The sequence below is a fragment of the Amyelois transitella genome, chromosome 21, assembly GCF_032362555.1.
Source record: "Amyelois transitella isolate CPQ chromosome 21, ilAmyTran1.1, whole genome shotgun sequence".
Taxonomy (NCBI): Eukaryota; Metazoa; Arthropoda; class Insecta; order Lepidoptera; family Pyralidae; genus Amyelois; species Amyelois transitella.
This window is the reverse complement of record NC_083524.1, coordinates 6,155,548-6,299,726: the sequence shown is the minus strand read 5'-3', so window position 1 is coordinate 6,299,726 and position 144,179 is coordinate 6,155,548. Positions and strand designations below refer to the sequence as shown.

The 144,179-nt window shown below is 34.8% G+C and overlaps 3 protein-coding genes and 1 non-coding gene across 5 annotated transcripts; 3 read left to right on the top strand and 1 right to left on the bottom strand.

The window, feature by feature from the left end:
* Window positions 1-41,152: 41,152 nt before the first annotated feature.
* Window positions 41,153-56,149, top strand: LOC106135567 (guanylate cyclase soluble subunit beta-1). Its single transcript, XM_013335916.2, has 15 exons — window positions 41,153-41,292; window positions 43,376-43,395; window positions 44,088-44,161; window positions 44,601-44,701; window positions 45,175-45,293; window positions 45,866-46,021; window positions 46,561-46,711; window positions 47,415-47,569; window positions 47,930-48,061; window positions 48,562-48,644; window positions 49,441-49,611; window positions 50,063-50,300; window positions 50,976-51,113; window positions 51,586-51,743; window positions 54,867-56,149. The coding sequence occupies exons 2-15, from the start codon at window positions 43,393-43,395 to the stop codon at window positions 54,985-54,987; spliced, it is 1,800 nt and encodes a 599-aa protein (XP_013191370.1). The 5' UTR covers window positions 41,153-41,292; window positions 43,376-43,392; the 3' UTR covers window positions 54,988-56,149.
* Window positions 52,084-53,723, bottom strand: LOC106135568 (uncharacterized). The gene is made up of 3 exons (XM_013335918.1): window positions 53,594-53,723; window positions 52,985-53,218; window positions 52,084-52,742 (listed from the first exon to the last, which is right to left on the bottom strand). Exons 1-3 carry the CDS (start codon window positions 53,721-53,723, stop codon window positions 52,084-52,086), a joined length of 1,023 nt encoding a protein of 340 aa, XP_013191372.1.
* Window positions 56,150-60,093: 3,944 nt separating the features above from the next.
* Window positions 60,094-134,578, top strand: LOC106135564 (glutaredoxin domain-containing cysteine-rich protein CG31559). 2 transcript variants are annotated; one of them, XM_060950325.1, is made up of 5 exons: window positions 60,094-60,300; window positions 93,937-95,541; window positions 121,234-121,467; window positions 129,723-129,788; window positions 131,841-134,578. In XM_060950325.1, the coding sequence occupies exons 2-5, from the start codon at window positions 94,099-94,101 to the stop codon at window positions 132,015-132,017; spliced, it is 1,920 nt and encodes a 639-aa protein (XP_060806308.1). In that variant the 5' UTR covers window positions 60,094-60,300; window positions 93,937-94,098; the 3' UTR covers window positions 132,018-134,578. The 2 variants fall into 2 exon arrangements, with proteins under 2 accessions (XP_060806308.1, XP_013191366.1); XM_013335912.2 differs by lacking the exon at window positions 121,234-121,467 and adding an exon at window positions 115,317-115,550.
* A 4,599-nt stretch (window positions 134,579-139,177) lies between these two features.
* Trnal-aag (transfer RNA leucine (anticodon AAG)) lies at window positions 139,178-139,259 on the top strand. The gene has a single exon. It is a non-coding gene; the product is annotated as a tRNA-Leu (tRNA).
* The last annotated feature ends 4,920 nt before the right edge of the window (window positions 139,260-144,179 follow it).

Genomic DNA, 144,179 nt, shown 5'->3' with positions numbered 1-144,179 from the left:
TGGTCAGACGTAAGGGTAGGAGATACAGACCATTGTTTAAATTTTAACTTCTGTTATTTACATATATATACAAAATGATAAAGGTGACTGATTGATTGTCTGACCTATCAACGCACTGCTCAAATTACTGCACCAATCCAGCTGAAATATAGAATGCAGATAGTTCCTGCGATGTAGGCTAAAGTAAAGATTTGTGAAATTTCCCGCGGGAACTGGAGATTTTTCGTATTACACGAGTGGAGTCGCGGGCATTCTCTAGTCATAATGTAAACACAATACACAATCTGCATACCCAAACGTTCAGCCGGAGGCTTACCTTATAAATATTCTATAAAACCTTCATAAAAGCATGTTATCAAGGATTCGGAGTAGGTGTGCCCATAAATATAAGGGTTTCTACAAACAAGGGATTTTAATCACAATTTATACATACATATAATTACATCTTCATATCTTACAGGGTTACAGAACCAACAATCATAAAACAGACTGAAAATCAACTTTATGGCTTAATGATGTGTAACTTGAGGCGCAAATTCATTTTTGTATGAAGGTATGTTTGTATGTTAATATCGCAAAAACTTTCGAACCGTTTGATTTTCATTAAATTTAAAATGGACCTTAAGAACGGGATCTGTCAATAGAATTTTAGAGTTCGTTGGGTATTAAAATCGGTTAAGTAGTTTTTGAGATATTTACGATTTTTTGAGATATTGGCGAACGACTAATAAATATACATACATCCAACTTCCGTAACTGCCTGTATAAGCAGTATTAAGGAGGTCAAACCGGAGAAGTTCCGTTTAAATGACCTGACTTCCCACTCTTAGGTCATGGTTATAGGTAAAAAAATATATGTAGATACAGCAAACGATATGAAATTAGAAATGTGTGAAAAGTACTTGAGTAACCGTGTTAAACTAGTTAGTATTATTGTATGCAAATTATTTAATGAACACGCAATGCAAGCCGTTTGAAGTAACGAGGTCAATTTTACTCATTAAAGTGTGGAATTTGAAAATATTTCCATGAAAGAGTTTCACACGTTAAAGAGTTATATAATTTTGTTTTTATTATTTTACGGGTTGTATTTTAATGATTAAATATTGTAAAAATTTTTCAATAGGACATACATAAAATCACGTCGTCATCTATTACCGGGTAGACAGAGCCAAACGTAACTGTAATGTCAAATGATGGAATCGAGACTGAAATAGTGGCAGGTTGCTGTCATGTTATTTAGTCAGTGCACATAAAAATCATGCCAATTCTAGAAGATTCCGGAAATTTTGTTGTTATTCGTATTAGGCACGTTTATATTTGTTAATTTCCCTTTCATTTCCTCAACGTCAAACTACCAAATGACTTTTACCGTTTCGTTTTAATACCGAACCAGTCAATTTTCCGATGGGACACAGAGCTCAGAATGCCAGTGAACACAAAGCTAAACAGACTACTCAAGACAAGACAGACGCTGGGGATTGAAATGCTCGTATTGAATCGTGGGACGTATCAAGTCTTAGTAGGTTATTCAAGATTACGACCAAATAAGTTTTTGAGTAGGTATTAGGATATAAACTCATTTTATCTCTTTATAAAGATGTGAAGTGAAGATAGGTAGATAGACTCTTTATTTCACCATTAGATAAAGAAAAAAACACAGATAATAAGGTACAAAGCATTACAAACAAACCTTAGGGTGGGAGGAAATTAAAATAAAACGGCGATGGATTGGATGGATGGCGAAGGTGATATTTGGAATCCACTTGCGTTCATAGTGCAGAAGGGTAAGATCATTTCTATATGTAACGGAAAATTTACAGTTTCCAATCCGGCCACGAGATACCACTATCATCAACTTTTTCGACATTAGTTGAAAAAGGTGAGCCGGTCCAACTAAGATTCCAAAGCTTGTACCCTTAAAGATTTAGAGAAGTTCTTCTTCTTCTTTCCTCGCATCTTTGCGTTTACCCAATTGCACCTTTCGCAACATGCTTTTGGACCCAGGGTCCGTTTTTCGACTTTACTATCTCCATTTTGTCCGGTTTTCGGCGTTCTCAGTCCATTAACTGACATGTCATCTTTTGTGACGTCGTTCTAATACTGACTAAGGGATAGGCTTATAAACTTGGGATTCTTCTTTTAGGCGATGGGCCAGCAACCTGTCACTATTTGAATCTCAATTCTATCATTAAGCCAAACAGCTGAACGTGGTCTGTCAGTCTTTTCAAGGCTCTGTCTACCCCGCAAGGGTTATAGACGTGATTATATGTATGTATGTGTTCTTATTCTGAGCCAAATACTGCACACCTCAAGCTTTCACAGATTTAAACTCGGACATTTAAAAAAATAAAACTATAAGTCTTAAAGTATCGATTTGATTGTGAGCCAAATGCTCCAATATTGAACACCCTGGCTCCCCGTCTTACTCCTCGTCTCACGGCCGATCGATCCGACTAACGACTTTCCTAGGAATGCGGCCATTCCGTCGCTGTAGGCGATGAGGCGGTGCATACAAATTGAGATTTAGAAAGGTCGACCGTGTAAAGGGCAGGTCATACATACATAAACATGAGCCGTTGTTGGATGTGTTAAGAAAAAAAAAAACATTTCATATATGTTTAGTGTGTAATTAAGAAAGAAGAAAAATCTTACAGTAAAAAAAATCTTAGTGCCGTGTAGTTCAGCACTTTAGAATAAAACCACTTCATATCTTTTCAATGTATGTCGTAAAAAGCGACTAAAGGAGGCTGATAAACTTGGGATTTCTCTTGTAGGGGATTGGCTAGAAATCTGCTACTATTTAAATCCCAATTCTATCATAAAGCCTATCAGCTGAACGTGGCCCATCAGCCTTTTATGACTGCTGGCTCTGTCTTCCCCGCAAGGAATACAGACGTGATCATATGAAAAAATGAATGCATTTAGAACATTGCGGTCTTTAAATCTTAAAAGACCAGATCTAAGGTTTATTTGATATTATTTCTTGACTTTTTATACATCTATGGTTATGCCCTGTAACAGACTATCAAATGCTGACTTAGTTAACCCCGTTACACCCACTACCACTAGTTGCTGATAACGCAGTTACCAACACACAAGGCAGTTAACGTAACCCGGGTGTACCGCAAATAGGATTACGTGACCTCCATCGATAGGATTCATAGAGCATATCTTGTTTATACTATGGTTAGTATCAATTTATATAGTGCCGTGTGGTTCCCGGTTCCATTAAAAAAAAGGTTAGGCCCACCCCTTTTCTTTTCCATAGATTTTCCTTAGTCGCCTTTTACGACATCCATGGGAACGAGATGAAGTGGTCCTATTCTTTGACGGGAATAACAGGGCAGTGATTTTCAAAAGTAGTTTTATAAGTATAATAGAATTAATTATCCAATAAGGGTGAGCCCGTATTAAAACCTGACTCCCCGATCCACGATCAAGGTTCAAAGATGTACCTCAAGTTCTTTTTCTAAAAAATAAAGATTTACGCCAAGAGGAAGAGATGGTTCAGGCAAGAACATCATCTGCACCAAACAGGCTATATTAAACACACGGCCCTAAGGAATGCAATTAAAAGCTTAACTTTCTTTTATTCTTTTGTACATACATACATACATATGGTCACGTCCATATCCCTTGCGGGGTGGACAGAGTTAACAGTCTTGAAAAGACTGAATGACCACGTTCAGCTATCTGGCTTATCATGATAGAATTGAGATTCAACAGTGACAGGTTGCTGGCCCATAACCTAAAAATAAGAATCCCAAGTTTGTAAACCTATCCCTTAGTCGCCTTTTACGACATCCATGGGAAAGAGATGGAGTGGTCCTATTCCATTTTTGGTATTGGTGCCGGGAACCACACGGCACTTTATTCTTTTGTCTATTATGTAAATATCTTCATCGCAATAACGTCACTGCCTCATTTACACACACATACCTACACTGTTTATTGCATGGACGACCTTTATAAATCCTAATTTGTATGCACCAGCTTGCCACGTAAAGGAGGGTAGGGTTAACTTGGGTATGGAAGCAATATAAGAATATATCGTTCTTGTTTCATTAGGTGTTTACGTACATATTGACATGCGCTTTATTGGTGTACCTATTAGTAATTTTATAAATTTTTGTCAATGTAATAGCATCCTGTCACAATTCTATCATTGAGCCAAACAGCTCAACGTGGTCTACTAGTATTTTCAAGACTGTTGACTCTGTCTACCACGCAGGAGATAAAGACGTGTTTATATATTAGTTTTAATTACTACTTAAGTAAACCTGCACATTTTTTTTATTGTTTGTAATCTGTTTGGTGTGCTAAATAAATAAATAAATTCAGGCAATTGGACGTGTAACCTCAACCATGGATCCAATAGGTCTACGTTCAAAGGTTGCGAAGGTCAAATGGGAGTCGCTTCGTGTAAATACCTGACTCACCTTATCTAGGATACATACCCCAGGCTCCTCTTAAGAGAGGTGAGGATGCAACCGGGACTAAAGCCAGTAGGAAGATTGAAACAGATCACATTAGCCTACATAGAAATGATAATCAAAAGTATTTTTAATCACGACTAAACAAACAGTCTCACACAAGTACCAGCAGTAAACTAACAGCTTCATTAAAAGGAATTTAGAGGCATTGGCCCGTAGTACCCGGATTAATTGTGTTAGACTAATATCCGGGTAAATGTCTGGCCAGTTAGCTGGGCATTTCGTTTATTAAGGTCAAACTCTGATTACCACTCGTTAGGGCGACCTTCGAATCTTAACTGTAAGTTTGGGGAATCAGAATGGATATTATATTTTTGTTGTTATTCGTCTTGGTGAAATAAGAGGCTCAATATTACGACTTTATGTATCGTCTACCTTGTGTTCCTGAATGTTTATTATAATTTATTTAGTAGTAGTACTCATTAATTAACGTACAAATAAAAGAAATATTTAGAAGGAGTTATTTTTCTACAAAAAAATTATGTCGTATACGTCTTACCTGTCGGCTGCGTCTTATCTACCAATAAGAAAGTCTTAGGAGTAGCAAAATAAAATTAAAAAAAAAACAAACTCCCATAATAGTCTCATGGCTCTGTCATAGACCCCAAATAAAAGGATAGTAGCCGAGTATAAAAAATTTCAGTATTGAAACTGTCAATATAATTCTAACAAACTAAGAATACTCTTTATTCTGGCATTTATCCCAGCTTCATGTTCTTAAGTAAGATCTGAAGATCACTTTTGTCCAACCTAGTGTTGCACTTAAGTGATAACGAATCTTGGAAAATACAGTTTCCTACGCGGCACTCAACGCCTCATATCAGTTGTTTTTTAAAACTATCAATTTATCGGAAAATACCATAGCAATTACTAACTTTAATAGTAGTAGTGGTCTTGTTGGAGTTTATAATATTAAAAGGATTGCCTTTTAATATTATAAACTCCAACAAGACCATTACTTCATTAAAAAATACACAAAGCCAAAGAGATATTGAGACGGAAACACCTCACAATAAAAAGCTCTACTAATTCAAAGCTCTCGGAGCTGTAACTAGACAAAGTGCTCGGAAGACGTTTTTGTATTCTGACGCTATATTTTTTAAAAAGCTCTTTAGTTTTAGTCGTAACAGATAAAAATGTAAACCGCTATATTGCTGAACGTCGACTTTCAGTCTTTTCAAGACTGGCTCTGTCTACCCTTCAAGGGATATAGATGTGACTTATGTATGTGGAACATTTTAACGGTGGTGATATACATATAAAGAGTCCGTTGAAAGCTTGGATTGGCGTGTAGGATGAACTTTACAAGAGAAGGGAAACCTTCTCTCCTTTATTCCAGTCATATCCTTCAAAATACGGGATACTACGGGAACGAATTCACTTTTCACGTGAGTGATATCGCGGATAAGAGCATTCGTAAGAAGCATTATTATTTTCAAAGCAAAGACTAAACAAATTTGCGTACAATTTTTTTTGAGATCAAGTTATTATTTAAATTTATGGATTTGTGGTTGACGTAACATGTTTTAAAAATAATATAATAGTACTAGCTTTCCGCCCGCGGCTTCGCCCACGTGTAATTCGGTTATATATAGCGTTTTTTAATGATCTCGACAGGGCTTTTTCTTCCACAGGCTGAAATCTTGTTACAACTGGAATTAAATATAGCCTGTGTTACTCAGGGATGATGTAGCTTTCTAATGGTGAATGTTTGAAATCGATTCAGTAGTTTCGGAGTTTAGTTTCGGAGTTTATGTGGGAAGTATTATAACAAATCAAAAATTAACTGAAATAGAGAGTAAAATAAGTTAAATAAGTCAAGTTAAAAGTTAATGAATCAAACGAATAATAATTTCAAATCAAAATATTTGTAGTGTGTAATATGTAGTTTCGCGTATGTCCGCTAGGGGCGCTGCTAAAATTACACGATAAATTAAAATATTTTACGCTACCTAGCTAAATGACGGTAACGAAACCCTAGCGCGATCTATCTCGATGCCAACGCCATCTATCGAGCATCGAGACAACTCGTGATAGTTAATAGAAAATAAAATTCGGGTGTTTTATTTATGCATACCGATTACGCCGAGATTTATGGACCGATTTTACGTGGTTCTTTTTTTGTTCGGTAGAGTATACTTTCAAGTTGGTCCCGTTGTTACCTAGTCAGGATCTGATGATGGTATTCCAGGGAAATCAAGGGCAAACCTCAAATTTACAGGCAATTACGTTTTTGACAATTTCATAGATCTGTTTAAGTATTTGCGTCTGATAGTCATCATCCCATGTGAATGAGCTGATGATGGAAGGTACAACTCCTCAACGGTTAGGAGTTGAAAGAAAATTCTTACGAAGTTATACGTACATGTGAGGCTATTAGGTTGACCTGATAATAAAAAGTAAATCTCATTAACGTTAAGAATTTAGGTGAAAATGGATGCGGACAAATTTCGTCTCTTCACTTGTTTCCTTTTAGCTGTTTGTATGGGTAGTGTTAACACAAAATAGGGATTTAAAGGCGTGATATTATTAATGTTATGCATGTATGTACATAATTATGTATGTTATTATGTATGTTAAAGAGACGACTGAAAGTTGTCATACAAAGTCTTTTTTTTAAGGATGGGAAATCATCAAATGACCTCTCCCGCTCTGGGTGGAACGGAAGGGAGTGTCAGACTTTTACTGACTAAAACCCACCTCGTTCCTTCAGTTGCCCTTTGCGTTCCGGGGCCACGGTATCTCGTTAGAACGTTCCCGCAGCCCCGGCTCAGTTTATCCCGTTTCCCCCCCTTGGGGGTTGACATTTCAAAAATCCCTTCTTAGTGCTCATTTATGTTACTAAAGGAACCTCTGTTCAAAATCTCAGACTCCTATACCGAGCGGTTTCGGCTGTGCGTTAATAAATCAGTCACCCAATCGCACCCCCTAAATCACGATTGGAGGGTAGTTTGAAAAAACTTATAATGTCAAACATATTTACTTGCCTATGTACGTGTTCATGCCAAGTTTCAAGTTTATAAACCCAAGGAATAAGATTTTTCATAGAAACGTTTTTACCCCTTTTCCCCCCCTTGGGGGTTGAATTTCCAAAAATCCTTTCTTAGTGCTCCCCTACATATCCCAAGGAACCTACATTCCAAATTTCAGCTGTCTACGACCAGTAGTTTCGACTGTGCGTTGTCTGTCAGTCAGTCACTCAGTAACGGAAGAGTTTTATATATATAGATAAAAAAAAATCATACTGTGGCTATACTTTCTTTTCCTCAAATCTAAGGAAATTATGGAATTAAATACTTTTTGATCATACAACAGATACACATCTAATAGCTTAATGTTATTTACATTTCTCTGAATTTCGCATTAAGTGATTAACAATTATCCTAATTGTAACAAAATTATACCCATCAAATATAAGTATCAATTAAAAGACAAAATTTGTAAGACAAACTTAATTTGTCGGTGTTGAATTATTCCGAAATAGGATATTTCTAATTAAAAGTTGGACTCTGATAGTAGCTACTCCCAAGTTTGTTTAGTAAATTGAATCTGGTTACAAAAGATCGAAACTTGGAGGCGGAATATATTATTTTTAGATCTGTCTCAGCTATACCTATCCACACGAATGGCGCATGAGGCAACTCAAAATGGACTTAAGTACATTTTAACTGTACCGCCGTGTCTGTGCCGTGTGGATTCCGGCACCAACATAAAAAAGAATAGGACCACTCCATCTCTTTCCCATTGATGTCATAAAAGGCGACTAAGGGATAGGTTTACAAACTTGGGATTCTTTTTCAGGCGATGGGCTAGCAACCTGTCACTATTTGAATCTCAACTCTATCATTAAGCCAAATAGCTGACCGTGGCCATTCAGTCTTTTCAAGAGTGGTGGCTCTGTCTACTCCGAAAGGGATTTAGACGTGACCATATGTATGTATGTATGTACATTTTAACTACTGTTCTTCTTCTTCCTCCTGGCTTTAGTCCCGGTTGCATCTTCACCACTCTGGAGAGAAGCCTAAGATATGCCTTTGACCATGGATCCTAGATTGGGTGAGTCAGGTTTCTACACGAAGCGACTTCCATCTGACCTCCGCGACCATTGCAGGAGAACCTTACCCGGTTTGGATCATGGTTACACTTCAAGATGCCTGAAAGTAAAGGTTTTCTCACGATGTTTTCCCTCACCGTAAGAGCATCGGTTGGTATTCAAACTAATGTATATAACTTCGAAAATAGTCATTGGTACGCATTTTACCCGGGCACATTATCGATTCGACCATCGACGCTCTCAAATTTTTACAACTCCATTATGCAGTATAAGTTTTTGTTCTTACAATGTAATTTGGTAACCACGTGTTCATGGCAATATGTACATATATTGAAGTAAATATGAGCAAAACAGTTTTTGTGCCTTTAATATACAATACGGTTTACTATTAAGCATCTTTTTAAAAACAAATGCAAAATAATTTTCCTGTATTATGTAAGAAGAAATTTATTAAGGATTTAATTTGCAAAAAGCCATCAATGACAAAATTTAATAAAATGCTGGGGATTGCTGATTATGAAATTGAAAATTGCCCGTCGCCTAAAAGTAGAATCCCAAGTTTATAAGCCTAAAAAGGAATAGTCCTTAGTTGCCTTTTACGACATACCTGGGAAAGAAATGGAGTAGATTTTATTGGTGCCGGGAACCACACGGCACTGTACTATTCCTTAAAAAATAAACTGAATTTGGAATGTGCTTTGATGTGTGACTGAGTATGAGAATCAAATCATTTTTATTTTCATTACATATAATACCATTCTTACCGGGAAAACGCCCTTATAATATATTAAATAAATTCACCCTTCCGGCGAAAACCTTTCCTGTGCCCGAAATACGAGTTCGCGTTTGAGGATTTTGTGAGCGGAAGTTCGTTAATTATATTGTTTTTTAGGAAATTAATGTTTTATAAAACAAAGATGAAAAAATATGTACCGAGTATGAGTTCAAAAATAGGATCAGGGATAAAAGGCGAAAGAGCGTAGAATAAAAATGAAAGGAAAAATTATGTCTCATTATATTTTTTGATTGACAGAAAACTGCATTGAAACGGTCTGTCTTCAGGTCTCTGAACCACAGGTCTCGGGTTCGTTCTCGGCCGGCCGGTTCAAATGGAAAATAAAATTGGGACAACTACAAGATAATTATTAAAGTTTATGTATTTGTATAAAAAAATGATAACTGAGCGATGTCTTGAAAAATAATGGCAAAGAATGGATATAGAATACGGAACCTATAAAAAAAATGTGAACAGAAGCCAAAAAGTATATTTATAGTCGCATCACTCGAAAACTATTCCTCGCGATTTGAACCCGGGTTTCTGAGATGTGTTTGGCTTTGTCCAACTTAAAAACGAGTTGCACATTAAAAGGTTGCTCAGTATCTGACTCTCGATATAAATATTTAGAAAAAGGGGGTTAACTTTTACCTAATTATCCAACAAAAACCCTGTACTGAAATTGTCAGTTAAGTCAGTGATTAGTCTGTTTAGGGGAAATCACGAGCGACAGTTGGTAGCTGATATAAAGAAAGAAGACAGAGAAAATTAATATATTCCTCTGAAATTTATAACCTTAAAAATTCACCACAATCCATATTTATCTCAAAGTGCGCGGGAGCTTTGTAGTTCTGATTGAATTTTTCTATCAAACACGTTTTATTTGCACTGCAAGGGAAGTGATACTGATAGAAAAAAGTTTATTTTTAATTTTAAAGCTGGCGAGGTTTGCGCCAATATTTATCATATGCTTGAAAATGTGAACATCGAATGGGATCTTTTATTTATTTATTTGATGAGGGTCCAATGGTCGTCGGGTCAAAAACTTCAGAAGTTAAATGTAAAGGGGAAAATGTAAAGTTTTGTTCATATGTCAATAATTGGCTAAGTTGTTTCAAGCCTACGTATTTTTTATTTTATATTCATACTAATATTATATATGCGAAAGAAAGTTTACTTGTTTGTTTCTTTTCACAAGTTTTCTTTTGAACCAATCTTCTTGAAATTTAGCGTATTAAAAATATTAAGAGTCTGGAGAAGGAAGTACCTTCCATCTTGTAAAAACAATATAGGTCCCGTAGGATTTGGGGAAAATCTGCGCAAAAAACTATCGCTGTCCGTTTCACGCCATAACAAAAAGCGAGAGAGCGTTAGTTTTCACGCGATAAAAACGACATCGCGCGTGCCTTTCTACTGGGGTTGGCAAGGTAGTTTGTATATTTCTCAGAAAATAAAACTGTAATTCAATACTTTTTAGATTAAATTTCTGCCTTTACATCCGGACATAATGATATGAAATGTCAGAATTAATATTATCATTAATTTTTGTTTCTAATGAACGAAAATTTCACAAATTCTATGTCTAATGCATGAATGAATAATGTCGAAAACAGGTATAGAAGTTAGCCGCGAGCCGTTGAACATATAAACCTAATCACAAACACTTCCTATAAATTTTAATGTGTGTGTGTATAAATTAACAAGTTTTTTTTTATTTCAATACAAGTACTTTCACTTCTTCATAGGGACAGGCTAAGGGATAATCATTTTATAACGCCCTCAGCAACCCAAAGAAACAAGGATAACTTTTTCATATTTTTCATTCCATTCGCGAACAAGGATGTACGCCGACATATTCATATAAAACTTTGCGATTCCGAAATCTATGTGCGAAGTAACAACTCATATCTAAGTTAACGCGTGTGTTAGAACTTTTGCATTTAAATATCACTATTTCTTTGTGTCTGAACATATCTTTCTGATTTATATGTAAAAAGGTTCTGTAACTATGTAACAGTATTATATATTTTTAAGCTTAAAGAAATGGTAAGTAGCTTGTTGATATAACTTTATTGTCTTAATAATACATACATATAACCCACACTTGATCACGTATTTTCCCTTACGGGGTAGATAGAGGCAACAATCTCGGACATACTTAAAAATCGCTTTCTGTTTGGCCTTATGATAGACTTGAGTTTCAAATAGTGACAGGTTGCTAGCCAATCGCCTTAAAAGTAGAATCCCAGTTTTATTTGCCTTAATTGACTTTTACAGTTATGGGAAGAGAAGCAGCTGGCAAATGCTATGCTTTTTGTTCACATTCATTGACAAAATCAAGCTAAAACTACAATGTTTACCTGAATAATTTTTCTCTTTTTATGCAAGTTAGAATACTTGACTTCTACCTCTGCCTATTGACTTGTAGGATTGGTTGAGTCAGATATTTACACGAAGCGACTCCCATATGACCTCCGCAACTTTTGCGGGTAAAACCTAACCCGTATTGGATCTAAAGTTACACCACCCTATTGCCTGAATGTGTGGGTTTCCTCGCGATGTTTTTCCTCACCGTAAGAGCATCGGTTAGTATTCAAACTAATGTACATAGCTTTGAAAATAGTCATTGGTACATGGTCGAGGTGGGATTTGAAGCTTTGCCTCACTGAAATTGATGACGTCCTCGGAATAAAATGTGCAATACGAACAGACAAACATACAGTCTCACAAATGCACATCACCATAGCATCTTGCACTGTATACTCAATATCTCGTATTGTTGAAACCAAACACAAGTAACGGAGCACAAACATTCGCAAACAACGGCTACAAATTGTTTTGAGTAAACAATGCGATCCCGGTATCAAAATATGTACAGCCGCACGCAAAACGGATTAGAATTTGATAAAATATGTTTGTTTTTCTCTCTGACATCTGAGCGTGTTCTCGAATGTGTTTGCGGCTGTTGGCTTGCTCAGTGTTTACTTATCATAAGTAAATAATTTAAATCTATCCAAGACATGTTAAAATAATCATAAGTTATGAGATATTTGACATGTTATAAAATAAATAAAATAAAGGAAATATTTTATAAAGGTTTAATTAGCTGCCTGCCTGATTGGCCATTGGCCGTTTCTTCTTTTTTGCTTCTTAGAGCTTTCTACAGCATACACAGAAATGTATAAGAAGTATTTAAGTCTATGGGAAATCACAAGGCCTCATCATCCTTCCGGCGTCGGTACCGACTGAGTCCTCACTCACCTCTTTATAGAAAAACCTGGTGTACTGAATTATAAGCAACACGAAGCGACCTGTCTGATTATTCTGGTAGATACCTTACTGTTCGATCACTCAGTCTCCTCATTTCCGTCTGATTAATTTTGTGTTATTTTTCTGAACACATTTTTGATATGTGAATAAATAAATTAACTGCGTAATAAGTTTTGCACGTAACTGTACTTTTAATGTTTTTCAAGATATTTCGGTTCGATGAATTAAATCCTGTTTCGAACGTGATTGTATTCAGGCATTGCGAAATGTCGATAAATCTGTCTGTCTGATAGGTTTATTGCCGTAAGTGATATAATAAATCTATTACAGTTCTCTTGAATCCATTGTTGTGTTTGTTCTGCTTAATTAGAAGGAGATTATGTGGGATTCCCGTCCTTGTAGTTGCCTATTGCCTAGATACAATGTTATAATAATATACATATAACAAGCTGGCTATAATTTTGCAATAAATTTAGCCAAATAATTGCAATAAATTTACTTATATAAGTATTTATTATAAAATATAGTATCGTTGAGTAAGTATCTAGTAACACAAGTCTCAAACGTTTTTCGAGGCCAACTCAATTCCTATCTAAAGCAAACTTTGTTGTTAAAAAAAGGTATTCTAATAGTTAATGTGATAAACGACTTCTATAAGCGGATGCGAAGCCGTGGTCCGAAGCATGTACACACATGTCATGTAGCGGGCAGTTTCTTTTACAAGTTTGCTAAGGTTAGACATACGTATTGCAGCCGGAGTGATGATTCGGGCTCGACCGCCACCAAAGGGAAGATCTTCCGCCAGGCTAGGTGTTATGCCTGGGGAACAGCGGCTCCGACGATGTTGTGTCGGAGGTTGTATATGTATATGCTTCAATCCGTGTAATCTTTGCTTGCGCGGTTTAGACTTTTTTTCTGTTTTCGACTTATAGCGTCGCGTGATTTTGTTTTTGTGAGTTGTGGAGTAGAGATCCACCACATCCATAGTATCATATAAAAAACTGTTTTACTCAAATGAGTATCGTAGTGACAGATGAACCTTGAGTTCCTTTTCTAAGTAAGGTCGCTACTGGGCGACCTTAGACTACAACTGTATTATATTTATTATTGACATGCTCACCAATCTTTTTAGGGTACCCTAATTTTAATTTATTATTTAATACTTTAATGTACAAAAAATATATAAGTATAGAAGATAAATATGTAGGTGAGCTAGATATAGTAAATTTTTGCGGTGTTCACCACCATTTTCTAGGTCATTCTCATTATAATGTGAAGTATTCTCAATTCACTTCCACAAGAAATGGATAGTGGCTTCAGAATCCTATTATCTTCTCCATTGTGGGCCGCTGAATCAAGTTGCATTCATTCTATTGTGACGCTCCCTCCAATTTACCTACTAAATAGTATAAAAATTCTAATCTCCGCAGTATTGGTTTACTTAGTACAAGCTTGACTCTGCCTCGGGGTTTTGTTGACGTTTGATTGTTTGATTGAATGACTTGTGAAATCTTGTTTTTATTTAAAAATGTGAAAAAATATAGGTAATTTTAGCATAATGCCTAACAGGCCTTGTACCAGTCAGTCTTTAAAGACTGCTAGCTAATTGTATTTGTATATAATGGAAAATCTCAATTTAACTAATGTTATGAATGCGAAAGTATCTTTGTTTGTTACCTCTGTGCATTTAAGCCACTAAAGCGATCCCATTGAAATTTTATAATATATATATATTGTTGACTACGTAAAATGACATAGAGCACTTTCCACGCGGGCGAAGCCGCGGGAGGAAACTAGTGAAGAAAAAAAGAAGCTATTGTTTTTATTGGCTTCAATGCATGTAATTGATGCAGAGCTAAACAAAAAATAGTGTGATTCTGTATCAATTAAATGCTGCTTAAGAGACTACTTAATTAAACCAACTGAGAAACACCCGAGACTCTTGTCATTTTGATTATTCTAGTATATTCTAGTAGCAAAGAAAAAACCTAGCGTGTGCCAGTTGCTCCTCTTCTCTTGTAAGTTGTGTAAGTCGATCAAGGGAAATGCAACTTAGGACTCTTCTTTTAGCTATGGGCTATTAACCTGTCATTATTTGAATCATCTCCATCATTAAGACATACAGTGGCCTTACAGTCTTTCTGAGAGTGTTGACAACAGAAAGGTAGACAAACTACCCCGTAAGGGATAAAGACGAGACTATTATGTATGTATGTACGTTAAAACCGTCTGAAGACGCAATCATCAACAACCAAGACAAGACAGAGATTCATCTCATTTCGATCCTGTCTTCATGCCAAAGCAAACATGCATCCCAAGCCCTCGTTAAAACGACAGATAGAAACCCTTTGAACCAGTAAGTTTTCGCAAACGGGCAAGTAATATTCGACAGTCTGAGCAAATAAGACGCAAAACTACATACACCACACAAACAGTCGCATCTTTTGGGCACAGAATTAGTCTTTGGTTAGTCTGGAAGAGACATCGTTTAATTTGAAGATGCCCTAAGAGTAAGACCTTATTTCTCTAAAGTAGCTCCTTGACTAACTCGTTTTGAATTAGGAATTTGTCTTCCATCTCACCTGATGGTAAGTGACGAAGTAGACGAAGAAGTTTCTACATCTACTACAGAAATGCATGATTGAGAACTTAGGACCGATCTTTCGTTCAACAAGTCAGCCCAAGTCTAGTCTGGTCCTTTGCTATCCATCTTTAGTTGTTACTAGTTTTTTACCGGTTACTAGTATCATAGTGCTATGTTGACGAGGAATCTGAGTGTGTCGCGAAAAGATGTGAGAAACTCTACTGCTACTTAAACCGGTGTTATGTAACCCTTCCGTAGGATCCAAATTACAAACAAATATTTTTTTAATAACTAAGATCTCTCCATTATTTCTACATTTTGAGTTGCACCTTCAGCCAGAATAATTCGAAGCCTATGATGCGTTTTATTATTATTAAAGATCTGTAAACGTTTTAGGGCACGGCAGACAACCGCAGCACTGGGTGGATGACTTCCGACGGCACGGTGGTCAAGATTGGATAAGCCGGGTACGAGATCTTCAAGAGTGGAAGAAGAGGGAAGAAGCCTACATCCAAAAGTGGATCCTCAAAAGGTCACCATGGTGATAATGAACCGTTTTACGCAGAAGATGATTGATTCGTCATGCTAAGAGAGTTAAGTTAATAGCTGCCATCTTTTGTTACAATGAGTTACTTAGCGAAAGGATAAACATTTAGCTAAACATAAATACATTTTTATTGGCGACATCTTTATGCCATAAGTCACAAAAACAAAATCAGGCGACGCTATCGGTCAAAAACAGCTATAATTCTAAATCGCGCAAGCAAGATTTCACAGATTAGAGCATAAATACATATATATCTACAGGCATAAATCCTAGCCTGGCGGATCTCCCTTTTAGTGGCGGTCGAGCCGTATCATCGTTTCCGCTACATTTTTTTATTCATTCACTGTAGTTTTAAGTCTGTAATCTAAGATGTAACGAGTGTATTGTACGAGTACCGCAGAGAAATTCTCCGACTTTAGGTGAACAGACAGACTGACAAAAGTAACAATGGAACTCTATATAGATGAATTTACAAAATATAAATATATGTTAAGTTTTTGATTGTAGTGACGTTAATACGCGACACAGAATTTTTATTGTGTAAAGAGTACACATATTAAAATTTATTGGTTCTCCTTCTTCTTTCCCCTGTCATTAATCCCGGTTACATCCTAACCTCTCTGGAATGGAACCCGGGTAGCGCCTTTTGACCTTGATCCCGGATTATGTAAGTCAGATTAAAAAAAAGCGACTCTCGTCTGACCTCCGTAACATTTGCAGGGGAACGTACCCCATATGCGACCATGGTAAATTCTGCACAATTCCGATCAATATTCCCTTAGTCGTCATCTAGTAAATTAATTATTGCCTAATTTTGATATAACTCAACTTTGTTGGTTCTTCAGCAACTTTTCAGAATCAAAACCTTTCAAAATGTTATTCATCTGTTCCCAAACCAAATACATTTTAGTGTTCACTGTCATAGACAAACTTTCGAGCAATTCCGAGCGAAGTAAATTGATTGTGCTGCCTTTGTGACACAGGGTATATTATTTCAGCACGTGTAAGACCTAGCCCTTATTGTGGACGTAATAGAGAACAATATTGTGCAACACGGGTATCGGTACTAGGTCAAGAGTAGAGGTTTCTATATAAAACAAAATAGAAGTAGGTTTTGGCTGCTTTTCTGCCCGTGTTGAACTAGTTACCCATGTTTTTCTCAGGGAATTCCCATGAAATTAATGTCTCGAGGCCACTCTTGGACATATGACTAGCTCCACCCAAGGATATCTTTTGTGATACGAGGTTCCAGCTTCATTCTTAATCTGATCGTCAAGTCGCTGTCACTAGACTATTAGATACAGTAAAAAACGAGCCAATGAATACAATATTAAATAAAATTACTCAAGAATGATTACGTAAAATGTGGCTAGATTGTAATTAATTAAGCGTAGGTATTTAGTTAAGTTTGTACAAAAAAAATCGTTTCCTGGGTGGTTTTCCAATAGAAGAAGAAGAATAATATTTCTTACATTATCCCTTGCGGGGTTGACAGAGTCCACAGTCATGAACAGACTAATAGGCCACGTTCAGCTATTTAGCTTAATTATAGAATTTAGATTCAAATAGTTACAGGTTGCTAGCCTATTCGCCTAAGAAAAGAATCCCAAGTTTATAAGCCTATCCTTAAGTCGCCTTTTACAACATCCATGGGAATGAGACGGAGTGGTCCTATTCTTTTATTTATTGGCGCCGGGAACCACACGGCTTTAAAATTCATTTGCTTAAAAATTCACCAAAGTACTTAACCAACTATTTACATGAAACTTAAAGCTTGTGAACATTCATCACGTGCATATTCCGAGCTTAAAGTTGGAAGCTCCGAAACGTTGAGTGCAGAATACAGTTTAATTAAAAGGAAGTCTCGCAGCAGGCAGCTTTTGCCAGCTGCTATGGAGCTTTAAGTTAATCTAAGACTTTCTTGTCTTTGTAAGAGAGCGTCGGTGGCCGAATTGGTAAGGTGCCCGGTTAAAATGCGTGACCCGCATAAAGGCACAGGTTCAAATCCAACCTCAATTTTCGAAGTTATGTACATTAGTTTGAATACTAACCGATGCTCTTACGGTAAGGGAAAACATCGTGAGGAAAGCTACACATGGAATAGAACAACTCTTTCACATGAATCTCGTAAAAGGCGACTATGAGAACAGGCACATTCATGTAAGTAGTGCCGCTTTTACCCCAACGCCAGGTCAGATGATTCAGATCCTGGGCATATATATGCAAATATATAATATAGGAAGAAGTAGAAAGTGGTGCCTTGTGGTTCCCGGCACCAATACAAAAAAGAATAGGACCACTTCATCTCTTTCCCATGGATATCGTAAAAGGCGACTAAGGGATAGGCTTACAAACTTGGGATTCTTTTTTAGGCGATGGGCTGGCAACCTGTCACTATTTGAATCTCAATTCTATCATTAAGCCAAATAGCTGAACGTGGCCATTCAGTCCTTTCAAGACTGTTGGCTCTGTCTACCCCGCAAGGGATGTATGTATGTAGGAAGAAGTAGAAGACATATTTATAAAGGAAGAAGGCAGGAGCGTATTAGATTTGTGTTAACTATCAGTGCCTATTTCAAAGTCCTTCTGTTTTCTCTGTCTGTATATATGCCCTTAGCTCGAAAGGTTTTGGACGGAATTTGTTCCTTTTGTTTTGAAAAAATGGTTTTCGGAGGAAGTTTTATATCTATGAAACCCGTGCGAAGCCGAGGCCAGTCGCTAGTATTAAACCATAGAAAAAAAAACCTTAAAAGTAAGCGTTAAACTGCTGGCATAAACATAATAGCCGTAACTTAATTTTTGGCTTCAAGACGCGGCATCATTCATATTTTTGGCGAGCGTGACGTCATCTGCAATGCAGATCTTATTTTCTGTTGCTAGAAATGAGCAATGGAATTTAGACAAGGCTGTTCTTTTTACTACACTTAATGCAAAGAAAGTTTTACAAGGACATACACTATTTTTTTGTTAATGGTGCTTAGTCAATTTTGTGATCACATACATATAATCATAAATTCCCGGAGTGATAGGCAGAGACTACCTCTTTCCACTTGCCACGATCTCTGTATACTTCCTTCGCTTCATCCACATTCATAACTCTCTTCATGCAAGCTCGGCGGTTTCGGGTACTCTTGACCTGACCCATTACCAGGACGTCCTGTGATTTGTGATCACAATTTACAAAATCCGAGAAGTCTACGTATACTGCAATTTTTTTTCTATAAATCCACACGCTTAGACACAAATTTCACAAAATACATCTTTATCCCATACGCAGTTAAACAGAGTAATAGACAAGATTCTATAAGGTCATATATGACCCGCTTTATATTACGACGTGACACGAGACAGCGATAGTTTTTCGCGTGACAAAAATGGCGTCGCGCGTGCCATGCTACGACGGTTGATGGTCTGTTTTACTTCTGTGCCAAATTTTAACAAAATCAGCCCACAGTGCCGTGTGGTTCCCGGCATCAATACAATAAAGAATAGGACCACTCCATCTCTTTCCCATGGATGTCGTAAAAGGCGACTAAGGGACAGGCTTACAAACTTAGGATTCTTTTGTAGGCGATGGGCTAGCAAACTGTCTCTGTTTGAATCTCAATTCTATCATTAAGCCAAATAGCTGAACGTGGCCATTCAATCTTTTCAAGACAATTGGCTCTGTCTACCTTGCAAGGGATATAGACGTGACCATGTGTTTATGTTTCATGTATCAGCCCAACCATTTCTCATATAACTCATTACAAACAATGCTTCAAATCTTTCCTCTTTACGATTTACTATGGAATACGAGTATTACAGTATGGATAGTCAAACTGATATATAATCCCTGTTAACGTAGTCTTGTTAATGTTTTAGCAATTCGCAACTGAACATCAATCCCTCGGGGTTTGCGCTCAAAACAAACGTATTATCCCATCACTGTGTAAGAATATGCTCGAAAGGGATTAAGTGAAATTCCACGAGGACGCAGCCTCGGGCGATAGCTACAATAACAAAGCAATATTGAATTTCAGTTAATTTTTCTCATTTCCTTTCATGGTCGTAAATGGTGCTGTGTGGTGTCCGACATTTAGACCACTCTATCTCTTTCAAATAAAAGGGTTAACGCGACTAAGGCATAGACTAATAAACTTAGGATTATTTTAGGCAATGGACTAGCAACCTGTCAATATTTGAATCTCAATTCCATCAGTAAGCCACACAGCTGTACGTGGTCTTTCAGTCATTGTGAGACTCTGACTCCCCCGTAAGGGATATAGACCTCATTATTATTTACCTATCAAACAACTACATTTCCACTTCAGCTCAGCTACATACCTGCAGCTCTGCTTGTATACATTTTGTTCATTTTCAGTTCAAATGGTAACCGCTTCTTATAAACTTTCGCTTTGGGAACTTAAGTTAATCCAAATATGAAAAAGAAAAATGACTGACTGTCATAACGACTCACATTCCAAACCGCTTGGTCTATGGAATTGAATTTTAGCGTGTAGGTTCGTTATGTGCAGTAAAAGAGGATTTCCAGATATTCCCGCGGGAATGGGAATTATGGAGACATTCCGGTTTATATGATAACCAGATTTATTTTGCAAATAAAACTACTTCCTCCCGTGTGGTATAAATATGACTTCTGCAAAATAGAGCTATAGTACATATGAGCTACATTGTAATGTAAATGTTTCCAATACAATGTCTTTTGTCCCCTTCTACGTCCCATTTCACCCGGTGCGGCTTTCTGCAATGCAAGAATTGGATGAGCTATAAGAAACTCAATGAACGTGCTGGTATAGTATTATCTTTTTGAGACTTCTCTTTCTACTCCTAAAGAGATAAAGACAAAAGCTTTCAGTGTGCGCTGACTCTTAATTATGGATTTTCTTTTTCATTTTGGTTGACTGGAAAAATTACCGATTGAGATAAGTACGCAATTGTACATATCCTTCTTAATCTAATGACTGTTTTATTATTATATTTCTTTTAATGTGCAATAAAAAGTTTACAAACAAACAAGATATATCAGTTTTAAAAATCCTCATGAATGCCAAAGAAAACTACATCATTCAGTGCCTGGAACCGCACGGTACAGTTAGTTTATTGAATTGAATATCATAATCGTTTTTTTTATCAATTTTATGAACGTTCATTATATTTATCACATCCATTTGTATGATTGCAACAATCGTGTTAATTGCATTTTGGATTAAATGCACTGAACCATCATGCAAGCGATGTGAGGCATTATCAGAGTCCAATTTTATCGATAGTTTTTTTGCTATGCTTTTGTTTTGCTGTTTTTAGAAAAAAATAATGTTATTCATCCAACATATGATAACGTTCAATATAGGAAAACGTAAATATATTTATATATATATATTTGCACTGCATGGAAACTTGCACTAGATGAATGTAAGACTATTCCCTTAGTCGCCTTTATTTTAAAGTACCAGGAAAAACCCGGTTTGTTCGTAGTTTACGTCAAATTCAACGTTTGCGGTCAATAATGGTGTAGAAAATTTAATTAGTGCAACCCTGGCAATACAAACTTCTGTACACTAGAGTTAGAACTATAATAGCTGTTTCTTCCCGTAAACCAAGTCATTATTAAACAAGTCTCCTATTGTCCTGCCCCGTGCGACGCCGTATAAACGCGCGAAAAACTATAGCTATCCCGTTTCACGTCATAATAAAAAGCGAAACAGCGATAGTTTTTTTAAACACAGCGTTGCGCGTGACACGCTTCGTGAGCTGCAGATAATTTATTAGTGCCACAGTTGTGGCTAAAAAGAGTTAAAAAAAATACATTCCTATTTGCAAATAAGACCTTTGTTTCGACAATCTAAATTGCAACTCTGAACCCTTAATTGTCTCATTAAAAATATCCAGCGCCAACTCCATTGTGTGAAATTCACATTTCTGAGATAATGAGTGGCCGAATAAATAAATCTAAGCGAGAAATTTCCCTTTGTTGGGAAAAATGAAACTTTTAAATTGGTTTCAACTTGAGAATCCCGTAAGGAGATTAAGAAAATGTTTTCGGAAGATTTTCGAGATATTACGACTTTTTTTTTGTTAAACTGTTCGCGAGTTTTATAAATAGGTCAAGTGGATTTGTATCGTTTTGGAAATCGTTGTGGTAATTGCCCACGATATTAACTTCTCTTCATAGCACTTCTAACAAATTTACTATACCACCCACTTACCTCGTACTTATTATTTCGGACATACCATTTTTTTATTGGGAATTTGAGAGCATTTGTCCTCAGTCTGCCTGATGGCAAGCATGATGGGTCTAAGATCAAATAATGCCTATTCATTCTTACATTGAAAATCCTAAATCTACAACAGTTATCGGAAATCAGATAATCGAGTAAAATTCCGAAATTTTGCAGTATGCATAATAGAATCGTACTTAAAATTGTAAACTCCAATTCAAATTTTTTATTCATTATAATGGGACATCTCGAAGATAACTTAAAAATTGCACTAACTTTTGGTTTCACAACTTTCTAAGCGCCAGTATAGTAGGAGCGGGAACAAACTGCACTGCAGCATTTTCTTCATTATTGTAAACTTCACAATAATCCAAACTTAAAATTAGAAAAAGTCAATACAAGACTACAAGACAAGAGACATTGTTATTATGAATCCTAAAAATCCTACTTTTCTAGTGATTGGTACACCCCTACTTATAAAGCATAACATATAATCACGTCAATATCCCCCGCGGGGTAGACAGCGCCAATAGTCATCAAAAGACTGAAAGGTCACGATCAGCTGTTTGGCTTAATGCTAAAATTGAGATTCAAATAGTGACAGGTTGCTAGCCCATCGCCTGAATGAGGAAACCAAAATATATATCCTATCCCTTAATCGCCTTTAACGGTATCAGTGGGAAAGATATGGTGTGGTCCTATACCTTTTTTCTACATACTTATCAATCAAATAATTATTAGTCTGAGTTTACTGAGCATATTCATTGTAATAAAAACAAACATACCGGTACTATAAACGTAGTATCATTTCCTTCCCTTTACGGTATGATAGAATTCCATGGAACAGATAATCTAAGTGGGAAATAAAAACGAAACGTGACCGCTTCGAGAGGGCTGATATTATAGATATGCTGCATATGTTTACCTGATCCCAGATTCTGTATTTCATCTTTTTATTACGAACATACATAATCACTTCTTTATCCCTTACGGGGTAAACAGGGTCAGTCTTGAAACACTGTAAGGCTACGACAAGTGTAGGTACAGCTTAATGATGGAATTGAGATTCAAATTTGAGTTTTATATTCATTTATATTTTTTTAATGTAGGCAATGTGTATTCGACCACGATTTAGATTTAAGAGATCTATATTTGTGAATTGACGTCGGGTGAAAATGCTGCAGTGTAGTTTGTTCCGCCGCTTCGTCTACACATGCACTTTGAAAGCGGTAGTAGTTATAATTAGATTAAAGTGATGTGACGTCAATAAGTGATATCTACCAGTCAACCATTGGGTCTGACAGAGAACTACATATATGTGGGGTCAAACTAAATAAATACATTTATACCTACACAGAATATAAAATAAAATAATTATAATATACATACATAAAAGCTACAATTAATAAACAGTATACATACATACACATGGTCACGTCTATATCCCTTCTGGGGTAGATAGAGCCAACAGTCTTGAAAAGACTGATCGGCCACGTTCAGCTATGTGGCTTAATGATAGAATTAAGATCCAAATAGTGACAGGTTGCTAGCCCATCGCCCAAAAAAGAATCCCAAGTTTGTAAGCCTATCCCTTAGTCGCCTTTTACGACATCCATGGGAAAGAGATGGAGTGGTCCTATTCTTTTTTTGTATTGGTGCCGGGAACCACATGGCACAATAAACAAAATACATAATTAAATTTATCCTCTCATAAGTTTGAAACAGTTTCAGACGCTGCACGCTAGTCTATTCACGTTAAACGACTGAAACCGAACTAATGACGTTTGCACTTTGACTTTTTGAAACGTTGCAACTCTGTTAAGCTACATTATACGGGTTTTAAGACGGTTTATAAAGTACGATACGATAATTGTATCATATACTTCTTAACTTGAATAGGCTAGTTGACTGTCTTTTCAAGTTGGCCTTAAATAACTCATATTGTTATTTCTGCAAAAAAAAAATATAATGTCATTTTTTAAATAAAATTAATTTAAAATCATATTTATCAAAGACAAGCGAAAATTCTCTTTGCTATGTTAATCTTTTTATTATCTGTGCTCTAATGTCATAGTATGACATTTGAGAACTCAATAGTTAATGTGTGTTAGAATTTATTTTTAAATATTTTTGTTAAATTAAGATCTACTTTAATAATAAGTTATTAATTCCCTTACCAAAAGTTTTTTGTTAATTTTAAATTTATTTTTGTACTTGAACAAATACACAAAGATATTTAAAGCTCATTGTATAAATGACCCTAAATTAGAAGCTTAACTTCGCTGCTTTCAAATAAACAAACCGACGTGTCTGTGTGGCTAAATGTATTAACTCTACTTATGTTCCTACAGAACACTTATGAGAAGTTAATTCGATCATTATGAAAACTATTTTATTTGAAATGGAACTAGTAAAGTGATGGAAATGGTAGATAGAGAAGTCAGGGCTCTTAAGCAGATTACGGTTGGTACGTCTATGTAGACTTGTAAAGTAGTAAAGTAGACATTTCACTTTCATAGTGAAACTTTGATAATTTTCTTATTTCGAAAATAATACTTGAAAGTAAAAGCCCGAAAATAGGAAGACATAACTATATCTTTATATGTTCTTAATTATATTTTCTTTATTATCTTTTTATTTATATGACTTATACATACAAGCAAAAAATTAATGCCTCTTTTCCGGAGGGATAGATAGTATATTTGGAATTCTGCATTTAACAGAATCTCAATTCCATCGTCGACCTAATACAGCTATGCATGTTTGAGCATGAGTCTTGTGACTATTTGTTTTGTTTATTCCGTTAGAGATTAAGACGTGATCTAAGTGTGTGTGTGTGTGTGTGTGTGTGATCACTGTAAACATTTTAAGCTGTGTCTATCTTATCACGCCAAAAAATAAGAAATATTTATTTACAAAAAGCAAAAAAATACTTAACTCATAAATACTTTAATATCTCTATAAAATGTACTAACATTGTTACTTTCTCAAAAACTTAGCCGACCTAAGTAAACATGTCAAACAATAAAAATATCGTAAGAGCCGAGTTTGTTCATAAACAGCCGTTTTATGATGTACTAGAACATTCTAAAGCATTTTCGGTCTCCATACTTTTTACACAAAGTGTCGCGGGATTTTTACAGGGGTATTACCTTGAGGTAATATTTCTACAGATGACGTGAGGATTTTGTGGGACTATTTTGTCGCATGCTTATAAAGGAGGCTTATTTTATGTGTTTATAAATTGCTCGAATTTCACACTGAAGTATTACATTAATCAACTATGTATTTATTTTTTTTAAATTTTATTGAATTTATTTTTAATGAGATGTAAAAAAAGAGATGTTTAATGTTATAAAGACATTTTCTAAAAGTCTACTACGTGACTAAACAAATAAAATAGTGGGTGGTGCGATAATGTAGATGATTTTTAAAAAGAAATTAAGTACATGCGAAGTGTATTGTCTGCTCTGTGTAAATATCCCTTCGAATATTCACTCAATGGCGGTGGAATTTTTACTGGGTTATAAAGGATTAAGTGCTATTGTGTTACCATACGTTGTAGGAATTAAAATCTGACCCAAAAATTACGAGTGACTTCAGAAAGGGAATTTAAAAGGGTATCTCTGTTTCTGTTTTAAAGGATTTTTAACATTGAAACCTTATTTAAATATTGGATGGGCACTACTTGATCTGTTTATATAAATAAACAGTTTATGTATAAACATAAAAATGTGATCATGCCTCCTTTCCGGAGAAGGCGGAGACATTATATGGAATCATAATCCCAGACATCAAACTTGCATTATTGCATATTTCTTTTGCTTCATCTACATTCATCGTTCTATTGAATGAAAGCTTATCATATGAGCGTATTTTTGACCTTAACTTTAATTAGGTAAAGGTATATTATTTATTTATAATATTTATGTACATCAAGAAAAAAAATACAACTAGAACTTAGGCTAAAGAGAAACTTTTTACAAGGCACTACTTATCTCTAAAGAAATTTCTTCCATTATATTCAAAACATATTACAGTACTATTCCAATGACTATGATGGAAATTTTCCGATAAATATTCAATATTTGACCAGTTGATAGACTAGACGGGCGATAAAAATAAAAAGTGAACGAGCCTGTCCGCGCATAAATGGATCATATAAATGGCCGACTCTTGACACTGGCAGGTATAGCTCACAACTGACAGTTAACGCCATTTTAATCACAAATGCCAATCACATGGATGCATCATTCGAACTTTAAATTCAGAACCAATCAGGATCAGTGATTCGAATGTTTGAGTTTTCAATATTTATCCAGAGATTTACAACTTTTGCTTTTTTTATTTATATTGGCATTTGTTAGATAGACATCGTGCCTAGCTCTTTACTTATTAAGAAAATATTTAAAGGTTCTTGTCAAAGTTTTATGATCTCTGCGTGTTTATGTTTGTATTCAAACTGGTACAGTGAAACTGATGAACAGTAATTTACAATACCCGGCAATAAATGAGCCCAGAACTTTCTTTTAGACATAGGTATGTTTTTAACTTGGATTTTTTATTTAAATTTCCTATTTATAAAAACCAATATTAAACAAGTTAAATGTTAATAAGAAGCAAAATTAAAAAGATAATTATGAAGTTGGTTGTATGTTTTTCCCGTTTTTACTCGAAAGGGAATTTAATTTCGCCTGTTTGAGCAAGTCTGTGTAAACACACGAGTAATCAGTATATGGAAATCGGAAATAACTGCCCATTCTCGCATCACTCCAGCAAAATGAACTGCCAAAAACTGCGTGCCGTACCCTTAGGCCAAGAGCTACGTGCAAATTTGTTTTAAAATTTTAATATATGTCAATATTTTTTTTTATGACAAACGCATCTTGATCAAATTAAGGACGTCCTGGCAAAATGTCAGGTTAAGAGTACCCCAAGACGTCGGTCTTATAAAGAGAGTTATACTTTATCCATAATAAAGTATGCAGAGATCGTGGCAAGGGCAAAAATTTGGTCTATTGGCCTATCCCTCCGGGAAAACGGCGTGATTTAATGTATGTACAGTACATGTATTATGTCGTAAACTGATAATTGTCTGACTGACTGATGTTGACTGAAATTAAAGAGCAAAAGTTTGCAAATATGCTTTCCACAAACTACTTTCTCTAATTCGTAATTCGAACGCCTTAACAGCTGATCTATGCGGAGAATGAGCAGGCCTTGTACGCATACAAAAGTATGATAAGTTTACAAATTTAACTCTTCTTAAGTTACCTTATTAGCCGACTGCTAATATTTGTTTTTCGCCCAACAAAACAACCTAACGACCATGAAATACCTACTTTTATGTAATACACATATGCAGTATGCATGTACATTTTAGAAAAAAAAATACATGTCGTAAAAAACGCAGCAAAAAAGAAAAATAAATAATATTAAACCAAGGCTTGCTGGATTTTTTATTTTCGAAAAAATATTTACGACCGAAGAAAACTTTGATTAAAACAAATTTATGTTAATTTTTTTAAATTTTAATTTCACAATGTCTCCTAGTGTATGATATGGTGACATGACAGTAGGTGCGGTCAGTAGTTAGTGCTAATTACATAAATGGATTAAACTGGGTTTGGCTTACTGTGTTTTATTGTAGAAATAACACGGCACTGTACTATAAATTTACAAAATTGTAGCTGTGATTACCAAAGCCTCGACCTTGGGCATTAAAATTGTAGTCACGCATTTGCTTTAGTTGTTACTCGACTTAATTTGAAAGATAATTATAGTTTTTCCTCACAAATGTTTTTGTCAAAGAATTTCCCGGCACCAATACAAAAAAGAATAGGACCACTCCATCTCTTTCCCGTGGATGTCGTAAAAGGCGACTAAGGGATGGGCTTACAAACTTGAGATTCTTTTTTAGGCGATGGGCTAGCAACCTGTCTCTATTTGAATCTCAATTATATCATTAAGCCAAATAGCTGAACGTTGCCATTCAGTCTTTTCAAGACGGTTGGCTCTGTCTACCCCGCAGGGGATATAGATGTAACCATATATTGTATGTATGTATGACTGACTGACTGTTTGACTGATCTGTATTTAGCTCACACCGCTGTCTCTATATATTTTGAAGGTTATGTGGTATATGGGTGCAGTAAGGTAAGATGTCGGCCTCTGTGGCACAGCGGTAATGCGCTTGCCTGTGACACAGTTGTTCTTGGTTCGAATCCTTGCCAGGGCATGATGAGAAACAAAATTTTACTGATTGACCTGAGTATTGGATTTTTATCATCATAAGTATTTACTATTAAAATATAGTACCGTTGAGTCAGTATCTCGTAACACAAGTTTTAAGACAAGTAGAGGCTAATTCAATCTGTGTCATTTGTCCCATATATGTATTTTGATTTATTTCTCGCGCATACAAAGTTTACAGGGATTCTTCGTATAAATAAGGGCGTCTTCTAGTTTAAATTTAAGTATATTTTGAATATCTAACACATGTAAAAAGTACCCGAAAACGACGAGATTGCATTAAGAGAGTTATAAATATGGATGAAGCAAAAGTACGAAGGAATTGTGGCAATTACACAGTTGTAGTTTCTGCCTACCTCTCCGGGAAAGAGGCGTAATTTTTATGTACGTATGTATGTCTAACACATGTAAGCTCCTAAACAACCCACAACGAGCGCTGACCCTCTTCTTGTTTATATTGGAAATCGCGGCCATTAATGAGATATGTTTTTGGTGTAATGTAATTTATTACATTGTTTTGTTCAAATGGTAGGGTATTTTTTCGGAGTACATACACACATGATAATTACGTCTATATCCCTTGCGGGGTAGACAAAAATCTTGAAAAGACTGATAGGCCACTATTAGCTGTATGGCGTAATGATGGAATTAAAATTTAAATAGTGACTGGTTGCTAGTCTACAAGAAAAAAACACTGTGAAAATATATATGATATAGAAGAGGCCGTTGACACACACACACAAACACACACGCAATATTTTCATTGCTACATACATACATACATAAAATCACGCCTCTTTCCCGGAGGGGTAGGCAGAGACTACCTCTTTCCACTTGCCACGATCTCTGCATACTTCTTTCGCTTCGTCCACATTCATAACTCTCTTCATACAAGCTCGGCGGTTTCGGGTACTTTTGACCTGACCCTTTACCAGGACGTCCTTAATTTGATCAAGATACGTTCGTCTAGGTCTTCCCACTCCGACCTTTCCCTCCACACTCTTCTTGTATATCTGCTTAGTCAACCTGCTTTCATTCATCCTCTCCACATGACCGAACCATCTTAACATACCCTTTTCTATTCCTGTAACTACATCTTCTTTCACATCACAACATTCCCTTATCACGCTGTTCCTTATCCTGTCACTCAATTTCACACCCATCATACTCCTTAACGCTCTCATTTCCACTGCATTTATTCTGCTTTCATGCTTCTTTTGCCATACCCAACTTTCACTCCCATACATTAATGTCGGGACCAACACGCCCCTGTGCACAGCCAGTCGAGCCTTTTTGGATAGTTTCTGACTGCTCATAAAGGCATGCAAAGCTCCATTCACCATGTTCCCCGCGTTCACTCTCCTTTCAATATCACTATCATACATGCCATCTGATGTAAACTTTGATCCTAGATATACAAACTCTTTCACTTGCTCCACTTTTTCTCCTCCAATCAAAATATTACATGCTGTCATTTCTTTCTCCATTTCAAAAACCAGTGTTTTAGTTTTACTTACGTTCACTTTCATTCCTTTCTCTTTTAAAGCTTCATGCATACAGTTTACCATCTCCTGTAACTCCTCCGCTGATGACGCCAGTATAACCTGATCGTCGGCATAGAGCAGACATTTGACGAGTAACTCATTCATCCTTAATCCACTTTTAGACTCTTTCAAATCTGTCAAACAGCTATCCATAAATAGGTTGAACAGCCACGGTGACGCAACACATCCTTGCCTAACACCTTTCTCAATCTTAAACCACTCAGTGTGCGCTCCGTTTATCCTGACACAAGCACTCGAATCCTCATATAAGGATTTCAGTGCTCGTATCAAGAGACTGCTCACCCCATGCATAGAAAGTGCTGACCACAATTCATTCCTCTCAGCTCTGTCATAGGCCTTTTCCAGATCTACGAATGTGCAATAGACTTTTTGACTCTTGGCCAAAAACTTTTCGGCTATGCACCGCAAGGAAAAGACCTGATCAGTACATCCCATTCCCTTTCGAAATCCCGCTTGAGCATCCCATATTTTGTCATCAGTTTCATTCCTGACTCTATTAATCAATACCTTAGCATACAATTTGCCGACGACGCTAAGCAGGCTTATACCACGATAATTTTTGCAGTCCAGCTGTGACCCTTTTCCTTTGTAAAGTGGCACGATAACAGCCTTACACCAATCTTTTGGTACTCGGCCGCTTCTCCAACACAAATTGAAAAGGCAGTACAACTGACTAGCTACTACGCCTTTTCCTGCTTTAAGCATCTCGACCGACACTCTATCACACCCAGCAGCCTTTCCCGCTTTCATACTCTTAAGTGCTTCCACAATTTCGAACATTTCAATTTCGCCTTCCATCTCATTCTCTTTTTCTTCGCTATAGCAGAAATCTTTCTTATTTCCTTCCTTTTTTTCAAATAAACTTTCAAAATAGTCCTTCCATATCTTTAGTACACATTCTTCTCCTTTCACAACGCTACCATCCTGGCATCTGATCCTAGTCAGCTCTCTGGTTATAGTATTTCCTCGGGCTGACCTTACGGATTTCCAGAATACTTTCAGATTTGACTGAAAGTCTTCTGATAGCCTTTTATCAAAATCCTCTTTATACTCTTCTTTCTTTCTAATCACAGCTTTCTTAACCAAATCTTTCATTTTCTTATATTCCTTACGTGCTTCATTCACATCTTCATCTATAACCTCTTGCATTCTTAAGTTAGCTTTTGCTGCTAACAAATCCAGCCATGCTTTCTTCTTTAATCGCACAAGTTCTTGCACATCTTTACTCATCCACGCATTTTTGTGATTTTTTCCTTTCCTTCTTCTACTTACACCACACACTTCAACAGCTACTTTCACAATTCTTTCTTTAAGTTCCTTCCATCCATCTTCAATATCGCTCATTTCATCTAAATCTTCAAATTCATCCTTCAGTCTATTAATATACTTCTTACCTACATCCATATCTTGCAAATTTTCCACTTTTACTCTTTCCAAAGCGCTGGTTTGCTCCCTTACCCTGTGCCGCCAGCGATTGAAGATACCCCTTATCCGGGATATCACCAGTAAATGGTCCGAGTCAATGCCAGCACCGCGATATGCACGGGTATCCAGCACTTTGTTCTTCAATCTTTCATCTACAATCACAAAGTCTATCATACTTTTTAAAATACCTTCCACTCTTGTGTAGGTGTGGATCTCTTTATGTTGAAACATTGAGTTCGACACAAAAAGATCCCACTCTAGACAAATTTCTAATACACTTCTTCCATTATCATTCACCTTTTCGTCACCAAACGCACCAAGCACCTTTTCATATCCATCACGCTTTACACCCACCCATCCATTAAAATCACCTAACATAATAATCTTCTCATTTGGCTTGGTAACTTTCAATACTTCTCTTACACTATTCCAGAACTCCTCGTTTTCGCTTTTTGCTGATGTTGTACCCCTCGAACCCACATCCCAAGGTGCATAAACACCTAGAACGAAGATCCGAGTGATTCCAACTTTCAGCCTAATCCATAGAAGACGAGGGCTGACACACTCATACTCATTCACGCACTCAGCCATTCGTGCAGAAAGAATTAGACCGACCCCTTGACAGCCTCGGCTGGTACTGGAAATTCCAGACCAATACGCCGTGTAAGGGCCGTGCTGCGTCGCGTCGCATCCTTTCCGCTTCGTTTCATTCACGCACAACACATCCAAACGTCTTTCATCCATCATCTGGCATACTTCCTCAATCTTATCCTTCATTCCTCCTCTTACATTCATCGTCGCAAAGCGGCTTTCAGCAGACCGCATACCGCTCCCGCCGGGAACGAGACGTGATGGGGTGCGGACACCATCGCCGCCATTTATATGCTTTTTAGGGTTCATAATGCGATTCCCACGAGACGCTAGGGAAAAATTTTGTCCGCCCCAGCAGAGCCCCGCATGCCAGGGTAAGGCTAGCCATTACCTGGGGGTCGCCCAACCCCATGGCGGAAGTGGCACGCTCGAGACTAGGCTCGCCCCTAGCCATGCATCCATCGGCGCGGCAGACCTTAGATTGGCAGGGATTTACATTAAAGAGGAATCCCAAGTCTATCCCTTAGTCGGCTCTTACGACATCCGTGGGAAAGAGATGGAGTGGTCCTATTCTTTGTAATGGTGCCGGGAACCACACGGCAGTTCATTGCTACCAGCACAAAAGCTATGAATAATTAAATAATCAAGATAATAATGATTCCTTGTTTGGTTAAAATACAAATATAACATGTTATAATTGACACACGAGTAGGCCAAACCAAAATAACGTAGACAAAGTGCTATGATAATGATGAACATCATTAATAATATAAGGTTTATTCCCGTTGGTCCCATCGTCCGTGTCCCTGATAAAACTTAATGTAGAAGCGGGAATGAAGAGAAAAGTGATACACTAGCTTTTAGTAGTGACTTCGTCTTCTTTAAGTCTTAAGACAGTTTATTTGAGGAATAGATTTATTTTAAACACCATACATACAATATGATATGATAGGTGACTACGACTACTAAAGTTATTTTGCACATGGTAATGCTTATGTCCTTTCCCAGATCTCAAACCATCCCCGGACCAAATTTCATCCAATTCAGTTCAGTAGTTTAGGCGGAAAAGTGTAATATTTGCTTTTTACCGAGTCATGCAGTTTTACGAGTATGTAGGGTTCTTGATGTGCGAATGACAATATAATGGATGGAGCAAAATTTTATGATGAAACCGTATTACAGGTATATGTAACATAAAAACTTAATGTAGAAGCGGGAATGTTACACACTAGCTTTAACCGGTGACTTCGTCCTCTTTAAGTCTTTACATACATACATATCATCACGTCTATATCCCTTACGGGGTAGACAGAGCCAACAGTCTTGAAAAGACTGTTGGCTATTTGGCTTAATGATAGAATTGAGATTCAAATAGTGACAGGTTGCTAGCCTGTCGCCTAAAAAAGAATCCCAAGTTTGTAAGCCTATCCCTTAGTCGCCTTTTACGACATCCATGGGAAAGAGATGGAGTGGTCCTATTCTTTTTTTTTTATTGGTGCCGGGAACCACACGGCACGTTAAGTCTTTAGCAATGTACATTAAAGCCCAATAGGGATAAAACCATAGAGCCAACGGAAACACGCGTAATATACGATGTAGAATTTTGATGGTATCACGAAAAGCAATTTCCGATCACAAAAGTGGGACGAGATTGATTAGTTTCGTTCAAAAGAGTCCAATTCTAATGACGGTAGGTAATATTGAATGAACATGGAATGTGACATAAATCAATTGTCTGTAAAGCTATTAGTGGCCTTATTGATGGCTAGCTTACTCAGTGACTTCGCTCGTTACAATGCAGATACACGGGAACGGTATATTTTTCAGGATAAACAGTACCTTTTATCTATTTGATGTTGTCCTAAATTGTTTTTTTTTTTTTTAATTTATTTATATATACAGGACAAATTACACATATTGAATTAGCCTCAAAGTAAGTTCGGGACTTGTGTTATGAGATACTCACTCAACGATACTATATTTTATAATAAATACTTATATAAATAAACATTCAAGACCCAGGCCAATAAAAAAAAGATATCTTCTCCTCATGCCCTGGCCAGGATTCGAACCCGGGACCTCCGGTGTCACAGACAAGCGTACTACCGCTGCGCCACAGAGGCCGTCAAATTTGTCCTTGGTATTATCATGCGAATTATAGACTTAAGAGGGTTTAATACGTTTACACTTCATCTCAAAGCCTGTAGCGATAATGAAAACCAGTTATAATCTATTAAGAAAATAGATAAAGTAAATTTTTAAATAATACATTATAATTTAATTATTTTATCATACGTAGAAAAGAGTGGTCGTATTTGGTACTAATACCGGTATCAATCAAATGTACCTGAAGCATTTTACCACACCGTAATCACTCTTCTACGACGCTCTGTTCTTCTCCTGCCTCCTGGTACCACACGTCACCTGCCTGGAGAGGAGCTCGCGGTACACCTTTGACCATGATCCTAGATAGGGTCAATCATCAACGCTGTATATACACCACACGATCAAATAAGGTTGGCTGGAAGGGATTGCTTAGCGATAAGTCCGCTTTTGCTAGACTTATTCATAATGTATGTTTCTACTACATATGTATTTTTTTTCATGGGAAATAAAGATAATTTGTATTGTATTGTATTGTAAATAGCAGTTTAACACACAATTTGACCGTGTGGTTCCTTGCGCTTTAGAATGGGACAACTAAATTTTCCAACGGATGTCTTAAAAGGTGACTAGGATAGGCTAATAAACTTGGGATTCTACTGTAAGGCGGTGGGCTAGCAACCGGTCAGCATTTGAATCTCAATTTTAATATTAAACTATTGAACAGTTCAATAGTTTAATATTAAAATTGAGATTCAAATGCTAGATATAAAGATGCTAGATATAAAGAGCTAAATAGGTAGACAGAGCCAACAGTTACTGTTGGCTCTGTCTACCCCGCAAGGGATATAGACGTAACTAAATATATGTATTTTATGTAAGACATAATATGAGGTTTAAAGTTTAAATATGTTAACGTATTTTTAACTAAAACCTTTTAGAGTAGAACTTAGCGAGCTACAACACAAATAAAACTCATCCCCTGTTCCCTGTAACACCTTGAATACATTCACTTTCAACGCAAAATACATTTTAATTCCATCACAAAAACCTTATAAGCAAATAGTTTTATTATTAATACGGTATATAAGTTTCAACCGTAACGTTAAAGAAATAAAACTTACTTTTTAATGATAGACTGGGCATGTGTTAATAAATTGCAGTCTGAAATTAGTGCACTTTTCAAAAAAAATATGCAATAAGTAGTGTAATATTGAAATTGTAGTAAAATACTTTACGAATTTTTAATAAATTTCAGGTTTAATTTTTTAAAACTATTCTGAGTATAAAGATCGGAATAATATTACCAATTTCTATGACAGAGTAACATTAATAAAAAAAAATTATATTCCAGCTGCATTCGCTCTCGCGCAGATCGTGAAAGTGACACTTTTCAAGGTAACTTCTTGTTACTATTTATTCTCTAAATTTCATCCATCATAACGAGTAAGACATCAAAAAAATAAAACAAACATTCACAAATAATTCTTATTACAATTTACGATAAAAATACGCAGACTTGAAGCTCAAGAAATTACCTTGTACGCACGAGTACTTCGCATTAAAATCTTGATTAAAATGTAGGTTAACTTAAATGTAACTTAAGACGCGCCAAGTAAATTAGGTCATGTTTCAAGCTGCTTCTGTTTACTTAAGTGAGACTTAAGTGTTAACGTTTGTTTGTTATCAAAACAACGAAGCCATTACAAGGTCGTCATTGGCGACAGTACAGACAGCAAAACATGGCGGATTTCATTGAAATGGACTATTAATAGAATCACCAGGTCGGCAGTGGAACGACTGAGAAAAATTTGGGGGGACAGGCGGGTTACCAAGAAGACGAAGGTCAGATTGATGAAATGCCTTTCCAATTTTCCTCTATGGTGCAGAAACTTGGTCTCTGAGACTGCAGGATCGCCGTAAAATCGACGCATTGGAGTTGTGGTGCTGGAGACGCCCCCTAAGATCCCGTGGACGACATTTCGCACCAATGTTTCCATCCTAAAAAAGCTTGATATTGAAGACCGACTTTTGTCAACTGTGCAATTACGAATACTAAAGTTCTTTGGTCACATTTCCCGAAATGAGAACTCGATGGAGAGACTGGTTATTCAGGGCCATGTGGAAGGCAAGAGAACACGAGGCCGATTACCAACTCGCTGGATTGACCTGATCAAATAAGCTACTGAGTCTACCATGGTCCAGTGTGCTGGCAACGTCTGTAACCGGCAGAAATGGAAGCAGATCTCTGAGTGAACAGTCCTCGGGAAAGAATACGACCCGCCGAACACCTCTCCATGTACCTCATCTGCGCAACCACGACCACTCTGACAAGAATGTTCGACTAAGAAGAAGAATGAATAGAATAAATGGGTATCTCTTGAATAGGTATGTAACATCTTCGTCTTCATCATCACTTACCATCAGGTGAGATGAAAGACGAACGCCTTATCCAATATTGAATAAAAAAAAATATTATTATGCTTGGTGGTTTACTATAAAACTTTACAATTTCATCATTATCATTGAGCCAACGTGGCCTTTCAGTCTTTCCAAGAGTAATGACTCTGTCTACCCCGCAAGGGATATAGACGTGACTATATGTTAAAAATGTACCTAATTGTATCGCACATATAACAAAAATGCTATTCTCCCACAGAGCTCTGAACTTCAATTTCGTAACACCCAAAAAACAAAATACCTTTGCTCTGTGCCCTCTGGAAAGGTAATTGTTTACATCAAGCTACAAGTTACCCACATAATTACATCATAAAGTTCCTAATTACGGTAGCACAGGTGTTCCAAACGTTGTTCCATGAAAAATGGGTGGAACCTTCGAGATTCTTGATGATGTAGTGGCTACGTTAACCGGAACGTTTAAAATTGTTATAAGGTGTACTTTGCGTATCGTTTCACGCAAGATAATGTAATTCATGATACATACATACATATGGTCACGTCTATATCCCATGCGGGGTAGAGAGAACCAACAGTCTCGAAAAGACTGAATGGCCACGTTCAGCTATTTGGCTTAATGATAGAATTGAGATTCAAATAGTGACAGGTTGCTAGCCCATCGCCTAAAAGAGGAATCCCAAGTTAATAAGCCTATCCTTTAGTCGCCTTTTACGACATCCATGGGAAACAGATGGAGTGGTCCTATTCTTTTTTGTAATGGTGCCGGGAACCACACGGCACTAATTCATGATATTTGGTGAAAAACTAGTGATCCGATTTAAATGGTGTTTTCATTATTTTGGAATCTTAATATCGTTTGCAAGAAGCTCTGGTCTTACTGTCACGATAAGACATTAAACATAAATTAAGGGTTTAACAGATGTTCCTTTTGCATAATGCAAGTTTTATATTTTTTTATGGAATGCTAATTAACGCGGTGATTTCAGTATTAAAAATGTTAAAGAGCGTGCGAAGTCTAAAAAAACTTGAAATTTGAACGTTATCACTTACAAATAAAACTGTATCCAAATCATTTATACAGTTTTTAATTAATCGGATATGAATAATTCATTAAATCATTAGTATGAATTGAATATGAAACCAATTTTCTAATAAAAACGACTGGAGGAGAATGCTTTTACAATTTTATGTTCACCTTCTTTAGGGGTAAATATAAATAAAAACTGAAAAAACAGTTAACTTCAATAAAAAACTGGATAACTGACATTCTCTTCTATCATTTTGATATTTTGTGCATAAGATTAGAACTGCCTCCTAATAGCCTGCCATTATTTTAAGTGTCGCACGTTAGCACTGTTGAATTTAACTTGGCACGAGACTTGCACATTGTAATATTTATCTTGGTAAATACCTGCAGAAGTAATTATAATATCATAATTGCTTCTGATGAAAAGGGATTGCTCTTCCTCACAATACAGCTGAATCAATTTTCTTTGAAAACTTTACACTTAAACCTAAATATTTAAACCTCTTACTTGTATAGGTGCTTTATCAGCGAACTGTTTAGGTCGCTTGTATAAAACATACATACATATGGTCACGTCTTTATAGACAGAGCCAACAGTCTTGAAAAGACTGAATGGCCACGTTCAGCTATTTGTCTTAATGATAGAATTGAGAATTAAATAGGGACAGGTTGCTAACCCAATGCCTAAAAAAGAATCCCAAGTTTGTAAGCCTATCCCTTAATAGCTTTTTACGACATGGTCACGTTCAGCTATTTGTCTTAATGATAGAATTGAGATTCAAATAGCAACAGGTTGCTAACCCAACGCCTAGAAAAGAATCCCAAGTTTGTAAGCCTATCACTTAGTCGCCTTTTACGACATCCATGGGAAGGAGATGGAGTGGTCCTATTCTTTTTTTGAATTGGTGCCGGGAAACACACGGCACAATAAAAATAAGCTTAAATAAGCTTGTATAAAAATAAGAGTAAAACCACGGCATTGGTCAACATCGTGATGAGACCAGCATTCCGGCAACATATGCCAGCAAAAGGTTGCGGAGATCAGACAGTGTAAAGACCTTTTTTTGACATTGAACACAGTAAAACCACACGGTGCCATCGCCTACCGTGTTGGTGCCGGGAGCGTGGGCTACCCTCACTCACATTCCTTCACCTTCCACGGGGGTCGCGGCCAGCGGGGTGACCCGTCGGCCTTCAAATCTACCCTCTAGGGGAGGGCGCGCTTGGCACAAACGTGTAAAGACCTGACTTATCTATAAAGGATACATACATATATATATAATTACGTCTATACCCCTTGCGGGGTAAACAGAGCCACAGTCTTGAAAAGATTTAGGCCACGTTCAGCTGTTTCGCTCAATAATAGAATTGAGATTAGAATATAAAGAAAAGAAGCCATGAAGAATAGGCACACCTCGGGCTCTTTTTTTTTTTTGAGATGCGTTGTCATCTTATCTTGATGATTATTTGATGACTAATGTGCCAGTTGCTTGCATGAAGAGAGTTATGAATGTGGATGAAGCGAAGGAAGTGTGCAGAGATCGTGGCGAGTGGAAAGAGGTAGTCTCTGCCTACCCCTCCGGGAAATGTGTGTGTATGTATGTGACAGTTAACTAAACATCTACATAACTAGAGGTTCAAATTCGATGACGGCCCTCAAAATTCTGCACAATAATAATATTTAATTTGAAACGAATCCGAAAACACTCAATCGCAATTTCCTGATTAATTCATGTTTATCAGTTAAATGTAAATGAAACATGTTTTGTAAATATGTTTGTTTGGCTGTTGCCCCCGCTATTTTCGGTTCAAAACAACGTTAGCTGCGGCAGTCACGCTACCGTGATAAGAAGTCATTAGATTAGAAGTCTACTAATAGCACGCTATTATTTAAAGTGCCACTTGGAAGTTGAGAAGCAGGCGCGTGAGATAGTATGCAAAACATTCTCAAGCTATTGTGAATAAGAGGGGTGTGTAATTTGTGTTTGCCACGGCTGAATAACGCTACGATTAATTTATTAAAGAACTTTTTTTATTTAATCAAATTCGGCAGAATGAATTTTCATTAAATTCAGAATATTCTCTTATTACCTTTTTTTCTTGAATCAATAAAGTAAATTAGTATAAAATTAAGGCGACTAAGAGTTAAGCTTATAAACTTGAGATTCTTTTAGGCGACGGGCTGGTAACCTGTCCCTTTATATGAATCTCAATTCTATCAGTAAGCCAATCGTGACCTATCAGTATTTTCAAGACTGTTGGCTCTGTCTCCCCCGCAAGGGATGTAGACGTGATTAGATTTATGTATGTATGTAGTATAAAATTTCAGCTACCTTTTAGTCAAATCTTCCACCAAAAGTTAAAACTACTTACTACGCTTCAAATTCCTCTACGCTTAGTTAGGTAAGTATATAAACTTCTGTGTAAATAAGTCAATTAATCTTTTGTCTCGGATGTACCTTTCCTGTAGAGAAGGAAGAAAGGGAAGTACCTCGAAATACGGACCACGATTCTGAATTCGATAAGTCCTAGTTTTTACATAAAGCGACTCCCGACTAACGAATTGCGCAGAAACGCAAATTGATATAGGTACGTAATTAGCCGTGCAGGAATATCAAAATGGTTATTTCCATTACAGTTTAATTTCCGCTAGAGGCATCAACAGTAATACAGTAAACAGGAGTAATTATCATAATAAAATGTTATTAAGAATTCATTTGTAGGAACCATGAATAATCGTTCTAATAAGTAAAGCTTTTCAGAGGCGTTTCAACAATCGTTCTTTTAAATGACCGCTATAGCTTTTTGTGCATGAATGAATTTTCATCGATTTGAGCTTTTAGATAGGTATTCAGTTCTATGATTCGATGAGATTTTTACTAAAAGCTCATTATCTATTAAAATTATTGATTTGATTTTTTTTTTAATTTTTATACTATTACGGTCTAACCGATTTTGTGAATTTCAATTTTTTACAGCAGCAGACAAAACTGTACCTTCTGCCTTTTAATATTCACTGACGAGTACATGTAAATATAAGAGAGGTAGAAAGAATTATAAGCAAATAATTCCCTAACTAAAGACACCAAAATAATATATTCACAAAGACTCGAGTTAAAATTGGTACAACTTAACCGTGGCGTAAGAATGGCATGTTGGCTTACTCCCTGAATCTTTAATCATTCCCTTTTCTAGGAATTCAAGTAACTAACTCAAGTAATTACTCCGATGTTAACTTTAGTTGCTAACTTTGGAATTTAACTGATTCAAACGGAGGAGCATCTGAAGGCACCTGAGTTTTGAATTAATTGCGTGTAAAATGGAAATTTCGAGAACGTTAAAAATTAGTTAGGTAGGTACTTCGCGTAATTGCAGCAGTTGAAACAATGTTGAGAAATTACTGGCTATAAATTTTGATGAATCGAATAAAAAAGATTTAGCCCATGACTTGAACTGAAATTTTATTGATATCGATTAAAGACTTATAACAAATACATTCAAATATGCACTTATCCTATAAAAGACACGAAAGATAAACCTCTAAAATCACTGTAGTGACATCTATGAGCAAAGTCTATAAATTAGTTTCTCTCTAATAAATCTAGATGGAGCTACCACCGCAATAACGTATAATGATTTTCATACAAATCAAATAATTTAATGTTAATTTTGTAAATAGAAAGGCAATATGTTAAATTGTTATTAGCTGGATATTATTTTCAGCATTTTCAGACAAATATTTAAATTAAGAGCCTGATGCGTATATTTTTTTAATCTATCAAGTTTCAGCCAATAGCGACTTCAGTAGGCGCCGACCTCTTGGCGCGATTAGTAAACTGTTGGGGTGTATTTCTGCGAAATCAAAAATCTGTCTTAAATTACGTGTAAACATTGTATGGCTTCGGTAAAAACTTAACCCTAAATCTAAAACACTAGTGTTACAAGCTGAAGATCTTCAGTGACGGTAAGTTATCTAATTTATTATGCTGGTTTACATCACATTTCATGATATTTTTTACGTTCTTACAGGAATATATTTTATTTTATACTTACCTAGTTACGTACTTAATAAAAAAAGTTTAGTACAAATTAATGGTCAATTTAGTTTTTAAAATCGAAATAAAATACCTACGTTGCTAATAATGTAGGTATAAATTATTTTTATTACTTTGCCGCTAGAAAAATTATGTTGAATGTTCTAAGTAGGCTCAAGTTCTAAAGCTACATCAATTATTATTTAAAAGTTTTCTTTTTTCATAAATTAGGATTTAGTAGAATAAAAAAAGGCGAAGTACTTCTGTTGTATGTATTTAGTAACTCTAGTTTTTGGTTTTTGTTAGTGGCGCCATCTTGTTTTAGATGTAACAACATACGCAAATGAAAGCATTTCCGCGTTTTGCTTGCTTCTTACGCCTCTTCCCATTACCATGCGTTATTTAGTATCTACTCTCGGACAAAGATGGCGCCATGAATTTTTCTACGATTTTTGAACACTATAAAATAAATATGGCGCAGAAACAAATATATTAATTTGTTACAGTCAGATTATCGAAAAACAGAATAGAAAATACTAATAAAATATATTGTTAAACCTATAAATTTATAGGAGCCACTCTTTCTATTTCGATTACCTATCGAGTGTGATAAAATCCAATTAAAAGTGTGATAAATTTCAGTAGAAACAGAGAGTAGGACCACTCCATCTCTTTTCCATGGATGTCGTTAAAGGCGACTAAGGGATATGCTTATAAACTTGGGATTCTTCTTTTAGGCGATGGGCTAGCAACCTGACACTACATACCTACTTGAATCTCAATTCTAACGTAAAGCTAAACAGCTAAACGACTACCCCGCAAGGGATATAGACGTGACTGTAAGTATACGTGATAAAATCCGTCGAGTAGCTTTATTGTCTATATCTCTTGCGGGGTAGACTGAAAGCCTGAAAGGCCAAGTTCAGCTGTAAATTATGGAATTGACATTAAAAAAGTGACAGTTTGCTAACTCATCGCCTACAAGAAGAATCCTAAGTTAATTAGCGTTTCCCATAGTCGCCTTTAACAACATCCATGGGAAAGATATGGAGTGGTTCTACTCAAAGTACCGTAAACCACACGGCGCTTTTCTTTGTTCTCAGTTTCATATAACAATGAAATAAATTTAATCCATTTCAATGTTTGCTCAACCGTTTCTAACGAGCCTCAAGAGGGAAATTAAAATGGAAAAGTATCAAATCTCATTGTTTTTTTACAAGTTACGCCGGAATTACTTCAAAGGAGAAACGAGTTTTCTGCCAAATGAAAAATAAGCAAAGGGCGGGTTTTTATTGGAGAGATTTTGAGTACAATTTGCAATTAACTCTATATATTTATATATTTAAAACAACTATAATAGTAAAATGTACTTAAAATATTTATTACATGGTTTTTTAACCGCCTACAAGCGAATATTGTGGTTTTCAGTTTGACCTTTATGTATGTATGTTTGCGTCCGTGATTTTCTCGCCTTTCGCTGAACCGATTTTGATGTGTTTTCAGGAACAATTTTGTTACACTTAGAAAAAGGTAAATTTAACCGACTTCAAAAAAGGAGAATATCGATTGAAGGCAGTTCTCTTTTTACAAAGTTATTAGGCATTCCAATGAGAATTTCAGACAATTCTTGCTTAGCGTCTATGTCTTAATAGTTAAATCCTTATACAGTTTTTGGCTGTCCGTTCATAGATTCGTAAGAGTTTGTTACCTTTGTATTGTTTGATAATCCTTTACTAGCGACTCATCCCGGCTACGCATCCATACACAGACTGCATAAAAATCTTCGTTGTGTAATTTTAATGATCTAAGCAATACATACATACAAACATAAGCGAATTGTGTTATGATAGTAATCTATTACATCTTTTGTCATAAGTCTGTCTGACAACGGTAAAGCGCTTGAACGATTGCGATAAAATCTTTTTAAAATAAAGTTAATTTTCTAATGTCAATCAATGGCTACATTTATCTGGAAATACACATAACTTACAAGGTTTATATTAATTGTTACAGGTTGATAAATCTTCGGAATGGTAAGTGTTATTAATATAATACTTATTTGTTTATCATTTGAACCAATAAATATAAGTACTTAGGTACGTTTATTATTATGACGGAATACAAACGTACAGTCACGTCCCTATCCGTTGCGGGGTAGACAGGCTTTGTCTTGAAAACAGTATTGAAAAGACTTAAAGGCCACGTTCAGCTGTTTGGCTTAATGATAGAATTGAGATTCAAATAGTGACAGATTACTAGCCCATCGCCTACAAGGAGAATCCCCAGCTCTTTTTTATTTTTAAATACTACGCCCGCAACTTCGTCCGCATGGAAGCCCTATCAATCCCGCGGGAATTCCGGAATAAAAAGTAGCCTATATGTTATTTTGGGTCTTCAGTTACCTACATACCAAATTTCATCGTAATCGGTTCACACTTTCACATTTATAATATTAGTAGGATTGAAAAAGGTATTTGTCTTCCATCTCACCTGTTATATACCTATCCGAGAAATACCCATTTATGCTACTTTTGAATTTTCACAGACAGTACATGTCTGGGAATATAGTTTTAGAGCCAATAAACTTTAAAATTACATTTAAATAAGGACCCCTGAATCCTTCGTAAGCTTCAAACTCTCTTGGGAACTAGTTCAAATTTTGTTAATCATATTTTTTTTTATTTATAATTCTATTTATATAAACTTATGTCGAAATTTATTACAGTACGGTTTCGTGAATTACGCTCTCGAGTTGCTGGTGACTAAAACTTTTGGGAAAGAAACATGGGAGACCATAAAGTAAGTTATATTTAAAATCGTATTAAGTATACATACATACATACATACATACATACATAAAATCACGCCTCTTTCCCGGAGGGGTAGGCAGAGACTACCTCTTTCCACTTGCCACGATCTCTGCATACTTCCTTCGCTTCATCCACATTCATAACTAAGTATTATGTATATACACTCTTTTGTATCTACGCTAAACTTACAGCAAGAAAAACCGTAGCGTATCCATTTGTATGGCTTGCCTGCAACCATTTACACTTGTCTGTGACAAAAAAAATATATATAAAAGAGTCATCATTTCAAACGCCTTAAATGAGGTTCTCAATCTTTGTGATGTTATTGTGACACATTAAAAAAAAAGATTTATTCGATTTCATATATATAGAATTTATTGCGTTAATTATGAAAGAGAATGAATTTTGAAATACTATTCTTGTTATAGAAAAAAAGCGGAAGTCTCCATGGAGGGTAGTTTTCTGGTTCGGCAGATATACGAAGACGAAATAACATACAATCTGATCACCGCGGCTGTGGAAGTATTGCGTAAGTTAATTTTGATGTAAAACTAAATTATGGGTGAACATAATCCCATTAATTTGGACTATGTGTTGAAACGTCTGTTAATCAATAAAGTAAAAAAATTACCTTAATAATTATACTTAACTTTCTTTGAACCTCTATCCTGAAATTAAAAATGTCTAGGGCCAGTGGACATTCAGTATTAGTATAGATTTTTATACACAGATACTCGTAAGAAGGTTAGATTGAACATACATATTTCTAAGTACTCTTTAAAATTTAAATTTCTATCTGGCCATAAATACTCGAACATGAAAAAATTTATTTGTATTTGGAATCCGTGCTATTCTTCGTGTCTTATTTAGACGGTTACCCGAAGATCAACTCCAACATTCGAAAACTTTATAATATGTGTCCTAAAATTGAGTATAACATTCTAAGTATATGCGACTTTTCCCTATAAACACTTATATTTATTAAACCTTCTCAATTTACAGAAATCCCAGCTGATTCTATACTGGAGTTGTTCGGGAAGACTTTCTTCGAGTTCTGCCAAGACTCTGGATATGATAAGATCCTCCAGGTCCTGGGAGCAACGCCGCGGGATTTTTTGCAGGTGCGATTTCAAAGTTTCTTTGACAAATATTATTATGATTTAGGTAAAAAAAAAAACATATAAACAAAAATAAGTTCGCAAAATGTCACTTTCGCAAAATGGTTCCTAAAATGTCCCATTTAACACAACATGTCTACTTTAAGCGTTTAAATTATATATATGTTATATAAAATACGTTGGCATCATGTAGTTTATAAAATATTTCGGCCATTCGGCGATGGCATAGCTACACGACTCAGTATACATTTATACATATAATTACGTCTATATCCCTTGCGGGGTAGAGAGAGCCAACAGTCTTGAATAACAATAAGTCGTATAGGAAGATTATTAAAGCTATAGGTGTTAGTAAAAGTCCACATAATATACAAAAACTGATACCTATAATCTAGAAATAATTCTATTGAAGTTTTTTACAATCTTAATACATACTTTAAAATATTATATCTTAAAGTATGTATTAAGTATACTAGTATTAAATACATACTTTAAAATATTATATCTTAAAGTATGTATTAAGTTATGTTATAGATATGACAAACTTTTTTAAACAGGCTTTTGCCATGTTGTAGAATCTGGACGGTCTCCACGACCACCTGGCCACCCTGTACCCTGGGATGCGCTCGCCGTCGTTCCGGTGCACGGAGAGGCCTGAAGACGGAGCCCTGATCTTACATTACTACTCAGACAGACCTGGCTTGGAGCATATCGTCATTGGCATTGTCAAGGTAAGTCTTATATGTCATTAAAAAAACACTTTAGTATTTTTTACTATGTGTAGGAGGAATAATAGGAAGTAGGAAGGAAGAGGAATATAGGGAAGAGAGTGTTAATGAACACATTATATGCAAGAATGTAGTTACCTTAATTAAATTGGTGACGTCCAGCTGAAAGCATCCTGATTTAGCGAAAGAAGTATGCAGAGATCGTGGCAAGTGGAAAGAGGTAGTCTCTGCCTACCCCTCCGGGAAAGAGGCGTGATTTTTATGTTATGTTATGTTAAGTATGCAGGCATCGTGCCAAGTTTTTAGCTTCTGTCTACCCCTCTCTGGAAGAGGTATGATTTTATCTATGTAGGTATATGAATGAAAGGCGCAAGCGTCGCTCCGTTTACCAAACTCCAATAATTGGTAATTAAGTACGTATTTACTTATTAGTATTTTGAACTTAAAAATACTTAGTACATTATCAGAACAACGAGTTAATTAATACCTACCTATTAACAAGATAATGTAAAAAATAAAACTACCTATTTATTTTCCAACAGACTGTAGCCAGCAAACTTCACGACACAGAAGTGAAGGTGGAACTCTTGAAGTCGAAGGAGGAATGCGACCACGTGCAGTTCCTCATCACGGAGACTTCGACCACGGGCAGAGTCGCACCAGAAATCGCTGAAATTGAGACCCTTTCTTTGGGTAAAACTATAGCTAGCATCTATGTCTATAGCATGCTTCACATGATGAATTATTGATCTAGGTAGATTATCAATAATTCATAATAATTAATCTAGGTAGGTAGGTCTCTGAGTAAAATTCTCATTGCAATTGACTAAAATATGAACTTAGGTTCCGAAGATTTTTATGAACAATTTATTAGTAAGGCGTTTATTAGCAAGAGGTATCGTAACTCTCTGAGTGATGGTATATGTAACGTAGGTACCTACACGGCTCCACCCGCGTGATTCTTAAAATCCCTTTAATTTTCATTCTTGAGAAAATTACGGGAAATCTTTAATTTTCATATTTTGAATCTCTACATCGTTATCTGAATTGTGCGTTAATATGTCAGTCAAAAAGTCTGTTTCATTTTTTATGTACCTATGTATTAAATAAATTTCCCGGCACCAATACAAAAAAGAATAGGACCACTCCATCTCTTTCCCATGGATGTCGTAAAAGGCGACTAAGGGATAGGCTTACAAACTTAGGATTCTTTTTTAGGCGTTGGGCTAGCAACCTGTCACTATTTGAATCTCAATTCTATCATTAAGCCAAATAGCTGAACGTGGCCATTCAGTCTTTTCAAGACTGTTGGCTCTGTCTACCCCGCAAGGAATATAGACGTGACCATATGTATGTATGTATGTATGTATTAAATAAATTTTAAAACCTATTTCAGAGCCAAAAGTGAGTCCAGCCACATTCTGCCGCGTGTTTCCCTTCCACCTGATGTTTGACCGGGAACTGAACATCGTGCAAGCGGGACGGACTGTCTCCCGTCTCCTGCCCAAGGTCACCAGGCCTGGGTGCAAGATCACTGATGTTTTGGACACGGTGAGAAATTTCGATAAATAAAGCTATGTTAGAAAGTAAGAATCTTATTTAAAATCGGTTCTGTAGTAACAAAATTTCAGCGTTTCGTTGATTTATCAATTTTTATACCAACATTAAACTTAAAGTATTTTTATTTTATACTAGTTTGTAAACGGGGCGATACGCTGAAATTTTAAAGATTCTACCAGACTTTGAATCCTTCATTATATCCTATTAGCTATTTGAAACGCGCGTGGGGCTAAAACACCTTGACGAAGAAGGCACAAATTTTTATTTACTCTAAGTTCTTGCTGTTATTCTCCTTGTACATAAATATATGAAAAAAAAAGAAAATAATAACAAAATATTATTTATTTACAGATCCGCCCACACCTGGAGATGACGTTCGCCAACGTGCTGGCTCACATCAACACGGTCTACGTTCTGAAGACCAAATCCGAAGAGATGAGCGTCCATCATGCTCATGATGATATCGCTCCACTTCGCTTGAAGGTATAAAGACTGAACTGTCTCTACTATAGCCGTAAGAAACAAGTAGGACGGAGTGTGGCTTTAAAAAAGTGAAGCATCGTAATGGCGGCGTTGAACGCAAGTGTAAGTGACCAAAAACTTGCAATTTCGTGAGATAATCTATGACGTAAAAGCGGCCGACTGTCATACTATTGTTGAGAGTGTGTGTGTGAGGCGTGTATATATAAAGTGGGGCCGCTATTTTTTAGTGCTTCATTTTGTCTTAAAGTAAAACTCCGTCTGCCTTTTTTGCTACGTCTGGTCTCATCATTATAGCCATTTCCCAGTATAATGCAACGGCTATAAGGGTTGGCAGATACTTTGCTTTATATGCCATCAATCTTTATAAACAAACTCCACTCTTTATGTTATTCTTGACCTAACTTTTATCCTCTGTAATTTGTAAAGGTAATCTTTTAAGGTTTGATTTATCAGAATTTAAGTATACAAAATTACTTAAAACACTTTAATTTCTACTTCAGGGACAAATGCTGTACATTCCTGAATCTGACGTGGTTGTATTTCAATGCTACCCCAGCGTAACTAACCTCGATGATTTGACCCGGTAAGCTATGTGACATTAACATGTATATTTTTCTTTATTGTGCCGTGTGGTTCCCGGCGCCAATAAAAAAATAGGACTACTCCATTTCTTAAGTCTTAAGCATCATAACTCGTAAATGAACAATAAGTTCATTCTTGCTTCAAATTTGTATGCGTTCCTCTTATTCTCAGGTTGGCTGGAAGAGATGCCACTTAGGGATAAACCCGCCTTTGTACTGTACTACTATTTTTTATTTGTAATGTACTAAGAAAAGAGAAAGATATCGAGTGGTTCTCTTCCAAAGTCTCGGACACCACACGGCAGCAGCAGAAACCTGACCAAAAATAGTCGTTTAATCAATCTACCTTTTGTGTCTTTACTGGCTTGTGCTAGCCTTCTTGTGTTCCCAGTTGCATCCTTATATGTTCCGCTTTAGAGCTTGGGGTTCTATTCGTATGATTTACAAAATTGTGGCGACATCTCTACGCCACTCTTCACAACATCCAATCAAACAACTACTGTCAATCTTCGCGAAGAAATTGAAGCGCTCAACCAATAGCAGCGAAGAATCTAAATTGCGATTTCAAAGATTTCACGGATTGGAGCTATATATACAACCTCCGATAAAACATCGTCGGAGCCGCGGTTCTCCAGGCATAACACCTAGCCTGGCGGAAGATCTTCCCTTTGGTGGCGGTCGAGCCGGATCATCGCTCCCGCTAGAAAATCAATATTTTATTCGGAAAATAAGACTTTTTACGTCATTTTACATTTCAATAAATTAAATTAACAATATATATAAACATTAAATTTCCAGCCGTGGCCTCTGCATCTCAGACATTCCTCTCCACGACGCCACCCGCGACCTGGTGCTGATGTCGGAGCAGTTCGAAGCTGATTACAAGCTGACCCAGAACCTGGAGGTGCTGACTGACAAGCTACAGCAGACCTTCAGGGATTTGGACTCGGAGAAGAAGAAGACTGATAGGTATTTATTATTATTATTTATCTTCTATGAAAAAAGAGTTATTGCTTAAGGATGTTATGTTGATTTTTGTAGCCATTAAGTGTTGATTAAGTCACTGGGCTATATCTTATCTGTAAGTAGGGAAATTTAAAATATCTGAATGCAGTCAAGAATTTTGGGTGTATACATACATTTATTTATATAATCACGTCTGTATTGTACTGACTTGTACTGTTGTACTGTTGGCTCTGTCCACCCCTTGCGGGGTGGACAGAGCCAACAGTCTTGAAAAGACTTGTCTACGTTCAGATGAATGGCTTTATCATGGAAAATTGCATCTTAGGTATTAAATTTTAAAAATACTTTATCCAAAAATAACAAAATGTATCAATTTCCATGGGAGTTTCTAGTGATAAGCCCCAAGATGTATTAAGTGATATAATTTGGTGTAATGAACCGAAAATACTTTCAGACTCTTATACTCAGTTCTGCCAATAAGTGTGGCCACCGAACTCCGCCACAAGCGCCCAGTCCAGGCCCGTAGATACGATCCTGTGACCCTCCTCTTCAGCGGGATAGTCGGTTTTGCTAACTACTGCGCCAGGAACACCGACCACAAGGGAGCCATGAAGATTGTCAGGATGTTGAATGATTTGTACACCGCTTTCGATGTGTTGACCGATCCGAAGAGGAGCCCAGATGTTTACAAGGTATGAATTCTTTTTATGAGAACATACGTAGAATCACGCCTCTTTCCCAGATAGGTAGGCAGAGACTACATCTTACCACTTGCCACGATCTCTGCATACTTCTTTCGCTACATCCATATTCATAGTTCTCTTCATGCAAGCTCGGCAATTGCGCGTATCTTAACCTGACTCTTTGCCAGGACGTCCTTAATTTGATCAAGATACGTTCGTCAAGGCCTTCCCACTCTGACCTTTTCCACCACACTCTTGTATATTTGCTTAGTCAACCAGCTTGCATTTATCCTCTCCACGTGACCAAACTATCTTTTATGTGAATTTTAGTAAATTTTACCGAACTGGCAGCTTGAGTGAAATTGCACTTTTTGTAAGGCTGATTTTAGTACATTTCATCTAAAAACACATGTACCTTTCAATAGGCAAGGACGCGGCTGTGGGTTCTCATATTCATCGTCGTGAACTGAATCTTTGATTTCCAATACCTTCTTCTCTAGTTAGGCCACGTCTAGCGGAGTGCATAAACTATAAGGGTATCCAACGAACTAAAGTAGCCAGTAACCTATAGTGACCAGTGATCTGAAGTAGTCACCTACAAATGTAATAATTTCGTTCAATAAACCTTTGTTCAAATCACCTACTTAATTTAAGAGCCTTGTTTTTCTTTTATCTCACGTTTAGGTGGAGACAGTTGGAGACAAATACATGGCCGTGTCAGGTCTCCCAGAGTACAAAGAGGCCCACGCCAAACATATCTGTCTATTGGCTTTGGACATGATGGACCTATCACAGACTGTTACTGTGGATGGTGAGCCTGTGGTGAGTATATGGATTGACTAGACTATTCCAGCAGCTTCTAATGAAAATTTTCAGGAAATACATTCTTAGAGATCCTCTACAGTAGCCAAAGATAATCCTTGGCAAATTATATTTTCTTCAGTCAGTAATGCAAGTGCGTCTTCTGAAGTACCTAATACGCACATGCATAGCACATAAAGACAGTTGGATTTGCAAGACTGATTTGTTATTGTTATATTTGTTTGTGTTTGTAGCATTGTCGATTAAACATTTTATCTATCTATCTATCTAAATCGAGATTTGATTAGTAACTTCAAATAGTGAAATTTCTATATTCTGTCCGCAGATGTTGCTACCGCCCTTAAAAACTTATAAAAACACTGATTTTGAACGGATGTTCTCACTTTTTCATAGAAATAGGCGTAGTTACTGAAAGAGCAGCAAATTTTACATTTGTTTCGTCTGTAGATGTTATCTTTTCACAAATTACCAGGGCATCACCATTGGCATCCACTCCGGCGAAGTGGTCACAGGTGTGATCGGTCACCGCATGCCGCGGTACTGCCTCTTCGGGAACACCGTCAACTTGACCAGCCGTTGTGAGACCACTGGTGTCCCGGGCACCATCAACGTCAGCGAGGACACTTACAGGTTTATTTGTATTATTTGCTACTAGTAATTAATGTGCCGTGTGGTTCCTGGCACCAATTAAAAAAAAGAATAGGACCACTCCGTCTTATTCCCATGGATGTCGTAAAATGCGACTTAGGCTTTTAAAGATGGGATTCTTCTTTCAGGCGCTGGGCTAGCAACCTGTCACTATTTCAATATCAATTCTATCATTAGGCCAAACAGTTGAACGTGGCCTATCACTCTTTTCAAGGCTCTGTCTACCCCGCGAGGTATATAGACGTAATTATATATATGTATGTACTAATGAATACTTAAAAATTAATGAAAAACCTTGCTACTGTTAGGTATTGCACACATTTTAATCATCAAATAGATCCAAATACTTCTTCAACGACACGGGTACTGGTAATTTGTAAATGCCAAAAGGCAACTCAAAATTTTCCCACAGTCTCTGTCGCACCGCACATCGACACAGATGTTTAAGCTCCACTGGTCTTAAACCACATCTTGTACTTGGAATCAAATGATCTTCCAGAAATACTGCATAATTTTCCAGCACTATCTTTCTATCGTAATTATAATCCTCTGGCAGTTCTAACTGTTTATACACTTGTCTAGGCACTGTAAATTTAATCGTTGGTATCACTCTTAAAATCAGTTTCAAACATCCAACTAATTCATATGGATATGCTCTTTTATATTCTTTCATTCTCTCTAAGATTGATTCAACTGGATTCGTTGCTGCGTCATCTGTTATTTTCGCTCCAAATCTAAGTAGAATCATAAGCATTTCTGAGGAGGCCTTCTGTATAACAACTTTTGCCGGCGATGCTTTACCACAACTTTCTAAAGGCACGTCTATAAACCGATAAACCTTCTCATCTTCTGTATATTCTAAGGAACCCTTGTTGGCGTGGTCCAGAAAGTATACCAGTGCGTGTACGTTTTCCTCTCTGTCCAAGAAATCTGATTTCCAACCCGCTATGAAATGTGGTGCTGCCGTACCAAATATGGCTCCTGTAATAGTCAAACCAACCTTTTTAATGTCGGGACATACTATAAACATAATATAAAAATGAATTGACTACTCTTTAATTAATGATACTTGACAAATATCTTACAATATTAGTGGTTTAAACTGGTAAGATATTTAATTAAGATTTATTTGATATGTTGAGATACCAGTTGAAATTGTAACAGTTTCAATAGTGATTTTATTAAAAAATATACACTTCTTTTAAACAAATACAAAAATTTACCCAAAAATATTCTCTCGAAAGTGTTTTCACACGTGTAGATCTCATTCAATAGTTCTGCTACTGCTTCGGTATCTTGGACACCCCAATCGAAAGCCAGCTTCATAGCTATATAGAGGACATTGTGATACTTTCCCATGAGACAGACACCACCATTATCATATTTGCACTGTTTATGATACTGAAGGGTGGCAAGAATTAAGTTCGTGCAACTTGTCGTGTCAGATTTGTTTTCACCTGGAATCAGAGGTTATATAAGATTTTAATTAAGGGTTTCTTTAATCTACTGCTTCTCATTTTTCCCGTTGATAAGAATAATTTTACGACTGATCACTATAACGCCTTTAAGTATTTGAGCCGTTCTATTATCAAAATTACATTCAATTATAAGATTTTCTATTCAATTAAGTAGTGTATTTTAACATTTTCAACAAAGCTATCTGTACTACCTGTCTTACCTATATTATTACGAATAAGCTGATCGGATTTGAAAATCATATGAACAAACATTTTGAGAAATACATTAAAAAATAACAATGCACAATGGTGGACTTATTATTGTAATATTACTTTTATTTGGAAAGAATAATAACATGAATAATTAAGAACAACCTCTTGCACATCCAACAATCACAGCTCTAAAGAACTCAACAAGATTCCTCCTCTTGTATCTCTCATTCAAGCAATCCCTGTCGAAATTGCTAAAAACTACTTCAAAATAATTCTTCATGTACACATCCATATTCTTTATCAATATCAATAACTTTTTGTTAATACTATCACTTGGGATTTGAGGCAGAGTATAATCCAAAAGTATACTATTAACAAATTGTTTGATTGAGTTGTAATTCTTCTTATTTGCCAGGTTGTTGACTATCACACATAATTTAGAATTTTCACTTCGATTCAAATTAAGTTCTCATGCTGATAAAATAGTTAAAGACTGCACTCGCTAGTGGTCAGAAGTTAACTAATCGGAAATCAGTAGACCAAGGCATTACAAGGAAGACAAGCAAGTGCATAAGCTGCTTTTCTATGGTCGTGTCGGGAAGCCATATGAAGTATAAATTTCATTCCATTTTTGTATTGACTTTGTCTATTATGTCATTGTCACTTTTGTTTATATTCATTCATAAATAGTTAAGATGAAATAGAAAAAATATTAAATTTTATTAAAAAAATCAAACCACAGACTAAAAGATATAAAGTAGGTATAGTTCAAGTAATGTTTTTAAATCTGTGATGCTATTGCTATGTACCGATTATTTTGTTTAAAACAAAATAATCGATAACCTCTTTGGGAATTTTAATTGATTAAATATTCTATATATCATTAGTAGTATTTTGGAATCCTCATCCATAGAACGGCTTGTTGTCCAGGGTAAAGTGGAAGGCTCTCGACCGCGCGGGAGGTCACCCATGCGATGGACCGACCAAATAAAGTCTGTGATTGGCGGTTCACTTAACGAGTGCAGCAGGATGACTTCCAGCAGGGAGAAATGGCGTGACATCGTAAGGCGCACATTGGCGCCCGCCTCCAACACTACATGATGACCACGACCACTCTGTCAAGAGTGACACGACTAAGAAGAAGATTTTGGAATAGATTCACTCCATATTATACATCTTTGCCTTGAATATCGTAAAAGGCGATTAAGGCTTTGAACACATATTAGTAAATTGCTTCAGTCCTGGGTTTGAAGCAAATAATAGTCTGTGTGTGCTAGCTGGCTTCTCTTATCGCGCCGCTTGTAAAAAAATTATGGGTGCCGGAAACCACACGGCTAACATATTTTTGGGGGGATCTTAGTGTCCATTTTCTTCTTTACTACTTTGTTCCCAGTCTTATAATAGCAAATTTCTTACAACACCTTCACTTTTTCAGCTACCTTATCAACGAGACCAACTACGATGAGCAGTTTGAGCTGACTTACCGTGGACATGTCTCCATGAAGGGGAAAGCAGAACCGATGCAGACATGGTTCTTGACCAGGAAGACAACATAAATTATCAGCACCGCATGATATCCGTTGCTCGACTTAGGCTTCCCCCGAATTTCCACTTTTACCAGTTAGTTGGAAGTGCGCCGTTATCATTCTCGAAATATTAGTCACACGTTACAATTATTACTAAAGATTTTTAGTTCAAAAATATACCTAAGCACATGATATTGTGATCCATACCATCACGCTTAATATACGTACATTCAAAATTGAATTAAAATTGAATACCAAATTAAAAAGTAAATTTTAGTTCGGTTTAAAAATATGTAATAAATGTTCGGAAATTTCGTGTAAGTAGTAGTGGATGTTGATTTGAGTTTGTAAACTCAAATAAAAATCCTCCTTTTTTTAAGTCGCTTAAATTTGTAATACCATCTCCCAAGTGTAACAAAGACTTAGGCTGAAAACCGGAACAAAATCGGGCGAAATAATCGCAGACAAACATATTATATACAGGTCAAACTGAGAGCCACCTTTTCGTTGTGTGTTGTAATTATCTTTATTGCACAGAAATAATAATACTTTTTTTAAAGGCGGTTAAAAAAAGGGACTAGTCATTTTACACGGCTTTGCATGCGTAATTATTTCAATTAATTCAATTGTAGCAAACTATGAAAATCTAGACATTCCTTCGAGTATACTTACTGCCCAAAATTATGTTATTAATGATAATTATTGACGAAAAATAGTGATTAGGTCACTAGTCTTTCTTTTGGCATTAGTTCCAGTTACATACTCAGTATGCTTGCATGTGATATCGCAGGTCTCAGATTCGAATCCTGGCCAGGACATGATGAGAAATGAACTTTTGCTGAGTGGTCTGGGCCTTGGATGTTAGCTCTATAAGTATTTATTATAAAATATAGTATCGTTGAGTTAGTATCACGTAACACAAGTTTAGAACTTACTTCGAGGCTTACTCAATCTGTGTAATTTATACTTTATATATTTATTATTCAACTCTTTGGACGGGAGCCTGATTAGAAATATAGTTACCTAAGTAAATGTTTATTAGGTGTAATAATAGTTTTATTGAAAATTCTATGACATGTAACATTCCATGTAATGCTTTCATTAAAAAAAAATTATAAGTATATATGTGTTGTATTTCTAATGTTGAGTTATATTCTGTTGATATTTTGAAAATGTCTAAAGGTGTCTCATACTTGAAAGTAACAATTATAATCTATTAAATAACTTAATACTTAATAACATTTTGTGTCAAAATTACTGAAACATGTTCTAAACATGTTATGATATATAATATGTACGCATCGTAACAATTTCTAGTCATCCAAAGTATTAATGTTAAGCTTTAATGTATTTTTTTTTAATTCTAACATAATTGTCAGTCTTTATTGTATTCGAATATTAAAAGATATGAGAATATTTTTTTTTATTTTGTCGTCAATTTAGCGAATTTTTCCCGATTGCTCCCAGGAAATCCCGCATTATAAATATAGGAAGGAAAATCTCCCCGTAAGACTACAAGGTAACAGTAGGGCTTGGAGTATGAGTCAAAAATCAAATTTTTAGTTATCCAAATCAGGAACAAAACAGCCAAAATTTGGGCAACACGTTTGAATCCGAAGTTCGAAAAGACACAAAAATGTTTTACAAACCGGACGGCTGAGTTGGACGGACAGCAGTCCACTACAATTTTCAAAACATTCGCTATTAATAACACAGAGGTTATAATTATACAAAGGCCAAGTTTTGAATTTTTTTTTCGAATTTGGAAAAACTTCATAATCTAATGTTAGTTATTTTTTTTTTTTATAAAACGTTGTAACGGTTTAATTTTCAAGTGAATATACTACTTGATTAACGTTCTTCTTGGTTTAAAGTTTTCGAGATTTAAGGTACATATGTATATTACATCAAAAATATCAATTTATTACCTTCCTTCGTGGTCTGGCTTCCACCAAGGTAAACGTTTAAGCCTTACTCTGGCTTCCAGGGTAAGGTTTTTAAAAATCTTCGTTTAAATTATGGATTAACAATTAGTTTCTATCCAAATCATGGTAAATGTAGGCCATACAGGTCTTTTTAATAATCTCGGAAAGACTAAAAAGCCACGGTCATTGAATACAATATTTATTTAATTGAGATTGAGATAACTAACTCTGTTTATTAAAAAAAAAAAGAATTGATCTATGTATATTGTATAATTATCCTAATCATCAGATTTCTTTTTACAATAGGTATTAACATTATGACAAATACACTTTCTCGTTTGGTCGCTACTTGTAATTACTAATCAAGTAATTATAAATCACAGAAAACCTACTGTAGCATTCCTTGTAAGGAACATAATAAATAACGTCAGTGTACTATCTCTGTCATCATCACAAAATATCAAAAATGCAGAAAAAAAACTTTTTAGTCTATTTTGTCAACTGTACATTCAGTTAAGATCTTAATAGTTGTAAAGACTGAATTTACAAGCTTCTGTTAATTAACGGGATTCATTCAAATTAGATCATAAAGCCATATAGCTTGTATAGCCATATAGTGTTTAGTCAAATGCTAACAAGATCTCATGAGCAACATGCTTCGTCAAATGCTAACAAGAACTCATCAACAACTCGCTTCGTCGAAAAAGATACAGTAGGTATAGTCCGCAACATGCTTCGTCAAATGCTAACAGAAACTCATCAGCAACACGTTCACCTCGGAAAATTACAGACAAATATCCACAACAAGTTTCTTCAAACTTTGTAAATTAGATTTAATCATTCGCTGCTTTATTTCCGTACGCACAATGTTGTGTGTCGCCGTGGAAAGTACGCTTTCTGGCCCATTTTTCTCAAGAAAGCCGCTTTCCAGCTTTTCCTTCCTTCTCATCGACTTGAATGTCTCGCGTGCTCTCTCACATATTGTTTTGATATGTGTACACATTATAAAATACTAGCTGTTGCCCGCATCTTGGTACGTATGGAAAAATCTATAATGGTACCTATTACATCAGGTGACTTAGTTACCAAAAGAAATTGTAACCAAGCTTTAAGGCTTTTATATACATACATATAGTCACGTCTATATCTATTGCGGGGTAGTCTTGGGTTGAAAAAAGCGGGAAATTTTCCGGTTTTTTTCAAATTCCCTCGTTTTTATTCAAGTTTTTTACGAAAGCTTCATGAAAGATAAGAATGAAATATTTCATGTTTTTTATTAATAAAACGGAAAAATATGAAAGAAACGGAAAAATACGATAGGAAAAGTATTGATTTCCTTACAATATGCATCATTGTTTAAAAATTGGTAATTATACATAGAATATATGTATATTGATATAATTGAGTGACAGGATAAGGAACAGCGTGATAAGGGAATGTTGTGATGTGAAAGAAGATGTAGTTACAGGAATAGAAAAGGGTATGTTAAGATGGTTCGGTCATGTGGAGAGGATGAATGAAAGCAGGTTGACTAAGCAGATATACAAGGAGAGTGTGGAGGGAAAGGTCGGAGTGGGAAGACCTAGACGAACGTATCTTGATCAAATTAAGGACGTCCTGGTAAAGGGTCAGGTCAAAAGTACCCGAAACCGCCGAGCTTGTATGAAGAGAGTTATGAATGTGGACGAAGCGAAAGAAGTATGCAGAGATCGTGGCAAGTGGAAAGAGGTAGTCTCTGCCTACCCCTCCGGGAAAGAGGCGTGATTTTATGTATGTATGTATGTATGTATATATGTATATATAGTTTTTCAATAGTTTTTTTCTTATTTTTCGAAACAAACGACGAAAATTTCAATAAAACATTTTTTCCCCAAGGTTTTATTCTGATATATTTCAATGTAACAAACCAATAAAACGGTAAAAAACGAAAAAACGTTTCTTTCACCGAAAAAAACAATTTGTTTCTTTCGGAATTTTCAACGCTAGGGTAGACAGAGCCAACAGTTTTGAAAAGAATGAAAGGCCACGTTCAGCTTCATGGTGAAAAAACGGCTTTATCTCTATCTTATCATAATGAAGTTAAGAAAGAGGTAAACTAAAAAAAGCACAACAGCTTGTTTTCTAAAAGATCTAGTATTCAATTCTTACCAAAGAATATTCAGTAATCATTAAGCTTAGTGTTAAAAACGAATCTTCGGTTGAAATACGAATGATGTTGAAAAAATCTGCCGAATGAAACAAGTTTTCTGTTGTATGGTCAGTGGTCAGTCCTGTTTCAAACTTTTTTTTTATTTATTTGTAATCCTGCTGCGTTGATGAGTAACATCCAAAAATAACAAAATACATTTTGCCGGTACTATCGATAATTTATCGATACACTGGCGCTTTTCTTAGCAACTTAGTATCAATTTAACTGACATTGTAAGTAATGTATGTATTCCTGGAATGAAAATGGTTATTTTGGTTTGATGAGGAATATTTCCAAGGACCAAAGTATTTGTGATGACATCAGCTGGTTAAAAAAAAGCTCACTTTATATTTAAGAAGGATCTTTTTCACAAACGTTCAATCATGCCTAAGTCTTATCATACATACATACGTATATAATCACGTCTATATCCTTATGTCTAGATATGTATAGAATCAGTGTATAACACTGCAACAAAGATTTCTAAGAAGTTTCCATACAGAAGACATCAACGGGCCATAACTTAAGTGGCTTGCATATCTGGTCTTATTTCAATAGTAAAATGAACTAAAAGATTATTTTTTTAAATAAAATTACCTTAAGTTATTAAGTCGAAATAAAAGTAACTTTTTGTTAGTAAATTATTTTACTCTTAACTATATTAAACTATGAATATATTCATCCAAAATAAATATGTTAAAACCAAAATCATTTTTTATTTAATTGGAATAAGTAAGTACCAAAAATAAATTCGGGCTTTAAAAATAAACTAAGAAATTAAAATGAGACATTGCAAAAAAAGTGACTCGTGCGCATGTTGTGAAGGCGATCGAGGTGGCAAGGCGTTATCTCAAAATTGAATGTCGTAAACGCAAACTAAACAACTTTGCAAGCACGATTTTACAAGATACAAAATAAGGTTTAAAATTGTATGAAGTTCTAAATTAAAATTGTCAATGCGATTGGAGAAGGCTCCGCGACTACCACTCTTTTGAGAAACCGCTTCAGTCTGCGTTAAGCATTCATCGCATACGCACGTACACGTTGCGCTTTCATTGGCTAATTTGAATTTCGAACGTTCGAACTGGCCTATCGCGCTCGATGAGCCGTATGATTTCTTTTTCACGCATATACAGTGTGTTCCGTTAGTGACCAGTGCTTGTGACTGAAGACTGTGTTTGACAGCTGTGTCGGTTATATTTAAAATCGGATGTTTTCACACGTGACCTGGTAAGAATTTGAATTAATTATATTTGAGTATCACTTTTATTTTTGTAAGTTTCATGTTCACACGATCTTTAGTGGATTGCATATAGCGATAATGAAATTATTGTTGTTGCAAAAATGTTTCAATGACACCTGCGATTGTTTCCTAAATGTATCTTCGTCATCTTGTAATGTTATATTTCATTGTTTAGTTTTTTATTTGTGGGAAAACTGGTTTCAATGATGTGTTTGTTGACTAGTTAGCAGTGAATGGAAAATCTGTAAAGTTTATTCTAAATTCTATGTCAGCGTAACTTATTTACCAAAAAAAGTGGGTATTGCGTTTTTCCCCTTAAAGTATTTTTATGTTACCTCCCTCGTGTTTATTTATCAAGAAATTCAAGTACTCTTTAAAAAACCTATTATTTTAATATTGAAATGAAATCTTGGAAAAAATATTATTTAATCAGCCTGTGACATTTTTATCACTTAAAATCCTCAAGCCATATAACTTTTCAGAATTTTGGAATAAAATATTGAAATCAATGTTTCGTTTAACATAACTTGTTTTCGATGGAAAATACCGTGAAGATGGGTTAACCTATGAGGTCATAGAATAAAACACAATACATGTAATATTTTGTAAAGTAGATTTTATTAATACATAATCAATAAAACTTATTAATTATTATAATCTTAATCATTTGAGGATTTGGATAAATATCTATTTTTTTGTCCATTTAGATAAAGATTAGCTTCTGCTTTGAAGGTCTAAAATTTTACATAAACATGAGATATTTAAGGCCAACTAAATGGGTGTCTTAATAACAGAAGCGAGATTTGAGATAGTGATAAATTGTTAACCCACTACCTAAAACATACGATTATATAATACACAAGATAACGAAATTCTTTACACTAAGTATTCAAATTCAACCTTGAAAGTTAATTTTCGTATTCAGTTCCTTTCATCTTTCCTAAGTTTTATTAATACATAATTTAAAAAACATGTTATAAAAAAGATCATGTCTGTTTATCCCGGTCCGATCTTCACACATGTTTCTCAACTGGGCTTTACTGTACAGTTTCATATGATTTATATCTCAATTTCACTTACGATTTAAAAAAAAAAAACTAGTTGCGTGCAAAACACTAGTTAAGATCTGTAAAGCCATACAACTAGTGTAGCCACTCGATATTTCATTGTTCATAGTATCGATAGTTTTAGCCTATCGATTGTATACTACCTCTCATTATTGTTTGTTTGTTTGTAAAGTCCTTAGTGTACAATAACAAATATGAGAAAATATTGTTGTAATAGCCAAATAGCTGAACGTGGCCATTCAGTCTTTTCAAGACTGTTGGCTCTGTCTACCCCGGAAGGGATATAGACGTGACCATATGTATGTATGTATGTATTGTTGTAATTCATACTATTGCACCTAACTGAGCTATAGACGGTATCGGAAGACATATCGATATTATACAATTTACCCGCAGCTTTGTCCGCGTGAATTTAGCGCCATTTACAAAAAGTTACGAATTTAATGCCACCTACAAAAGGATAGTTTTTTTTTTGCAAATCCCACAGGAAGAATAGTTTTTGGATGAGAGTACTTACCTTTTAGCCAGCTAAAACTACAGTTCTTGTAATAGTTCAGGTAGTAACTATAGTAGTCGAGACTCTTATTAAAATATATGCGTCACCTACAAAAGGATAGATTTTTTTTTGCAAATCCCACAGGAAGTATAGTTTTTGGATGAGAGTACTTACCTTTTAGCCAGGTAAAAACTACAGTTCTTGTAATAGTTCAGGTAGTAACTATAGTAGTCGAGGCTCTTATTAAAATATATGCGTCACCTACAAAAGGATAGTTTTTTTGTTTGCTAATCCCATAGGAAGTATAGTTTTTGGATGAGAGTACTTACCTTTACCCAGGTAAAAACTACAGTTCTTGTAATAGCTCAGGTAGTAACTATAGTAGTCGAGACTCTTATTAAAATATATGCGTCACCTACAAAAGGATAGTTTTTTTTTGCAAATCTCACAGGAAGTATAGTTTTTGGATGAGAGTACTTACCTTTTAGCCAGGTAAAAACTACAGTTCTTGTAATAGTTCAGGTAGTAACTGTAGTAGTCGAGACTCTTATTAAAATATATGCGTCACCTACAAAAGGATAGTTTTTTTTTTGCAAATCTCACAGGAAGTTTAGTTTTTGGATGAGAGTACTTACCTTTTAGCCAGGTAAAAACTACAGTTCTTGTTATAGTTCAGGTAGTAACTATAGTAGTCGAGACTCTTATTAAAATATATGCGTCACCTACAAAAGGATAGTTTTTTTTTGCAAATCTCACAGGAAGTTTAGTTTTTGGATGAGAGTACTTACCTTTTAGCCAGGTAAAAACTACAGTTCTTGTAATAGCTCAGGAAGTAACTATAGTACTCAAGAGTCTTAATAAAATATATGCGATATTTCAAGAAGGTTCATTCAGTAGATAACCCGTCAAAAGGTAACAAACGAACAAATTAACCAACTTTCGGATTTTTAATAAATAAATATACACGGGACAAATTACACAGATTGAGTTACCCTCGATGTAAGTTCAAGACTTGTGTTGCGAGATTCTAGCTCAACGATACTATATTTTATAATAAATACTTATATAGATAAACATCCAAGACTCAGGCCAATCGGAAATGTTCTTTTCTCATCATTTTCGAACCAGGGAATTCTGGTGTCACAGATAAGCGGACTACCGCTGCGCCACAGAGGCCGTTAATGTTTATTGCGATTTCTGAGGTAAACTATCGACTGTTAATCGATAGTTCGGCAACACTACATATGAACAGCAAGCGGTGAGTTCCATAAATTTACAATTGTTTCGTGAATGAATATGCATTTAGTTAATTTATATGTCGAGGACTTTCGTTTTCCTAAAAATCTATACCTATTTGCAATAGTGTCACTTTTATAATATTCAAACTAGAGGCCGCCCGCATGGAAACCCTATCAATCCCGCGGGAACTCCGGGATAAAAAGTAGCCTATATGTCATTCTGGGTCTTCAGCTACATACATGCCAGATTTCATGGTAATCGGTTCAGTATTTTTTTGCGTGAAACTGTAACAAACATCCATACTGACATACAAACTTTCGCATTTATAATATTCAAATAGATGTATGTCTATATGTATATAGGTACGTTATCATAATTACAAAAATACATAATATCACTGTAACTGTATTATAAAACTCGTTGTCAGAACTGAACCGGCACCCACGAACCAGCGGGGCAACAGTTCGAGGTATTTTAACGACTATTGCATAATCATTACCTATTTCTCATTAACTTTATTACCCAAAATCTTTATTTGGGAATGATTGACTGACGGCCTCTGTGGCTCAGCGGTAGTACGCTTGTCTGTGACACCGGAGGTCCCGGGTTCGAATCCCGGTCAAGGCATGATGAGAAAAGAACTTTTTCTGATTGTCCTGGGTCTTGGATGTTTATCTATATAAGTATTTATTATAAAATATAGTATCGTTGAGTTAGTATCTCGTAACACAAGTTTCGAACTTACTTCGAGGCTAACTCAATCAGTGTAATTTGTCCCGTATATATTTATTTATTATTTATTTATTGAGAAACTTTGATATATTAACTTATTTTAAGGCCATCTGAGGTTGGGAAATAGGCATGGGAAAGTCGGCTTTCTACCTCATCTGGTTTATGAGGTGTAACGAAATCTACCAGAAATTGAGTTTGTTTATGAACTTGTTTTGAAGTTTTATACATACACGTATAATCACATATTTATCCTTACGGGGTAGACGGAGACAACAGGCAGAGCAACGGGCGATAATTAGATAAATATAAAATCTTATCTCACATATATGCCGTGTGGTTCCCGGCACCAATACAAAAAAAATAGAACCACTCCATCTCTTTCCCATGGGTGTCGTTAAAGGCGACTAAAGGATAGGCTTACAAACTTCGGATTCTTTTTTAGGCGATGGGCTAGCAACCTGTCACTATTTGAATATCAATTCTATTAAGCCAAATAGCTGAACGTGGCCATTCAGTCTTTTCAAGACTGTTGGCTCTGTCTACCCCGCACGGGATATAGACGTGACCTTATGTATGTATGTATGTATCTCACATAAATACATAAAATCACTTCAAAAGAATAATAATTATTATATCGGCAATTATGTTGAGCTACACAGACCGCCATATTGACTAGATTTTGCAGTATTTTAGTTATTCTCAAGAAAATACTATAACGGGTGGCACATTCTAATAATGGCCATGTTTTTTTCTTAACATTATTTCTAGCGTCATAGTAACACTTTTCCAAGGCTATATTTCTCTAGTCATATGTCATATTTATATTCCATTTAGCTGTGTCATGACAAAACGGAAAAAGTGGCACTGTCAGGACAGTTATAACGTCTAATGCACGTATGAACTACTTTCACATGCACATAGTAGCTGAGCGCAAAATAAAGATAATAAAAGTAATGATTTCATGCATTCTCATCAAAATAATTGCGTAAAAATATTTATTTTTAAAAATAATTATTTAATCGTCACTAAGGTGTCTTTCGAAATAAACAAATAGATCACGTCTTTATCTCCCGTGTGGTTCCCGGCACCAATAGAAAAAGAATAGGACCACTCTAGCTGTTTCTCCGTCGTAAAAGGCGACTAAGGTATAGGCTATAAGCCTCGTAACTCGGGCTTCTTCTTTTAGACGACAATCATCACAACACATCTCAATTTTGTCATTAAGCCAAACAGCTGAACGTGGCCTATCAGTCTTTTTAAGAATGTTGGCTCTGTCTGCCTTGCAAGTGATATAGACGTGATTATATGTATGTATGTATGTTTATCTCTTACGGTCAAACCCCATTCATCCAATATGGGTTAGTTTACCCTACAAAGGTTGCGAAAATCAGACGGGTGTCGTTTTATGTACAAACCTTACTTGCCCAATCACAGGTTCATAGTCAAATTCCCAGCTCAGGCTTCTCTCCAGAAAGATAAAAATGTGACCGGCACTAACGCTAGTTGTAAAGCAAAAAGATTATTTTAAAAGTCAGCTGTCGTAAGAATATTAACCAGTACATTGTATAAAGCCCCGTGCACACGCGTGTACGGAACCGCGACCGGTTATCGCACCTCCCACCTGCACTTCCTTGTGACGCGACCTTTATATACCGAGCACCTGATAATCGACCTCCATTATCCGGTATAAACGTTTCTTTTTACTATAGACTTCACTACATTCGCCCGCGGTTTTGTTCTAGGGAGATTTTTCAAGATAACTCTAGACCAGCTTAATCATGGAATTGAAATTCGAATGTGTAATTACCTATTTCACAGATTAAAATTATTTTTACGTACAATCAGACTTTTCTAATACAACTATGAAGATTTTCTAATGTTATCGGTATACTTTATAACAACTTATAAATATTCAATTACAAAACTAAACTTTCCATTTTTCTAGATCATCTTACTCGGAAAGGATCTTATGTAACGTCAATTAAGTATTAAAATAGTGTAAAACATTTAATTAATTTTTAAAATGAATGTACGAAATTATAGCAGTTTTATAAAATTATAAGTGCTTCTCTGTTGAGTTAATAAATTGTCATAAGTGCAAAGTGATGTTAGTTTGTCTATTTGTAAACACTATGTCCCAAAAAAATAATAATAATACAAAATATAATACAGAATTGGACTGAGAAAAATATGTACAATGGTGGACTTATCCCAATCGGGATTTCTTCCAGTCAACCAAAATAAAAAAAAAAATTCAGAATCAAAGAGACAGGCATTGATAACGATGTAATTTTTATTAAAAAAAGAAACATTTTTGTTTTATAAATTTACATTAACTGCAAAAATATGAATGATAACTTTTATTCCTGAAAACAAACTATTGATTTGAAGTTGTCCAATGAATAAATTATAACTTTTCGTTATTATGTTATCAGGTTCTCAAGATATATTCGAGAAACTACAATTTGCACGACCGAAGCCGCGTGCAAAAGCTAGTAATTTATACTTAGTTGCGCACAGTTTCCAAGAAGCTGGTGAATGTGGATAACGGCTTCAAAAAGTTGTGAATGATTCAGACAACTTTGTGTATACAAAATATTGAAAGAGTATGTTATGAAAAAATTATAACTATGTACCCTAGGCCAACTTTATTTTGGTGGGAGTTTTAAGACAAAGTTTATGAAAGTCTCCATGGAAGTCGCAGGAAAATCCCATTATACATATATCAAGCACAGATTGAGCTAACCTTCAAGTAGCCATGTCATAAATTATGCGTACAATGAGCAAAAATAAAGTTAAGTATTAATTCATATAATCACATATCCATTGCGGGGTAAACGGAGCCGGCAGTTTTAGAAGACTGATAGGCAAGCTTAGCTGTTAGGCTTAATGATAGAATTGACATTCAAATAGTGACAGGTTGCTAGCCCATCGCCTAAAAGAAGAATCCCAAGGTTTTTAAGCCTATCCCTTGTTCACCTTTTACGACATCCATGGGAGTGGTCCTATTCTTTTTAATATAAGTAGTTAAGTCAAAATTTATATGTTCAAACATAGTTAAACACATTCCTACATATTTCACTCTGACACAAATGGCTAAGTTAATGATACTTTCTGAGGAATCCAAGGTATTTTCTCAGAGTTGGTTCAGACCAAGCTTTGCTGAGTAACCGGGTGAGATTGCAAGAAAGCTCATTAGTGGTTCTTGTCCATTTGACCTTGATACTTGGTGAAATGATTTATATAGACATCTTCCTGCTTTTACATTTGCATTTAAATTTGTACAGTCAACCACATATCAAGGTACCCTACAAGGAACTCTATCGCGCGGTAATAGAGGCGAGTTTGCTGTGATCTTGGGCAGGTTAATATGCTGTTGATTGTACTTCCTACTGCACGCGAAAGTTGCTCATTTAATGATCGGAGTCGATGTTTAAATTTTAATGAATTTATGATTTTGTACTGATCAACATATCAAATAAAATCAATTATCTAATTATAATAGAAAAATATCTTTTTTTAACGCCTACTTGTTTAAATTAATATACCTAATAAGTAATAAATAAATATATCTTTTATAATAAATTCTATGCATGGTACATGTTACCTATAATTATGTAAATGACTTGCCAATGCTAGACATAAAATTTATAGATTTACCAAAAATAATTGAATTTCCTTAAAAAATATATATATGTTATGCAAAGTTACGAACGAGTTGGTGATGTTGTCGAATGAAACAATAACATAATGTCATCAGATTAGCATTTGGCATACAAATGGCATTAAATGTTCGTGGATACCTGACTGGGAACAATAAAATCAGGTTCATCAACATTTTAACTCATTTCAGATCTAATTGCAAAACAGGTGGTCAGTTATCTTAATTTCATATCAGTGGGGCAACTCTTCCCGCGCCGATTATCAAAATGAATGAAGCTTATAAACTTGGGATCCTTCTTTTAGGAAACCTGTCACTATATGTATATCTAAAATTACATCATTAAATAATGACCTTGACGAGAAATCTCGGGACTTTGTCTATGCGGTAAGGTGTAAAGACGCGGTATACGTTGTTTGGCAACAAATATGGATGTAAAGTCGGTTAACATGACTGGCTGAAATAATCATAATAGAAGACGAAACCACTGAATGGTTTGCGTTTTTGTTTAAATTTGTCATGCACGAACTAATTAATAATGAATAAATCCTTTGTGGAAAAATCTTTTCCATGAGTACTAAGCCTTAGCTTATAGAAAGGTGTAGGTACATAAAATGAAATTTCAGATGTGAACAAAACTTTAGCGAAGTAACGTCCTGCGCAAATTGTAAAAGTCAGTCTAGGATAAAATAAAAAGAAAATAACCTTATTTCTCTCTACAATCTTTCTTTTTAAAAATAAATATAGTTGAGCTTAAATACAAGTAATAAATTATAGACAGTAAAATTGAGAGAGCTACTACTAAGCGGAATTTGTACCTCAGAAAAAGCTTCTAAATTTGAAATCACACTAGGCAATAAGCTTCAATCTGTCTATATCTGAATCTAAATTCCATCAATAAGCCTTAAACTTTCCGCGGCCTTAGTCTTTTCAAGGCTCTGTCTTACCCGTAATAGAACGTGATGTGTGCGTAAACATGACCTCACATTAAGATGATTTGTAGTTAACATCTCTTGTAGCCTTGGCACCTTGTCTTACATCTGATGCGCTAATGACATCATCATATTCATAAATACAATTACCTTGTACATGTTCCTTCTTTGTTGTGTCGATTTTACGCGTTTCAAATTATATTTTGACGTGTAGAAAATAATCTTAGACGAACTTATCTTGATTAAATTAAGGATGTTCTGGTAGAGGGTCAGGTCAAGAGTACCCGAAACCGCCGAGCTTGCATGAAGAGTGTTATGAATGTGGATGAAGCGAAGGAAGTATGCAGAAATTGTGTGAAAAGATATAGTCTCTGCCTACTCTTCCGAGAAAAATGATTGATTTTATGAATGTGTTTAGAAAATAATCCAATATTTTCAAACAGAATTTTGTTTTTGAAACTGAGTGGTTGTATGTACATATGTTGTATTGTACATAATAAATAAGTTACGTTCTGTTTAATTTTCCACTCAATTTTATACTTTAAAAATAATTTATTTGTCCTTGTTTATTAATATTATGATTTATAATTTTTAAATTTTAAATAAGGATACGAGGTAAACGAGTATTTTTGCTTTAAAAAATGAAGAAAGTAAAAGTAACGATTAAAACCAACACTTTTGATTGTCTTATTAAAAGTGCACAATATTATAATAGTTTGTTAATTTAAAAAATACTCAATATTACATTTTAGTTAATAGAAACGATCTCAAAAGTCATTCCATTGTAAAATTGAAGAATTACAAATTTACTTCGGTCGAAACCGAATCTTCGGATTACTTAATCCGTTGATTTAATTTTTATGGCTATTAAGGTTTCAAATACAACCAAAATTAAGTACTAATTTCAGTCAAATTTCAGCTTCCTGCAATCAGTATTTACAGTCTTATAAGAAGCGCAAGAATAAAATATATTTAATTCCAACTAAAACCATAAATTAATGCCCACACTTATCTTACAAAACTGTCGCAAAAAAAGAGTAATTTGTAAGTTAGCTTGAAATATTTCTACAAATCGATGAGTAAACACAATAAAGCTTCGAATATATTTAAACAATTTTATCACTTTCAATTAGTGTTAATTCTTTAGTCGATTAACTATCTGCGGCTTCACAAAGCAGTAATTGGTCTCGAAGCGGCACCTTATAAAAGCAATCTAGTATCCCATATACGGAATGTTCAAATAAAACAAAACCGAAACACTCTTCGCCACCCTAAAGGCTCGCGCACACCAATCGCAGGTCAGAAGCAGCGCAGCTTGTAAGCGGGCCCGCAAAATACAAGAAGCTTTTCAAATTTAAAAATAAGGAAAAGCATGAAGTGAAATTGTATCTATGATCTTATAAAACTCATCTATGCGTATCATACTACCCGACTAGCGTTGAAAATTCCGAAAGAAACAAATTGTTTTTTTCGGTGAAAGAAACGTTTTTTCGTTTTTTACCGTTTTATTGGTTTGTTACATTGAAATATATCAGAATAAAACCTTGGGGATTTTCGTCGTTTGTTTCGAAAAATAAGAAAAAAACGATTGAAGAACTATATATATATTCTATGCATAATTACCAATTTTTGAAACAATGATGCATATTGTAAGGTAATCAATACTTTTCCTATCGTATTTTTTTATGTTTCTTAAGTAGCCTACTAATTTGTTTTGAGTTTTTAAAATTATAGGATAAAAAAACGCATAGATTTTAATGTAGGTAATGTTTGTTTAATAATAAATATAGGTTGTAATAACGAGATCACTTTCTTTTCTGTTATAATAAGTATTGTCTTATTAAAGCACGCATTTAACGCGTGTTAAATGCGGGCTTTAATTATGTTATGAAAATGTGCATACCTTGACGATAGTTTCAGTGAGTACCTAAACAAAAAAGCGCTTCAATAAAGAAGCGTTTTTAGAGGAATTGTGCGGGCCCGCATTCAAACTGCGCTGCTTCCAACCTGCCTTTAGCGTGCGGCGAGCCTTATCAAGGAACTTGGAAAATGTAGCAAGAAATGGATGCGGCATTGTTAGTTGTGAAAGTAAATTGATCACTTCCCATAGATTGTTCTCACGTATTAATAGGCTAATGTGATTCTTATCCAATCTAGAAACGGTTGTAAAGTTTTATATATCCTAGTGTTTAATTGCTATGCTAAGTATATTATTAGCTCTATAGCTTGTTCCAATCTTGCATGTTGTAACCAGACATTCCTGAAAAGAATTAAATTAAAATAAAAGTCACCTTGATTACTATTACATTATTTTGGCAAAGGGCTTCAATAAATGCCACCATTAACCAGTTGTAGGAAAATTTTACTTGATTACCAGCGGTTTGGGTTGTATATCAGTCAATTAATGCCTTCTTTTATATATTCAGATTGATTATAAGAACATTTCTGTACATTTTCTTCTTACATCGCGCAAATTTCAGAATAAATTGCACTTTTTCTCTCTCGAAACTCGACATAATAATAATTAACTCCTCGTACATTTATATGTGACTGGAGTCTAAAGTTATGGGTTTTCGAAACCTGTTTGTGATCAGTTCTCGGACGAAGACAGGACAATATCAAGGACAAAGGTTCATTTCTCGGGCACCGGATTTGCAACTGTTGGCAATGGTTGCTCACGACTTTTCGATTAGTATTAAGGGCTAAAATTGTTATTTGTTTTTCTCAAGAACGAGGATAACAATTTTTTTTAATGATTTTTTGAAATGATACAAATAACACAAGTCTTTGGACTCGTAGGTATCTTAATTACTTTGTGTGTTTGTCTACGAACCAAAAACATACGTAAGCAGCGCTAAATTAACAAAAAATACTTTCAAAATGCATTTTTCATATTTAATAAAGAATCAAAAAACATTGTCTAAAATAAATGCCAATAAGAGATTCTTTTTTTCTTCAATTTAACTTTAAACTGCCGAAAGTAATTTATTAATGAAAAATATTATCAGGCCAAGATCTATTAAACTAGGTACAAGTTTGTCTATTTTTCTCCAACATTCACGATTGATTAATTTTTTTTCAAATTTTCATATTGTCTATTGCAATAGATTCTGACATTTTGATTATGCAGAACATGCGAAATTAACACGGTCATTTACCAAAATATTTCACGAAATGTCACGCTTAATAGTCTAATAACAATGGTTTTGAAATTTATTCACATTTTTCGTTTCGGCTGATTGGGCCGTGTGACTGTTCAAATTTTAGGAGGGAACTAGGGATGGGTTTTCTATATTCGGGTTCTATATAGGATATTTATCGTAGAATTCGCAATAATATAACACTATATAAGTAGTTATAACTCGTGATATAGAGCCCACAGGCAGCTTATATAACCCTACTGTGTATTATTTTAGTAACCTAACTAGTTAAGAGTATAAAGTAGTTAAGTACTATTGAATTTATAAAATGCGGCATTGTATCGATTTGTTCCAGACATCCAATTGGAGAAGAAATAAATATATCATACGGACGGCAGTGCACACATATTGCTTTCAAAAATTAAAATAAAAATAACTATACCCATACTCAGATACGAAAGAAATATATAATTTAGACTAACAGTAAAAAGCTCTATCAAGCGATATCTTTATTTCAGAAAAAGCTAAATTAATAACTTTATACATTTAAAAAAAAATGGTTTATTCAATATAAAAATCGATAGAAAATCCTAACCACCGTACCTACAACACTAGTAGGAGCGTCACTCTTTTATTCAAATAGTTAACTCTATGTAATCATTACCCAATACGATGGTATCAGAGAGCCTTTGATTTGTATGTAACCTCTATTACCAATGTGTAAAGTGTAATTTGAAAAGGTCAATAATAGCGTGAAAAATTTTTTGTGTTTTTTGTTTGTTCGCGCAATCTAATCTAACTGAATCTAAATGATTTGTCTTATTTTCTCCATGCCCTTTGACGTTGTTATATAAAACTTTTAAATGATAATAATAAATAAATAAAAATATACATATTGCTGGGAACCACACGGCACTCTCGCGGCACTTCCAAATAAAAGTGTCTTATCAATTTTTTGTTTTAATTACCGTAGTATATCTCAATAACGTTATATCTTCATAGACCTACTTTAGTTATTATCAAATCAGTTAGATCATGGACTGGTGAGAGTTTAACAGTTTTGACAAAAACCGTTCAAAAGCTTTAGTTTCGCTTTCATTAAGTTTGATTTCCACAGTGGTGTTATAACACGCCGACGCCAAACCATAGAGTTATAAAAGTACCGGGTTACGATTCCTAGGATTAATATTGATCTGATTTTCTATTGAATATCATTTTTTATACACGTCAAGTTTTATAGAATACAAATATACATATAATCACATTTTTTTCTCTTAGAGGATTGACAGAGCCAACAGTTTCGAAAATACCACGTTCAGCTGTTGAGGTTAAAAAAGCGATATGTTGTTAATCCATCGTCTATAACAACAGTCCCAAGTTTATGAGCTTTTCACTTAATCGCCTATCGCTATCCATTTGAAAAATATGGAGTGATACTTTTCTAAATTCAAATTCTTTTTAAACTATTTCTAGATTTAAAAAAGCGGATTATTTTTATCGCCAAAAATGCAATATTCCAGTCCAGCCTTAAACCGCAAGAAGCCGGTTTGCTCCTGTCCTGCTCATATTATTTCATCCATAACGAAGGACCAAATCCTGGTCCCTAAGGTCGATGACCCCTCGCTCCCACGGCTCCCGGCTTCTCACAATGCGTGGACAGACTATAAATATTTAGTGCAATTTCTACTTATCCAGTTGCTAAGTGCACTAGTGGGTCAGTTTTTTAATAAATTGGTTTTATTAAAAAAATGTATTTAATTTATTTATTTGTCGTGTGGTTCCCGGCACCATTACAAAAAAGAATAGGACCACTACATCTCTTTCCCATGGATGTCGTAAAAGGCGACCTAGGGATAGGGTTATAAACTTGGGATTCCTCTTTTAGGCGATGAGCTAGCAACCTGTCACTATTTGAATCTCAATTCTATCATTAAGCCAAATAGCTGAACGTGGCCATTCAGTCTTTTCAAGACTGTTGGCTCTGTCTACCCCGCAAGGGATATAGACGTATGTATGTTATTTATTTAATCGTCGAGTTTATCTTCATCTCATAAGTTTCGAACTTTGAGGCTCACTCAATCTGTGTTATTGGACCCTTATATTTATTTATATTATTTAATTTTGTATTAACTAGGCTTTGTACATTTCTTAAAGATTCTCCTAAATTTGATATTAAATCAATCAAAACAATCCTAGAATTGAGATTCAAATAGTTGACAGGTTGCTAGCCCATCGCCTTAAAGGAGAATCCTAAGTTTATAAGCTTAGACGCCTTCTACGACATCCATGAGAGAGATGGAGAGTTCATATTTTATTTAAGCCTTTTTTCTATTGGTACAGTTGGTTTGTTTTCCACACGACATATAATGTACGATTTTTTTGCGACTCATAAGCAATGTACAAATAGATCAACAGTTAGTAAACAAATAAATTCAAAAAGTGACCCACAATTGCGAACAGGTATGGCGGTATCAGGCGTACTCGGGCAAGCAGTACCTATCAAATCTCGTTTGAAACTCGATCGGAACTCGGCCAGTTTACAGTTAAACGTAAACTGCCCGATTATACTATCGCTCTAAACAAGAGTAGGCATTACTTTAATAATTACAAATTGGGTGCGTAATTTATAAATATATCAAAACAACAATGGTACGTTATAATAAAAAAAAACATTTTAATAGCAGAACAAAAGAATATGATTCTAAATAATGAGATTTAAAATTCGAACAAGAATAATTATCATGTAATAATAATAATTATTTCTATACAAAAATGATAGTTTCACTCACATATTATAAAAGTTTATTATTAAATTTTACGCTTGGGATTGTTCCTCTACCTCCTGGCGTTGAACCTGGTTTGGTAACACCTCACATCTTTGGAGGAGTGCGCCTTTGACCATGATCTTTTTGAGATTACTTTAGGCGAAAATCTCACTTGTCCTATGAACATAAATCTAAATTTCATCAAACGTTGCCATCTTGTAACTTTTGGCCCTTTTTACCCCGTTAGGGATAAAACAAGATATTTGTCTATACAAATGAACATTTATATTAGTTTTTATTTGATATAGAATGATATCACTCGACTTGAGTGAGTCACTTTACACCCCGGGCTACGGATTTCTCAGTTTCGAAACGCTTCGGAAGTCCGGCTGAGATGCCTTCAGCAAAATATTTGAATAGCGGGCTTGGCGCATTCCAAAAATATTGATCATAATGTCAAAAGTACAATGCATAGAATGGTTTTCTTCCACCATGCGTTATTTCAAGTTACATGAGGAGTGGAGATTTTGACCATGATCCTAGCGTGAGTTGGGTTTTTACACGAATAGATTCTGACCTCCGCAACCTTTGCAGGGGAAATTAACTCGCATTGAATCATGGTCAGTTTTGTTTCCTATTAGAGGTTTTGAAGAGAAAAATAAGAGGCTGGAGACTCTCTAAAAGGGATGAAAAAGGGATAAACGACAAGTGATGAGGATATTTTTTTCTAATGAACTCATTTATCTACATCAAATGTTAGGATGGATAATGGATAGGCTTATAAACTTGGGATTCCTCTTTTAGGCGATGGTCTAGCAACCTGTCACTATTTGAATCTCAATTCTATCACTAAGCCAAACAGCTGAGCATGGCCTATCAATCTTTTCAAGACTGGTGGCTCTGTCTACCCCGCTAGGCATATAGACGTGATCATATGTATGTATGTAATGTTATCAATAAATTACATCTTTGCATGATTTCAGTTGTACGTACCTTCCAATACTATGTCCTTTCGTCCACTTTCCGACCATTCCTCTCTACGCTTTCCACTAAATAAACAATATCTGCCATCGACCATGAATTTTAAACCACACCAGAGTATGCTAGCACATAATTTACAATACATTAAGTATAACAGAATCTTCGTTTTTGTCTACACTCAATAGATGTGTTTTTTGCACTTCAAAGTTCAACGACATGACATAGGTGATTGAACACTTGTGGCAACACTGCTATTCTATTCGATGGCCATACTTCATAATACCGCTCTTATCTCAACAACGCTTGTAACAAAATTGACAGGAATAAATAATGTGCCCGGCACCAATAAAAAAAAGAATAGAACACTATTACTACTCCATCTCTTTCCCATGGATGTCGTAAAAGGCGACTATGGGATTGGCTTATACATTTGGGATTCTTCCCATTATTTTTATATTCATTAGGCGATGGGCTAGCAACCTGTCACTATTTCATTCTCAATTATATTAAATCAAACAACTGAACGTGGCCTTTCAGTCTTTTCAAGGCTGTTGGCTCTGTCTACCCCACAAGGTATACAGACGTAATGAAATGTATGTATGTATTAATGAAACATAAAAATATAATCAGCATCCTTCATTCGTAAAGGCCGTGGCAGAATTTGAACATGTGCCTGATTGTGCCTTCCCGTTAATTTTGTATCTGTATATACAGTTGTATAAATAAAAAAAAAGAAGTGAGTAGTGATAAGAAAAAGTACAGAAGAAATCTAACCACTGCAAGTCAGTCATATTATTATTATGACCTTTATCAATTACGAACTAAAGGATTTCATGATTGTAACCTAAGTAATTGTTAAGATTGAATATTGGAATGAATTGAGTTTGTATGCACGGACAAAAAAAAAACTATTTTGTTCGAATTTTAAATCTTATTATTTAGAATCTTATTTTATCTGTTCTGCTATTAAAATGATTTTTTGTTCTATCGACGTCTTCAATCAATAGTAAAGAACACAATGCAAATATTTCAAAGAACATGTGTAAAATAATATTGGTATAAGTAAATTTTGTTGACACAAGGATTTCTTATTTTTACTTTGGCTATTGACACATGTGAGATAATAGAAATTGCTTTTGTGTTATTCAAACAGGTCTACCTAGTTTGTGCATAAACTACACCTCAAAACCCCTTACATTATCCTGAACGGGAATCAAAGTTTTATAGTCAAGCCCATGATCTTAATGCACATACGATATACGATACAATAATACGAATCATTATAGAATTGTTAAACCTATTTCTTAACAGTTAAATACATATGTATAAAGTTTATTCGGTAAATACTACTATCACTCAGATGAATGTCTTCAGCAAACATTTGCGACCGACCAGCCAACCATTACATACTTATTCTTTATTCATTCACGGTGAAAGTACCAGCCATTTTGATTTTGTTTACGTGTCTCGTTTACTAATACAACATCCATGTTTTGTCATTTTTTTCAACACTTCCCCGCTTTTACGGAAGCAATTGACCATGAGACTTTTCGTTCCTGATATATCGTCGTGTGATGTATGACTTAAACATGATTCTATAATTAACCAATCAAGCGGATATGTGCATACAAATTAGCGTATATCTTATATCGTTACGATGACACGCTATGCAAAATCACTACTATGTTATAAACGTACTAATCGAGGAGGAAATTAATGCTAATTAAGCTATCGACAAGTCTGACGTAATGTAACAAATTTCTTTTTCATAAAAGGTAATTAATTGACCAAAATGATTTGTAGCTAACCCACTTCAAAAAGGAGGTTGTCAAGTTACTTTTCGTTCATTACACAATATCATGCCTATATATATTTATATATAAACATCCTTAGTATATCTTAGGCAAAGTTGTAAAGGCTACCTTTAAGAGATTGCATAATACGTTACGGCCGCCTTTTGTGTTTCACTCATTGAAGTTTAGTTCATTCATTTATATTTTTAATCGGTTCCCTCTTTCTTATTATGTCAGACGAGATAAAATCAAGTAACCTTAGAAAATATAATTAATTGGGCTTTTTAATAATAAATTGCTACTTTTAAACTTCCTCTTCTTATATTCATTATGTGTCTGACGTTAAGTTGTCACTTCTCAAATACATCTCAATATTCCCATTCACTTGCATACAATTTCCTTCCTTTCCTTCCGTTTCGTTGCCTAACATTTATCCACATATAACATGACAACTGATGACATGACATTTATATGTACATTGACAAACCAGAAGAAGAAATGAAAAGGCTTCTAAACTTGCGATTAATTTATGCGATAGGCTAGAAATCTGTCACTAGCTACATCTTAATTTCATCATTAAGTCATTCAGTTGAACGTGGCTTTCGAGACAATATGAGACTATAGACTCTGTCTACCACGTAAAGGATTAATACAGATGCATATGCGTATAAACCAGGAAAACATTGAGAATATATATATAATATAAAATATACTATTTCATTGACACTTGACACTAATTCGAATTAAACTGTGTTGTAACTTCTTCCCGGGCTGAAGAGATTCATAAGTCTACTTAAGTAGACAATACGACCCATCGGTTTATGCGAGCTATATGTATAGATAGAAAGTTGACTATTTCTTGGTATATTATGGTAGGGTTGTCAAAAGTCAAAGGCATTAAACCATATAAAAATATGAACAATTACACAATAATGTAAGTGTGAATTGCACAATATTCTACCTCCTGGTGTTAATTACGGTTACATCCTCATTTCTCTGGAGAGGAGACCGGGGTACGCCTTTTGACCATATTTATCGATTAAGTGAGTCAGGTTTTTACACGCAGCGACGCCTGTGATCCTGACTCTTGTGATCTTTGCAATCTTTGCAAGGCAACCTAACTAATATTGAATCAGCGTACATAAAATTCTATTTTATTATTAATGTACTTACATCAAGGAAAATGAGAATAAAACTTAATATTAAGAAAAATTTAGAAACATCCATGCGCATTGAGTATGTATTTTAACCAGCACCAGGTCTCTGCCTACCCTACCGGAAAGAGGCATGATTTATGTATGTAGGTATGTTAACCAGCATTTAAGCCTTTTAATTTTAAATATTTCTTTTTAGTAAGAAGAATCATTATAGCGTTTTTATATTAATAAAAAGGCTGTAATTGGCAACCCTAGTGGTGACCGTTCATTGATCGGTGACCGAATGGTCGCAGGTCATTCACTCGCCGCGTCATCGGCAAGACACTAAGCAATAAGCACTAAGTGACGTAACGTTATAACTTCTATACCTATCTCAACCACTCTAGGTTCTCAATTACAGGATTTCTATACTATACGAGTAATTAAGACATCAAAGTAGCAGCTTCCACAAATCTAAGCCACGTTTAACATTTACCTTAATGTAATCTTTGAGTGTTGTGTCCATGGCTCTGTCAACTTCGTCAGGGTTAAAAACGAGATGTCTATGTACCCTAGAGAAAATTTTACTAGATCGAAAGCTAAGGGAATGATGTTTTTAAGAAGGAAAACAAATATAAGTCTCGCCTATTTCCTGATGGGGTAGGCAAAGACTACATCTTCCCGCTTGACACGATCCCTGCTTGATACATCTTTCGCGTACGAAAAAATGGTAAGTGCGACAAAATACCATAACCCACTTAATTATCAGTATATTCTTACCTCGGTCCGTGTCAATTTCAGAAAGGTATTTAGCCTAGGACACTAGTTAATCGGTCGGATTTTGATTCGGATTGATGATCGAATTTGACCTTATAAACAAAAATTCTTATTTCTGAAATACTCTCGTTATAATATTATTCATTTTAACTTACAGGGAAATTATACGGTGCACATTTCGTAATTTCAGAAAGTAACACTCAATTTTTCGGTACATAGCATAGCAATATAACTGATGAATCACTGACCAAATCTGCCAAATAAGTTTCATGCAATTATATTTTGAAATCGAGTACGAATCATTCGGAGAAATTGTTTCAAAATCGATAATTAACTACACACAATATGAAAGTTAATATCGATTTAAATAAACACAGATTTAAAAGATTTGGTGCCGTGTGGTTCCCGGCACCAGTACAAAAAAGAATAGGACCACTCCATCTCTTTCCCATGGATGTCGTAAAAGGCGACTATGGGATAGGCTTATAAACTTGCGATTCCTCTTGTAGGCGACAGGCTAGAAACCTGTCACTATTTGAACTTTATTCCATCATGGAGCTATACAGCCGAACGTGGCTTTTTAGTCTTTTCGAGGTTGTTGGCTCCGTTTATCCCGCGAGAAATGTATGTATCTAAGTATGTAAATCTATACTCATATTATAAAGCTAAAGAGTTTGTTAATTTGAACGCGCTAGTCTCAAGAACTGGTTCGAATTGAAAAATTCTTTTTGCGTTGAATAGACCATTTATCGAGGAAGGCTTTAGGCTATATAACATCACGTTGCAACTGTAAGGTGCAAAGAAATAATGGAAAATGTGAAAAAAAACGGTTAAAATTATTCATCCTTGAGGGCTTCAATGATACCCAAAATAACTATTCCACGAAGTCGCGGGCACAGCTAGTAAATATATAAGGGACAAATTGAGTTAGCCACAAAATAAGTTCGAGACTTGTGTATACTTAAGTTATTACTTTAACATAACAACCTTCCAAAATTCCACGCACTATTTGATAATAATCTCGACTAACTTATATAGACAACATACATATATTCTCCATTATATCCTGTCACTGCAATAATCAGTCAGTCAGTCTGATCGCCCGTCGCCGACACTCACGAATTACCAAGGTTAGGAATAATCGTGCATGAATAAGAACAAAAAATTATGATGTATGGATTTTGAAAGGTATTATTGTAAATATTTGTATGTAAACATATCCGCCGTGCCGTGTGGTATCCGGTACCAACAGAAAAAGAATAAGGACTACTACAGCTCTTTTCCATGGATGTCGTAAAAGACGACTAAGGGATAGGCTAATAAATTTTTGAGAGATGGGCCAGAGAAACCTGTCACTATTTAGATCTCAATTATATCATTAGGACATAAAACAGAGCTTTGGAGCTTTTTCGAAACTGTTGAATAGTTTCGAAAAGGCTCAACACAGACAGAGGTCTAACCCGTTAGGAACAAAGACGTGATGTTCCTTCTTAAAGCAAGCTCATTCTGCTTGATTTATAGTTTTCCTCCTGGCGAAAGTCCCGGTTGCATCCTCACCTTTCTGGAGAGGAGCCCGGGGTGCGCCATTAAGACCATGATCCTAGATTGGGTGACTCAGTTTTTGACACGAAGCGACTTCCATCCGTACTCCACAACTTTTGCAAGAGAACCTAATTCTTATTGGATAAAGGTTACAACACATCATGTACACACCTGCAGATTCAGTTGCCTGAATGTGCAGGTTTCCTCACGATGATTTCCTTCACCGTATTTATATGTACGCATTTATATATATATATATTTCTTCCAAACAATTAATTGTAGAAAAGGAATTAAACTTAACGACCTTTTACTTCAAGCAGTCGATTGTACATATTTCAACTAGAATCGATTTATACCTCAATCGACCTACATAAACTATATCGATTGCATGCTTTAACTCATTGACTCGAGATATCGCGTCTCGTAACACCTGTCTATACTTTCACCTTAAAAATAGAGTTGGAACCAGAGATTGGTTATACAACGATATGTTTAAATCATAATTTTTGGTGACATAGTGTTATTTCACACGTCTTTAAACCATATGGGATAGACAGAGCTAATAATTCTATTCGAAATCACAAAAGCTTAAGATTTATTTTCATCTATTCTTCTAGGAAAATACAATTCTCAAAAACTGAATAAATTGAAATAAAATAAATGTAAATTTTGTAGGTATATACGTAAGGACTCGACAGAGGCAATCGTCATTTGACATAATACGGGTATAACAAAAAATTCAATTAATTATTTGTAACAAAATTAAAACACCTTTTTGAATTCCGAAAGTTAATATTGCAGATAAGTCCTCTTAAATTCTTTTAAAAACTATTCCAATTTCAAACATTTATTCTGAACTTGAATGTATCTTTCGAATTTTGAATGCAACAAAGGAGCACTATACAAAAACCGTTTGGTATTCATCAAAACTACCGCCCTTTCTTGGCTACTTTTTTTATTTCCTGATGAGAAACGGACCGGAAATACTGTCTACCTGCGCCCGAGCATAACAATACGAATGATTAAAAATGGATTTATGGTTTAGTAAAAAAGTCAATTTTTAATGTGCCGTGAAGTGCACGTACCTATGCATATTGCATATACTATGATATCACTATATTATATCTTATATTCAGTACTTAGATAGCGTTTTGTATGATCTTTATTGCCCTTTTTGGTACTTTTACATACTTTTGAGCATTTGTATGCATCTGTTTGTTATGTATTTTATTTTTACTCAAATACAATAAAGATATCACAAACAAACAAACATTTAAGCGATAGGTAGTAAAAAACAAACTCACCGTTCAAGCAAGTTTAAAAGTTGCTTGAGCAAAAACAACTCTTTAACTCTTCATTCATTATATTCAAATTCAAATTCATTCAAAATAATTCCAAGTTCAAAAATCACTATTTAGTGACTCTTTGTAATTTTAACTTTAAGATAATATATTTTTAAAATATGAATCTTATACATACTTGTACCATTAATCGGTCAAGCGTAAGTCGGTCATATGAAAGCCAAGCGTGAGCAGCTTGCTAATGAGTTTATATATTACTTTCAAGGCATACATACAGTGTCACTAGATATATACCTTTATTGCAGTTCCTGCAATATGATGATCAATACGTAAGTATGTTAAAAGAATAAAAAGGTTAGTGTTTGAATGAAAATGTGAATAGATATATATTTTTTAATTATAATCATCATATTTGTCACAAACTCATGATATTTTCTCTGAGCGTAAAAGCATTTATTTTTTATCTCAAGAACATATAGCCTGTTTTACTAACTGAGATATATATCAATTAAACAAACGGATGCCATGTTGTATACGGCACTTTGGAATATAACCATTCCATATCTTCCCATGAATATTGTAACGACTGAGGGATAGACTTATAAACTTGTAATTCCTCTTTAAGGCGATGGACAAGCGACCTGTCACTATTTGAATCTCAATTCTATCATTGAGCCAATCAGCTGTGCGTGGCCTATAAGTCTTTTCAAGTCAACTTACTTTTTTAAGTTTCGCATTTTTCCTTGAAAAAGTCAACTGACGTTGATTTATGCAACAGGTTTAAAAAGTTGTTTTAGTCGTAATAAAGTAGAAATCAGAAATACTGCAGAGCAAAAAAAAAAACTAAATAGAAACGCGTAAATTACCACTAAATATGGTAACAGATTGGTAACAGGTTTACCGTGAGTCTGTTCATCCAACATTATGTAGCAGCCGAGTTTGTGAAGTATGGTAAAAACATCGTGAGGAAACCTGCTTATTTATCTCTCTCAATTTCAATAACACATTAAGCTATCCAGCTTAAACCTAATCTGTCCATCTTAACCATAACATTAACATTTCGCATTCACATCGTTCATCTTTCGACACTTTGAAATACATCTATATTCCTTGCGGTATAGACAAAGTCAACAGTCTTGCAAAGACTAATAGACCACGTTCAGCTGTTTGACTTAATAAAACAATTGAGATTCAAATAGCGACAGGTTGCTAGCCCATCTCCTGAAAAAAGAATTGCAAGTTTATACGCCTATCCCTTAGTCGTCTTTTATAACATCCGTTGGAAAGATTGTGTGGTCCTATTCCTTTTTGTATTGGTACCGGGAACCACACGCCACTAAGACAATAAGGATGAACGTTTCAGGTCAGGTCAAGAGTACCCGAAACCGACGAGCTTGTATAAAGAGAGGACGTATGAATGTGGATGAAGCGAAAGAAGTATGCAGGGATCGTGGCAAAGAAGAAGATGGATAAGCATTCCTAGAGGTTGTAGGCGGAGAGGACATCTTTTCCCTTGTGGCGTCATTTCATAGATTTCTTAGAAAACCATTTAAAATGTTTATAAATCCCTTTTCTAAGTATACTATAGAAAACCACTCAGCCAATACTGATAAAACCTTAGCCCAATTCGAAATTTCAAACAATATGCTTTTAAGCTGTTGTCCAAACAAAAACACTAAAAGCATGTCCGTCCGTTTTCTAATGGCGGTCATTATTACCTCAGAAAACATTAAAGAAAGTGTAGAAAGGGCGTGTGTTAAAACAATATACTATTATTGTTAAATAGAAAGAACTTACGAGCTTACTCGTACATTAGAGACGTTCGCGATAAAATAAGTAGGAACTTTAGTTTGTTATTTTACGCACGTGAATTTATTCTTCTATATATATATATATCTTCTATATATATATATTATATAACTTCTATATATGCATTAAGTAGTTTCAAAACAACGTATTTTAGTATTTATTTTCTATAAAAGATACGAGTAGGTACTTACATAGAACTTGGTTAACATTATGCCGAAGCAGAAAATACCGTATAGCGTAGAGATAATGTTTATTATGGCAATAACCAATTTTTATTTATATACTCGCGAACACTTTTACTCTTTACAAAATTGTGAATATCTCAACGAAACTTGACAGATTTTAATTAAAATAAAGTGAATTTGAATATTCTCTTATCAAATTTTAAATACATTTAAATGTCATCAAAATCAACCCAACAGTTCTAAAGTTATCGCGTATCAAACATACAGACAAAAAATATATATTTTTCGCCCAAGTTGATTGGTAGATCTCACCCGTTCGGTCAAAAGTCCTTATAATTATGTATGTAAGCTTATGAATGAAGGCACATACAGTACAAGAAAATAACCAACGCTGGTCTTCCGTTGGTACCTTAAAAGTAACAATAGGTGTTACGAACTCCTTTCTAAAAATAATTTAAAATAAGAAAAAAAGTAAAGAAAAATAAATGACGGTTTTTTGAGCGTGCATCATCTTTTCTTTGTCAGCGCAAAAAAAAATATTATTTTCAGCATATTTCCTTTAACAGGGATGATGGCTCATGATTTTGAGTATCTGTCCTTTCGATAATGTTGAACATACAGCCTCAAAGCTACTTGGAAGATAATCCACGTATCTATTACGTTCGTTCTCAGGTAAAATTGTGTGAGCAAGATGGCTATAGGCAATTGTGTGTCTGTATAATGCATTCGACAAAATGATGTGTAATATTTTTAAAATAAGTATGATTAATAATTTTTCAGACTAAAATTTGATATATGGCTAGGTTATAAATAAAAGTTATGAAGATAAGTAGATATCTTTTCTGTAAGAATTTATATATTAGATTATAACAAAAATATTCAGACTACGAAAAGGCAATAAAAATAACATTACATAAACGAAAAACAGTATGATGTTTAAAAAACAACAGTATGATGTTTAAAAAACAACAGAATGTGTATCAAAACAGTCATTCATGTTGATCTATTGAATAAACATATTATAATATTTTATAGTGGGGCTAGTACATAATATAATTAATTTATGGATTTTTAAATCTTGACTCGTCTACGGCTGACATTCAAACCTCGCACCTTATTTCGTCGCACGTATTAAAGGCTCAAGGCGCATCACGGCCTTGACTGCGTGACTTTTGAGACCCACAAAATGTCGGGTGCGGTAATTTGAAAGGCCAAGAATTAAATCTTATAATAGTAATCATATACAACCATATCAAACGGAATTAATAAGGCGCCTGCGCCGCACGGCATTATTTTCAAATTATATTCGAATAAATCACATGATGTTGGTTCTCTTTTCGGTTTAAGGCCAGGCGGAGAATGTCAATTTCATTGAAATCCAGATACATATTATTATAATCACGCATTTTTTCCTTACGGAGAAGACAGAGTTAAAAGTCCCGAAAAGGCTGAAAGGACACTTTCAGCTGCATGGCCTTATGATGGAATTGAGATTCAAATTCCATCGCCTTTAAGAGGAATCCCAAATTTATAAGCCCAATCCTCAATCACCTCTATGACATCTATGGAAAATTTATGGAGTGGTTCTAAAATGGCGGAAACCACACAGAAAAATTATATATAATAAAAATAAATGCTAATTTATTTATAATTTAATCTGTTGTGTTGTACAGATTAAAGAGCCAAGTCATACGTAGGTACTTCCAACTCGTAGTAATTCTAATCGCGTAAAACAGCTATGTGTATGTATGTGAATGGGCTCATCACGTGTGAACAAGGCCAAAAATATAATTAACCAAAGCCATGTGAATCTGTAGGCATTTCTTAACTAGGCAATAAAAAAGTATTTCACAAAAATATTTCTGTCGATGGGAAGGTATGATTTAATGTTAATAACGCTATCTTAATTACGGTGTTAATATTTTTACATGTCATATATACTTACGTTTTCATTCCTTGTGGGGTAAACAGAGCCAATAACCATAAGAAACAAACGAAGACCACTTAATAATGGAGCTAAGATTCAGAAAAAGTGATAAATTGTTAGCCTATCGCCAAAAAGAAAGGTTCACTCCCATATTTATACTGTTTTGTTACCAAATTTGGGGATAAAAAGTACCCCATTTCCACATAATACCCATGTACCTACTAAATTAGTACAAAGTCCGTTCCGCAGTTTTTTCGTGACAGAGTAACAAACACACACACACACACATATCCATATGCACATTTTATTTTGAAATTTTGTTAATAACTATATCGCGCAACATCTAAAGGAAGGGATGGATCTACAATAGATATCTATTTATACGAGAGTATTTTATACGTCTAAGTAAGAGAATCTATTTATACGTATATTTTTTTTATTAATAAATTATATCTATGTGTTTTTGTAACTCATCCGCAACTGAGTGACTGGCTGACCGTCAAGTCAGCGCACAGCAAAAACGGCTGGGTCTAATAATTTGAAATTTTGCATATATGGTTATAAATAATAGGTAACTTATGTTATATATATAATACTTAGTTATAATAATACTTAGGTTACTTCTGAGTATGTGGTCTAGGATTGCAGTAAAAGATTTCGCGAGATTCCCGCGGGAACGCAAATTACCGGGGTTTTTTCGTTGTATGCGGGCTTAGCGCACGAGCAAACTATAGTACTTTATGATACAATTTTAGTATTCTGTCAGTAAGTAGCCTTGCATTGTATAACTTCAACAACATGAGAAAGTGGGAAACAGCCTGCAAGGCCCTTTCTACAACTCGTTGTTATTTTAATTTCTTGTTACCTGTTATCAATGAATGAACCACACATAATTTACTAAGCCTAGCAATGAGATACTTACAAATATGTCTACATTACACAAAGAAGCTCTTGACTGTTATATACATAGAACTAGAAATGTTATAACACTTTAGAAGTGGTAAGTACTGATAAATGGGACATCGCAACTGAGGGTAGTCATTATAATGAGTCATTCATGATGAAAAAAGTTTTCTTATATATTGCAATTTCAACTCAATTCTGATGTTTCTGCTGCGCGGAAAACTCACGATGACATGGTTTTAATTCTATCACCATTTTTGACTGATTGACTGACTGACTGAAATATCTTTGCAGAACTGAAACCGCAGAGTACTTTTGTATTAACTGGCCCAATCCTATGAGTTTAGATTTAAAATTATATGGTCTAGAGGACTAAAAGAAAATCCCTCGAATTCCCATGGGAACGGAAAACGAGGAATTTTTCTATTTTTTTTTTTCACGATCAGAACCGTGGGCCTTTTCTAGTGGTTATGTTACACAAAACAGAATTGTAAACAAGCCTGAATGTAAGTATTCTAGAATAATAGTCACACGGAGACTATGTCTGTATGTTAATATAACTTTCACTGAACAACTGAAAGGAGTTTGAAGGAAAGTAAAATTGCTAATAAGTTGTTTTGTTAAGTGAAATGTGTGGGTATGTGGATTGTATTAAATTGTAGATACATTTTTAATAGGCTGTTTTTGTAGTCTAGATATTGAAAGGATTGGTTTATTAGAACTTTATTTGTTGACGTCTTAATTATGTTGACTACTTAATTATTTTTGTCCAAAATTTGTTACATACATATAGTTACGTCTATATCTTTTGAGGGGTAGACAGAGCCAACAGTCTTGAAAAGACTAAAAGGCACGTTCTCTCACTGCTCAGTGATAGAATTGAGATTTGTTTGAAACTATGAACTTCTGTTAACATTTATTTTTAATAGGGATGATAAAAAAAGGTCTTGCATGCTAATTTTATATACATAAAAGTGTGTTTGTTTGGCCGTTTTTCACGTAAAATGTATTAAACCGATTTCAATGAAATACGAAAAATGAAATTTTGCATACAATACTTAGTGTGGTGTACGGAGAATGACAAAGGAAACTTTATAATATCTGGTGGAGAGCTAGGGGGAAAATAGTAATATATAATATACAGTTTTAATGAAATTTAAAATCATGATTTATGAGCAGAAAATTATAAAGTATTTATTTTTAAATACATAACGGCTAATGCTATCTTGCAGAAATTTTATTTTAAATTTTCAACAAAATTACTTTTCAACAACATCTTATAATTATAATTCTCGGAACATAAATGGCAACTTCTGTCAGCATAGTTTAAAGAGATTTAAAGGAATTAAGAAAATTGACCAATTTACGGTCGAGCCAAACATCCGTCGTCGTTTAAAAAATATTCGTGTCATATTAGAATGGCAAGGATATTGTGTAATCTTTAAAACAGATTTGATTTCGTTATATATAAAAATCCATACATACATATGGTCACGTCTATATCCCTTGTGGGGTAGACAGTCTTGAAAAGACTGATCGATCACGTTAAGCTATTTGACTTAATGATAGAATTGAGATTCAAATAGTGACAGGTTGCTAGAACATCGCCTAAAAAAGAATCCCAAGTAAAAAAATCCATACATACCACGTTCACCTGTGTGGCTTAATGGAATTGGAATTGTTATTGTTGTTGCTAGCCTTTCCCCTACAAGAGAAATGCCAAGTTTATTAGCCTTTACCTTAATCGCCTTTTACGACGTACAAAGGAGAGATATGGAAGAGCCCTATTCTTAAGTGCCAGAAACCACTATCAATTTGTGCAAAAAAAAGGCATGATCATTCATTGTTTTTAGCTAGTAAAAATAAATAGTATCGAAGTATACGTTATTGGCTAGCATTCTAGATTTTTTAACACCTATTCTTTATTGAATTGTAAGTGATGTGTGTAACTGTGTGTGCTAAATTAAATAATTAAATAAAAAATGCAAACCAAACATTATTAACACACAATCATACGTGTCAGTAATAATCATAGTAAATGTCAAGTATCAATGGAGATGTTTTCGAAACCAATTTATTAGTTAAACTTGTGGAGGCAGCCTTGGGATTCCATTGAAATCACATAACTTGACCCCACTTGAATACCAACGGCTTTATTAACTTCGTAGAGGATTCGATACATTGTTTCTGCAAGTTGTTCTCTCTTCCTTAGGACTTTTAGTCCCGGTTGCATCCTGGATCTTTGCAGGGGGATCCTTACCCGTATTGGTTACATATCCAGTTGCCTGAGTGTTCAGGTTTTCTAATGATGTGTTCCCTCATCGTAAGGGCATCGGTTCAAGAGCAAGCATTTAAACTAATGATATGACATGAGGTGGGTATCGAACCTGTGCCTTAATGCGTATCCCCCATTTTACCCGGGTACCTTACCAATTCGACTAGCGAAGCTCTGGCTTATGTGGATGATGATATACATACATATGTACATACATATAATCATGTCTATATCCCTTGCGGCATAGATAGAGCCAATAGTCTTGAAAAGGCTGAAAGGCCATGTTGTTGTTTTGTTTTGCTTAATGATAGAATTGAGATTCAAATAGTGACAGGTTGTTAGCCCGCCGCCTAAAAGAAGAATCCCAATTTTATTTATAAGCCTAATCTTTAGTCGCCTTTTAAAACATCCATGGGAACGGGATGGAGTAGTCCTATTATTTTTCCTATTGGTGCCGGGAACCACAAAGCACATGATGATATACAACTTTGTAAAATCATCAAATACCTAGAGCAAGACCCGGTTAATCACACTACCTGAAAAAGAGTTCAAGGTCCGCCTGGGACCATGATCTTGATTGGCCAAAGCAGAACAATAACAATCAAATAGTCATACGAAAGTCAAATGATACCGCCTTATTATTCATACTTTTGTTTATAAATGAACTAGAGGCCGCCCGCGACTTCGTCCGCATGGAAACCCTATCAATCCCGCGGGAACTCTGGGATAAAAAGTAGCCTATGTGTTATTCTGGGTCTTCAGCTACCTACATACCAAATTTCATGGTAATCGGTTCAGTAGTTTTTGCGTGAAAGAGTAACAAACATCCATACATCCATACAAACTTTCGCCTTTATAATAGTACTAGAGGCCGCCCGCGACTTCGTCCGCATGGAAACCCTATCAATCCCGCGGGAACTCTGGGATAAAAGTAGCCTATGTGTTATTCTGGGTCTTCAGCTACCTACATACCAAATTTCATGGTAATCGGTTCAGTAGTTTTTGCGTGAAAGAGTAACAAACATCCATACATCCATACAAACTTTCGCCTTTATAATAGTAGTAGGATAGTAGGATGTAAAAGTTCTGTAAGGGTCGTAGCAAGTGGAAATCCATAGTATCTGCCTACCCCAATGGGAAACAGGCGTGATGGTATATATGTATGTAAGAACAGTTGTCGCTATTATCAAGTCATTGTAAAAACCATTATAAACCCATATTTGCGTTGAATGACCATATTAAAGTCAAATATGGTGCTTAATCAAATACTCTGCATTTCACTTCAAAGGTGGCGCAAGTCATAAAATTTAATTTTGTACTAGTAATAGTGTTCAACCATTTTCAGTCAAAAATCATTGTGAAATACATTTTTGAAATTAATAGTTAACTTAAAATTAAAAGTTCATCATTTTTTATCTGCTTTCGAAAAGGTACTTGAAAACAAATTGTCATAATGTGACATTGCACATTGAATAGATATTTAAAACGACATAGATATCCGCTAAGGAAGACTAGCTATAAAAAAGCTTAAAGGCTAGCTTTTAAAACAGGAAAATTTAAACCATCTTTGAGAATCAAACCGCTACCTCTTGTGACTTACAACGGATAAAACACATCCTCTTTAATACGTGTTATCATAAACTATTTAGTAGGTTGTTAGTTATAAAATGTGCAATAACTTTCAACACTTTTACTTCGACGTTAAGGTCCACACCTGTGTTCTCAGCAGTAGACTTTCTAGTCGCAATTGTCAACAAAACCAATGGTGTATTACGTAACATTTGGCGTAATTTTAGGTTATTAACTGTATCTACGTATTAATGGTAAAAAATCACAATTGACAAAGGAGTTTTCTATTTTCGTTTCACAAATATTTACTTATATAATGCGTCTTTACATGGCAGGCAGAACCAGTATAGCCTCAAAAGGAAACGAAGGCTATTATCAGCTGGATAGCTATTAAATCACTGGTTTAGATTTGGTGTATATACTTGGGACACTTAACGAGGATTTCATTCAATTTCTGTGAAATGGAAGTAAGCAGTATTTTATGTTACACGCGAGTGAAGTGGGCTAGTATTCCATATAAAAATAAGAGCATTTTCTAATAAATATCGAGATTAATAATTTTTTTTTTAAATTTTAATTACTAGTACAATACAACTTAATTTGTACGTTTATACGTTAAACGTTCCTTGGTCCATCAGTAATTATTTTACATAAATAATGATTAAAAAAGTTTTTTGATCGAAAAGTATAAAATAAATCAATTAGTAAATTATATACGTGTTAAATTAATTACTTTCTCCACTTTAAATAAACGATGTCGTACTTCCGCGTTAATTATTTAAATTATTTATATGTATATTTATTTCTATATGAATTGCATTACCTAATTCGTATAAAATCGTTGGAAATAATCTAGTTCTCATTCGTGAGTGTGGTAGTTGCTTTCTGGGCGGCCTTTCTTAGAAACATTGTATTGTCAAATATAATAATAAGGTAATTTTCATTGTTTGTTTGTTTATAATTGACAATCTGAGCCCATTGTTTCTATTGCCTGTTAGAATGACAGAGTACACATGAGGAATTGGAGGAGAAAGTAAAATTGATAACTTTCTAGTGTCGCCAGTTTGAGATATAAATAACAATAATAACTTTAATGAGATTGTTTTTAGCATTGTGTTGTAACTTCAAGGCTGAAATAATTATTAAATCATAAAGATAACATACCTACTCTTGCGTTACTTAGTGACCCATAGACAACATTGTATATGCTAATAGACAAATACTGAAAGGTGGCCTTCAAATGAAAAGCTTAATGATGGATATTGAAATTCAGATAGGTTGCTAGTTCCTAGCCTAAAATAAATATCTCAAGTTAAGTATAAGCCTTTCCCTTGAATGTTTTTTGGAGTAAATGTTTATTTGTTGAATTAATTTGTAGTTAAACTGTCGATTAATCAACATTATTGTCATGAATCAACTGATGAATCAATCAACATAAAGCCATTATCATTTTTGAAATGCCTCTCATTCACGATTTTACTTTGAATCGCATGATGATGAAAAATAAATTACTCTATGTGTGAATTATGATTACTTTGCAACTTTAATTCACCATTTACATCCATTAACCGCAAATGTGTTGCGAGATATTGTTTATGATGTTATTGCATTTAGATCTCTGGGTTTAAGCACGGTTTAAAAGTAATACGTTAGAAAATTGAGACTAAAAAGAAAAACCTGTAAATAAATAAAAAATTAATAACGCCGAGCTCGTGGCAAAGTTTAATAATTCAAGATTATTTTTCAACATTTTTTGAAAATAAAATAAACATATTTTGGTGAACTTTTTACACGAAGCGACTCCCACCTCACCTGCAGAGGTACTTTTGCAGGTAAACCTATCCCGTATTGGATCCATGGTTACACATCCAGTTGCCCAAATGTGCAGGCTTTTTAACGATGTTTTCCCTCACCGTAAGAGTATTAATAAAACTAGTTGTCTAGTAGAAAAAAGTTGTTTTCATCAAAATTTCTCAATCGATCAGAACGACTGAGGTTCCGGAAATGGCTTATGCAACCTTCACGGCAAAGCCATAACTTTACCATGGTTCAAATACCATAACGCAATCGAATCGAAATCATTATAGCATTTCGTCCATGAAAAGTATAGCGAATAGAGTGTGACTAAGTGGTTGTCATATTGGTGAATTCGTGATTTCTCTTGATGATACCTTCACCTGGTTAGGGCTTTTGCACACGACTTGTCTTGCTGTGAAACAATTGTTTATTCATTAAATTTATATATTTTATTATTTTTTGAAATCAGTACTTTAATATCTAATTATTGCAATGACATCTGTAAAATGATTTATTAAAAAATTCCCGAACAATGACGTTATATATAATTACTTAATTCATTTTCATTTGCATACTTATCTCATAAATTTATATTTCTATAAATATATTCTATAATGACAAGAAATTATATATTTGCTTGTAAATGTTGTTACATCACACATACTTTATAATGTTATTTGTAGCACCAACTGTATTACATAGTGGTATTAGCCGTAAGGTGCCTATTACAGAAATAAGGAATTCCATTCGGATGGCTTCAAAATTGCTTTCTGCTTTTGCAACGTAAGTGCCAATTGTACCTTACAGTGGACACTCCTTCAACTACTTTAATACGTAACAAAATAAACCTTATAACAATAAAAATATAGCGCAAATTGGACATGTAACAGCAAAATATTTGTTTACAATACAATTTGTCCGATTATTACGTTACAAGTTGCGTATAATTTTAGGTGAAATAGATAAAATGTATGGCTTTGGCAAACGACACCTTGCGTAAGAGAACTTACGTGATATTTTTATAAATATTTGCACGGATTCACCCACATTTTTATGTTATATCGGTCAGTATGTCCGTAGAAAGTCACGTATCTGGTTATTGCATATATTATCTTCTTTTCAAAATGCAATTTTTATTGAATATATACTTTTTTTTCAACTCATATATTGATTACTACGGTCTGTAAAAAGGCTTATCTTTAAATTTTTACCAAACTTCGATATTTTTATAGAATTCTTCAACAAGACTGGTTTAACTCTTCAGTTCAACGGAGCATGATAATCATTGGTATTACAAAAGTTAATGTAGGTACCTCACCTATTACCTATGTAAATTTGGTTTAAAAAGGCTCTTACTAATAGTGAACTTAATAAGGTTTCTTGCACTGCTATTGAGGAATCAACTACAAAATGTTTGGATTTACACATATACTTAACTACAATAGACTACTTCATAAATAGAACAAAATAAACTTACTAAAAATATACATCTTATAAATGTGTGAACAAACTTACTCAAAATATAAGTCTTATTAATGTGAAATAGCCTAACGTATTACGAGTCAACGTCCTAACCTGTAATTAACTTGTTCGCAGGTGTAAATAAACATCGTGTGCTACAAAGAAGCAGCTGTGTGGATTATTGACCCACTGCGCCCGCGCCGGAAACATTATGCCATATACACACTAACTAAAGCGGACCTGCCGAGCACCGCGAGGAATTCACCGTTAATTATGCCAGTTTATTAGCATGCAATAATGGAAGGAGTCACATCCCGTCCCACTCTGGAATATATCCCACCCCTGCCACCAAAACAAAGGAATTCGACCACGTTTACACAAATAACTAATGAGAAGATCAACGGACATGACACTATAGACGGTCGGTCCAGCGTAGACTCGCTCAGTTCGATGCACTCGCTCGTCCTTAATTCTAAGAGCTCCTCTGCAACGGTATTCATAGCGGCGAACCAGCCAGACAGACCCGCGAGCACGCCTAGTTCGGACGCTCCACTAAACGGCCCACATGTCGTCACTATCAGAATCAACACAGACTCCGACAAACCAAAAGCACCCAAAATATCCAGCGTCCATCTCAAAAGCGATATAAACTTCGAAACGTTCAAGTTACACGAAAGAAAAAACAATAGCCTAGTAAGAATCAACGTCGACGAAACCAGGCCGAAGATATTAGAAAATGAAGAGATAACTAAAACTGATAAGGCGCCATATATCTACTGCAATTCCTATGTAAATTCAATGACTAATATGGTCATGTCGAGCGGTCAGTGCTCGCCTAGTGATACTCTGGACTCTGGCACGTGCAGCGATCTAGATGGTACTCCTCCGCCATTACCTAAAAAGAAAACACTAAAAAGCTCCAACAAAAAGGCAGTGTCTGTCACAATGATCAGTTCTAGAAATGGTTCCAGTCAAAGCGAAGTTGATTTTGAAGATAACGATTCGAACATATCGTGCGACTCGCTCAATAGTAGCGAATTGAATGGAAGTGTACACGCAGATGAAAGTCATATCGAATACGCGATGAAAAAGGAAAAGAAACAAGTTGTTGAGCCACCTATCGCGCCGGAGATGCCACCTATGGTGTCATTCACCAAAACAACAAAAGATAATAGCTTTCTACCACAGGGCCTACTGCAAGATATCAGAGACCGATCAGCAAAACTCAGTACGATAGAAACTGAAAGCGAAGAACACGAAGCGAACCAGAATATCAATGAAAATGCTAATATATCAAAAGAAAGCGCTCAACTCACTTCGTTCCGTTTAGTTTCTCAGCTTAATAGTGGAACGAAGAAAAACGACGGCATTGAATCATTACCAGCAAATTCGTGTAAAACACCGCTGATTAGTGAGAGTACGTACGAGGAGCGAAAAAATCAGGATAAGATAAAACAAGAAAAAATGTGTTACAGTAGTCATTACTTTGATACGGACAAATTTTATGATTTTCATTTAAATGAGAAACAGTTCGATGAGCAAGCGCCAGTGAAAAGTGTAAGTGTTAGTGCTAAGCGTGATTGTGATGGATCTGAAGTGGAATATTTTGCGGGAATCAAGGATTATAAGAACGAGGAAGCGCCGTCGACGATTCGGAGTTCTAAAGGGACAATACGAGGAGTGAAGAATCGTGTGAGGGCCGGCATAGCAACATTTCTTCAAATGCAGAGCACGACAAAGGTAATTGTTGTTCTTTTTAATTTTTTTGCTAGGTTTTTTGTGTCAAGAGTCTCGTTACACACGTATTGGATTTGGAGGTCAGCGCGGAATGAAAGTGCGTTTGGGCACGTACATTTGTGTATTAAAATTTTTAATTTTGTCGCTTGGCATGTGGGAATGTTATTGAGTATTGAACCTTCACGGAGTCTTGTTGCGTACAATAGCAAGGAACATGTACCAACGGCGGAACAATTGACACAGGCTGTTTAATTACAATTGAGAATTATGAACGGCGGTGTACGTAAGAGACGGTCTGGTTTAATGTACAAACAATACCAATTGTCATTCTAATTAGCTATTGCTTCTTTTATGCGTGTAAAATACCCGTTTACATAATTCTTTGACATTGTTTTGACGAAAATTGTAGTTGAAATAGGGAGAAATAAAAAGATAAGAACAACACAATTTATTCATTAACTTCATTATATTATAATAGGTAATGTAAATTACTAAGATTCAACTTATCGATAAGTTCATTCCACCACGGACCGTAACCTTTAAATTTTGTTCAATAGAAAAACTCTTGTCTATCATCACGATGTTTACTTTATACCTATATACTACTAATTTTAAACAAGCACTTAGTAAATGAACCTTTAAACAAATGACATATAAAACAAAGGAAAATTTCCACTAGATTTTTTATCCAATCACTTCCTTTCTAGTGAAGTCATCGGAAACACTCATTCAGTTTCCCTGGATAGTAAGAAATAAGAAATCGTAGGGAAAGTGCTTGATTGGCGCAAAAACTGTTGTCAACGCCTGCTCTTGTATTGTCAGTCGTCGTAGAACTCGGATGTCGGAAAGACTTTGATATTGTCTTGTTTTTCTCTAATTGACTATTACAATCTTGTTTCTCAAATGTCTATGTCAGGTGATTGACATATCTTTAAGGCTACCGTTAAAAATATCAAGACGTAGGTACTTACTAGAATTTCCAAAAAAAATATACTTTGATGAAATTACCATGTTTTCATTACAATTAGAATAGTACATTTCGCAATCTGCAAATTCTAAAGTATTTAAGTGTAGTCTAAATTTTCAATAACAAGACATAAAAACGAATTTACAATTTGCTGGAAAATTATATCTCAACAACTTACATAGTTCCTCTTCCTCCTACCCAGGTGCGTCCTCGCCTCTCTGAAAAATAACCCAGGGTACACTCTTTACCATCTTCCTGGATAGAGTTAATCAGTTTTTTGCACGAAGCGACTCACTTCTGACATCCGCATCCTTTGCAGCTGAACCTAAACCATCACAGTAACATATCCATCCTAATTTCTTGCCTACAATACATTACGAAAATTAAAACAAACACATTTAAATAAGAATGCACAGACGAAACGCAACAAAGATAACATCACCAGATATAATTGCTGTGATGAATCAAACAGTAGGATGTTTGGAATAACTGAATTACGGACAAAAAACGGAATTCCTTATAAACAGCGATCTTCTGTCCGGTATTAATTACTCAGATGAAAAACATTGGAGACATATCATCTAGTTATTTCATAAGATCATATTCAAAAGTAGTATATATCCATTAAAGGGACTCCAGTCTGACCTAGGCAGTTTCTTGCTTACTCAAACATCCAATTGCATGGATGTGAAGGACTTCTCACAACGTTTTACTCTTCATAAAAAAATGTAATGTTCATAACTAAGAAATGAGTCGAAGTATCTAACGGGTTCGACAGAGTCACAAGACTACATAAGTGATTATGGTAAACGTGGCTTTTGACATTGAAGATCCTAATTTTATTAGACTTTGTTTATCTAAAATTTTAATTTTTGTTCAATTAATTTTAAATTATTTTAATTACAAAAAATAAAATACACAAAATTACTACTTTTAACATTAAACTGTGTGATTTCTCAACAATAAGATAATTATTTTTGTTGTAACACTTGTCATTGTAAAGCGGAACTTTCAGAATAACAACCTTGACTTTTGTAAAGGCACTTTCGTTCGAGTAAAAAATGTGATTTGCATATACATTGCTTCACGTAGCGTTATTCACTCGCCTACGTTTGTTACGGCGATTTTAATGTCTTGGTTGATATACTCATACTATAGAGTGCCCGCGGCTCCCATCCGCGTAAAACGAGAAATATTTTAAAATTTCTTACATACATACATAAAATCACGCCTCTTTCCTGTGGAAAAAAATTTCTTTGCTGTGGAAATTTCGGAAAATACTCTCTTAGTGCGCATTTCGCATACCTACATATCGTTCGTATGTCAATTTTAAAATATTTGAATCCAGCGGTTTGGAGTGTGCATTAATCTGATATCCCCTTTTATATTACAAAGAAAAGTAATTTTACTACGAGTATTTAGTAGTAATTTTACACATTGTATCTACTATACCGGTCTAGTACTGAAGAAAAAAGAAAGTGTGTGCTAACTGAATTAAATGATAATGAAATTATTTAGCAGACAAAGAGCTACGTAAAGGAGGTAGTTAGTAAAAAAAAATTATAGTCGTTTGCGATTTAAGTAGATTTAAATCATTGCCTGACAGAGTAATAAACTTTAAAGTGTGTCATTCTGAAAGTAACATTTATTTTTATTTTTACAAAACAATTTCGCACAATAAAAATGGCACATCAACAAAAATTAACATTTAATCAAAACTACATTAACTCCACCAAGCATTATAAAACATTTAAATTTATAAGAAAAGCAGCAGTTATTATATCTAATTGCTGAAAAAAAGTTAAACGACTAGACTTTAAACAGCGAAAGCCGAAAATGTAGGTTAATTTGGAATCCTGATCTGACTGTGCTAAACTATTGTTTTTTTCATCAAAGTCTATTTCTTTTTAATATTTATAAAAATAAATTGTTAGTTATCTCTTTTAATAAAGTATTTTTAATAAAAATAAATACTTAGATTTGAGATGTATAAGTATATCAAACCCTTTTTTTTTAATTCATATTTGTTTGTAATTAGTTATTCTTTTATACATACATACATACATACATATGATCACGTCTATATCCCTTGCGGGGTAGACAGAGCCAACAGTCTTGAAAAGACTGAATGGCCACGTTCAGCTATTTGGCTTAATGATAGAACCGAGATTCAAATAGTGACAGGTTGCTAGCCCATCGCCTAAAAGAGGAATCCTAAGTTTATAAGCCTATCCCTTAGTCGCCTTTTACGACATCCATGGGAAAGAGATGGAGTGGTCCTATTCTTTTTTGTAATAGTGCCGGGAACCACACGGCACCTTATTCTTTTATTACTCAATTAATATAAAACCAATAAGTTACTAACATATACAACATAACATATAACTCATATAAGTTTCAACAACCAAAAACCACGAAGGTTTGTCCGGATTATATGCCAAGACTAGAAGTAGAAGAAGTAGAAAATTCTAAAATTAAGTCAACCTTATGCTTCGAAGCACACGTTTTTATTTTGTCCAATAAAATAATAGTCGCTTACTCTGTTCTGCCACCAACGACGGTTTAACCAATATATATTTATTTAACTGTGTGAATAAATAGCACGGAAAATCGATCGAATGTCGGTAGTAAAGTTTTTTCCTAACCGCGTATGAAGCGTCAAGCGTGTAATATAATTACATGCATGTACTTCGTGTAATTATTTACTTGTGCACGCTTCCGGCGGTTCCGTTCGACGAATTGATGCTGAATTACTTTTTTTAATTACTAGGTTTTCGTATTTGGGATGCTTGGGATTAGAAAGTATTGCTCTAAAACCTATGAAATGAAGAAAGTGATGGTTTTAAAACTGATGACGCTGTAGACTCCTGGGTCCGAAATATAGGTATTAGTTTTTTATGGTTAACTCAAAAACAAATTATTTTACCATTAAATAAATTTTCTCATATTAATATAATGCCACAGGTAAAATATGTATTATCTGTTAAAAACTTGAGCAAAGCTGGGGCGGCCTGTTGAAATAATTACAAAATATTTGAAATTTCTCAATTTTTGTAATATTATGTTAAAACGTGTCTCAGTGAAAGTGCATTTTTTAAATCGTAAAGGAAGTCATTATTTATGTGACACTTGCTTTAGATATCACGATGAAAATGTGAAATTCCGTAAAATAGTATATAACAAACAGGTTCAAAGTTTAACACTTGAACAAATCAAGTCTTTTTCCATTGGGATTAGACAGAGCCGGTTGCAACAATACTCGACATTTCTAAAATGGAATTACTGAGATTCAAAATGAAATAGTATCCCTAGTTCCTAAACCTTTCATTTAAAAGTTTCACCGATTTAGCGGGATGAGAAACTGCTTACTCCCTTATGGTGTCTTTTACGACATTCACGGCAAAGAGAATAGTCTAAAGTGCTAAACCACACGACAATACACGAAAAGGCCAGCCACTTTTAAGTGCTTTTTTATAGGTACTGTAATAGAGAACACTGACTGACCACCCCGATACTAGGAGTACATACAATATTGTCTGCCCCGTAAGGGAACAAGACGTTGTTTTAAATATGTGATTGATTGACATATCAATGCAGTGCCTAAACCTCTATGGCTACAGATTTAAATTCAGCATTGAACCTCGATGGCAATAAATACTGTACTAACAGAGAATTTCCCAAAATTCCCGCGGGAAATTATCGGGATTTTTGGTTTCACGCGGGCGGTGCAGCAGGCATACCCTAGTACGTTATATAGTGCATCAACGACCTGAGGGGTTAGTGCGAGTTTTACTCAATCAAAAGTAATCATGAATTTGTATGGAATTGCATTAGTGCCATCGCGTTACCACTAGATGGCGCTGATCAAATCACATACAAATTCGCGTTTACTTGCTCGACGCGTTTGATCGAGTAAAACTCGCGCTCCTCTGTAATTTGTGTTACAAACTCAATGAACTTTCCGCATTCCGAGAGACACCTGCGGCTTCGGACATATTTGCAAGTTTACAGCTGATTAGGGACATCCTCTATTTATGTTAGTTGTTAAGTACTAAACTTGTTACAGTTAGGCTACTTTGCGACGCGCATATGCACGCGTATAGTTCATATTTTTAGGTACTGAAATAAATAAATATACATATATTACACAGATTGAGTTAGCGTCGAAGAGTTCGAGACTTGTGTTACGAGATACTAACCTAAAGATACAATATTTTATCTTAAATACTCATAAAGATTAACATCCAAAACACAGGCGACTCAAAGAAAGTTCGTTCCTCAACTGGCCGGAATTCAAAGCCGGGACCTTCAGTGTCACAGACAAGCGCACTACCGCTGCGCCACAGAGGCCATCAAAGGTAAATTAATAGAAATTCGTTAATTAATCCATGGTTTTCGTTAATTAATCCATGGTTATTACCCAAAGTAATTCAATATGAAATCTACAATATCATTTTGCGTTTTCTTTAATTTCAAAATATATTTTTCAACAAAAAAAATAATCAAGATTGTTTACATTATTTTCAATGCCTATATGGAATGTAGGTACATGGCCAAGCCCATAGAAAACTGAATAAAATAAAATTATGTGATCGAGCCTTATTATTGTAAGATTATACAAGTCATTAAAAAAGTTGAATGTTATACAATCATGTACATATATTTCAATTAAAATTGTAAATTTTATACTGTATTTATTCTTAAATATACTGTTTATTTATTTATTACCTCTGCCACTGTCACATGATTATACCGATATAAAATTGTTTGCGATAATTTTGTAGACAGGCTATAAGTAAAATATAAAAAGGCCCTCGCCGTCAGTTCGTCTGTTCAGTCGCCCTTTACCTCAACCACGGGAAAGAGATAAAGTCCTATTCTATAGTGCCGGGAACCACACGGTAAAATCATTTCACACGATTAAACCACGTTGCGATTTGAGAATAATATACCAGAAACACCGCAAATTATATTATTGGTGTCAGAATATAAAATTGGTAAAAGACGCTTACCACATTTGTGAAAGTCGATTTCTTGTTCAATCATAGGGTGCGCCTAACTGTTTGTGTTGTTTATGGTATTTTGTTTACGCTGAATTGGTTTGTTTATTAACTTAATAATAACAACATGTAATTTGTTATTATTAAAATATTATTTGTTCTATAATAATGTACATGAAATATAAAACATGACAGAATAATTTAAACTTGAGAGAAGAGAACGCTTTTGAATATGATCCTGGACTGGGAAAGTCAGGTTTTTACACGAAGCGACTCCTGTCTGACCTCCGCAACCTTTGCCTCATGCAAACTTAACATATGTTGAAAGTAAACTGTTAATATATTCTATATGCTTTAACTTGTAATGAAAAATGACTTCAGTTATAGAACTAACACAATTTTTTAAAACTCATCACTCGTCCATCGACAATAAAGTATAAATCTATGAATAAATCAATCACGGTCAATCAATATCCGTTTCCCGATTACCCATAACCTTTCAACATGGAAAATTACAAAATTATGCAGATGTACCGTTCGCCAAGCCCTCATAGAACTCAATAACCATAGCTTGATTTACGAAAAACACCTGTCCATACTGTGATGTAAACACGCACACACAGAGTTATTTAATGTGAAGAAGCGGCCGAATGCAAATATAATTACATAATACGTTAATGAATTTGTTAAAGATTAACATATGATTTGTAATGTATCATTATGTAATTAATTATATTATCTCTATTATTGCCTTCGTGGTCTAGAGATCACGGCATTTGTCTATGACTTTAAGGTCCTATTTTAGTTTAAAGCTTGCTCAAATCAGAATATTGCTAAATGTAATAACCTGGTTATTTAAAAAGAATTATTATTCGCGAATCACGCTTTGGTGTCCATAATATACATACTAATACTGTTATATCGAAAGAACACAAAACCTACTATGACTGCAAAATTTTGATTAAATAGAGTATAGAAATAAACCTTCAGCTACTAACATTAGGTAGCCCCATTGTACTGCCATATAAACTCCTTTATATATGAGTAAATTTTCGTAACGATTTTCGTAAATTCCAAATTGAAATTCGATTGCAACAATTCATAAAACAAAGAAAAGCCACTGAGCAACTATGCTCGGTGAAACACAAAATAACAGTATGAGAAACCATTTTAATTATAACGTTCTAGTTTATTTAAAGGTCTATGCACATTACATCTAAGCCGTAGGCGTTTTGTGGGTCGGCTCAAGGCAGGCCGCGTGCTTAACATAACTTAGCGTCTTGCTCTATCTGGCCAATCATAACTCTTCAACTGATTTAATCCAGTACTTTATGTCCGGGGTTTCGATGCGTTGATAATTTATTAAGGATGAATTTTTCTGTAAATAATTAATTCTATGTACTCCGAGGGGAAAAGAGATTACCCCTTTTTTACAAACATACATATGGTCACGTCTTTATCCCCATGCGGGGTAAACAGAGCCAACAGGCTTGAAAAGACTGAATGGCCACGTTCAGCTATTTGGCTTAATGATAGAATTGAGATTCAAATAGTGACAGGTTGCTCACTAACGCCTAAAAGAGAATCCCAAGTTTGTAAGCCTATCACTTAGTCGCGTTTTGCGACATCCATGGGAAAGAGATGGAGTGGTCCTATTCTTTTTTGTATTGCCGGGAACCACAGGAGTAAATTGAGATTTAATAATAGCAGGTCGTTAATCCATTTTCAAATTTTCTGTCTCTGTGACAAATGAAGGTAATCAAATTCGGTCCAGTAGCACTAAATTCATTACAACAAACTTAGGTTACTAATGTAAGGTAATGAAATATCTTTGTATTTGTAACAAAGTAAGTTCATTCACACTGCGTTTCGTGTGGTTCTCGCATGTTGGTATTAGCATAAAAACAACAAACATATTGACTGACATTATCTGAATCACTACTATTAATTTGTTCATCTGTCACATTGCAAGACAACTGAATATGTACAGCTTAGATGTTATCTAAAAGAGTAATTATATATTGAATTGCTTTTTTTTAACTTACATACATATAATTACATACGGTTTATCCCTCACGGGAAAGACAGAGACAACGATCTTTTAAAGATATAAAGGCCACGTCAACATATGGTTAATGATGGAATTGGGACTCATATATAGTGACACATTGCTAGCCCATCGCCTCAAATAAGAATCCCTTTAGAATCCTTTCCCGTGATTGGATTTTACAATCTGCATAGGGAGAAAAGCAGCTCTTTATTATATTAGTATGGATGTCGGATTAAGATTTCTTTTTATTTCCATACTCTTATAATTAATTATCCGTATCTTCTTAACAAGAACGGATTATGTGCAAAACTGGGAATACGCAAATATAAAAGAAAGATTATTTTATATTATCTCCCAACTATAAGACAAAAATAAAATACTTGACCAACTTTTAGGCGATGGACTAACCTGACACTATTTGAATCTCAATTCTATAATTAAGGCAAACAGCTGAAAGTGACCTATCAGTCTTTCAAGACTATTGGCCCTGTCTTCCCCACGGGATATGGACGTGATTATATGTATGTATAAAAGCAGTATTTTTTCGTATGATAAGCAAAATTAAACCTTGTTACCGGGATAATAAAGAGCCCTCTTCTAAGTGTAGTAAGGATGCAACCATTAATTTCTTTCTTGAAATTTTAATTTCAATTTATTTATTGCATATCGTTTTGTACATTTCAGTTCTAACTACTACTATAGTCACTATTTTAATAATGGGTACAACATGAAATACATATTTTGAAAGTCCAACACAAGTGTGGGCTGAACGGATCAATAGTATATTAGCATATAACTTTATTTTGCACTTATCTAAAAACACATGCTCATAATTTCTAAAACGAGTAGCGACAGCACAAACATCCGTCATTTTGCAAATTAATTAGTTGTCAATGTTTTTTTTTTTTACGATCGTGATACAAATGATAGATTAACCGGTAGTTTCGATTAATCGAATTATCTCTATCGAATCAGTTTTTTAATGCATTCCAAACTGACGTTGACAGTAATCACTGAATTGAATAGGGAAGCAAAAGTGTGTATTGAATACCTATTTCATTATTTAAAAAATATTCAACACAACAGAAAGGCGGGCAGAGCTTATCCTTAGTTAGATTTTTTCAAACCAACTTTCGATCTTAAGATGTTCGCAATATTAAATTTTTTTAAAAATTATAGGAAAGCCTAAAATATATTTAAGATTTAAAAAGAAGTTTATAATTTAAGTTAGGAAGGGTACGGAAGTGTTATAAGATAATTTCTGGAAGCCGCCCCGCAGCATGGCACGCACGATGCATTTTTTATCGCGCGAAAAACTTTCGCTCTTTCGCTTTTTATTATGACTTGAAACGGGACAGCGATAGATTTTCGGGCGTGCCATGCTGCAAGGGAAAAAAGTTATGTACCCTTACAGAGTAGCAGGCTAAAGCGAATATTTTTAGGAACAGATGTTTCTAAACAGCATATTAAATCTGTGAAACCGTACCCCTTTTTTTCTGCAGACCTTACCAAACCTGTTAAGTCAAGTCTCATCACGCATTGTGATTCAAACTTGTAATGATTGATTGTTGTACTGATTTTGCTGACCGTATTCACTCATGACCGTTACTTTACATGTGTATGTCATGTACCGTTTGCCGTATTAATCTCGAAAACTTTTGATGCCGAATATACTTTGATCGATAAATCAAAGATACAATCGCGTGTAATGCCTTCTGGGGTAGACAGAGCCAACAGTGTCGACTGAGTCGCTTGAGATTAAGATGATAGAGATTAAGATGATGAGAAATGGAGTGTTCCTACTATAGTTCCGGGAACCACCAGTACTTCTAAAAAATTTACATGTTTAAAACTCTTAAGTGATAACTAAAGGATAATGTATAGCCAAAACTAATTATATATTACGACGATAATTAATAAAATTCGCTATATTTCATAATAAATATGTGTCTAAATAAACATCTTAAACCCTGATATTAGATTACTGCATTTTTATTAAGTAGATATTTTTTTAAGTATTAATTATCTAAACTGGATTATGTAAACGTGAATGATAATTACAATAATTTAACATAATCAAACATTAATGCATAGTAATTTAGCATTCAATCCACTGCATAATAAATATTTAGTAACCTTCATATTGTCAGACAGAACTAGACTACATCACGAATAAAGTGCCTAAAATAAAAATTATACAGATGTTTACTTATGGAAATCTGTCAAAAAAAAAACAATATAATTTTAATAGAGAGACATGCAGTGAAAAGAAAAAAATATTCCGCAGTGTAGATACGTAAAAAATGTTTTCATAGTAGCGAGCCTTTAAACACAATAAAACATATACCAGTTTAAAAAAATAAATACACTTGCAAATGATCAAATATTATTTATGATTGAAATCGTAGCTACTTTGGCTAGTGACACTGTAATTTTTAACCGATTTATATAAAAGGATAGGAGGCTTCTCAATTCGACCGTATATTTTGTTTTTTAATTTTGTTATCAATTAAAAACTTGAGTCTCATTTATCGTAGGTACTCACAAGCGACTCACCCCGGTTTCGGGCGAGTGTAATGCTGATGTTTCATAAAACTTATCAAACCTTATTGAATCACTCTTATCTGTTAATCACATACATGTATACATAAAATTGCGCCTCTTGCCCAGAGAGGTAGGCAGAGACCTCATCTTTCCACGTTACGCGATTCTTGCATACTTCTTTCGGTTTTCTATTTTAAAAGAATTTGTAATAAAATAAGAAGAAGGAGTTAGATTTGCTCATTCATAAAGACAGGCATCGTGAAGCGACTTTGTTTTGTACTATGAGTAGTGACAGTGATAAACAGAGGTCACATTTGTGTTCTCAATAGTTTTGCGCAGGTAATAATAATAATGCGCTTACGCTTTTAAAAACCTATCAATTTTAATTGTTCGCATTCCGCGGCAGCCTTGATATTTTATTGTAAAATTGTTAGCAATGTATTTTTAATTTGTACTTTTCGTACATGTCTATCAAAAGTTATTATTATAACGATTTTCATATCGTTTCATTTGTAGAAGAATTTTGTCATTAATCGATATTTTATTGCCAACTGTCATTGGTATATACATATATATATATAATTTAATAAATTATTTTCCACCAACTTCTCCATTTTCTTTTTGTAGTAGACCGATTTAGATGAATTACCTAATCTGTATAATACGAATAATTTTGCGTATATATACGAAAAAGGATAATGGGTTTTCTCACTCGGCAGAACTTTAGGCAAAATAGTATTTTACACAACAGAATAACAATTTACACGCGAGCATATCGGTGTTCGACTACTAATGTAATTTATTATTTTTAAAGATAACATGTATTTTGTATGGTATTATAATCCTGATTAGTTACGCAGTGTTGCATAAATACTTGGATTATACATGACGTGCCTTACTTATCATTTCTCTGAATGCATTCCCTATAATTGGATAAGTAAAGTTGTTTTTAACCTTCGCATTTTACATTTTTCTTCTAGAGTAAAACTGTATTTGAATTTGAATTATGACCTTTCATCTTTTTCAGTAATTTATGATGATTTACATTCATAAAACAATTATTTCAGTTTTCTTGTATCGTGACGTCATATTCTCAGCAGCATACATACATTCATATGGTCACGTCTATATCCCTTGTGGGGTAGACAGAGTCAACAGTCTTGAAAAGACTGATATAGCACGTTCAGCTATTTGGCTTAATGATAGAATTGAGATTCAAATAGTGACAGGTCGCTAGCCTATCGCCTAAAAAAGAATCCCAAGTTTGTAAGCCTATCCCAAAGTCGCCTTTTACGACATCTATGATGGAGTGGTCTTATTCTTTTTGTATTGGTGCCGGGAATCACACGGCAGCATCGTGCATTTCATCGCCATTAGCTCATCAACTAACAAACTACTAAAGATGTTGTTTTCTTTATGTTTCCCTCATATTTCTCAAATTAATCAGTATTTGTGTCGTTAGAAAACGCAGGTAAAAAACTTAGAATGTGTCGTCACTCGAGAGGCGGCGACTCAAATTATTTATCAATGAATTAAGAATTTTGTAGATAACTGGAAAAAAATATAGAGTCTGTTCAGAGTGTGAGCTTTTCATTTAAGAAAAAAGAAGTGTTAGGTTAGAAAAAGTTCACTTAGCCAATTGTTAATTCAAGCCGCGTTTTACATTCTTAGAACTGTTTGTTTACTCGTTCATATCTCGAAAACAAGCCTTCTTGCTAAACGTCGAAAGCGTGGGAAGGACGACCGCCTATTGTTCCAAGATGATATTTAATCTGTGGACGATTGACATACAATTTGAAGTAAATCTGTGTAATTGTTTTAAGTATCTGTGGTCGTAATTACAAGATGTGGAGTTGATGAGGTCTGATTTGCAGAGTTTGAAATCGATTCTTGTTCTTTGAGGTCGTGACAAAAATTTCAAGATAAGACTACATATCATAACATGAAAGCACGTCTATATCCCTTACGAGGTAGACAGAGCCGATAGTCATCAAAGGACTAAAAGGCCACGCTCAGCTGCCTGGCTCAATGATAGATTGAGATTCAAATAGTGACAGGTTGCTAACCCCAACGCCTAAAAGTGGAATCCCAAGTTTATAAGCCAATCACTTAGACGCCGTACAGTCGTACGAAATCCAGGGGAAAGAGATGGAGGGGTCGTACCTATTCTTTTTTCTATTAAATGATTGTTTTTTTTTATACATACGCAAACAAAAGGAAAAATATGAATACATTATGGATTCTATAAAGGTTTTGTACTGAAACATATAACTATATGTCAGAGTGTTTCATTCAGTCTTCAGTTTTTAATTCAGTTACTAAGCAATCACAGTGAGAGGGTGGATTATGTGATTAATAAATACTTATTCCGATTAATTAAAAATTAAAGAAAACAAAATCTATTTTTTTGCCTGTTTTGCCAAACGTAAAACAAACATTGTATTATCGCCTACTCAAACAGATACGATTTTAATAAATCCTTCAAAATACACAATAAAATACACGCCTTGGCACACATACTTAGACTCTTATATACATAAATACGTGGATAAAATACCAAATGTAATATAAAATCAGGAAGTCAGTCACGGCTGCGGTCTTATAAGTAATTATTATGCCGATTGACATTGCAAGACTAGGAACTGTATCGTTATTGATACGGTTAATTTAACTTAATAAGTCAAGTTCATGTGCATTCATAGGTGCCAAGTTATATTGTAACTGTTTTTTTATATTGTGTAATTTGCGTTTATATAGATATTTATTTATTTATTTAAAAATTTATGTCCATATATAATATATATAGTTACACAATATAGGTACATAGTTAATCTTCATAAAGGAAAGAAGATGCTAACTAACGGATTGATTGACATATCAATGCAGAGTCCAAATCACTACTGAGAGTATAAAGATCTGAAATTCCCCCGGGAATGGAAATGTGGGATTTTTTTATATTACGCGTGCGGAGTTGCGGTCGTAATCTATTAATAAATAAATATATACGGGACAAATTACACAGACTGAGTTAGCCTCGTAGTAAGTTTGAAACTTGTGTTACAAGATACTAACTCGACGATACTATTTTTTATAATAAATACATATATAGATAAACGTCCAAGACCCAGGCCAATCAGAGAAAGTTCGTTTCTTATCATGCTTTGGCCGGGATTCGAACCCGTAACCTACGGCGTCACAGACAAATGCACCACCGCTGCGCCACAGAGGCCGTCAAATTATTCTATCCATTACATTATAATAACACCTCTTTCTTGGTGGGGTAGGCAGAAACTACATCTTTCCACAAGCCAGGATACCTGCATACTTCCGCATCTTCATCCACACATACTATTAGCACTTATATTTTTTTTCAAAAGATTTCTCTTATAAGCATTTTAATAGGCTCCTATTTATTCCTTCTCCATGCGATAGGATTCCTGCTTATCCTGTTATTTAATCAAAGAAGGCACAGATACCCAATAAAAATATTGGTCCACTTAAGACCGGTACCTGGTACAGTCGACAACAAAATAGCTTAGAGCCAACAAACTCGAATAGACTAGAAAGTCCAGTGAGGTGGATGACCTAATAATAAGCATAATATTTATTTATTTTAAATAGAGGAAACCTCATTTTCAGTTTTTGTTTCTGAACTCCAAACAATCTTGTCCAATCTAGTAGGTAATCACAAGATTACTGAAAATTAATAACATTCCACGTTACTTTATGTATCTCACGAAATAATTATCCAATTAAAAGTTCAAAACTAGTTAACGTTTTCTGTGATGCGCGAAAAATGTACATACACATGTACATACAAACAGTCAAAAAAATAATGATTTTGCATTCCATTGGTCCTAAAAAGTATTTCAGTCCTGTTAATTTATTTTTAATGTAACAGTGTGAGTTACAGTTTTTTTATAATATGTATAAGTGCATCTTCTTCCTCCTGGCTATAGACCCGATTGCATCTGCACCACTAAGGAGTGGAGCCCCCTTGACCATGAATACTAGATTGGATGCATCAGGATTTAACACGAAGCGACTCCCATCTGACCTCCGCCACTTTAGTAAGAAAACCTTAACCCGTATAGATCATGGTTACACAACTGGATTGCCTAAATGTGCAGGTTTTCCTCACAATATTTTCCCTCACCGTGCGCCCCACCATACCACGTATAATTTAATATATGTATACATGAATATCCGCCTAGCTTGCATGAAGAGAGTTATGAATGAAGCGAAGGAAGTATGCAGAGATCGTGGCAAGTGGAAAGAGGTAGTCTCTACCTACCTACCTAATAGCTTACCGACTGTATATGTAGCCCACTGTACATGTACAGCTATGAATGAAGTACGGAACACAACTGGTTCCCCGCAAGGTCGCCAGGCAACCGCTTATAACGAAAGGAATGCACAGATCAATAGATTTATCGACGTATGTTAACAGTTTGTAGGTTTGTTTACACTGGTATTATTAGGTCGATATGTTAATTGTTATTGAGTGTCTATGGTCAAGTTAAGTGACAGAATAAAAATATTTGTGCACAGTTGAGGAAGAAATATCATTTAAAATTATTGAATACACAGATAGATAGATAAAACTATTTGTTGCGTCATAAGAGTAAACCATACAAAACAGCAAAAAACAGACAGAGATGGTACAAAGGCGGACATATCGCTAATGCAATTTCTTCTAGTCAATCTTTGGGTGGAAGGAACAGCTAAAGATACAACCGAAATAACTATCGGATAATTTAATTTCTAAACGTATTACACACATATCTTATAGTCTTTATACCTTACGGTGAAGACAGAGCTAAATAGTCACAACTTTCAAAAGCCACATTTATTTGGATGACTGAATGATGAAATTGCTTGCTTACCCTTCGTCCAAAAAGCCTGTATTGGTCTATGTTTAACCTTAATGTTAAGCCTTAACACTAATAGTTACTTAAGATCCAAGAATTGCATTTTAATTCGCATAACAAATAGTCAACGATGTGGTTTTACAATATTCTCAGGTGTATAATCGAATGGCCGCAGGTTGTGATTTCACTCGATCAACTACTGTTATCGAAACTCGTTTGGACTCGATTTTCTAATTCGTATTGCATATCGTCTGTATCTATTTATTATATTTGAATTTAAAGTCATTATGGAAAGTATGAAATAATTTAAATGTTTATGTAAGTAGGTACTAGTGTTTTGCCTTGGAGCAAATTCCAATGGTTTTTGGAATTTTTTCAGAAGTGGATATTTTTACAAAGTTTTGCCAAAATGCAGAAAAACTTTCATTTTTTATCAGGATCAATGATTTATGATATAATAAAAAATAAGACTATGTATATGTATGACATAAATGTATGTTTATTTTCTTTTAAATATATATTTATAACTATATTTATACATAATATAAAAACTATTTTAGGTAGGTGTTGAGATATTGTAGATATAAATTTATTTTGTTATGTCAACAAAATAATAGATTTACCACTTCTATAGTATGTTTCTAAACTGTTTATTGCGTACAATGGAAACTAAACGCTAAAGAATTCTATTTAATTTCAAAGCTATATCATAGAGTAACAGCTTAAGCCAGCTTATTGCGGTACTCGTGGCGTCAGATAATTAACAGCTTGTACCTACGTAACGTTCACCACTTACCGTCAGACGACCCGTATACTAACCTGCTATCTTCTGTGAGTTGCTCAATTATTAATTTCTAGTAATAGATATAATATGTACCGTGTGGTTCCCGGCACCAATAAAAAAAAGAATAGGACCACGCCATCTCTTTTCCATGGATGTCGTAAAAGGCGACTAAGGGATAGAATTACAAACTTAGGATTCTTTTTTAGGCGATTGGCGAGCAACCTATCTCTATTTGAATCTCAATTCTATCATAAGGCCAAATAGCTGAACGTGGCCATTCAGTCTTTTCAAGCCTGTTGGCTCTGTATACCCCGCAGGAGATATAGACGTGATTGTATATTATGTTTTTGGACATGGCCAAAGTTTAAACATTCGAGATTATTAAACATCGATTACAAAATGGTAGATACTGCATTACTGTTGAATAAATTCGAATCTAATCAAGACTCTTTTCTGACTATGCATACATCACAAATGCTAACTGATGCTATTACGGCGAGGAGCATATGCATTCAGATAATTGGATGTGTTACCATGCGAAGTTTACTAAACAGGAGTCTCTTCAAAACCTAATTAAACTGGAATGTCTCCCATATTACCTTTGTGACCCAAAAATATTCCAACCCAGCTTGCATCACGGTTTTTACAAGTCAAGTGAAAATCCTGCGGCATTACTTTCTTCTTGATTGCAAAATACAGGTTACTGTCAAATTATCCGTCAGGTGTATAGCAATTTTAATGCATAATATGACAAATTATACAAGTTATGCAATATCGACCTACTGAGTGACCGTTCGAGTTGCATCAGCCCATGCACTTTACAATGCACTTTCTTGTCTCTTTTAAAACTGGGTTTCTTGTTGCAAGTCTAATTGGTAGGTATAATTAGTAGGTAGTAAATATGGCTTTCTCCATTAGAGCGCTGGTGGTAGGGCGGTTAAAGTGCCTGAGTAAAAATTGTGATGCACAGGATAGCACAGGTTCAAATCCTACCTTGACCTGGAACCAGAGACGCTTTTTTAGTTTAGTTTGATTGGCAACCAATGATCTTACGGTGAGAGAAAACATCGTGAGGTGAAACCTGTAAATGGCTTTAACACCAGACAGACAAGTTATCATGATCCAATATGGTTAAGTTTCCTCTGCAAAGCTTGCAAAGGTCAGACGGGAGTCGATTCGCGATAAAACCTGTATAACTCAGTTTAGGATCCTGGTGAAAGACGCACCCTGGGGTCCTCTCCAGGAGTTAAGAAACCAACTGGGACTTAAACCAGGAGGATGATGACGGCTTATTTGATTCTAAGAGCAAAGTTATTAGGTAGGTAAATTGAGACGAACAAATCTAGGTTTGTGGCGACATCTCTACGCTACACGTCACAAACAACCAATCGCACAACAACTGTCAATCATCACGAAGAAATTGACGCGCTCAACCAATAGCAGCGAAGAATCTAAATCGCGCAAACAAAATGTTCACGGATTGGAGCATAAATACAATTTCCGACACATAATCGTTGGGGCCGCGATTCCCCAGACATAACACCTAGCCTGGTGGAAGATCTTCCCTTTGGTGGCGGTCGAGCCGAATCATCGCTCCCGCTACAGATTATATTAACCCAAAAAGGAAAAAATTACTAGCTGAAGATATGATTTTTCTAGGTCATAAAACTTGAAAGAGATCACGTATTGGTTACTTATATAATTGCACCTGCGCATAGTTACCCAACCTCAGTTAATGTCGACGTACTGAGACGCAACCACAAACCACTTGGTTATAACCTGAGGCATTCATTGTAATGGTCGCAGATTCGAGTCAATGGGGCAGCCCGTTTATTGGAACTTAGTAACTATGCAAAAAAAACGGAACAATGCATTGAATGGTAATTTAGAAGCTGTTTTGATTTTTTGGTATTTCACTTCCATGTTCAGTCTTTTCAAGACTGCTGGCTCTGTCTACCCTTGCAGAGAGTTATTCATAACTCTCTTCATGCAAGCTGGTCGGTCGATGGATTAAGTGAAAGAAGTATGCAGGGATCGTGGCAAGTGGAAAGATGTGGCCTCTGCCTACCCCTCCGGGAAAGAGGCGTGATTTATGTATGTATGTAAGAAATGATGGGTTTTTGGGCTTAAAATGTAGATATTGCACAATGATATTTCAACACATCAGTCAATGGTTAACGGTTATGTAAGATTGAATAAGTTAAGTTACCGACAGAACTTGTTGTTCCGACTTCAACGAACTTGTTTAAAAATATTAAATTATGTGAAAAAAGATGGATCCATCATTATTTTTATACATCCATGATCTACAGATACACAGAGCTATAAAGCCCAAAGTTATGCTTTGAAACGCTGGGACCTTTCAAAATACATAAACAAAACGAACTGTATTTTTAGTAAGTATGCACATTCTCTTGATCTTGATAGTGATAACCTTTTTATTGATTTCCATTCACGTACAGAAATATTATAAATAATAAAAACGAAAACAACAGCAAGATATTAACCATTTTTATTAAATAGGTATACCTACCTAATAAACCTTAAAAGAACTAATGTGATTATACAGTATACCTATTTCTTTCTATCGATTATATTTGCTTAGTGACCTATATGAAGTAATAAAATATCTGTCCGTAAATGTGTACACTTGTCAAATGCACATAAAATGTGTGAATTAGTAGTTGGCACTTATGTGACAATGTCGAGACTAGTATATACTCATCTCAACCTACTTTATTTTAGCGAGTATTAAAAAAATATTATAAAAATCTTCAAAAATATTATATTTTATTTGGTACTAGAATTATCTACTTATAATATTTTTTTCATAGGTGTCAATAAATAAACATCTATTTGCGACATCTGTTAATTACTCTGCGCCATCTATTGGTCATTTTTTAAATGATTTACTTTGACTGAAGTAGTGGCTATAATTGCTGTTAGGTTGTTTTCTTTCTTAATTTTTAGTTGTTCTATCAGTCAATAGATGGCGCTATTTTATTGTTTTCTCACAAGTAATTCTAGATGATTTTCTATGGAATATTTGTAGTAAGACAAAGATCTGAACTTTATTTTTGTTTCCTCAAATACATTGTCTGATAATGAAATGACAAATTGGCCAATAACCATGATCTAAGTATGGGTTAGGGTTCTTCCCCTGCCTATGCAAGTTGTGGTCATACGATAGTCGCCTCGTGTAAAAACAATAATTTTCACTTCCTCGTAACGACGAAACCAGGATTACCGCCAGTAAGATGATGATAACTCTATGTGGGTATCTACTTAAAGGAACAATGAGAATAAAATGGTAAAATTCAATCCCTGTTATGTATCTCTGCGTGTTCCCAGTTGCACCCTCCTCCTCCAGTGATTTGGAGGTCAAGGTCCGCCTTCCGATTTTTCTCTCTCCCCTTGGTCCGGTTTTCGGCATCCTAAGATTTCAGTCCATTGACTCCAATCCAGCATATCATTGTAGAATTCAATATTTTTAATCAATCCCGTACCTAGCACAAGTTCCGAGCAACAAAAATAATTAACCATTACCCATCTCTATTCACAGAGCTACAAGGAAAAAGACGCGGGAAAAGTCGTCCTCTACACAACTACCATGGGAATTGTCCGGAGCACTTACCAGAGGTGTGTTCTGGTGAAGAAGATCCTGAGGAACCTTCTGGTGAAATACGAGGAACGGGACGTCTTCATGAGCACGGAGTACCAGGACGAGATCAGGGATAGGATGAGAAGTGACCAGATTCTGGTTCCACAGCTGTTTGTTGAAGGCCATCATATCGGGGTAAGTTGGTTTTATTAATTTCTGATGTGACAGTTTCAGGTTCAGTTTTTTTTCTCAATATTGGATACATGGTATGACTTATTGACGTTAAAAAATAATTATATTACCGCTTCTAAAGCGCCGGCGGAGCACAAGCGCCTGAACAAATCGCCTGGACCTCAGCATTTCTTCGAATACCTACGTCAATTTTCTCTTCCTCGGAGGGATAGGTAGAGTTAACATGTTTTCATTCGCCTTCGTTTATACTTTTGACTCAATCTCTCATCAATACGTTCCTGATTTACATATTTCATCCATGTTCATCACTCTCTTCATGCAAGCTCATCAGTTTAGAGTATTTTTGATGTGCTCTTTCGCCTGGAGTCCCCCCAATTTGATCATGATACGTTAGTCTAGGCTTTCTTCTTCAGATGTTTCCGCAAAATTTTGTCCACGGAAATGCCGTATTATCGCCTATTATCAAATCATTTCCACTGAATAGTTATAATCCGATTATTAACTCAATATGCTTTGACTAAACCCAAGGCCACTACATCTTATTCCAATGTCCATAATGTTAATAAGGTTTATCCAATGAACCACAGTTCAAGATCGACAATATCTTAATGGCTTAGTTTACTTGAATTTGTTTTATCCGTTAGACTATTGAGACGATATAAATCTAGGTGTACAATTTGGCTAAATACATGTTTAATTTTATAATTGTTTTTTTTTAGAGTAAAAAATACGTAGCAGAGTAAAAAAAATATAAATTAAAAATTATACAAATAATATAATTCCTAGTGATTCAGAAAAATTAGTTTTCGTGAAAGCAAAACTACGTATAAATATCATGCAACAGGGCAGTCATAAGTTAGACTGGTCAATTCCTTCGCGACATCCCGGAAATAAAATATATTAAAAGCATTTACCCCAGTTCTAATAAAGTAATACAGCGGGCAAAGTTTCCCACACCGACCTGAAGGTAACTTTGTCTCACAGACTTATTAAATTAGGGCTGGCACCTTAAAAGTACCTTAATTTATAATAATGACGACATCATCTTTTTGCCAATTAAATTAATTTTCTGCTGTTATCGCTTGAGGGCAGTCGTCAGATGAAATGTAATGTTTTTAGGGTACCGTTGTTAACAAAACGTCGCTAATTAATTTTGAAATTTGTCAGAATATACATATTTTCCACGCCAACATTATGGTAAAATGAAAAAATAAATACGGCACAGATTACACAGATTGGGTTAGCCTCGATGTAAGTTCGAGACTTCTGTACGAGATAGTAATACAACGATACTATATTTTTATAATTATACTTACCTATATAGGTAAATAACGTCCAAGACCCAGGAAAATCAAAGAAAGTTCAGTCCTTACCATGCCCTGGCCAGGTTAACCTTAATGTTAAGCCTTAACACTAATAGTTACTTAAGATCCAAGAATTGCATTTTAATTCGCATAACAAATAGTCAACGATGTGGTTTTACAATATTCTCAGGTGTATAATCGAATGGCCGCAGGTTGTGATTTCACTCGATCAACTACTGTTATCGAAACTCGTTTGGACTCGATTTTCTAATTCGTATTGCATATCGTCTGTATCTATTTATTATATTTGAATTTAAAGTCATTATGGAAAGTATGAAATAATTTAAATGTTTATGTAAGTAGGTACTAGTGTTTTGCCTTGGAGCAAATTCCAATGGTTTTTGGAATTTTTTCAGAAGTGGATATTTTTACAAAGTTTTGCCAAAATGCAGAAAAACTTTCATTTTTTATCAGGATCAATGATTTATGATATAATAAAAAATAAGACTATGTATATGTATGACATAAATGTATGTTTATTTTCTTTTAAATATATATTTATAACTATATTTATACATAATATAAAAACTATTTTAGGTAGGTGTTGAGATATTGTAGATATAAATTTATTTTGTTATGTCAACAAAATAATAGATTTACCACTTCTATAGTATGTTTCTAAACTGTTTATTGCGTACAATGGAAACTAAACGCTAAAGAATTCTATTTAATTTCAAAGCTATATCATAGAGTAACAGCTTAAGCCAGCTTATTGCGGTACTCGTGGCGTCAGATAATTAACAGCTTGTACCTACGTAACGTTCACCACTTACCGTCAGACGACCCGTATACTAACCTGCTATCTTCTGTGAGTTGCTCAATTATTAATTTCTAGTAATAGATATAATATGTACCGTGTGGTTCCCGGCACCAATAAAAAAAAGAATAGGACCACGCCATCTCTTTTCCATGGATGTCGTAAAAGGCGACTAAGGGATAGAATTACAAACTTAGGATTCTTTTTTAGGCGATTGGCGAGCAACCTATCTCTATTTGAATCTCAATTCTATCATAAGGCCAAATAGCTGAACGTGGCCATTCAGTCTTTTCAAGCCTGTTGGCTCTGTATACCCCGCAGGAGATATAGACGTGATTGTATATTATGTTTTTGGACATGGCCAAAGTTTAAACATTCGAGATTATTAAACATCGATTACAAAATGGTAGATACTGCATTACTGTTGAATAAATTCGAATCTAATCAAGACTCTTTTCTGACTATGCATACATCACAAATGCTAACTGATGCTATTACGGCGAGGAGCATATGCATTCAGATAATTGGATGTGTTACCATGCGAAGTTTACTAAACAGGAGTCTCTTCAAAACCTAATTAAACTGGAATGTCTCCCATATTACCTTTGTGACCCAAAAATATTCCAACCCAGCTTGCATCACGGTTTTTACAAGTCAAGTGAAAATCCTGCGGCATTACTTTCTTCTTGATTGCAAAATACAGGTTACTGTCAAATTATCCGTCAGGTGTATAGCAATTTTAATGCATAATATGACAAATTATACAAGTTATGCAATATCGACCTACTGAGTGACCGTTCGAGTTGCATCAGCCCATGCACTTTACAATGCACTTTCTTGTCTCTTTTAAAACTGGGTTTCTTGTTGCAAGTCTAATTGGTAGGTATAATTAGTAGGTAGTAAATATGGCTTTCTCCATTAGAGCGCTGGTGGTAGGGCGGTTAAAGTGCCTGAGTAAAAATTGTGATGCACAGGATAGCACAGGTTCAAATCCTACCTTGACCTGGAACCAGAGACGCTTTTTTAGTTTAGTTTGATTGGCAACCAATGATCTTACGGTGAGAGAAAACATCGTGAGGTGAAACCTGTAAATGGCTTTAACACCAGACAGACAAGTTATCATGATCCAATATGGTTAAGTTTCCTCTGCAAAGCTTGCAAAGGTCAGACGGGAGTCGATTCGCGATAAAACCTGTATAACTCAGTTTAGGATCCTGGTGAAAGACGCACCCTGGGGTCCTCTCCAGGAGTTAAGAAACCAACTGGGACTTAAACCAGGAGGATGATGACGGCTTATTTGATTCTAAGAGCAAAGTTATTAGGTAGGTAAATTGAGACGAACAAATCTAGGTTTGTGGCGACATCTCTACGCTACACGTCACAAACAACCAATCGCACAACAACTGTCAATCATCACGAAGAAATTGACGCGCTCAACCAATAGCAGCGAAGAATCTAAATCGCGCAAACAAAATGTTCACGGATTGGAGCATAAATACAATTTCCGACACATAATCGTTGGGGCCGCGATTCCCCAGACATAACACCTAGCCTGGTGGAAGATCTTCCCTTTGGTGGCGGTCGAGCCGAATCATCGCTCCCGCTACAGATTATATTAACCCAAAAAGGAAAAAATTACTAGCTGAAGATATGATTTTTCTAGGTCATAAAACTTGAAAGAGATCACGTATTGGTTACTTATATAATTGCACCTGCGCATAGTTACCCAACCTCAGTTAATGTCGACGTACTGAGACGCAACCACAAACCACTTGGTTATAACCTGAGGCATTCATTGTAATGGTCGCAGATTCGAGTCAATGGGGCAGCCCGTTTATTGGAACTTAGTAACTATGCAAAAAAAACGGAACAATGCATTGAATGGTAATTTAGAAGCTGTTTTGATTTTTTGGTATTTCACTTCCATGTTCAGTCTTTTCAAGACTGCTGGCTCTGTCTACCCTTGCAGAGAGTTATTCATAACTCTCTTCATGCAAGCTGGTCGGTCGATGGATTAAGTGAAAGAAGTATGCAGGGATCGTGGCAAGTGGAAAGATGTGGCCTCTGCCTACCCCTCCGGGAAAGAGGCGTGATTTATGTATGTATGTAAGAAATGATGGGTTTTTGGGCTTAAAATGTAGATATTGCACAATGATATTTCAACACATCAGTCAATGGTTAACGGTTATGTAAGATTGAATAAGTTAAGTTACCGACAGAACTTGTTGTTCCGACTTCAACGAACTTGTTTAAAAATATTAAATTATGTGAAAAAAGATGGATCCATCATTATTTTTATACATCCATGATCTACAGATACACAGAGCTATAAAGCCCAAAGTTATGCTTTGAAACGCTGGGACCTTTCAAAATACATAAACAAAACGAACTGTATTTTTAGTAAGTATGCACATTCTCTTGATCTTGATAGTGATAACCTTTTTATTGATTTCCATTCACGTACAGAAATATTATAAATAATAAAAACGAAAACAACAGCAAGATATTAACCATTTTTATTAAATAGGTATACCTACCTAATAAACCTTAAAAGAACTAATGTGATTATACAGTATACCTATTTCTTTCTATCGATTATATTTGCTTAGTGACCTATATGAAGTAATAAAATATCTGTCCGTAAATGTGTACACTTGTCAAATGCACATAAAATGTGTGAATTAGTAGTTGGCACTTATGTGACAATGTCGAGACTAGTATATACTCATCTCAACCTACTTTATTTTAGCGAGTATTAAAAAAATATTATAAAAATCTTCAAAAATATTATATTTTATTTGGTACTAGAATTATCTACTTATAATATTTTTTTCATAGGTGTCAATAAATAAACATCTATTTGCGACATCTGTTAATTACTCTGCGCCATCTATTGGTCATTTTTTAAATGATTTACTTTGACTGAAGTAGTGGCTATAATTGCTGTTAGGTTGTTTTCTTTCTTAATTTTTAGTTGTTCTATCAGTCAATAGATGGCGCTATTTTATTGTTTTCTCACAAGTAATTCTAGATGATTTTCTATGGAATATTTGTAGTAAGACAAAGATCTGAACTTTATTTTTGTTTCCTCAAATACATTGTCTGATAATGAAATGACAAATTGGCCAATAACCATGATCTAAGTATGGGTTAGGGTTCTTCCCCTGCCTATGCAAGTTGTGGTCATACGATAGTCGCCTCGTGTAAAAACAATAATTTTCACTTCCTCGTAACGACGAAACCAGGATTACCGCCAGTAAGATGATGATAACTCTATGTGGGTATCTACTTAAAGGAACAATGAGAATAAAATGGTAAAATTCAATCCCTGTTATGTATCTCTGCGTGTTCCCAGTTGCACCCTCTCCTCCAGTGATTTGGAGGTCAAAGTCCGCCTTCCGACTTTTCTCTCTCCCCTTGGTCCGGTTTTCGGCATCCTAAGATTTCAGTCCATTGACTCCAATCCAGCATATCATTGTAGAATTCAATATTTTTAATCAATCCCGTACCTAGCACAAGTTCCGAGCAACAAAAATAATTAACCATTACCCATCTCTATTCACAGAGCTATAAAGAAAAAGACGCGGGCAAAGTCGTCCTCTACACGACTACCATGGGAATTGTCCGGAGCACTTACCAGAGGTGTGTTCTGGTGAAGAAGATCCTGAGGAACCTTCTGGTGAAATACGAGGAACGGGACGTCTTCATGAGCACGGAGTACCAGGACGAGATCAGGGATAGGATGAGAAGTGACCAGATTCTGGTTCCTCAGCTGTTTGTTGAAGGCCATCATATTGGGGTAAGTTGGTGTTATTAATTTGTGATGAGTTTCAGGTTCAGTTTTTTTTCTCAATATTGGATTCATGGTATGACTTTTTGACGTTAAAGAATAAGTATATTACCGCTTCTAAAGCGGCTGCGTAGAACAAGCGCCTCAAAAAACTACTTAGACCTTAGCATTTCTACAAATACCTAGGTACGTCAATTTTCAAAAATAGATCCTATATCGTCATAGGTACATATATAAAATCACGCCTCATCCTCGGAGGGATTGGTAGAGTAAACATGTTTCCATTCGCTATCCATATCCATCACTCTATTCATGCAATTGCGTTTGTTTATACTTTTGTCTCAATCTCTCATCAGTACGTTCCTGATTTACATATTTCATCCATGTTCATCACTCTCTTCATGCAACCTCATCAGTTTAGAGTATTTTTGATGTGCTCTTTCGCCTGGAGTCTCCCCATTTGATCATGATACGTTCGTCTAGGCTTTCTTCTTCAGATGTTTCAGCAAAATTTTTGCCACGGAAATGTCGTATTATCTCCTATTATCAAATCATTTCCACTGAATAGTTATAATCCGATTATTAACTCAATATGCTATCACTAAACCCAAGGCCACTACATCTTATTCCAATGTTAATAAGGTTTATCCAATGAACCACAGTTCAAGATCGACAATTCGTAATGGCTTAGTTAACTTGACTTTGTTTTATCCGTTAGACTATTGAGACGACATAAATCTAGGTGTACAATTTTGCCTAAATAAAAACACATGTTAAATATATATTTTTTTAGAGTAAATAAATAACAAGTTGAAAAATATACAAATAATATAATTAGTAATTCAGAAAAATTCGTTTACGTGAAAGCAAAACTACGTATAAATATCATGCAACAGGGCAGTCGTAAGTTAGACTGGTCAATTCCTTCGCGACATCCCGGAAATAAAATATATTAAAAGCATTTACCCCAGTTCTAATAAAGTAATACAGCGGGCAAAGTTTCCCACACCGACCTGAAGGTAACTTTGTCTCACAGACTTATTAAATTAGGGCTGGCACCTTAAAAGTACCTTAATTTATAATAATGACGACATCATCTTTTAGCCAATTAAATTAATTTTCTGCTGTTATCGCTTGAGGGCAGTCGTCAGATGAAATGTAATGTTTTTAGGGTACCGTTGTTAACAAAACGTCGCTAATTAATTGTAGAAAGCCGAAATTTTTCAAGATATATGTATTTTCCATGCCAACATAACGGTAAAATAATAAATAAATAAATACGGGACAGATAACACAGATTGGGTTAGCCTCGATGTAAGTTCGAGACTTCTGTACGAGATACTAATTCAACGATATTATATTTTTATAATTATACTTATATAGGCAAATAACGTCCAAGACCCAGGAAAATCAAAGAAAGTTCAGTCCTTACCATGCCCTGGCCAGGATTCGAACCCGGGACCTCAATGCCACAGACAAGCGCATATTTTTTCCCTCCACGTAAAAGGATCATTGTCTATTTTTCTATGTTTAAGGAGAATGTTTAAAAATTTAATGCTTTATAAATGAAAGCAAAAGTACGTAATATAAAAATGCATTGCATTAGATGAATGTACGTACAGTCAACCCTAGCTAACTTTGATCTAGCCGACCAACCATACAGCTTTGGCTTAGACACAATGCAGACTTTCCCAGTGGCATTACTTTAATTAAAATTACTGAAAGATATGTCAGTTGTATGAGTATACTTACCTCTTTTATGTGGCATGGCTACCTTATAGGTATCTATTTATATAAAACTTTTTTGTCACTGAGTGACTGACATATAAAGCACAGCCTTAACTACTGGGTTTCAAGATTTAAAATTCAGCAAAACGGTTAAGAAAACCTTCTTATAAATAATCTGCATAAGGATGCGGTCTAGGGGTGCACCAAGAGGGGATATCCTGAAATTCCTGGAACTGGACTAAAGGGGTTTAGAAGTTACCCGCACACAAGACTTAGGAGGAATCCCAAGTTTATAAGCCTATCTACTAGTCGCCTTTTACGTCATCCATGCCAACGATAGGGAGTGGTTCTATTCTAAAGTGCTACAAACTTAACTAAATCTTCATACGAGCTCTATGGTTTCGGGTACTCTTGACCTGACCTTAGCCAGAATATCCCCAGATTTGATCAAGGTTACGTTCGTCTAGGATTCCCGTCTCAACGTTTCCATTTACACTCCCATTGTATACCTGCTTAGTCAACCTGCTTAAAGATAAATTGGTTGCTATAAAATGTTAAGGCATCTCCACGTGTTTGAGTAAGAAATTAAGTAATAAAAAGATGTTTACATGTTTACCCATCTTAAAGAAATTAAGACAAGCAAAGCTGTTTTCCTTCCTCATAAGTTTAATACAATATTGTTTGTACTTTTCTGTAAGTACACGTTTTACTTTTTGTTTGATATATTTTTGTTAGGTTTTCCTTCTATTTATTTAAATTGACTAAAACCTTTTTGGTGTAGTAGGAACGTTTTTGAACGGTTTTTTTTCGGAATGGCCTAGGTCTGAGTTGATTAGCTTTTATATTTAACCGACTTCATCAATAAATACCTTTTTTGCTTTAGTTCCACTAATGGCGAAATGTTTTTGTATTTCTATGCACGCTGTGAAAACCATAGTTTAAAAAACTTTATACGGACCACTGTCTGTCTAATCTGATCATATTTTGGGCATGAAGCTCTGGTCGCCTTCTACGTCTTTAACAGAACATATGTTTCTTCTTTACCCATCCAAGAATGACAAGGCAAAGCACTCAACTTTATTGAAAAAAGTAAAACGGCTTAATGTGGAAAAGTGAGCTTAATTTTTTTTTGTTTTTAAATTTGACGAAGCATGTGCAGATAAATCCCTCAAAAAAGACGAAAGAATATAAGTAAAGATAATTTCACAAACATACACATCACAATACGTATTGAAATTCAAGGTTCACTAAGCCCTTATTGTCCTTTGTTTGTTCACAATAGATTTCACATAAACACAAAACATTTTATGGAAGTATGAAATATTTACAAAAAATATTTTTTTTTCTAATTTACTTAGAGTTGGTCTTGGTCTTGGACTTGGTCTTGGACTTGGTCTTGGACTTGGTCTTGGACTTGGTCTTGGGTGGCTTTGTTCGCTGATAGATATGCAAAAAGTATTTAATGCAAAATTAGAAGTACATTTTTTTCATAAAATTTAACAAATGTGTTTGGAAAAAAAATGATGAAGAATTTTTTTTAATATATTTGAAATTTTCATGTTCTAAACATAAAAAACCACACTATAAACACATAATTTTCATTCAATTATAATATATTTTTTATTTACTTCCAAATTAATTTTCGTTTAATTTTTTCGTTCAATATTTGTTTTACTCCCGATGAGAGCCGAGCAATGTAAACACGAACGGGTCACGGGCGAGAATGGACATCAAATGCCGAATCATTCAAAAACAAATAGAAATACGACCTTTTCAATGATTTTTAATTAAACTTATCGTGTCGGATTTTTTATAATTTATTCATTAAACGAAGGTACCAATTATTTGTAATATTATTCTTTTGTAGTATATTTGCGTTGAATCTCAATTCTATCGTTAAGCCAAATAGCTGAACGTGGCCATTCAGTCTTTTCAAGACTTTTGGCTCTGTGTACCCCGCAAGGGATATAGACGTGACCATAGGTATGTATGTATGTATGTATTATTGAAATATTCCTATGAATTAGTGCTGAGACCTACCTTACAATTAATTTACACATTTATTGAATCTTAATTCTATAATATGCATAGAATTTATTAAACTGAAGGCCAGGCATCTACTGTCAACATTTTATGCAAAAAATAGTTTTTTTAAGAAATGAAGCAGAAATGCTTGAAAATACGAATTTAGAAAAACGAGAAAAGTCTTCGTTTAAGTTTTCGACTCCTATATTTAGCGAAATGCATTTTATCCGAAATGTCATTCAAATCAGTACGTTTCATTTTGTTATGTCGAATTTTCTTCGGTTTCGAGAATTTTCTATTGTAATAATCAACTTCATTGTAAATTCAACGTTATAAATATTTTTTTTATAAATTTTCTTGTAGAGAGTTATTTGTAGATGAAGCGAAAGAAGTATTTAGCAGTGGCAAGTGGAAAGATGAGTCTCTACACCTTCAATAAACAAGCGTGATATAGTGGTTGTAAGTGAGTGTACTAAGCATCACAACATTATGAATGGAATAATTATGTTTGCGACTATAGAATCAGTTATTATCGTTAAACGAAATCATTGTAATAGTCGATGCAATAATTTTAAATTAAGGTCGGTCGTCAAATTTAGGTCGGTTACTGCAAATTGAAACAAAAATTTATTACATACGTACGTACATATTATCACGTCTATATACATTGCGGGGTAGACAGAGCCAACAGTCTTGAAAAGACTGATGGCCACGTTCAGGTGTATGGCTTAATAATAGAATTGCGATTCAAATAGCGACAGGTTGCTAGCCCATCGCCTTAAAGAGAATCCCAAGTTTATAAGCCTGTCACCTAGTCGCGTTCGAGGAGTGGTCCTATTATTTTTATTATTTGTGTTGGGAACCACACGTCTAATAGAAATAGTATGTAATATAATCGTAGAAACCAAAATAATGTAATAAATATTTACGGTTCCCCCACAAAGTTATTAATATTGCGGTTATAATATTAACTCTCATAAATAAAGTTACATTTCACTTAATTGAGAATACATATTTAACACTCTATTACCATGAAGGGTTATGTAACACTATGAAAATTATACGATTATAGTTTATATTAGTATCTCTATCCCTTACGGGTTAGACAGAACCTGACTGGCTGACCATACTTTGGGAGATGGTTTAGTGACGGTTTAAATATTCAGAGGTGCATCACTTATAAGTAGTATCTCAGTTTATAAGCTCTTCCCTTGATAAACTAATATTGTGCCACGTCAATTTTATATATAAGATAATATTTTTCCCTCTCTTTCTAAATGGTTGTAAGTAATTGAAAAAACAAACTGTTTCTTTTTTTAAATTGTGAATTTGAGTGCGTTCGATTCAAACGGCCAGAATGGGTGATTATAAATCTTCAAAATTCAAAATGGGTGGTGTACTCAATCTCAAATAATGTCAATTCACTCATGCCTAGAAAATCTCTTAGTCGTTACTATCAGGGAACACAGAGACGGTGTGGGAATTCAGATATTAGCCTACTAAAAGATTTATTTTTATCTGTTATTTTTATTTGAAATGACTAACCGTGATCTCCACTATCACACGATAGTATGATCACCGGTCTTAACTTCTTTTTTTTTAATGAAGCATAGTTGTTCTCTACATAGTTCCACGTGCCGGCCACCCCTGAACACGTGCGCTGCGCGACCTTCAACCTAACAATACCACTTGTAGGTAAAACAGAACGTAAATTGTTTTTACTCATCTGATTCGAATTTCAATTAACCCGCATTCTCAATTTGAAAACGTCGTTTCAAATTCAGAACAATATTGATGGATATCGATGTTGATTTTACTTATTGTCATCGAACGAAATATCCACAGAAACAAAAAAAAAAACAATTTTTTTTAATAACAATTGTTAACTAGCTTTCTGAAATTCTCATTAACATGGGAATTTTTAAATAAATATTATATTAGAGTATTCTTGCATACTTCTTACATCAATCTACCTCTAATAGAAGATAAATAAAAAATAATTACATTGTATTTTTCCCCTAAAATAAGCGACAGTTCTAAGTTATCACCAACTGTGCAGCACTCTGTGCTCTGTGCATAGTACGGTCCATTCAAAATCCACTTAAATCCTAAATTACCGTAGTTTCGAAGGCAATAAATTCATTACAAATTGTCTAGCACAAATTGTTCCGTTTTATTTGTTGCCATCAAAAGTTCGTTATTTGAATTTTGTTAACTAATTAAATAGAATTCGAAACATTCAAATGTTAATTAGAAATTAATGCGCATGTTTCTAAGTTTGCACTATACAATTTGTCAAAAAATACAAAAAACATTTTTTTATTTAATTCTAGAAGTCGAATAGTATAAAATTCTCCTATTGTCTCTGTCTGTATGTATGCACTAATCTCGGAAATGTGTTAAAAAACTTTGTTCCTGTTTGCAATGTTTAAAGAGGGATTTCAATTCAAATTCAAAATTTTTATTCATTTTTATGGGACATTTCAACATCACTTAATAATTGTCATACCTTTTGATTTCACAACATTGATCGACGTCAAATCAATTACTTAAAACACAGAACACAGTTTACTGCCGCTTCCAAAGCGTCAGTGCAGAAGAAGCGTTAACAAACTGCACTGCAGCATTTTTTTTTCAATAAAATCATCTACACAATCCAAACATAGAATTGAAATGTTAACGAAAAATACATTGTTATGATTAATGAAGATCTTTAATTGTACAAGTGTATATTAATCATAGATATTGTATGCCAATTTCTACGATAGTAAGTAATAATGATGATACAAGAAAGATACGATGAAATCTATCGTTTCATTAGTTAGTTTCGATGGCTGTTCACGGGTAATAGAGATTATTGATGATTGAATTGCTTTTTGTTCTCCTATTGTTACTAAACTACCAGTAATTACAAAACTACACGATCTGTAAGTAAATAAATTATACTTTGTTTTTGTACATTGGATTTATTTATTAAAATTAAAATAAAAAGGTACCATATTATGTACCAGTCCGCCACAGCAGTATATTTAATAAAAAAAATATATGAATTTGGATGAAGCAAAAGAAGTATAAAGGGATCGTGGCAAGTAGAAAGGTGACAGTCTCATCTACTCTTACCTTTACTCCTGGTAAAAAGAGTTTATAAAGGAAGTTATTAGACAAAGGTCATTTACATACATATCAGGAAGGTTTAAGAAATAGGGGAAGACCGAAAAAGAGATGGTTGGTCGGCGTAAAGGATAGTATGAGGAGAAAAAGAGTGACCAGTGAGATGGCAATTGACAGAAGTAATTGGAAAAGACTAACATAATGTGCCGACCCCGCGTAAAAAGTGGGAAAAGGTAACGACAATGAAGATTAATAATTACGTCTTTACTTTATCCTTTACTGTAGTAGATAGATAGTCTTAAAAATACAGAAGAGCCATTAAAAATAAGACACAAATTGAGATTTGTTTTAGAGAAGAAAAAAAAACAGTTAAATTACCTAGAACCTCCTCTTATTCTAAAGTCGGTTAAAAATATCAAACATCGGGTATCATAAAAGCAAACCAATATAAATACACAAACACATCAATATGTTCGGAATCGAGCAAATCCTAAGTAATCCCGGTTTTAGGGATTCCAGGAAAAGCTGCCATGAACGCTACGGGATGTGGAATATAAACGGAAGGCAGAATATAATGATGTGATACATTATCACGATATTATTATTTACATACATACTCCATACATATAGTCACGTCTATATCCCTTGCGGGTAAGACAGAGCCAGCAGTCTTGAAATGCTGACAGGATACGTTAAGCTTAGTTAGTAAGGCTTGATGATAGAATTGAGATTCAAATAGTGGGTTGCTAGCACATAGCCTATAAGAAGAATCCCAAGTTTATAAGCCTACGATATTTACGACATCCATGGGAAATAGAGTGACCCTGTTCTTTTTTTATATTTGTGCCGGGAACCACACGGCACTACTATTTTTATACTTAGTATCTAAATATATCCCAATTCCAACAAATCCTACTAATATTATAAATGCGAAAGTTTGTGAATATGTCAGTCTGGATGTTTGGTACTCTTTCACGCAAAAATTACAGAACCGATTACGATGAAATTTGGTATGTAGGTAGGTACAAAAATGAGACCCAGAATTACTTTATATCCCGGAGTTTCCGCGGGATCGATAGGATATCTCTAGTAATATGCGAAAGTAAATTTATTTGTTACCTCTTCACGGGTTATTTACCTATTGAAAGAATCTTCTTGAAATATCACGTATATGTAATTAAGAGTCTGGAGATGGACACCTTTCATACCGGTAAGAACTATGGTTCCCGTGGGATTAGGGAAAAACTAATTTGAAGATTTACAAAATATCTGAGAGCTGCATTATGATTCAGTGAGGCGAGATACCTAATCAAAAAATAAGATATGAAAGGAGCATTTATTGTTTTTGCAAGTAAATTATTTCGAATAAGAGTTTAATTAATTGTTTTTCTGTCTTTCAGGATGCAGACACCGTGGAGAAATTGAATGAAAGTGGAGAATTGAGGAAAATGCTGAAGCCTTACAAGGTAATCTATACTAATATTATAAAGCTGAAAAGTTTGTTTGTTTTTTTATTTGAACGCGCTGCGCTAATCTCAGGAACTACTGGTTCGAATAGAAAAATTATTTTTGTGTTGAATAGATCATTTATCGAGGAAGGCTATAGGCTTTAAAACATCACGCTGAAACTATTAGGAGCGAAGAAATAATGGAAAATGTGAAAAAAAAAGGGAAAAATTATTCATCCTCGAGGACTTCAATGATGCACAAAATAACTATTCCATGCGCACAAAGCCGCGGGCACAGCACGCGCAAAAAGTGGCCTATCGGTCTTTTGAAGACTTTTGCTCTGTCTACCCCGCAAGGGATATAGACGTGACTATATGTATGTATGTATGTATGATATGTCATTAAATAAGTTTCCTCTTATACATATAGGTATAAGTCTATATAGAAAGAAGTGCGCCACAATTATAATAGCACCCTATATACCCTTTTACCCCCTATCGTCAAATTCGCCGAATTCTCCACATTACACCAACATTACCTACGTAAGTTTAAACGATTGGCTGGACATTAAACAAATCTCTCTTTACACTAATGGACCGTTCCCTACATAGCGACAAGGTCCCATCCATCAGCGGAATGACACTAACATGTTTACACAGGGCTCGGCACATGCGACTGTGTCGTAATCAATTTCATTGCCTCGAAGGCTTGCCGTGGAAAGAAATATAAGAGCCCAAAATTGACGTGAATTCTATTCACCACCTTTATTTGTCTTGGTTGTGTTTCCCTGATAAGAAGACTAGGTCCATCTATCATTCTCTTGGATTAGTTGTGTCATCCTGGTACACCTATGATCAGTACACATGATCTAAGATTAGGTATACAATTTGACTAAGTCAGGGTCACCACTGTAGCGGGAGCGAAGATTGGGCTCGCCCGCCACCAAAGGGAAGATCTTCCGCCAGGCTAGATGTTATGCCTGGGGATCCGCGACTCCGACGATGTTGAGTCGGAGGTTGTATTTATGCATCAATCCGTGAAATCTTTGTAATCGCGATTTAGACTCTTCGCTGCTATTGGCTGAGCGCGTCAATTTCTTCGCTATGATTGATAGATGGTGTGAGACGTAAATCATGTCGCCACAGTTTTATCTACCCCGTAAGAGACATGATATTTATTACCAATAACAATTAGGTTATTATTTGAACAAACAAAGGATTTAAACGAAATTTATGTACATAAAAGTTTTCAGCTACTGAGAGATGAAAGCTAATTCAGTAAAATAGCGAGGCTATGAAAGATATTATATCCAAAAATCCTTTGAATTCAAATACATAATGTTTATCTCAAAAGATCAGAAGAATTGGGTAACGCAGGTGCGGCCAAAATCGAGGTTATTGTGTTACGAAGGCGACAGTATTTGTCGTGATATTTTTTAATGAAATGTTACTTAACCTTCGTACTTACCGCATCTCATTGCTGAATGCTTTATTCTCTGAACTTGTTCAAACACCTAGCAGATAGTTTTTCTTCCTCCTGTCATTAGTCCCGGTTACATCCTTACCTACGCCCTGGGCCCTATTACATGTAGCGTAAAAGTTATTCTTCAATATTCTGATGCTTAATTAAGGCTCACAAAAATTATACTTTCGACACTACTATTCGTGTCTACACTACAAAAGTATGAACGGGTCACGAGAGACTGCACTTATGAGGGGCTTGGACCCACCGAAACCATACGGAACCAACGCCAACCGCATTTGAACCGGTACCGGTAACCATCTCGTCTTTAAAAAACTTTACATACATTTTTAATTATATCTTTTTTAAATATATATAGAAAGAGCCAACAGTATTGAAAATACTGAAAGACCACGTTCAGCTGTACGCTCAGCTCTACAGTCTTTGCTCTTAACATTCGTCCCCAGTGTATAACAAATCAGTTAAATAACATTCTTTCAAATTGGTTACTATTTATCGCATTAATATCATCCCTTATCAATTCATTTGATGGAAACTGCCTTGCACCAGTTATGATAATAGCTTATGAAGAAATTGATTGATTCCAGAGTCCCGACGCGTGCCATACCTGCCAGGTCTGCGGCGGGTTCCGCCTTCTGCCCTGTAAGATCTGCAACGGCTCCAAGAAGAGTCTCCACAGAAACCACTTCACCGCCGAATTCGTCGCCCTCAAGTGCATGAACTGCGACGAAGTCGGTCTGGTCAGGTGCGAAGCCTGTTCTTGAAGCCTGAACTTTACCATCATGATGTAGGGCTTTAGAAACTAAAGCTCCAAAAAGATTTTCTACAGGAACAACTTCATAGCTGGAATTGTCGTTATCAAATGCATGAACTGTGATGAAATCGGCGTCGTCATGTGCGATGCCAGTTCTTGAAGTCTGAAGTTTACCATCATGATATAGGGCTTTAGAAACTAAGGCTCCAAAAAGATTTTCTACAGGAACAACTTCATAGCTGGAATTGTTGTTCTCAAACGCATGAACTGTGATGAAGTCGGCCTCGTCATGTGCGATGCTTGTTAGGACTTAAGCACTTATTTGTCCACGATTAGTCTCCAAAGAAACCACTTCACAGCCGAATTTTTCACTCTGTGCTGTCCTTTTCCTAACTTCGAAGCTCGTCATGTTAAAGGGTTTAATACCTTAGTCTCCAAGAGGAGTCATCACAGTGACCCCTTCACAGCCGAATTTGTCATCCACAAAAAGAATGAATTTCGATGAAGCATGGAGTTCAAGATCATGAATAAAAGTGACCTAACAATAAGTTAATTAAAAAACCTCATTTAAGGTCAATACCCTCAAGCCAAGCTCAAGCTCAAGCCTCAGGTCAAGCCCTGGTACGGCCCTTATGTGTGCGAATAAACCTTATGATGATTAAATTAAATATTGAATAGTATATTATTTTTGTGAATGGTCAGTAATAAGGATTTAATTTGGTGGTAATATGTATTTTGTCAATAGAACAAAGTGTATTGTTTGATGATTTGTAAAAATAAATGCAAATGTTGATGATGTAATACAAATTATTATGAGAAATGTAATAATCACGTCTTATCTGCATAATTTCGATTAAGTACTATTTGTAATAAATAAATGGAGATATTTTTTATTTGTCAATTACATTAATACGAGTATCAAATTGTTGCTCCATATTTGTAGTTTCCAAGTAAGGCTTGTAAATTACTTATTAAATCCAGTAAAAGAAAACTTATACAAAAAAAGGTCTAAGTATTCGCGTCCATGAATACAAGGAGTTATATATCAAAGAATCTTCAAAGAAAATAACTTTGAATGCAGAAAATGCAGTAAGTACTGTGAATGCTTAATGTTAAACGCATGTAAAGTTCAGGAAGAAAATCGAAGCCTGAATAAATATGTAGGTATACGAAACCAACAACGTTCCGTATTTCATGAATGATAAAGTTTCCTGCATGCATAAAAATTTCAAGTTATTTTTATTATTCCGTTCGCTTCTGAAACGGAAATTGAAAAATTTAAACATGTACTTAATTGGCATTATCAAAAATAGTTAATACTCACTTATTTTATAGAATCATATCCTAGCGATGAAATTTGATTAAACTTATATTTTTTAATGAACAGAATATGATTTACTTACTTATAAATCTTATCTTTGTTTCTTCAATTTTGGTAAACAATTGTTTAATATGTAGTTTTATAATGTCAATAATAATAATTAAATTGATATTTAACATAAAAAAATAATAAGTATGATTACCTATCAGATTAAATACAATACTTAATTCTTTATTTTACAAAAGCACTTTTTCGCGGTAGACTTGTTTTTAATTTATTATCCGATATAATCTTACTCATTCTTATATTTACAAAGTAAACTCATTCAAAGATAATTTTCATTTATAGCATCAGATTGATGTCTTAATTAATAAAAAATACACCATAAAATTTTGGATTAATTTGGGGAATTATAACATGTTTCCTTTTAATCTGGCAGCTGTTTATATTTTTTTAGGATTAATGTTACGTACAATATAGTGGCAATCAAAATTGAAAAAATTTGTAAGCTACGTATATGAATAGATAAATTAATCTAAATGAATGTTCAAAATCTTTTTCATTCGAAAAAGTTAATTTGGTCATGATTTGTACTAATAACCGATTTTATTAACTTTAAAATATTATAAGTACTCTATCTTTTTTAATAATATTCTACAAATTGTACCAACAAACGGCGAGGTGAAGAAAGTGGAAACATTTACATTATTACATTTAGTTAAATTATATTTGTACTTATAAACATTTTTTTTATTAAATAATGTATTTTCTTTATTAAACAAATGCTGTATAGGTACTATTTTACTATTAATGAAATTAGTATGCCATAAATTAGATGCAATAAAAATTTAATTTACAAATTATCAACTTTTAAGTCGTTATTATATTTTTAATTATTTAGTTACTCATTTTGTGTTAGTTTTTTTTAGAATACTGATATTTTTTATAAATACAAAATCACAATGATTACAATTAAATTTATTGTAAATTATTTACGGACAATTATAATATTCTACTTTTAAAATATTATAATTATCAGTATCAATAGCTGTAGTGTATACTTAAGTCGTGTTTTTATACAAAAGACTTGAACATAGAACTTACTGAATTACAAAGCCTCTTGGCTTCAAGTTGTGATAGTAATAAACTTAAAATTAGTTACAATAAATAGTTCACATACTTTCAATTGCCTCTGTTGCTCCGAATTTCAGCAGCGTTTTTGTAAATAATATTGTTTAAATAAATAATTATCGAAGCAATATATTGTTTTTGTTTATTCAATTATAATAATATAATTAAATAGTTATACATGAATGATTGTGGCAGCCTTATAATTATTTTGTGTAATGATTCATGTATAAAAATATATCTGATTAGAAATTTCTGAAAATTAAGAGAATCAAATAATATCAATTTATAACAATGTTACAACTTAAAATTATACACGCTTCTTACAAATAAAATTAAAATCGGATTAATTAAATAACCTACTTACTAAAATCTAGGTCATATATGTAAGAAGGTACCTAATAAACCTAAACATATACCTAAGCAAGTCATAAAATTTATAAAAATATTACCCTACCTACGATTAAATAGGTTCCTAATACTACGTTGTTGAAAAGTTTTTATTGAAATACTGGTTTTTACTGTTATGAAATCTGTTTTTAAATAATAAATTATGTTATCAACTCTTCAAACTGTAAGACAAAATGCCTAGGCGCTCACCTGGGGAATTACCTACCCAAGTAGGTATTTCCTCAAAAATTTCACCGTTTACTGATTTGAGAGATACTCAAATGTTACAAATAGAGTAAAGTAAAATTTGGAAAATGTTAGTAAAAAAAGAGTACCCGAAACCGACGAGCTTGCATGAAGAGAGTTAGAGAAAGATGTGGTCTCTGCCTACCCCTCCGGGAAAGAGGCGCGAATTATGTATGTATGAAAAATGTTACTACGAGCATAGTTACAATATTATTGCAATCACAACCTTATATCTACGTACATGAACCATCCCGCCTGTTGCTCCGCTGAGAAATCAATGTCACTAACACCAGCGCGACACTTGTTGCACGACACTGTACACACGACACACACACAACCCCACGCTCAAGGAAATACTAGCAAGTACACGCACACACTCTATATTCAGGGTCTGGTTCACGCACACACGCAAAGAAGATACAAGGACCGTTGCAGCTAGGTCGCGAATGACGTCATAGCACGCAAGGTCAATATCACCTATCCGCACTCTTCAGATGTACTGAAACGTTATTGCTGTCTCACTCAGACGACGGCTCGCCGTCCCGTCTGGGCCCGGGAGTGCAGATTGTGTGTATGTGTGTGTGTGTGTGTGTGTAGACGAGGGTGTGTTTTACTATCCGCCGCGTCGGATTTGTAGGTAAAACGTTGTATTTTACAGAATACTTCCTTCGAGGCTCAGGTAATAGCACGAAAATGGGAAAATGGGGATTTAATTTTAATGCTTTTAAATGGAAGGTGTTGAAAAAGGATTTTTGCGTGGCGATAATTATTCTGAAACACTCCGTAGGTACTTATATTTTACTTTGGAGAAAAATGTTTTAACTCTTTCGCCCGGGGTAAAAGTTTTTAAACAAGTACCTAATTTTAAACATACTTGCATTATTAGCTCGGAGTTTTAGTTTCAGAACCATTAGCGGATATCTACGTCCTAATATGTTTGCCTTGTTTGTTAATATTAACAGTAAACGCAAAAAAAAAATTTATGCGTTTCAGTAAGTTGTACTTTATATTAGGTACCCATCATGATGTAGGTATAATTCTTTTAGATTTCTGGAAATTACAAGATTATTATTTTTTAATCAATCACTGTATCTTTCTTAACTTGTTTTGGGTGGTCCCAGTTGCACCCTCCGTTGATCCTTAAGGACCCGCCATGGTCAGTACAGTTACCCTGTATATAAGTCTGTGCCGCAATAATCGAAGCTAATTCGCAGTGAATTTGGGTATGTTTAATATGCTAATGACTGAACTAGGTTTTATCGACATATTTTATCTTTCCACTGTATTATTATTAGGTATTATTTGAAATACATAACTAATGAAAAATAGTATAATATACATACATACACATTATGCCATATGCATATTATTGGGGTAGGCAGAAATACGGATTTTCACTTGTAACAATAAAATATATGTGAAAATATCTGTTAAAATAAATAGTGAAGACATTCATGAGCTTTTTTAGTTCTTGAAACCACAAATGCCGAGGCTCTTTCCTTGAGCATTTCCACGTGACATGAGAGGAACAGCCTTACTTCGCTATTCCTTATCTATAAATAAAACCTTTCAAAAGTAATAAAATGTTATATTTTAAAATCTTGTTATAAATACCTACTTGTGCTTTTTAGTTTCACGTCACGTCAATTTTTATATACATTTTTGCAAATCTTGATAATTGTTTTTGTGGAAAAAAAATTATGTATTTTGCTAAAATTAGGCACACAGATAAAATAGACCCAAATAACGCAAAATTTACGTGAGTGAAACTGAGGGTAAATGGAACAACTTCAAAATTATAATGTAATATAAAAAATAATTTTCAAAAACGTATAGTTTATTAAACAAAATGAACAAGAACAACAGTGTTGTAATTGTTTTATTGTCAACTCTTATTATACTTTATAAAGCCGCGGGCACACAAACTCAAGCTTTGATCATACTAACTTAAATTTTAGCTGGTTATAATAGGTCAAGGATAGTGTTTAAAAGCCTTTCACTATTTGAGAATTTCTTTTATCATCTACAAACCCACTCAAGGTTATTTGTGGCTTTGACTAAGTGAGGCTCTAAGACATATCTACTCGCTTACGCTAGAAGTATATAAGGATCGTAGCAAGTGGAAAGATGCACTATGTCTCTGCCTACCTCTCTAGAAAAAGGCATGATCTTGTGTATGTATGCTCTCACTACGGCCCTAGATCACCTAGTTCTTTACTTTTTTATAATAAATATTTTAAGGGTAATTATGACTTTTTCACTTTTGGCCTGGGCTGAGAAACGAAATATAATGTTAAAAAGTAATTTCGTGAAAATCAGTCCAGAAGTTTTTGAGTTCAATCATTAAAAACATACAAAACTACAAATCTTTTCTCTTTATTGTCTACAAGACAAATTAAATAATGATAATGTTGCAACGTTGTCATTACTTGATTCATATGAATATTGCTCTTGAGACAGATATTTCTAGAACTAGCGCAGAACTAATAAACGAGTCATTTAACTGCATACGCTCCAATCCGAAGTGGGTCCAGAAGAAGTAATGGCAATTACAACTTTCCCTGGGTAATCGTTGACGCCATTTTGAAACTAAAGCCATTTCATTCGTCCCTGTTAATAAGTATATACTACATTTGATTCCCTCATGATGATTACTTTATTCAAACTTTATGCACTTGATATGAAACAGGTGGACTTAATACCACAAGGCATTCTCTGCCAGTCGAACCTTTGGACCAAACTGAGATGAGATGAGAAATCCTTTGATATTGTTCTTGATCACTTGTAGAGGTATCTGTATCCATCCAAACATATAATAGACACTATTCTATTATATGTTTGGAGAGACAAGACATCGGTCAATTACTTAATTGAAAGTTATTAGAAAAAATCGATATGCGGGATAGGTGTATAGACTAGTAGATGCCTTAAATAGATGATTTGTTTAATTTCTGTCTGCTTTGTTTGTATCGCATACCGAACGCGAAAACTATTAGTACTCCTATTTGAATGCGGATTATGCATATTTTTTAGTTTATCAATATATTTATGCAAACTCGAGAGTACTATTAAGTCATTCACCTTTTCTTAAAACACAAGTAAGTACCTATTTCATTTCAAATGGCTGACACGTAAGTCTGTGTTTTTCCTCTTGTCTATATCCAGTCTAGACTATACCAAAAACCTGTGTTTAGTATTCTATCCACGTAAAACCTTTAGGTAGTTTCAAAATCACGTCCCATACTCATGCTGACCACGCGCTTCTACGCTCTGGAAAAATTCAATCAATTTTTATATATTTTTCAGCTCCAATTTGATGCTCTCATTATGACGTATTCATGGTCGCATTTTTTTTATAACGCTCTGTCAAAAAAGGACCTCAGTCAAAGACTCGCACCCTGGGCTCTTCTTGACAGGGGAGGATGTAACCGGAACTTACGCCAGGAGGAACAACAAACGGTTGCATTTCAAAACTAAATGCAATCCATACTAATATGATAAAAATGAAATAAATAAATAAATTTTATTTTTAAAATAAATAAGAAAAAATTGTACTATAATGTGTGGTGTGGTTCCCGACACCATTAGAAAAAAGAATAGGACCACTCAATATCTTTCCCACGGATGTCGTAAAAGGCGACTAAGGGATAGGCTTATAAACTAGGGATACTTCTTTTAGGCGATGGGCTAGCTACCTGTCACTATTTGAATCTCAATTCTATCACTAAGCCAAACAGCTAAGCGTGGCCTATCAGTCTTTTCAAGACTGGTGGCTCTGTGTACCCCGCTAGGGATATAGATGTGATTATATGTATGTATGTATGTTGTATTATAAATGTATAAGTACAGCGGGAAAGCTGCTATACAGAGATTGATGAAATTTTTTATAAGTATAACCTTTATTTTAAAAAGATTTAAAAAAAAGTATAAATTTAGAAATAAAAGAAATGAAAATACCGTAAAATGACGTAGCCATCTTACTCTGTGGACGTTATAATAAAGCAATAATAGTCCAAAATAAAATAAAATAAGAGTGAAGTTCATGAACGTTGATGAAATCCATAATTTCACCATTGATGCCAACTGGTAGCGTGGCCGAGCGGTCTAAGGCGCTGGTTTAAGGCACCAGTCTCTTCGGAGGCGTGGGTTCGAATCCCACCGCTGCCAAGATTTTTTGTAAAATATTTTATTTTTGATAAATTTTATATATTGATATATTTGTATTTGTATTTGTATTTTGTACTTTTCATGTGGCTGCTTTAGCTACTAACCTTTTCATAACAAAATTATATTAGCTAGGTACCTAGCTAATATAATTTTGTTATGAAAAGGTACTTAACTACAAAGATACAATTTAATTTTTCGTCTCGTTTACATGAAATTAATTACGTTTATTTTTATTTTTTTTTAAGTAGGCTGATAACTACTTATTATTCAAATTATTCACGACCAAAGTTACCAAGTTTTCTAACCAAATAATATGACAATGTCTTCTTGTCATAGCGCCACCCACTTGCAGTACGATTCATTAAACCTCTTAAAATAGATATGACACAAATCTAATACTACGTAAGTGTTAACTCTTAAATACACAACAATATGACTCAAAATGAAATAATCGAATCACCCGATAACTCTGCTATATCACGTGAACGTCACACGCTTAAATAGCCAATATAACGTGATACTTGATTTCAAAGTTTGTATAACTAATTGTGGGTCTAAATGAACTGGTCGTTGACCATACAACGTGCCTCCCTATAGATGACAATAATGTCAATGTCACGGCAAAGGAAGTCAATGTCAGCTGTCACCTGTCACGTGGGCTCGGGGTTCGTTTCCCGGTCTTTGAAATGGGGAATTAAAAGGATGGGAGATAGAAAATTTATTTGGGATTGTATTAGGTTTTAATTAAGTACTTTTGCTTGGGGAAAGAAAAAAAGTCGGGAAACTGAGAAAGGTGATGTTCTAGGTAACTTTAGATTTCACGCACTCCCTGAAATTAGTCTAATGACAAGATAGAAAATAATGACTATTTTGTTAATCATTCAATAGTCATTTGGAGTTAATCTGTTGTAGGTAAGTACCTAGTTTTGTTTTGGTACATACCTAAAACAGAATAACTCCATAGATATTATTCTGTTAATCATTCTTTTCTACAAGCAAAAGGAACATTTCTAGCAATTAAAAGAAGCAATAACTTAATCAAAATCCTGCCAAAACTTTGCGAATCAGCGCCAACAACCCGACACCTATTTGTTCCTTCAAAGAATTTTTCGCCACAAAGTGAGATATTTAACGCGAAAGGTTCATTGACTTGTTTCTTTTTTAACGTTTTAATTAAAACTTTGGATAAAATAAAAGTTTTGACAAAATGTTTGTCTATGAGTAAACGGATTACCAAGGGTCTAAGTTAAAATTGTCCAATAATTGTCTGATTTTTGTTTTGGTTTGGTGGTTATGGCGCTTGGAGTTATTAAAATTAAACAAAACTTTAATTATTTTTATTTCATATGGTACAGGAAAATTTTGAAATTTCAGACGTACCTTTACAAATGGAAATTTAACTAAACACATTTTCACTATATTCGATTTGCTTTTGTTCTACTAAATACAGGGCATCGCATTTTTAACTTGTTCAATTCCCGCTTGACATTTTTACCGATTTTTCCCATATATCCAGGGTCAATTCACAAACATTGGCATGTCTTGTCCTTTCTCTATATCTGAGGTAAACCTAAGTGATAGGTAGGTAAATAAAACATCTAGGTATATGACCTGTCAACGTTCTTGAATAAGGGAACCTGTCTCTTTTTAGTAATTCTAAAATGGGATAAGTTGGTAAAAAAATTGACATAATTTTTATAATTCAAAGTCATAATCGTGTGGGTATGTCCCATCTGGCTCAAGTATACCCAAGGATCTATGGTTGATAGAAAGCACCCCATCTCATTGGCAAATCGACTTACCCCCGGGCAGATACAGGTATGACCAACTGTTGTACATTTTTAGTGTAAAAAGTTTTAACAATTAAATAAATAGTATAAATACTTATTATAAAGACTTACATCTTAGACTTACATATATGCTATAATCATAGTTTTATTCCCCACGGGGTACACAGTGCCAACAGTCTGGAAAAGACTGAAAGGCCACGTTAGAGCCGTATGTCCCAATGATAGATTGAACTTCAAATAGTGACAGGTTGCTAACCCGTCGCCTAAAAAAGAATCCCAAGTGTAAGGTAAGCTTTTCCCTTGATTGGCTTTTACAATATGCACGTGAAGAGAAGCAGCTGGTATACATAATATTTTTTTTTCGCTACCAAAACAGCATCAGATGCCTTACAAAGACATCATATACAAAAAATATATTTTCTACTACTAACGTATTTTCTGTACTCCTCGTGTAATTTTAACTTCTCAAACATAAAATCAACTCCGAACGAGCTCTGTGTACACAATGTTCAGCAAACATTACTTACCCCATTTCGTTTATTAAGAAAACAGTCTTCTACGTTTTTTATTAGATTAAGGAACCAGATGGCTTTATAAATGTGCGCGCGCACACACACGCAAGCGTATATGTGTGAGTTCTTGCATTTGTGTGCGTAACTTCTTAGTGTAAGGTAGCCTGTTGCTCGCAGCTCATAAAAAAGCGATTCCAAACCTTATGGCTCCAGCAATAATGTTGTTTTTCATTTTAAGAACGATTTAAGGTGAAGAGGAATGTCTGGAAAGCTTCCGTCACGGTTTATTTACCTTGATAAGGACTTCTGTATATATTTTTTTATCGGTTCTGTGAAAACCTAGTCGTTTTGTACTTCGCAGATTACCTAGGATCGAGAGGCGAGATGTATTGGATGTTCATTGTACAGTCAATGTCAAAATTCTGCGAAACATATTTTTTTTAAATACCGCTAAAGAAATGATTATGTTAGGAAAGAAGTATATATGCAGGGATGGTGGGAAGTGGAAAGATGTAGTTTCTGCCTACCTATTTTATTTTGTTGTGTACAAATCTATACCAAATTTCTGCAAAAAAAAAACCAAAATGACGGGAACAGAAACTCTTCCCTTTCAATAAATATCTATTTATTTTTCAACTAGCTTCTACCTGTAGCTTCGCTTGCGCAAATTTAGCGCCACCTTCACGCGCGTTTTGAGCGCAACTTGCAAAATAATACAGGTATTTCGCAAATACCGCAGGGAACTTTAGTTTTTACTGGGACGATCATAACCCTGTGTCCTTCTCCAGACTCTTAAGTTTTTAAACGCAAAATTCAAAGAGATTGAAACCAAAAAAGATTTAAAGCAACAAACAAATTTAATTTCGCATTTATAATAAAAGTTGGAATTTTTGTACATTTAACTGAAAACATAATGCAGAAACAATATCATTTTACGAAATATTTAAAAGTAGTTTAACAAGTGGAACTGGAAATGACACATTTCAAATAAAGAGTGTTTCACATTGAAAACAAAATTGCATTTTAACTGAATCCGAAGAATACTCATGCCAGGCCTAAAGGTGTAAATATTTTTATTTGTTCTTTATATCAATGCAAAGCAATGTCTCCCAACATTGAGCAGATTGGATTGGCGTAAAAGTGAACATGAAAGATAAATACAGATCTCTTCTTTAGTTTAAGAGTCAAATTCTGTGATAAAAGACTTCGTGGCTCAAGAAGTCGTCGCTGTTTTAACTTTTAGAAACTAGTCTAGAATGTAAAGAAGGTAAAAGAAATAATTTCATGACTTAATGCTTTATGTAATCGACTGTACAAACTGAGAATTGAGTAAATTAGGTTCTGCAGCGGACTTGGATTTACAAATATTGTGCATTGGGAGAACGCTTGCGTTTACAAATAGGTTTAGGTTCAAATCTCGTTCTTATTTCTTTCTGAATTACTTCGTGGGAATTAAAATTAAAAGCTGAAGTAATATGCTTATAGACCAGGCTTTACCAACTTTTATTAAAACAAATGAAATATTTTTACGGGAATATGATTTTATACATATATTCATACATCTAGTCACATCTATATCTCTTGCGGGGAAGACAGAGCCAACAGTCTTGAAAATACAGAAATCCACGTTCAGCTGTACGGCTTTATGAAGGAACTGATATTTCAAATAGTGACAGGTTGCTAGCCCATCGCCTACAAGAGGAACCCCAAGTTAATAAGTCTATCCCTTACTCACCTTTTACGACATCCAGGGGATATATAGGTACGTAGTTTTATTCTAAACTGCCGGAAACAACACGGTATAATGTTCCCTCACGATGTTTTCGTTTAGAAACTTAACTACTGTACTAACTCAAAAAAAGGTCAATGATCCATGGGCCCGATAGGATTTAAACTTGTGTCATCCTGTGCATTGCCCTTTTTCATTCGGGTAACTTAACCCCCTTCGACCACCGACTCTCAACAGTGAACTGTGAAACCCGTCCCGTGTCGTTCCCGGCATCAGTACAAAAAAGAATAGCACCACTCCATCTCTTTCCCATGGATGTCGTAAAAGGCGACTAAAGGATAGGCTTACAAACACAGGATTCTTTTTTTAGGCGATGGGCTAGCAACCTGTCACTATTTGAATTCCAATTCTATCATTAAGCCAAATAGCTGAGCGTGGCCTATCATTTTTTTCAAGACTGTTGGCTCTGTCTACCCCACAAGGGATATAGACGTGACCATATGTATATGTATGCATGTATGTATGTATGTAACTGTGAAACGAGGAAATCCGCCACATTATTTAATATTCCGAGAGTGCACACAAAATACTCGTTAGCAAACAGAAATCCATTACACTAATGAACGCATCATAGTACGTCAGTGATGGTATCACATAAGGGGTTATAATTTTTTACGGGGTCTTACGTGACCGAAGATAGGGTTAATCAAGCGCTGAGATAAGCTAGAATAGACAAAAAGAAAAGAAAATCCTTAATTTAAATTGATTTTAATTTATTAGTTGTAGGAAATTGGTATCTGATTTTATAAATAAAGCCAGTACCTTAAATAAAATTAGAAATGTCGATGTGCATTTATAGTTCAGTTGGTTAGTGAGATATACATCTATT

Coding starts and splice junctions, on each gene's coding strand:
- LOC106135567 (XM_013335916.2), top strand. Junction 46,712..47,414: donor AATTGAGACCCTTTCTTTGG/GTAAAACTATAG, acceptor AACCTATTTCAG/AGCCAAAAGTGAGTCCAGCC. Junction 48,062..48,561: donor TCGCTCCACTTCGCTTGAAG/GTATAAAGACTG, acceptor TTTCTACTTCAG/GGACAAATGCTGTACATTCC.
- LOC106135568 (XM_013335918.1), bottom strand. CDS start 53,723: ATGGATGTGTACATGAAGAATTATTTTGAAGTAGTTTTTAGCAATTTC. Junction 53,219..53,593: donor GATTGTTGGATGTGCAAGAG/GTTGTTCTTAAT, acceptor CTCTGATTCCAG/GTGAAAACAAATCTGACACG. Junction 52,743..52,984: donor TTTCGAGAGAATATTTTTGG/GTAAATTTTTGT, acceptor TGACTATTACAG/GAGCCATATTTGGTACGGCA.
- LOC106135564 (XM_060950325.1), top strand. CDS start 94,099: ATGGAAGGAGTCACATCCCGTCCCACTCTGGAATATATCCCACCCCTG. Junction 121,468..129,722: donor TTGAAGGCCATCATATTGGG/GTAAGTTGGTGT, acceptor TCTGTCTTTCAG/GATGCAGACACCGTGGAGAA. Junction 129,789..131,840: donor AAATGCTGAAGCCTTACAAG/GTAATCTATACT, acceptor GATTGATTCCAG/AGTCCCGACGCGTGCCATAC.